The sequence below is a fragment of the Lissotriton helveticus genome, chromosome 5_1 (assembly GCF_964261635.1).
Source record: "Lissotriton helveticus chromosome 5_1, aLisHel1.1, whole genome shotgun sequence".
Taxonomy (NCBI): domain Eukaryota; kingdom Metazoa; phylum Chordata; class Amphibia; order Caudata; family Salamandridae; genus Lissotriton; species Lissotriton helveticus.
In genome coordinates, this window is record NC_136065.1 from 1,200,575,884 (window position 1) to 1,200,720,062 (window position 144,179).

The following is a 144,179-nucleotide window of genomic DNA, read 5'->3' on the forward strand; positions in this document are numbered from 1 at the left end:
ATAACATAACATAACATCATGGGATTCTCTTACCTATTTCTTATTAGTGTATACGAGTCTCCCATATATAACGAATAACGATATCCAGGTGTCCTTATCCGTCACCTGAAAGAACGAGAGTCCGTATTAACGGTAATTCTAAATGTAGTCTAATTACTATACTGTCAAAGAAATTCCAAATTGTCATATAATAGCTAGGAGCATTCTCACCTCCCGTACAATATCTTGTACTTCGGAGTGCGCATCTCTGTTCTGGCATCCTATTTGGGCGCCATCTTACTATTCCTATTTGTACATTTAGAGGTTTACGTGCGCCATCTTAGTAAGACACGTAATAATATTTTGCTGAGATCGCCTTTTCTTAAACGTGTAATACGGAAAATTAACCGCAGAACAAAGTAACGATTTAGTACATAAATTTACCACGTCTGTTACAATAATTTATTTATTAATAGAGTCAAATTCAGAAATCAGTATTGTGCAACTCGCTATCTAATATCTCGAATTACATATTCAAGATTGTTTTCTATCTCCTCAGAACGTTTGTTTATTTAAAATATCTTTTTTATGACGTTATCTATTATTCATCAGTACTAAGACAAATATAAAATTACGTCGCCATCTTAGAATGGTCAGATGTATTAGACCAAAGAGTCTAAGTCAAATACGGTGATGCTACAATCAATCGGCGAATACATTTTAGTGAAAACGTATATATAAATAAGATTATTGTTAATTATAAACTAATTCTTGGTAATATATTTAATCAAAACGTGTTTACTAGATGGGTCATCTTATGATTATATCTGTAATATTATTTCTATATAAGGGTTTTAGGTATTATGGTTGTAATACGTGGAGTATATAGTCATATACTGATCTATATGCAATGTGAAGGGACACTAGCATTTAGCCCTGCCAGCAGGTCACTGTAAGTTTAGTAAACGAGTACATAGCAAGATTGTAGGAGGTTTAGGTGAGAGGTTGTGGTTCAATTGTTCATCAAATTCCAAAATTCTTTCTAATTGTAAGACATAACATGTTATCAGCAATAGACATCAGATTGTTTTGTATACAAATAGTGACATGTATCTGGTTACATTTACTAGAAATTACATACTCATACAATAATCAATTACATGTCGTTTTCATACTTTTCGTTAATCCATAAGTTGCAGCAGGTTCGGTCATCTCATAAATATACAGTTATTGTTATTCATTCAGAATAATTATTCATGCATCTTAACAACCCATGAGCATTACAGTAATTATAGTCATCTTATACATATACATTTATTCATTCCCTAGGAAGAATTCATATTCATGGTCAACATTTAAACCCATTTATACAGCTTTCAGTTTAATCAGCCAGGTTACTTCCTTCCTCCTAAGTGTAAGTATCCTGTTACCTCCTCTAGGGTCTGGTTCTATGTGGTCGATCCCATGATAGGTGAAATTATGTTTAGCTCTATCTAAAGAGTTTCTAATTAGATGAGCCGAAGTTGGGTACCGGGTATCCCCCTGTTTAATTGCTCTGTAGTGCTCAGACATCCTATCCCTGAGCCTTCTTTTGGTACTCCCAACATATATCTTTCCACAACTGCATGCAATTACATACACAACAAAAGTTGTATCACAATTGATGAATTTCTCTATAGTAGTTTCACCCGTACCATTATATTTAAAACTTACTACTTTTTTCTTTGCCCATCTACACGAAGGGCATTTTCCACATTTATAAAAACCTTTAAATTTGGATAGCCAATCCTTATTCACAGGTTTCTTGGGGTAACTAGGGCTAAGTATGTTAGCAAGTGTCAGCCCTTTCTTGTATGTTATAGAGGGATTTCGAGTAATGTATGGTATGATGTCTTGATCTAACATCAGTAGAGGCCAATGTTTCTTAAGGATTGTGTACAGTTTAGTACTCTCTGTACTGTAATGTGTGATCAGTCGTACTTTAACTTCAGTGTCAGAGGTTGTTTTCTCTGATTTATCTTTTAACGTGTCTTCTCGTTTTAGTTTCTTGACTCTTGAGACTGCTGTATCTATCACTTGTTTCTCATATCCTCTTCTCCCAAAGCGTACTGACATATCTTTCAGGTTCTTTTGAAAGTCCCTATCCTGGGAACAGTTACGCCTGGCTCTTACCATTTCGCCATATGGTATACCTTTCAATTGGCTTTTTGGGTGACAACTTTTGGCGTGGAGTATTGCATTACAGCTAGTCGGTTTTCTGTACATTTTACTCTTGAGATGACCTTCCTCTACAAATAGCTCAATATCTAGGAATGTGATTTTGTTATAATCATACTGAGTTGTAAACTGCAGGTTATAGGGATTATCATTAAGATAGTCAAAGAAGCCCTTAAGTTGCTCAACCAATCCTGTCCATACTAGGAGGCAGTCGTCGATGAATCGACCCCAGTAGTGTATATACTGGATCCATTCACTGTTACTAGGGCCCCAAATTCGCTCCGCCTCGTACCACCCCATAAAGAGGTTAGCAAAAGACGGAGCAAATCTGGCTCCCATCGCGGTCCCGAGTTGTTGGTGCTACCATATACCGTCAAAAAGAAAAATATTATTCTTCAATACAAGCTCTGTCATTTTAAGTAACATCTGTGAGTGGTCATAAAGTTCCGCAGATCTTCTGCTCAGAAAAAAATCAAGTGCTTTGATTCCCAGGTCATGGTCAATATTGGAGTATAGGGATACTACGTCTAGCGTAGCTAGTAGCATCCCTTCTTCCCATGACATATCATTAAGTAAATTCAATATAAACTTTGTATCCTCTACAAAGGAGGGTAAGTTATATACAAATTCTCTCAAGAATGTGTCTATGTATTCTGAAAGGTGTTCCGTAGGTCCACAGATGCCAGAGACAATCGGCCTACCTGGCGGTCTGTCTCGGCATTTGTGGACTTTAGGTAGTGTGTAAAGACATGGTGATCTCGGGTAAGTTGTTTGAAGGTATAGGTATTCGTCACGATCTATTAAAGATAGGTCATACCATTCCTTAACCTTATTGTTGATAGTCTCAATAAGATCTTTCATTGGGTTAGTCTCTAATTTAACATAGTATTGTGTATCATTAAGCTGAATAAGGACATCATTCTTGTAATCAGTAATGTTTTGTATTACAAGATTACCTCCTTTATCTGCTCTATGTATTATAATGTCCTTATTGTTCATAAGCTCTTTGAGAGCTTTCCTCTCTCCAAGTGATAAGTTGTCCTCTCTTGGGTTAAGATACCTCGGTTGCTGTCGATCTAATTCTTTATCTATGTCTGTACTTACTGCCTTAAAAAACACATCTATCGTGTTACCATGTGCAAGTCTAGGGGTCCATTTAGAACGTAACTTAAGACCGCTACCCTCCACCAAGTAACGTTCAACTTCTAGGTCTTCCATTAATCTTGATATTGTTACGGGATCATCTTCACTTTCTGTCAAAGACAATAGACGTTGAGTATCTTTCAATTCTTGTATCGTAAGGTTACTTAGCCCTCTTTTTGTAGGTGTTGTCTGTTTCTCTGGAATATTTGAAAATATTTTTTTTAGTTTCAATCTCCTAGTAAACTTAAAAAGGTCAATTTTGGTCATCACCCAGTCTTGCCTCCTTGCTGGACAGAAACCTAAACCTTTTTTAAGTATACAGATCATATCATTCGATAATTGAAAGTCTGATAAATTAATTACTTCAATATCACTTACTTCTACCTCGTCTCCTAAGGCTGTTGCTTCCTCTTTATTCTTGACCCTGGATCTCCCACTTCCTCTCCTGCCTCTCCTGGTCCTCTTGCAATTGTAGTTGCAATTGTAGTTTGCCTAAGGGGCAGGGCTGGCCTACATTGACAAGGTGAAGTGGGTGGCAACAACTGAAGCACTCACTTCATGATTGCGCCACTGTTTAAGCCTCCTGATTGGACAATGGAAGCTGGGGGAGTGGGCTGTTGAAGAGTTTGTCTACGCAGCTCCGATTTCATTTGCGTGATAATGAGCATGCAGCATGTGTTCGTATGTTGGCTGTTTATCGTTCAGGAAGGAAACCAGCATAAAATGGTATGGAGCGAGACTCCAGAATTCAGGTAGGGGATGCATCGTATTTCTCACTCCACATAAATGCCAGTTTTCGTTTGCCAAATTGCTCTACAGTGTATTGATAACATTAACCAATCTGTGCAATGCATGATAGTTTTCTAGTCACCAAACGCCTCTGTCGCCCAATAGGTGTTACAAGGAGTTTACTTGGTCACCATTTACACGTTTGGCGGTCTAAACTGGAAAAGTCACTCAGTGCGAACGTGAGGTGTGCAGTGTGGTTTGCAAATGGAGCTTAGCGGGTAGCGGGCTGCTGAGCCTCTGACAGCGCGCTTGTGAGCCCATGAACACGTGAAAGCAGTGAAGCAGTGAAGAGAAAAGCTCCCTTCAGCAGAAGCCATAGCCAGACGCTGCAAGCTAGCCACAGTCTCGGGTTTCAGGGAATCCACTGGGCGGAAGGATCTCTAGGTACGGTAGCAGCAGGTGCTCAACAACTCCCAGATAGGTTTGCGAGCAGCAGAGCGCCATCTGAAGAGTGTTAGGGAACACCGGGGGCTGCAGAGACCCATCTGTGAGGGGAAACAGAGAGAGAATGAGACTGCAGGCAGAAAGAGAGAGAGAGGCAGAGAATCAGAGAGTGATCAGAGAGTGGGGAGAAAAGTGAGGTGGAAAAGCAGTGCAAACCCCTAAAGACGAGGAAAAACAAAAGAGGGGGCTAGGGTTGCAGGGTGTTCTGGGGATATTCGGGGGTGAGTGGTCTCTATGGCGCAAAGTTGAAACTGCATAGCTGTGTGTGTGCAAAAGGAGGTTAAAGGGGAGGGAGAAGTATGGAGTAAGAGGGGGCGTCAGATCCATGGGATAGTGGAGAAGGGGGTATGAGAAACGGAGGAGAGACCCAAGAGGATAGGGAGAGAGAAAAGGGGAGAGAGAAACAGGAGATAAGGTTACAGAAACAGAGGGAGGGCAAAATGAGAGAAGCAGAAGCGAGAACGTGAAGCAGATTGGAGAGAAACAGGTGACACAATAAGAGGCAAGAAAGACCGGATAGAAACACATGAACAGAACAACGGATCAAGGATGGTGAGGTAGAAAACACGTGTGACGAACGTAGAAAGAGGAGGGTTTACAGTGGGAGAGAAACAGGGGAAGCGGAGAGGAGAGAGGGAAGTGACAGGGGGTGTGACAGATAGGGGCAGACAAGGGACTAATGCCCACAAGGCTAGAGGGGCCCAGACTGCGAGTTGCCACTGAAAGGGTTGCCCCTGTCAAAACCGGACACACTCCTGCAAAGGCGGCCAGGCAGGCAGGCATTTAGAGATAGTAAATACAGAGGCGGCCGGATTTAGGACAGTTCAGCTTGTGTCTGACGGGGTCCCTGCGCCTGCGTGTGTACCCGCCAGTAGCCCGTATTCCACTCTGCGTGTGGGGCGAATAATCAACACAGGCAGCCTGGTGAAGGTATTGCAGAATGTCTCTTTGGCTCATTCCCTTTCATTGGCATTGAAGTGAACATATGCCCGACTGCCCTCCTGCAACGAGGCAGCATCACCCAACGCAAGTGCACAGTTCATGACGAAGAGAGTGGGTGGTGTGCGCGCATCAGAGGTGTCTATACTACTCTAGCAAGCCATATGCATGAACTTTATTGACATTGTTGAGTCCACACACTGAGAACAATGCCTCGACAATGTGCTCTTGTTTGCTCTTGGGCACAGAACTGCCACTGACGTGAACTTCTCCAGGGCCTCTGGGATTTGATTGAATGGTAGAGCAGCTTCAAGTGAGGCTATACACACGACGAAGGACGGACATTTCAACTTTAGTGAAATCTCACATCTTGCTGACTCAGTCTTATGGCACCTTCTTGGGCGCTCTTAGTTTTAGCTCATTTTTGTCTCATTGGTGGTATCCTCCATCACTATCCATGAATATTATAGATGTAAACACATTTAGAATTTTGGAGGAATGGCTGTGCACTGTCAGTGACCTGGTCAAAGAGGGCAGGAAACAGTTGAAACTGTCCCATATATTCAAAGCTATTCCTAACCGGGGCCCCCTAAATATGTTTGGGCCAGGGCCCCCAACATCTTTAAGATGTCCCACTTAGCCCACTCTTTTAAAAAAAATTCTCCTGGGGAGAACCCCCCCCAAATCCCCCTTAGGTTGTTCAGGCTCGCTCGCTACGCTTGCCGCTGTGCACTCCCTCACAAATTTTACACCTTACCACTTTCAAATGTTACCAGCCGCCACTGTCACTAAAAAGCCAGACATGCAAACCTAGCAGAGGCACGCTGGATAGTTAGGCAAGTGTGCCTAAAAGTGGTATTTTGAAACACAGAATGTTAAAATCACCCACACTAAAAGATGCACTTTAACATTCTGAGTTCAGGCATACTAAACTTTATGTTCCTATCTTGTTCTCTGGGTCAGTTACATGTATAAGATGTTATAAACTAACTGCCCATTCTGGCCTATAGGAACAGATAGCCTTGCAATAATGAAAAACGAAATTGGCAGTAACTTACTATCAGGACATGCTACCCACATCTGAGCATGTCCTACCTTTCACATACAATGCACCCAGCCCATAGGGGTACCTTGGGCCTACCTTAGGGGTGACTAACATGTAGAAAAGGGAAGGTTTAGGGACTGGCAAGTGTGTGGACTTGCCAAGTCGACATGGCAGTCCCCGACTGCACACAGGCTCTGCAATGGCAGGCCTGAGCCACATTTTACAAGCTGCTTCTGTGGGTGGCACAATCATCGCTGCAAGCTGACTGACTGACTGACTGACTGACTGTATTTATATAGCGCACTATTGCTGAGGCGTCTTGGAGCTGGGGTAAAGTGACTGATACATAACAACTGAATGTGTTAGGGTTGTGAAAAGAGCCAAGTTTTGATTTCTTTCCTAAAAACCGATCTGTTAGGTAGCCTTCTCATGTGTACAGGTAGAGTATTCCAAAGTTTAGATGCTAAGAAGGAGAAACGTTTTCCTCCACATCTTACTCTCTTTATCTTAGGAAGTTGTACCAGGTCAAGAGTGGCTGACCTTAGAGACCGCGAAGGGAGGTAACGTGGAAACAAGATTGCACATCCTCAGCCCCACCACCAAACAAGGCTTTGTGCACCAGGCAGAGGTGTTAAAATCGATACGTCGTCTTACTGGAAGCCAGTGAAGCTGTTTTATAGTTTTAGATGTTGGATGATGTTTAGGTAACCCAAGCAGAGTTCTAGCTGCCGCATTCTGAATGGATTGTAGTTTAGCAAATTGGGCAGCGCCTGCTCCCAAATAGAGGGCATTATAGTAGTCGATTCTAGATAAGATGGTGGCTACTACCACTGTTTCCCTCAAGGTAAAAGGGATGTAAGGAAGAATCTTTTGCAAGCCCCTTAACATGAAAAAGCATGCAGAGGAAACTTTGTTAATCTGCGAGGCCCATGTGAGATTTTTATCAAACATAAATCCAAGATTCCTGGCCTTGGTAACCGGCAGCGGACAAGTGCCGGCTGTAGTAGGCCACCATTGCTGTTTCCAAATTGAGACTTTCTGACCAAACTCCAGGACCTCCGTTTTCTCAGTGTTCAGCTTCAAAAAGTTGGAGCTCATCCAGGTCATCAGAGCTGAGGTGCAGTTACAAAAATCAGCTGCCATAGCATCCGCTGACTCAGTTACAGAGACTATAGGCTGAGTGTCATCAGCGTATGATACTAGTGTGAAACCATAACTCTTTATTAGTCTAGCCAGAGGGGCTACATACATGTTAAAGAGTGTAGGGGATAAGGCTGAGCCCTGAGGAACTCCACCAGGGAGTGTAAATTCCTCTAACCGATATCATGGAATCACTAATCCATTACATCACAATAGGGAGCACTTGCACGTTGGCACTGAACAGCAGTGGCAAAGTGCCGGAAGCATCTAGACCATGGGTACTCACAAACTTTCTCTCGGGGGCCGAATTTACAGTGTGGTTTGTGGCCGACGGCCGCACCGGTGGGGCCGGGGTCATTTGGGGGGCGGGGTCATTGGGGGGCGGGGCTAGAGGGGGTAAAAAATAAAAATGGTCCAGTTTCAAAACATTACTAGACAATGCTGTATTTCCAAAGCAGATGTAACTACATGCAGCACAAATTTATAATATTTTTTTTATTAGCAGACAAGGGCAATCTTAAGTGGGATTTATATATATAAAAAGTGTGTGAGAGAGAGGTGTGAGGGAGGGATATGGAGAGAGGAGAGAGGTGTGAGAGAGGGAGGGATATGGAGAGAGGAGAGAGGGGGAGAGAGAGGTGTGAGGTGTGAGAGGGGGAGGGAGGGATATGGAGAGAGGAGAGAGGGGGGAGAGAGATGTGTGAGAGGGAGGGATATGGAGAGGAGAGAGAGGGGGAGAGAGAGAGAGAGAGAGAGGTGTGAGGGAGGGAGGAATATGGAGGCGAGGAAAGAGGCATATGGAGAGAGGGGGAGAGACATAGGGTTGGGGAGGGAGAGGGGGAGAGACAGAGGGTTGGGGGGAGAGAGGGAGGGAGGAAAGAGGGAGAGGGGGAGAGGGAGGGATGAGATGTTAAAGAACAAGCTGCAACTGGTCACCAAACACAGCCTGACGATGGAACACATTACAACAAATGTACTGCCAGGCATTAATGCAATCGGAATTTCATGCAAGCACGAATACAACGGGACCGTGTGGAAAACAAAGCAACACATCCCCCTCCTGTGCAGGAGGCATGTGTCCAGGATGCAGTATCTTTTTTCCCAGATGGGTAAAGTAACCAAAAAACCGCCAGCTATAGCCAAAAGAAGCCACCTCCCACAGAGGGAGGAATGAGAGAGGGATGAGAGATAGATAGAAATAATTTGCACACAGTTTCCCTGATGAAATCAGTTGTCAACCCTTAGTAACTGGATAACATTTCATCAGAGGACAAACAGTAAAAGTTGCAGGTTGGGCAATGATTGCAGCCTTCAACCGACTGCATTGTTTAAAGAAGGTGTAACATGCAGTCACACATTGGATTTAATTTAATGGAAAAGCACTAAACATTTGGCATTTACTGAGCTACAAATTGTTCCTTAATTTGTTTTGGCAAGTCTAGTGAGCCCATTGCATACACGCAGTTCCAGCGCAAGAATGTAACAAAAAACAACTATATCTAGGTAAAATGGGAAAAATGAAGGTCTTTTTTTTCCTTCAAGTCTTGTGAGTGGGGTGAAAACAAGGGGACCGAGGAGGGAAACACAGAAGATGCGTGGAGAGCATGGAGGTGTCTGTTTTGAGGCACGAGCCAGGCCCTCGCGACCTCTGTAGAAAGACCTTGCACACAGGCGAGGGCTGGCTCGTGCCTCAATACAGACGCCTCCATGCTCACAATTTGTTTTCTTAACACCGCTAATGGCACAGACCCAAAACAGCCCCAAAGATAGCACTGCAGCTCCGCTCAATATGCCTGCAGAAACAGAAAGCATCATGGTGCGGCGTAGCATCACGAGATTGGCAAGGTAGGAAGCACTTCCATACGAGACACAAACTCCACCCAGAATGAAGAATCCATAAGCTCATTCTCTGTCTTCATAACCGCAAAAAGGCAGGGAAAAATAATGTATACGCAGTCCCCGAGGACCCTCTGCAATGACAATGTTTGAGCGGCGCTGTCATCTGCTTTCCAAATGCACCTGCACGTGCTCCTGCTTGCCAGTTGGGCAGCCGAGACTAAGCGAAAGCTGTCTGGCAATGACGAAGTGAAGTTTTATATCTAAACCTTTTCGATTTAGATAAGACAAGAAGCAGTGTTAATCTTGTTTCTGAGTAAACTGAGGCACTGGACGACAGTGGGATTTCCCTAAAATCATAGTATGGATTTGGAGAACTTTGAGGTGAAATCCGACTGCAGTCACAGACCCTCTCGAGCACCGAGCCGAACCGCAGCCTCTTTTACCGCCATCACTAGCTGCTACCTCCCAACCAAATTATTGCACACCCTCTCCTACAATTAGAAAGAACCGCCAAACAAACTTCGAGAGCTGTGTTTTTCTTCTTACTTTCTGGAAGGTATAGTGTCATGTCTTGACATAAATAATGACAGACTCGCGGTATGCGCTTTCTATTCACTGAGCTTTATTAACACGTCTGTTCCAGTCCCTGTCCCTACTCTATCTGCCCCTTTCCTGTAACTGCTCCTCCTCTTCCTCCAACCCCTAGACTCCTCCCATCCCAACTACTAGAGCGTGTACAACATCACATCTCCCCCTTTGTTAACAAAAGAACTTTAGCTATTTCTAGTCCATTTCTTCAATCAGTCTCTTTGGCTTGAGTATGTCTCTTCGTGGTCGGAGACGCGTTCCAGCATCTGCAGGCGCATCTTCCTTTGGCCTGTCAAGTCTCAGGGTTGGACTCGGTTGACTCAGTCCGCCAACATCTCGTTGTGCTGTATCCCTCTCAAGTGTCTCTTTCATGCCCGGGGTACATTACTGAAAATGAGACACATTTTGGGTAATCCTTCTTTGCTCAGACTCGGCGGTGATCATGGTGCCTTTGTGCTGAGTGACGATCAAAGGTTCTTCCTTGAACCGACAATCCATTTTCTTGGCCTGCTCTTGTTTGACCACTACACAATCTCCTGTCCGAAGGGAGGGAGACTTGGCGCGCCGTCTGGCGTCCGCATATGTTTTCATCCTGCTCTTTTCCGCTTGATCAGCCCTTACTGTTTCTCGATGGGTGCGTGTTGGGGACACCGGTGCTAGAGCCCCTTCCCACGTCAGGATCCTTGTCCTGATGGGTCGCCCTAGCATGAGTGTGGGAGGACATTTTCCGGTGGTGGCGTGAGGGGTAGTCCGATACGCTCTTAGCACTTCGTTCAGAGCTATTTGTAAGTCTTTCTTTTCCAATGTGGCCTGTTGAAAAGTCTTCTTCAGGGTGGCCATGAACCTCTCAATGGTGCCATTGGCTTGTGGCCACAACGGTGTAATTTTTCTATGTCGAAAGTTTAGATGCTTTGCAAACTCACTGAATTCATGGCCATTGAAAGGAGGACCATTGTCTGTTTTGAGTTCCTTGGGAACGCCCCACGCAGCAAATACTTCGTCTAACACGGCAATTGTGCTGGAGGCGTTGGTGGAAGACACAAACTGAGCTATCGGGAATCTTGAGTACTCGTCCATGATAGCCACCACGTACCGTACTGACTGGAGGGGTCCATAAAAATCCATGGCGAGTTCCTGCCATACCTCTTTAGGCAGTGAAGTCATTTGAAGGGGAGCTGGAGGCTCTCCCGACTTCACCAGTTGACATTGGGGGCAGTCCTTCAAGGTGAGCTCAACCATTTGATCGAGTTGCGGGAACCAGACTCTCTCCCTTAGGGCTCTCTTTGTGGCAACAACTCCCCGATGACCTTCATGTGCGAGGTTGATCACTCCTTGACGTAGCTGCCTCGGGATGACAATCCGATGGTCCCTCAACAGGAGCCCCTCTGAGGTAGTTGACAACTCGTCACTGACATGTCGGAAAGCTTGTATTTCCTGACGTATTTGTGAGTCACTCGTTTCGTCCTCACTATCATGTCTCCAGCGATGTGTGCGCAGTCGGCGCACTACCTTCTGAAGGATATTGTCCTGCGCTGTAGCGTCCTTGATCGCTTCTAATGGGACTGCCGGTGGTCGGGCTACACCTACCACAAAGTGTATATATTCCTCAGCCATTGACGGATGTGATTCATGGGATGCTTGAGGGTGTCTGGACATGTAGTCCGCCGGATTCTCACCCTTCCCAGGTTTGTGAATAATGGTGAATGTGTATTCCTGCAGTCGCAGACCCAGGGGCGGCTGGTGACATTTGAAAGTGGTGAGGCGTAAACTAATTTGCATATTGCAGCGAGCGTAGCGAGAGAGCGCAGCGAGCGAGCCCGAACCACCTTGCATCCATCCATACATCATTCATGCATCCACCCATCCATCCATCCACCCACCCACCCATCCATCCACCAATTCTGCATTCATCCTGCATCCATCATTCATTCATGCATCCACCCATCCATCCTGCATCCATCCATCCATCATTCATTCATGTATCCATCCACCCATCCATCCACCCATCCATCATCCATCCTGCATCCATTCCTGCATCCATTCATGTGTCCACCCATCCATCCACCCATCCTGCATCCATCATTCATTCATGCACCCATCCATCCATCCATCCACCCTGCATCCATCATTCATTCATCCACCCATCCATCCACCCATCCACCCATCCATCCATCATTCATTCATGCATCCATCCATCCACCCACCCATCCATCCACCCATCCATCATCCATTCCTGCATCCATTCCTGCATCCATTCATGCATCCATCCATCCATCCATCCATCCATCCTGCATCCATCATTCATTCATGCACCCATCCATCCACCCTGCATCCATCCTGCATCCATCATTCATTCATCCAACCATCCTGCATCCATCATTCATTCATGTATCCACCCATCCATTCATCCACCCATCATTCATCCTGCATCCATTCATGTGTCCACCCATCCACCCATCCATCCACCCATCCTGCATCCATCATTCATTCATGCACCCATCCATCCACCCATCCATCCTGCATCCATCATTCATTCATGCACCCATCCATCCATCCACCCATCCATCCTGCATCCATCATTCATTCATCCACCCATCCATCCACCCATCCAGCATCCATCATTCATTCATTCATGCATCCATCCATCCACCCATCCATCCACCCATCCATCATCCATCCTGCATCCATTCCTGCATCCACCCATCCATCCATCCATCCATCCATCATTCATTCATGCACCCATCCATCCACCCTGCATCCATCCTGCATCCATCATTCATTCATCCACCCATCCTGCATCCATCCTGCATCCATCATTCATTCATGCATCCACCCATCCATTCATCCACCCATCATTCATCCATCATCCATCCATCCATCCACCCATCCTGCATCCATCATTCATTCATGCACCCATCCATCCACCCTGCATCCATCCTGCATCCATCATTCATTCATCTACCCATCCACCCATCCTGCATCCATCCTGCATCCATCCTGCATCCATCATTCATTCATGCATCCACCCATCCATTCATCCACCCATCATTCATCCTGCATCCATCATTCATTTATTTTTATGACCATATAACTTGCACACAGCTTGTCAGTGTTTAATACCAGTCTCGAACCTTGTACTCCAGCACCAATGATACATGATTAATATTAATTGTTTTTAAAAACATGTATTTATTCAACACCAATTTCACACCTTAGTCGGAACATCATTTTTATTTGTTTTTTAAAATATCTATTTATTTAACACCAAAGTAAGTCATGTATAAATTTTTATGGTTCGATAAGAGGCTCGAACCTGGTTTCCCAGCACCAAAGTCGGCCGTGCTATCCGTCAGGGGTTATGTAACCGGGCTATGTAGTGACCAGCCAATCCTGCGCCAGGATTGGCTGGGGGGGCACCATGACTCCTCGCCCAGTCGCCCTGTGTAACCCCGGGGGCTGCGGCCCGCCCCCTGGTCCTCTCTCTAAGGGGGAATTCACAAGAAAACGATCTGCGCATGCGCGGGCATGTTTGTGCCCAAAAATACACTTGCGCAGCTGCAGCAGCCCGATCCTCCCCCCCCCCTTGCGCACTCCGGGAAGGTCGGGTGTCTCCCGGTTTCCCGGCCGGCAGATAGCGCGATTTTTTAAAATAATTGTGTTTGGCTTCTAGTGACGACGTGGTGGGTCCATGGGGCTTAGTGGGGCTTCGCCCCTACGCCCCAATGGACGCACCGCGCCTGCGCAGACCCCATCTTTCAATGCGGGGCGGCATCTTGGCTTTGGGATTACCGAAAATGGTGACAAGGGCCTGGTGATCCGTGATCATGGTGAAATGTTTGCCGAAGATGAACACATGGAAATGTTCACAGGCCCACACGACCGCTAGGCTCTCTTTCTCGGGCTGAGAATAGGCCTTCTCAGTGTCGGAGAGGCTGCGACTGGCGTATGCCACGATGTGACGCAGCTCAGTGTCACTGTCATATTGAGCCAAGATGGCACCCAGACCCACCGGACTGGCATCCACCGTTATCTCCGTCTTTCTTTTGGTGTTGAAATAGGCCAGATTGTTCGCTGATTCCACCGCTTTCTTGATTTCTTGGAAAGCTCGCTCACACTGAGGGCTCCACACAAACGGCTGTCCTTGCTTCGTAAGGGCACGAAGGGGGTAACTGATCGTTGCATAGTCCTTGATGTATCTGGAGCAATAGCTGGCCATGCCCAGGAATGATCTGACATCGCTGACATCTTGAGGACTCTTGGTGGTGTTGAGCGCAGTTACCTTCTCGGGGTCGGGCTTCATTCCAGCCCCGGAGAACACGTGACCAAAGAACTTGAGAGTGGACTGATGGAATTCACACTTGTCCTTGTTTAAAGTTAAGTTCGCTTCCAGGAGAGCATGGCATACTCGATCCAGGGCTGTGTCATGTTCTTGTGTGTCTGATCCATATACCAATATGTCGTCACTGTAGTTTAAGGAATTCGGGATATGCTTGATGGTTTGGCGTATCACCTCTTGGAATATTTCCGCTGCGGAGGAGACACCGAAACTCAGTCTTTTGTAATGAAACAGGCCCAGATGGGTGGCAAATGTTGTAATGTATCTTGATTTCTCGTGCAACTCCAACTGATGGTATCCCTTGTTGAGATCTAGCTTTGAGAATACCCTGGCTCCATTCAGTGCCGCTATCATGTCACTCAGGTGAGGCCGGGATGCCGCTCCCGTTCTATGGCTGTGTTGGGAAGCCTCATGTCCACACACAACCGTACTTTCTCCGGGGTACCCTTTTTGGGGACAATTACAACTGGTGACACCCATGGTGTGGGACCATCCGTTTTTTCGATAATGTCCGCTTGAAGTAGTTCCTGAATTTCGTCCTCTACTGCCTGCTGAAGGTGGAAAGGTACTCGCCTTGGGTGCTGAGCAATAGGGCGCACTTGGTCGTTTATGTGTAGGCGAATCAGACACTTGTTCATTTTGCCAAGCCCGCTGAACAACTTGGGAAATTTTCGGACAATGTCTGGATTGTCATGTACCCGGTATAAGATTTCAACCAGTCTGAGTCTCTTTGCCGTGGGCAAACTGAGGAGGCAATCAGCCTCCGGTCCCTCAATGACGTGGATGTAGGCCGGTACTGCTGTAGACTCGTGTTTGAGCGTCGTTGCAAACTTGCCCAGGCAGGGAAGTGGTTTCTTCGCCATCCAGGTAAACACCCTGACATGTGCGGGACTCAGTACAGGCGGTGGTCTCATCTTGTTGTATTCGGTCACGGGCATGTAATTTAACGATGCCCCACTGTCAAGTACAAATTTGGTGGCATGAGTCCCCACTTTGATATCTAGCGGAGGATACTTTTTCAGTTGGTCCGGGTCAGCCACCATACATATGTATTCATCCGTGAACGTCGTCTCTTGAGAGGTCGATCTCGATTCCCTCGACGGTGACCTTCTGATCCATTGAGATCTGTGAGATCCGTTGCTGGAATGTGACGAGCCAGACGACGACTGTGCTCTGTCTTGCACAGCTTTTGCGTGATGTCGCTTTTCCTCTGGTCGAGATCTGGTTGTCTCACTCCTTCTCTCCATGCTGTACACTCCACACATGATTTCGAAATGATTCTTACGCCCCCATTTCCGGCACTGTTGGCCCATTGCTGGACAGGTGTCTGTGTGTGGGAAGTCATACCCACATCGGTAGCATTTCCGTGGACGTTCTGGCTTCTTGGCGTAGGTTACGTTACGTTACGTTAAAATTATTTATACCGTGCACTTTCACCAACGGTTTCATGGCGCTCTTGACAAGTACAGTGATCAAGGGTGGGGGGTTATTCGTAGGCAGACTGGAAGAGCAAGGTTTTTAATAAACTGCGAAAGCAGGCGTAGCTGGGACATAGACGAAGTGTGGGTGGCAGGGAGTTCCAAGTGGAGGGGGCCAAAACAGAGAAACTCAATCCGCCGTGCTTTTTGCGTTTGAATTTGGGGACCACAAGGAAGTTAAGAGATGCAGAGCGAAGAGCTCTGAAGGGGGTGTGACGTGTCAAAGCAGATGAGATGAAGGCTCGTAGCTCGATTTCTTTTCTCTCCTTCTTGATTCATAGCGTCGATGACTTCGGTGTGTGTGTCTGGACACTGGACGAGACCTTCTCTGATGATCACCTGACCTTCTCTGACTGCTGGAGCTTTGAGTCCAATATGCTTGCTCCTTTTTTTCGCTCCTCCCTGTCTCCATGTTTTTTGCGTGCTCTTCCGCTTGGTCATATACCCTCATCATTTCCTCAATCTCGTCGAGATCATGGCTCTTTCTTAGCAATCGCCTTCGGAGGGTCTCTGAATGACAGCCTTCAATGACTCTCAGTCGGATGGCATCTTCCGTTGAAAATGAATCAAAATTGCAATACTGCGACAGTCGGCGCAGTCGTGATATGAAGGTGCTCATCATTTCATCTTTGTCCTGATGTGCCTGATGAAACACGTACCTCTCGTAGTCCACATTTCTTTTGTGCACAAATTTCTTGTTGAGTGCATCACGCACTTTATCATAAGTCCCTTTGTCATCCGTCTGTAATTCTTTGATCACCTTGCCAATCTCTTTGCCAACGAGATTGCGGAGTGCAATTAGTTTGTCTCTGTCTCCTGTGACTTTCGACCCTTCTAGGTAATCTTTTAAGTCCTCCAGCCACTCCTGCCACCGAGGACCCATACTTCCGCCCGCCACCAAGGTCAATGGTTCCGGGAGGCGTAGGTGTGATACGATGGGCACGACAGGGGCAGCCACCGCTGCACCACCTCCGTTCCGGTTAGGTGAGTTCGACATGGCTGGGCTGAAATGCTAACGACGCACTTATCTACTGACTAGTGCTCGCTTTTGCAATGTTCAATACTTTGTTTGTTTTTGCACTTGCACTCACCAATACTCGTCCTTGCACTCACAGTGCTTGTTTTTGCCTTTTCAATGCTTGTTTCCGCCTTAAACTTGGGATGCCTGACTTCAAGATGGCCGCTCATGCATTTCACAGGGGTGTCCTTCACGACCGCCTGACTCTAAGATGGCCACCACACAGAAGTTCTCATTTCCCACGAGGCTTGGTTGCATTCAGTCTTCAACTCACTCGGTCTCACTGGACACTCACCGAGGATCTCTTCTCCGGACAACAGGAATTGTGCAGCCCACCTCCCACTTCCAGGCCACTTTCACCATCAAGGTAGGCCAGGGGCAAGCTCCGGTTTCTTCCGTCCGCTGCGTGCCGTCTCTCACGCATCGGGGGTGAGACCCGATGGTGGCAAAATCGGCGCTTTTCTTCTGGCGCCTCCGCGGGGTTCACTTGCTTCTCCGGACACTCCCCACTCTTTCAGGGCGCTTCAGGAGGACTGGGTTGGGCTCCCAGTTCCTTCTTTGTTGGCACAGCCTTCGGGGCACACTCACAACTTTTCTTTTGGCGCGAAGGATCGCGTCTGGTGCTGGAGAGGCAGCGCTGCAGTCACGCTGTTCCGGAGGGGCTCTACACGATCGCCTGATCGTGGAGCGGCTCATCCACTGCTGGCCTAGGGCTGTAGGCGGCGGCTTCATGAGGCACAGACGGCGCGACAGTGACCACGTCTTTGTTGGTGCCCGGGACAGGGTAGCTCTCGATTCAGCAGGGATGGCAGGTCACCTGATTCCACCCTCGTCGCCAGTTGTCATGTCTTGATATAAATAATGACAGACTCGTGGTATGCGCTTTCTATTCACTGAGCTTTATTAACACGTCTGTTCCAGTCCCTGTCCCTACTCTATCTGCCCCTTTCCTGTAACTGCTCCTCCTCTTCCTCCAACCCCTAGACTCCTCTCATCCCAACTACTAGAGCGTGTACAACATCACATATAGTAGCAGGAAGAAAGAGTGCAGCGCACAAAATGATTGGCAGGATCGCAGAGTGGCAGCCCCTTTCCCAAGTGACTTTTGGACATTCCTAGGCCCTCATTGCAAACAGCCCGCCTAACATGAGTCACTGCACATATCACAATTAATCGGGCCGCTCACAATAATAACTGCGATATTTACTTTAGCCAAGCACCACAATCTATATGTTGTTCCCCACAAAACTCGTAATTTTAAAGATATTTAATCACACCTGATGAATTGCGCCTCTGCAAAGTCTCATTTTTATTGGGGGCGATAAGTATCACACCAGTTACCAGGCCATTCTTGAGGTACGTTAGGGTTGTAATGCCTGCGCACTGTTTTCGCTTGGAACAGGATGTGGTATTACACCAGAACTGCCGACTTTGGAACTGGGCAACCAGGTTCGAGTCTGCCACAGCTCCATATCCTGTGATTCCGGACAAAGCACTTAATCTCCCCTTGCCTTAAAAAAGTGATCTTTGGTAATGCAACTGGTCCTCTGTAAAGCCCTCCAGTACCCTTGAGTCGAGTTTGCATTATATATGAACTGTAAAAAAATGCATTGGAGAAGAACTGCGTGGGTGCAGTGTTGGCCCACCAGACCATTTTATTTGATTTTTGCCTGCGGCAAGACTCTGAGCACATACCTACAGGTAAAGTAGCACTCCGGCGTAGAAGGCTGCTGCAAAGATTCTCCGGGGCTGCGGGCTGCAAGGACGTCGTCACCATGGATACAGGAAGCTTCCCAAAGGTCCTTTAAAAGTCAGCTGTAAAGCACTAGTTACAGCTGACTTTTATAGGCCCTGTGCTTCGCGCCGGCCGGGTGCCGCATGTGACGTCACAGAGGCAGGCCAATTAGAGGCAAGCAGTAAGCAGAGACGATGGCCACAGTCGCAAACGTAGTGAATAGGTATTGTATACGTATTCACTACGTATGTTCCTGCGGCCATCTTCTCGGTTTACTAACTTCCTGGGAAAACGTTGGTATAATGGAAAAAAGGTCCGCGGGCCGCCAAGGAAGGCCAGACGGGCCGCCACTGGCCCGCGGGCCGTTCTTTGAGTACCCCTGATCTAGACCAACAAAAACAGATGATGCAACAGCAAAAAAAGTGGAAGGGAGACTCATGCCAATGGTGCCAAGTCTAACAGTAACCAACATCTACTAACCTCTCCTGTGGGACCTAGAGAAGCAAGTGGCGCCCAACGGCATGGTGAGTGCAATCAGCGCGAAACGGGAGATGCGACAGCTGCCATTTCCCTCTGGCGCAGCACTGCATGGGGAGATGCGCAGACTACCCAGGAGAGTCCTGTTAAGGCTGCCTCCTGGCTGATGTAGCTGCAGCAATGCCCAAAACCTGGCAGAGAAATATTTTTCAACTCCAACTCCTGACGAGATTGAGGAATCCGGCGGTGCCTCACCTTAAAATGGCGCCTGCGGAGGACACACTTCCTCTTGGTAACTCTGGCCTTCAGCTCAGGTAGCTCTTACACATTAGCGATGAGACACTTCCCCTTTCCCTAGACCATCATTGTACTACTGACCCTAATATGGCAGCTCATAGGCTTTAAGGAGACATCTCCGATTGAGGCAATCCAGGAGACACCTGATGAAGCGAAATGAATACCCTAGGGGCCCCTGAAAATACAAAGAGAAAAGATAAAAATGGAGATTGGCCGATTGGAAGCCCTAGGGCAGAATCTCTTGCCTGACCTCACAGTGCTCATTTTCCTCGATGAGCTACTACTCTTGGACAAAAATTGGACCTCGACCAGACCTCGAGCATATCCCCCATCCGGCTCTTTGGCTTCTATAGTGTAAATCAAAATGGCACCCAACACATATTAATTTACTGATCGTCACCTACTACCATCAACATCGGCTGAGTAGGAGCAGCAGTCTCGCCGGCTACTGAACCAATGACCCAACTCGCATTTCCCCTTCCACAGTGAGGGTCTTTCTCTACCAGCCCGACTGTCCCTAAAATGGCCTCCATAAGTGTGCCCTTGTCCAAATCACTCCTATTCCCCTTGTTGGGGATGGATCCAGCATTTATGCCCTGGAGTCTCAGAGACCCCTCTGCGAGAGTATACAGCGACAAGGAACTCACACATAGCTGAGGACTGGGAAAGATCCCCTTACCGCTGGGAGCAGTCTCCTACCCACCCGGACGTCAGACACTGTTACTTCCTCGTCTCCACGCTGTGTCTCCGACCCCCTCCCCCACCTCTTCCCTCCTTCATTCTTTGTCTACCTCCCCTATTCCTTTCCTCTCTCCGATGAATTTCTCTCCCGCTGCCCGCTTTGTTTATCCTTATACCTATGCTATGCTTTTGGTACTCATGTAACTACGCTCCAGCAACTGATGTAACTGTGTAACTATGTTCTGAAACAATGTTCTTCCTCATGTAAAGCGCTCTGATACCTCTGGGTCTAGCCAGCGCCATATAAAACTTTTCCAATAAAATAAAATAAATAATTAAAAGGCTAGTATTGTCCAAACTCATTTCTTGTCGTAATAACAAAGTCCTTCTATTTCCCTGTTGTTCACTCCAAAAGATTACTTGAAGGGACGCAACATCATCGAAAAAAGAAAGAGAAGAAGGAGAGTTGTTACAGTGTTTTGCCACAGGACAAGTGTAACCCCACCACCTATGGGTAGTGGTAACTCCACCGAAAAAGATGAAGCATTGTTAGCATTGTTGCTAGTCTTAGGGCTTGGCTTGAGCATGGGTCATACAACTATTCCTATTACTCTAACCTTTTCTTGAATCCTTGAAGCAATAGTTGTTCTCTTTTGCAGCAAGTAGTAGGAGAGGCAACAAATAGGCTGATTGAAGTACTAGCCAATCATCAGTCTACCTGGTGCTCTTCAACACCACAAGTTTTGATGATGTCTGAAACGTATAAGACCTATCACCTCCTGCGATGTCTGCTCTGTGGCCCTGGGCATGCCTCAAAGGCAAACACCAGCCAGGGCACCAGACTTAAAACAATGTTCATGTGGGGGAATGAATGGCTCTACACCCTACCCTTCATTGCCAGTAAGGCTGCCACTTTTGAAAGCACCCATTCTCTTAATAATCTACCACAACATTGTGCTATGAGTCGCGCTTGTATACAACACCTTCTCACCCACCTGAGGAGGCTGACACTAGCAATGGAATCTCAATACAGCGCCTTCATACTCTGCAAAAGTTTTGGCATGGGCACTTTATGTACCAAGACAGGAGCTCTTATGTCCATTCGTGCACAGTGCTGAAAGGGGCCGCCGGGAGCTCGTGCCCTCCTACACCGTGTCACTGGTCAGTGTGCATGGATGTGGCCAGGGCTTTAAGTGGGCCGGGTCCTGCCGGCAGTTCTAAAAAAAGATGTGCTGAGAAGGGTGCGTTTTGTCTCTCCATTTTTGCCCTCAGGTTGTAAAAAAATCTAACCTCTGCAGCAGTTCCACCCTTCCTGGCCTTTGATGCATCTTCAAAGAGACTCGTTATAGTTCTTTCAGAGTCTCATCACGTCAGAAAGAAGCATTTTCAATGTTATATACAAGGAAGCCTTATTTGGGTGCTTATTTATCATAGACAACTAACAACCATTGACAATGCCAATAGTCCTGGCTTGTTGCAGGTGTAATGCTACTTGTATTATATATCTGAATGCAATAACAGAAGCAGGAAAATACCAGTCGGGCGCCACACTATGCTAAGGCCGGATTTTTAGCTAATGTGTTTTTAAGCTACGCCCTTAACTACGCCCCTTTAAGAGACCACCAAGTTTTTTCATCCCACTTCAAGCCCTGGATGTGCCTGTGCATTATCGTGTTTGTCTGCCTGTGCGGTTGACAGACGCTGAGAAGGTAGAGGAGGGTGAGTGATAGTGGTTAGTGAGAGCCTGTGGCTGTGGGGTTGTTCCATATGTAGCAGTACGAGTGGTTGCGTGGCAGTGGGTCAGTGTGGTGAGCCTATGGCCGTGTGCATGTGTGTCATTGTGCTTGGCTGTGCTGCTTCCTTTTATCGATGCTCTGACCAGAAGCGCTCCAGTAGCTGCGTCAGAACAACATGTCTCCCAATTCAGGGGGTTCATCTGGAGAGAGCCACCAGGGCCAGAAATTGATTAGAGGCAGCTTTGTATCCCAGCGATAAAGCCCCTGTGCCGCCTGCTGCTCCCCTGCTTCGCAAGGCCTTTTAATCTCCGTGTACTGTGGGGGTCTTACCGAGACCCTCGAGGAGGAGTGCTTCCAATCTCCCAGCGCGCGCAGTGACAAGGAGGCACAAAGACGGCACGCTCCCGCCCCGCGCATTACAGGCGCCAATCGGCAGCATCTAAATGGGCAATATGTACCAAGCGCATGCTCCATTGATCAGAGTTATTGCGCTGGCCGCTATCAGCTCGCCATCTCACGGCATTATTTAGAGATCACTTTGCTTTCCATTACCGGCGCGGCCCCGCAGGATTGGCCGCCAATCGGCAGCTCGGTGATAGAGGGGTGTGCGGGATTAGTCCCCAATCCGCAGCTCTCAGGGCGCAATGTTTCTAAAATGAGTATAATTGGAGATGAAGTCGCCGGAGCCGCAGACAGCCCTGGCATGCGTTAAGGAACAGCAGCGGTGGGTTACATGTGGGGGCGCCCCCACCCCCTCCATTGCTGAGAATTCATCGAGCGAGCTTTAGTTATCCACCCATCGGCTCTGAGGAAGTACCCGTACTTTTAGTCTTTTGGGGCTAGATGTAGGTAATTCCCATTTACAGACTCTTAAATACCGAATTTTACCGATTCGGTATTTAAGAGTCTGTAAATGGGAAGGGGGCAGATGTAGGTAATTTTAAAATCTGAATTACCGAATCTGTAAAATTCGGTATTTACCGATTCTGTAAATACAGAATCGGTATTTCCCATTGATTCCTATGGGCTTTGAAGCCCATAGGAATCAATGGGAAATACCGATTCTGTATTTACAGAATCGGTAAATACCGAATCCTGCAAGGGTGCAAGGGGTGTCACTTTGACACCCTCTAGCACCCCAAGTACAGGCTTGTGTGCCATGTGGCACACATACATGCCCTAAGGGCATGTCTGTGTGTCACATTGCACAGGTGTGCTGGCACAGATGTGCATGCACACCTGAATTCGGTATTTTACCACACAATAGGATTGTGTGGTAAAATACCGGCTCTTAAGGGCCTGTGGCACTGTAAAGTGTGCCACCTACATTTGTAATTACAGAATCGGTATATTTACCGATTCGGTAATTTACCGAATCGGTAATTTTACCGAATCGGTCAATATACCGATTCTGTAATTTTAAGCCCCCTACATCTGAAAACCCTAATACCGGTCGGAAACGTCCGAAATCGGCCGTTTCCGACCGGTATTAGGGCTCCTACATCTGGCCCTTGGTGCGGACTGACACACCAAAAATCAAATTGTGTTCGTTGGTGAAAGGACAATTTAGAGAGAGAGGTCAGCTGGGTAATATGACTGACCTTTGGCCCTTTCTCCACCGTGGCACCTCCAATGGCACTTCACCTCTAAAATGGGGTGCCAATTGATGGTCAAGATTAGCGTGCCTTTCACTATCAAGGTAGTCTGGCCCGACAGCTGCCCTGGCATGCTTTTCACCTCAGGACAACGTGCTGGAACACTTTTCAGACTGGGGTGCTGCCATTAATGTCACATCAGTGAAGGTGATTGCGAAAAATCCAGCCCTCATCCAAAGAAAGAGTACAGCAAATGAGCCACGCCCACTAGCAGGAGCGTGGTAAGGGTGCGGCTTTTGGAGCACTGTTGCAAATCTATCTCATTTGCTGATAGCACATTTCCAGAGCAACGGCCACGAATTTTGCACAAACATGCAGATTTACCAATAGCATACAAATAAAGATGTGAGAAAATTGGACAAGTGTCTTGTGTTCATCCTATTAACATCTTTGCTTTCAGCACACTTATGTATTACGAAAATTACAAAGTTGCTTTTATGCTTTCCTAACTACGACCTATTTTGGAATATTTGTACATACATTTGCAGGTATGTACGTTCTGTTGTGTGCCCTTTCTCTCTCATTACCTCAGCAAGGCTGTGAGATAGTTCACCTCACAAAATGCTCTAACCTTGTAAATAGAGAAATAAAAGTGAAGGCTAATCTCCATGTTATAAGAATAAGCAGCGACTTATCAGAAGACATAACCTGGCATTTGACCTCTCCGAATGCACTACAAATGTGTCAATATAAAAACAAAATTAAAGGCATCTGTATTGCTCATTCCCCTTCTGAAATCAAGCATGGCTATTTTGTGGGTGCCGTAGCTCGCCCATGACCCCTGCTTCCAGCAGCTATGCCTGAGGGTCGCGGTTGTCTCAGTGGCTGGCCCATGGCTCGCATGCCTTTCTTCTTAGGGGTCTAGCTGCCTCAGTGGCTGGCACACAGCTCGGGATTCTCCTTTCACCTTAGACGATGGTAGCCCAATGGCGGCTGGCACGAGGTTACCATGACGTTCATCTCAGGTGCTGCTTGTCTCAATGGCTGGCCCATGGATCACGCCCCTTTCATCTCAGAGTCTGATTGCTTAAATGGCGGCTAGCACGAGGTTACCAGGCCATTCATCTCAGCTGCAACTTGTCTCAATGGCTGGCCAATGGCTCACGCCCCTTTCATCTCAGAGTCTGGTTGCCTCAATGGCGGCTAGCACGAGGTTACCAGGCCATTCATCTCAGCTGCAACTTGTCTCAATGGCTGGCCAATGGCTCACGCCCCTTTCATCTCAGAGTCAGGTTGCCTCAATGGCGGCGAGCACGAGATTACCAGGCCATTCATCTCAGGTGCTGCTTGTCTCAATGGCTGGCCCATGGCTCGCATGCCTTTCACCTCGGAGTCTGGCTGTCTCAATGGCGGCTGGCACAAGGGTAGCTTGCCCTTCATTTCCAGCACTAGACACCAAATGATGCAAAGGCACAGCACATGGCATGACAAGTGCTCGATGGAGCTATGTACAAAGTTACTGTAACCCTATGAAAATACTGCACATCTCCCTGATAACAAACTAAAACCCAACAGCAAAACAGGCATGTACGCTAACCGCAACAACCATAGACCAGCCCGACCTCATATAGTTGAAAACAATCTGAACTCGGCACAGCCATATACAAATCTCCTACCACAAAATCTTGCACCCAAATGAGCATTTTGCTCTGCTTCTTCAGCACTTCAACTACAAACCCAGAGGCTTCACCTTCCTGCTGTTCTCCACTTGCGTACACTTCTTCAACAGCCATCCAGGCACATGCAACACTTGGGGCAAAATCCAGTCAGATGACCCCACTGCTCCCTTGATACAATCAACACTTGCAATGGGATGGAGAAATTAGCCAGTCCCTCCAATAATCTTACTCATCAAGCTGACCCAGAATTCTTGTGTGAATGTTTTTCCCTCTTTCTCTCCATGTGGCACACTGCCTTCATCTCCACTAATTTCCAGCTCTGTTTGGAACTTTGAATAGAACCTCCTTGCCCATGCTATCTTATAAAGGGTTGCTGCTCTTGCCATGCTTTTCATAGTGCTGTAGGCCAAACTAATATCCTTACAATCTGTCCTATCACACAATGCTAATTGAAGACTTTCTTTGAATAGTAGATTTCACCTTACTACTAACCCATTGGCCTATGGGTAGTAAATAGTTGTCCTTATGTATCGAATACCCCAATCAACAACATGCTTTTATCTCCTTGCATGCCAGCAGCTCTCTATTGTCCACGACCACCTCAACCTGAAACTTTTCTTGTTTCAAGAGGTTTGATCACAACACTCACATCCACTCGACCCATAGATTCACTTGTGGCCAGTAGGAATGACAACCCACAACCACCAAGGCGATTCTGGGACTTGCTCTTAACATGCTGCATAGTCCTGAACAAGCAAGGGCAATTTTATCATCATCACCGAAGCCTATTCACTATCTTAACTGAAAATACAACTTTTCTTTTGATTTATCACACCAATTGCACTCCATGCACTAATGCATCTTACCCTCAATTTTCTATCCAGGCCAGGCAACCAAGTATCATCCCTTCACATCTCTTCCTTTTACCCATACCCACCTGACCCTCCTGTTGCTTCCATGGCAAGGACTCTTCCACGCAAACCCCCTGGCACCACCAGCACTTCTTTGCACTGTAGTACTGTTTTGTGCCACGATAACTCCAAAGCGACACTTAAATATGACAGAATTTTCCCTTGCTCTCCCATCCATACTCCAGTATTTTCCCTAGCATTACATCCTTGTTGGTGATAATGTCCCTTGTTAGATTGTCAGAACTTGACACCGCATTGTCATCTTCATGCTCCCCTGACAAATTTGGTAAGCTCGATAAACAGTTGTTTGTCACTTTCTTAATTCCCAGCTCATATTCTGCTCTGAACATATACACTTGCAGCTTCAGTAACCATTTAGCAATTCTCTGTCTTGCACTACCCGACACTTTGCTGGTAACCAATGCACCAGCTGTTGTGGTCCTTGCGCACTATGTCCTCCGATCCCCATAGGCCACCAACTCCGTATAAACCTCTTTTAAGGTGTTGCCTGAGCCCGCGTGCATGCGCTGCTCTGCGAGGCTTCTAGTAAGGACTTCCAACTCGGACCACACGCTCGTATGTGTGTTTTTTTTTTGCTCACACGCTATTGGCATTTGCGTGCGTCTTTCTAAGAAAGACAGCATGCAATTGGCCAAAGGCGGTTGCATGTCCCGCCTTCTCTCTCCCCTGGCCTAGGGTACTCTGGAGTGAGCAACGGCCCGCACTGTGCCTGCTGCATTCATTAAATTCTTTGGCGTGCGCGCGCACCACTCGCTGGCTTTTTTTTTCTTTTCTTCTAGCGTTTTTGCAGTCGTGCCGAACGAACAAAGAGAGCCCGATGCTGTTATTTTAAAGGCAGCCTTGCTTCCTACTCTCATGTACCCTCTTGCCCCTAACAAGAGTGCCTTATGTCTGCACCTGAGATGTTTTTCCGAACCCCGAATCTATACGAATTTACAAGACGAACATACGGAGCCCGATTCTGCTCTTTTAAAGGCGACCATCCTTCCTTCTGCCCTGTATCTTCATGCCCCCTGCAACCCTGCAAGATGTTACTCTCAAAGAGTGCAGCATATCTCCATCTAGGGTGTGTGCTCAAACCCAGAAACCACCAGAATCCGCAAGATGAACACACGGAGCCCAACTTTACTCTTAAAGATAACCGCCTCCACTCCTGCACCGCCCTGCTGCCCTTTAACTCAGCAAGATCAAGTCAATGCCCTGTTCCTGCCCTAACACCACCGGTACTGTACCCACATCACCACCACAGCCTCTATTAGGCAGGTACCCCTCAGCCAAGGACAGTGTAGCACGTCCGCGGCCCGTAAACCTGCTGTTCTACACCACTGTGCCCAATGTGTGAAGACACGCAAGGTGTCTCCCCTCACCCCTCCTGCCATCCACTGGCAGGGTTATGTTCGCACGGTGCCACCTGATTCCCACCCAAACCGGCCACTCAAGGCTTCGAGGTCTTCACCAGTGTGAGCTGGTCACCAGGTAATTCTCTCCAAATCTAAAAATGCACCCCCTATTGGCTGTCTGAAGACGCAAACCTTCCCTCCTGCCCCCAGCCATGTGTAATGAAGGTGAGTTATTCCATGCGAGCCCCTGACACTGCACAAGGCTTCGAATGGCTGCGACACACGGGGCACCACTGACTGCTTCCTGTACAGCGCCTCTCCCTGGTAGGGGGCAGAGCACCACAGATCGCGCCTTAGGTGAGACCCCCTCAGCCAAGGAAGCTCGTGCTTAAAAGACACCGACATCGCAGACAGGCTGAGGTCTGTCAAATTGACGTTTCTCTCAAATTGCCCTTTCCACTGAAGACATCACAACTCCATTTCCCCAACTCTGCGTATTTCAGAATGGCTGCCTCCCAACAACTGGCCCGTGTGCAAAGGGAAAGCAGAAGCCAACCCCGTAAAATCTCCCAATGGGCCCCCCCAAAAAGTAGGAGATGCACTTTTGCATGGAATACATAGTATAGTCTGCAAAATGTGCCCTTACCTTAAGCAACACCCAGCATTAAACACATAGCTTCTCCCATCCTTCTTATGAAAGTACCCCAGCCTGGGAGTACCCAGCACACAACGCGCATGCGTGCAAACAGCAGATGTCCTATTTGTGATTACACCGCAGCGCTGCAAAACCTTTTGCAATGCTATTACGGGATTGCAAAATGCACCTTTTTATTCCCAAGACTACCGCTCCCACCTCAAACACACCAAACCCACACACATGCGAAAAGAGTCGGCTATTTAGCATCAACGAGCAGTCTTACGAAATGTTTTCAGAACAACAGCGTGCTCGAAAATGTCTGGTTTAACCCAGATTGTTCCCTGACGGATGTAGTGTCCCAAGTCTTAAACAGAGACTTAGTGTACTTAATGCCTGGTGCCCCATCTCCAGGAAGGACCAAAGAACACTCTTATTTATTGCTCATTGCGATTGCTTGTAAAAGACCCCTCTCCAAACAAGCATTGGCATAGCCAATAGGTCTCCCCTTTGGAACCTTATAAGTATTTAGTTATACAGTACAATATCCTTGGTGCAACAACATCAACTGTTACATGTCTAAACACTTATAAGGTCCCAAAGGCGAGACCTATTGGCTATGCCAATCCTTGTTTTCATTTTGCTTTTTATGTTATTGAGCTTTCACAGCATGGAATAAATATACTGCAGATTTCGGCTTTGTGTTCCTAATTATCCTAAATACTTCTGATCATGGGTGGGGAAGATGAACAGGCACCTTGACACCACAATGGAGATTTGTGTCACTGGAAGTAACATGATATTGTTGAGTCTTGTGCCCCGAGACACGCCAAGGTGAAACCTGCCCGATTTGCATTCCTTCGAAAGATGGAATTATGAAAACGACGCCAAAGTAATTCAACCTTTCGCACCTGCTGCAAGTTTCCCAGAGTCTATAGTACCTCTCCCTGCAGCACACACACACAACACACCTGCTGACACCAGCAAGCCTATTAGAGCCTTCTTTAAAGATCCACCAAGGAGTAGAAGTGAAAATGGCGATTGAAGTTACTATGATGTACTTTAATATCATTAATTATATATTGAATGTGATGGGGGTTCTCGCCTGTGCATTCATTGCTGCTTTCAATCTTGTGGACTGGGCTCGTGGCAGAAGCCTCAACAACGGTGATCTCATCCTCCTAGCTCTTGGAATCTCAGGCGCTTGTTGTCAGTGCACGCAGATAGTAGACCGGTACATTTCACTTTCTTGGAAGGAGGTTCATGATTCCGGTTATAGTTATCAAATTTTACATCAATATATATTCTGGACGGGTAGCTCCAGTGCCTGGCTCACCAGTTCTCTCTGCATCTTCTACTGTGTGAAGATCGTGGACTTCAACCATCGCCTCTTCATCTGGTTGAAGCTGAGGATCTCAAAGGTGGTGAACTGGTTGGTCCTCGGATCTGTGGTGGGGCCACTGGTCCTCAGTATCCCCAAGTACTGGGATTCATACATCACTTTCAATCCTAACTCAACAACTGTCATGGCGTCTAATTCTACAGACCTAGCCGCACCAGTGCGACTTTTGACATTGCAACAGAAAGCATCCTACAATGTTGTACTTAACACTCTTTGCTATGGCCTACCTCTTCTGTTTGGCATTTTCTCCATCACACTCATCCTCACATCTCTGCACAGGCATGTCCAGCGCATGAAAGAAAATGCACCAGGTTTTGGTGAACCCCGACTGGGGGCTCACATTGGTGCAGCCAGAATCGTGGGCTCCCTCCTGCTGGTGCACATCGTGTCACTTACACCATTGTTTTTGACACTAACTACATCCTCTTCTCTGTTGTACTCAGTGCTTTGTACAATCATTGTCTCACTTCTCCCTGTAGAATCTGTCATCCTGATCCTGGGGAACACCAAACTGAAGCAGGGGTTATGGAGGGTCCTCAGACCTTGGAGATGGCGAAGAGCGCTCTCCTGAAGAGATCTATGAGCACTGGGCCTTCTGTGCCCTGGCAATCCTTCTTCTACCAGCTTTGCAGTTTATTCTGTTTTCCACAATGTGTAACATTGAGGAGCTTTTAATGAAAATGGGTCTGCCTAGAAGCAGCTCTCATAAAAATTCTAAATTGTGCATGATCGTAGTTTTACTTTTTGGTCTATGTTATTGATATCATACTGTAATATCCTTGCTAAAAACCAATGCATAGTAATATAAATATACCCCATGGCTTATTTGTAGTGTGGTGTTATGATAGTGACTTCTTAGAGTTAACAAACGAGGCTTCTTAGCAAGAAAGTATCTGGAAAAAAAAAACTTACTGGGTGTAATCCATGATTGTTTTCCTACCACAATCACATTTAACTGTTGCTGCTACATTTGTTTTAATTTCCAACATTACTTACTGTCTTTTCCCTGTTGAATAACATATTTGTGGATGATAAATAATGATATGGTCGACAGACCAACATTTTAATGTAACTTCAAGTCATTTGTCAATATCACATGAGAACTAGCACACAAACACACTGGATATTCTAGGAGGCCGAATTCTTCATAGTTACCCCGTTCAGCAGAGGTAATATTCCTGTGGGGCTAGGATATTTAAATAAATGAAAGAACGAATATTTCAAGATTTACATCTTTGAATTGAAAAGTAAACAATAGAACAATTAAACATAGAACATGTTCACCACATGTAGCATGAACTGAGGGTATCTTATCGACCTTTACAATTCAGTCACCTGTAAGGCACCCACTGCACAACAAACTCATGTTCCTAAATATCAATTACCAGACTAAGAAACAAGCATTTGCAATGCAATGGGGCTCGCATTTATGCGAGTTTAAGCCATTGGCATTGTAAATGACAATGCCTTTTATTTATGTTTTAAAAGCGAAAACAACAATAAAAGGCATTTTCATTTCCAATGTCAATAGCTCAAACTCACGTAAATGTGAGACATATTGCGTTGCAAATCCTTGTTTCATTAAGTTGCGTAAATGTCATTTTGTTAGCAACATTTGCTATGAGTTAACGTAATAATCTGCCACTCCCAAGAAAGAAAAAATGTACATGGTCTTTATTACCTGGAGTCAGGGGGGGTGTAATTGTGTAATTGCCTTTATACGGCACTCTTTAGATCTTACTCCATCACAGCTAATCACTCTTGTTACACCCAAGTTAAATTTACCTCACTTAATGGTCAACCAAATCTGCAACAGAACTCCCAGAACCTTTTCTAGCATGGCATCAAGCTCCTCTCACTTCCTGCTGCATACAAGTATTTCACCCTGGGAATAGGCCACATTATGGATGATTTTGAATAAGTGATGTCTTGCCCTTTGAATTACCACAGATGCAGACACTAATCTAAAGGGGCACATGCTTAAATGTATCAGATCCTTCTATTGTAATAAACACAATTAATGGTCTAGAGTGCCAATTAATTGCTGTTTGGTAATGTACTGAGGAGAGGTTCAAGGTATGAAAAACAGAAACCATTAACGTTTGGCAAGGAATATGGTCCACCCAGGTGTTGACAATCAGCTGCCATCCTAAATTTCCCATTGGCCTTCATTGCCAAAACACAATAGTCAGCCACTCAGAAGCCCCCCTTTCATGTATATTCTCTTCCCAAATGGCTTCTCAAGTTCAACCTTCAGTTCATCCTAGTGTCATTGGTGCTCCCTCCAGTTTACCTACCTTGGCAATTGCACCATTCTTCAGAGGTACCTCTGGTTTAAATCCCTTCAACATACCTAACTTGTCACTAAACATTTCTGGGATATTTTCTTCCCTAACGCCGTTCTTCTGTATTGTTTACACTTAAATTTGAAATGTCAGCTTGTGAAGGATTGTGCGCCAATGTGCCAGTTCAGCTGCAATCCCCTTGTGCAGGTCTGCCCACCATGTCATAAGATGCCCGCCTCCGTGGCAGGGATCTCGTGGCCTTCTCTGTATTTGTAAGTGTGGCAGTTGCAAATATGGCAGAGAAGTGTGCAGAGCGGGTGCCATGTGGTTTAGAACTCGCCCAGCAGACATTTTTGTTTTTCAAAAACAAACCCTTGGAGCAGGGTTTCTAAAAAACAAAAAGCAAATGGCCCTGCCACTCTTATATGTTTTTCCAGCACTTGGGCAAAAGTTGTATTGCCTCTGTTTTCCTGAACAGGGAAAATGTACATTGGAAAAACAATCTTAACAGAGCTGGTCCTTCTGGCATGCTTTGACTGACGGCCCTGTGGTGGCGGACTGGCTACCAGTCAAAGCTTTACAGAGGTCGGGCTGCTTAGGTTCTGCTGTGGAAATACTGGATCTTACCCATTACTCCTGCACTGTCAAACTCTCAATGAGAACCTTATCTGGATGATTGGGGACACATTTGAATCTTAAAGCTCATTGTTACAGCCAAACCATCAACCACTGTCCTTTGCCAGATGTACCTTGGCCCTGGTTTTCCTACCTTCAGACATAATGGCAATTGCAAAAATTCCTACTGCTGCAATAATTTTCCTTCTGTTAGCCATGGACCCTGTATCAGGTTTGTCAAGCACTTCATACTAATACACATGCCATTTCTTTTCCCAAAACACCGCATTTTGATTCTGAATCAGCCTCATCATCTCGGATACCCTCCTGTCTTCACCTTCTAGTAGGAATTCTGTTTCTTCATCACAGTCCTAATTCTCAGCTATTTTCACCCCTGTACTTTAATAAGATTTGTCCCCTCTTTGTACATTCAAGCAAAATGGGCGTTTTGATTATATCTCTTGTATGTCTGAAAGGTAGCTGGATATCGCTTATCAGTGACCAGGCGTCCCTTTGACCCACAACAATAGCAAAAATATTTCTGGTTCACTGTAGTCTCCAACCCCCCATTTTCTGATTTTCTGACCAGTGCTATCAACGTATTTTTGTTTATGCTATTTCATTCATGAACACCTCCACACTCTTGACTCCCAATTGATAATTCTTTGATGTTAATGAGCAATTTCTTCTATTTGTCGATCAGTCCCCACAGGCCTATTCATGGATGCTAGTTAACACCAATTTATGGTATCTTTTTGCATTTTGCTATCATGCTTTATGTCTTCACTGAACATGTAGTAGTTACATGCGGCCGCCAATGCATGTAGGGTCGCCATAAAACTATGGATGAGTTCATATGGGATTAGTGCTTTATCTAGGAATGCATGTGTCAATTCACCTCAGTTTTATTTTTTCCATGAGTATCATTTAGGGCCATATGTATCAAGCCGTTTTTGAATCGCAAAGGTCGAAATTCGCAGAATTTCGGCCTTTGCGACTCGCAAACGGCCGTTTTGCATGTTTTGGGATGTATGAAACATTCCCAAAATAAGGAATTGCAAAGTTGTGCGATTCCTTATTTAGCCATAGCATTTAGGGAATCGCAATTTTGCGATTCCTTAAATGCTATGTATGTAGCATTTTTGGCTAGCGAATTATGGTTAAGAATTCGCAAATTACCACCAACTTTTAGTTGATGGTAACTTGCGAATTCTTAAAAAAATGCATATTTTGGCATTTTTTAAGGTGGCATGTGATGCACACACATGCCCATAGGGCATGTATGTGCGCCATATGCACACACATGTACATTACAGGGGTGCAGCAGGGTGTCTTTGAGACACCCCTGCACCCTCGAAATAATTCTCAAATTGCGATTAGCAAATTGCGAATTCGCAATTTGAGAATTATTTCGCAATCATTCCTATGGGCCTCCTGGCCCATAGGAATGCATTGGAAATTATTCCTTAATTGCGAATTCGCAAAATGCGAATTCGCAAATAAGGAAGATTAAGGAATCGCTAAAAAATAGCGATTTTGTAATACATACCATTTTGCAATTCCTAAATAGCGATTCCTTAAAAATCGCTATTTAGGAAATGCAAAATAGTTTGTTGATACATATGGCCCTTAGTCTCACGTTAATGTCAAATTCTTCCAGTGCTTCTGCATTGTGATGTTAAAAAGGTGGAGGAAGGTGCTTAGAAAATGTTTTTTGCTTCTGCGCCTAAACAATGTTTAAGTATAGTAGGTTTGCACTTCCCTACAAAATATTATTGGCAACAGCATCAACGTAGTGGGTGTTGAAGCTTTCTTTCCTTTATTCCCGCTACAAAGTAGGCTGTCAAGGCAACTGCGAGAACACAGGTGAAGCTGATACAACTTCAGTTGTCTTTTAGTCCACTTGAACCATTCCATGTTGGTTGGAATCATGTTGGTCGGAGTGAGTGTACCTGTCCTGGTTCCGGCAGTGCCTTCTCAATGTATAAGATCTTTCAACTCACTCCGAAAATTAAAACCAGGAAACACCCATCCACATTGCAGCTTTTACCTTTAAAAACCTCAGGAACACCAGGATAGTGCACAAAATGTGGACATAAAAAAGGTTTTCTAATGTAATCAATGATCTTGGCTGCGTTCACCTAAAATGTACCAACTATATATGTAGTGAGTAAATGTGCCCAAAAGGGAGAAATAATAAGGCGCCATCTTTGGATGTTCAATGGATAGTCCTCATAAAACAACTGATTGAAATCAAGAAGGATACAGTTCCCATATTTGTTGGACGTCCTAGGTCTTAGGAGATGAAAGAGTATGCTGCTCCCAGGGTCGGTCTGGGACACAAAATAGGACCATTTGCCAGTCAGATCACTGCCGGCCCTCAGCGTTTTTAACAGGTGCAGCACCGAGGCTGGGATTGCACAGAGCCTGATGCACATGCATTCAAAACCTTTTCAAAGAGATTGACATTTGCATGCCTCTCTAGATCATAGTTACTTGGGCTGTGTTGAGGCTAATCCAAAACACAATGACCTACCAGGTTACTGCAGTTTCACAATAGGTGGAAAAACAGACTCTATAACAACAGACCTCAGAGTGACAGTAGTAAGACTTTTAGAGGGCTGACGTGGAATATCACCTTGCATATTTACTCACTCATCCACCTATACATTTCTCTTGATGTGTTAAGCAGCTGTTCCGAACATTTGTCTGTAACCTACATCTCACTCATGCCTTAACCCTGCATGTTCTTTCAGTGATGGAAGCTTGAACAACTCTGATACTGGCTCTGGTCTGAAGGAACGAAAGATTGCACTTATTGCCTTCTATGAGGGAGTGAATCCTGCTTTACAATTGCCATGTTGTCCCTCTACTATGAGGAACTAAAGCTTGCACTGCTGTTGCGCGATTGTTTGTTTATGCTGATGCTACCCTAGCTTTACCTGTCTTCTGAAGGAGGGAAGCTTGCACTGTTTCTGCCCAAGATATAGCTATTCAGTGAAGAGGGGTGTCTCCACTACTGTTTCCCCATCGCATAAAAAACACAAAGGATCATTTGGATGCCCTTGCTTAATGTGTGCAATGCTGGCTATGATTGGACCAAGGGCAAAACTAATTGTGGTGGCCTGACCCAGAGACCCTATCCAAACTGTGTGACTCAGGGCAATTCATTTTTTTCACTCTGCTTCCTTTTCAGTGATTATCACATTTGAAGCAACTTTAAATAACTTTCCCCAGAATGCTAATTTACAAAAAGCTATCTTGTATGTGGTTTAGTAGTCCATCATTTTGCCCCATCTATGAGAACAGCAAGGTCACTATATAGGTAGCATAAAACAACTGACTTGCCTCTTAGGCTACCTAACAAAATTTTCATCAGGGCAGAAGTGGGAAAGAATTTAATATCCATCCATGATCTGAATTGCACTATGTGTAATCAGGTAACTGGATTTTAATCCCAGCTCCAAGCTTGACCAAACAATGTGACCCCAGGCAATTACTTTTCTCCACTGTGCATCCTTTTCCATTGTCACCACATTTTAGAGCACCGTGAAATAGTTCAGAATGCACACTGTACAACATCCAACTCTCTTGTTTATGGTTTAATAGAGCACAATGTTGATCCATCTGCTTCTTGAGTTATTAATAAAATTGTCACAGCATAAAGTGTGTGGTTTATTAATTTTATTAAAGGCAATTTAGAGCCATTATATAATCTAAGGTGCTAAAATTAAACAATATAAAATGCTCTTTTTATGTAAAAATTAGTACTTCAGCTATAAATAAGGCCACAGCCAGACAAGAGCTGTTCCCTTATGTCCCCATGGCACTGCTTTTTCAGACAAATGGCAAAAAACAAATGGGCTGCAGAGAATTATGGGCCCTGAAAGGCACTGTCTCACTATCACTGTTCATTCACTCTTTAGTGTGTTAGCTACCTGTGTTGTACCTGTCCTGTATATGTGAGAGAATCCTGTGATGTTATGTTATGTTATGTTAAGTGGGATTTGTAGAGCGCACTGACACCGTGGGTTTCCTGGCGCTGTAAGACAGAGGTGGGGCTGGGGTCAGAGGAGGCGGAGTTTAGCTGGGTGGGGGAAAGAGGAAGGTTTTGAGCAGTTTTCTGAAGTGAAGGAGGGAGCTACTGGATTTGATGGTCAGGGGACGAGGATCCCAAAATTTGGGGGCAAGGAGGGCAAACCGACGGCCGCCAAATTTGTTGGTTTTGGGGACAGCAAGCAGGTTGAGGTGAGCTGAACGAAGATTGCGAGTTGGACGGTGTGGGTTAATGAGTGATGTCAGGAAGGCGGGGCTGGAACAGTGGAGGGATTTGAACGTGAGGCAGCCCAGCTTGAAGACCGCCCTTTGCCAGTGCAGTTTGTAGAGCAGGGGTTTGGCCGACTGCCATTTGGGAGTTTTGTAGATGAGACGGGCTGCTTGGTTCTGCACGACCTGGAGGCGATGCAGTAGTGATTTTGGGAGTCTGTAGTACAGGGAATTGGAAAAGTCCAGGCGGGATAGTACCAGGGAAATGATAACCTGGACTAGAGCGGCTGATGGTAGTAGATGACTGACTTTACAGATTTTACGAAGGTGGAACGTACATGAGGAGATCACGGCGCCCACTTGAGATCTGAGGGAGAGTTCGACATCGATGGTCACACCAAGGCTTTTTTAAAGATTTCACAGGGACCGGGGGGGGGGACCTAGTTTGTTAGGCCAGAACTGCGGACCCCAGTGGGAGGGGCTGGAGCCGGGGAGGAGGAGCTCAGTTTTCCCAGGATTTAATTTTAATTAGTTGTAGTTCATCCACTCCTGGATGTGTATCATGGCGGAATGGAAATTGTCCACAGCGTCCGAGGAGTTGAGTGGGAAGATGATCTGCAGATCGTCAGCGTAGTTGTACACTGTGATGTCCCAGCTCTGAAGCGAGTGAATCAGGGGCCGGAGGTAGAGGTTGAATAATAGGGGTGATAGGGAGGAACCCTGAGGGACTCCACAGGTCGTGGGGGTTTTGGACGCTGTGTAGGGGCCCAAGCGGACGGCTTGTGTTCTGCCGGTCAAAAAGGACTGAGTCCATTTGAGGGCAGGACCCTGGATGCCTGCCCGCTCGACACGGTGAAGGAGGATGTTGTGGTCAACCGTGTCGAACGCGGCCGACAGATCCAGGAGTACGAGGGCCTGGGGGATCCCTGTGTCAGCGTTCCTCCTCAGCGTGTCCAGGACTGCTAGGATGACGGCCTCGGCGGAATGGGCTGGCCTACAGCCGGCCTGGTTAGGCTCCAGGTGGCAGGAGGTCTCGATGAAGTTGGAGAGACACCGGGTGACGTGGGCCTCCATTAGCTTGGAGAAGTATGGCAAGAGCGATATGGGACGGTAGTTAGAGAGTTCCGCCGGGTCCCCACCAGGTTTCTTCAGGAGAGGCACTAAAATGGCCTCCTTGAAGGTGCTGGGGACAATACCGGTGCTGAGGGAGCCATTCAGCAGGGGTAAAATGCAGTCGGGTAGTTTGAGACAGACGTCCCGTAGGACCGAAGGAGGGCAGCAGTCATTCGGAGAGCCTGATTTTACCCGGGTCTCAAGTTCAGCTAGCGAGTTGGGGTTGAGGGTGGGGAAGTGGGTGAAGATCGATGAGTTGTTCGGAGGGATGTCTAGGGGGAGTATCTGAGGGAGGGGGGATGGAGTCCTTGATTTTGTTGATTTTCTCGATAAAAAAAAGATTGAGAGCATCGCAGGTCCCTTGGGTGGGGGTCTGACCCGGGAGAGTTCTGTCGTCTGAGGTGAGTTCGTTCATGATTTTGAAGACCTCCTTTGATTTATTGTCCGCGGATGAGATTCTGTTGGAAAAATGTTCCGATTTGGCTGAGGAGATTGCATTTTTGTATTCTCTGCGACCTGTAGTGTATTGTAGTCTGTCTGGCTCGGAGTAATTGCGTCTCCACGTCCGTTCCAGCTGGCGCACCTCCAGTTTGTGTTTCTTAAGGTCGCCAGAGAACCATCTGTGGGAGTTGTGGTGTCTGGTGCGGGGGAACTTGGTAAGGGGGCACATTGGTCACTGGCCGACTTTAGCCAGGTGCCAATATCACTTTCCATCGTATCGATATTGGCTGGCGTATTAATAGCTGGACGGGTGTCGGCTAAGGTCGCGAGGAAGCCTTGGGAGTCGTGGGAGTTCCATTTGCGTGAGAGGCCGCCAGCCATCAGAGGGGTGGAGGTCCTGCCAGTGACAGTGAGGGTGGTGTCGACTAGGTGGTGGTCTGACCAGACGCAGGGGGAGACAGATGGCTGGGAGAGTGCTAAATTTTGGGTCCAAATCTGGTCCAGGATGTGGCCCTTGATGTGGGTGGGCGAGGAAATTTGTTGGATCAGGTTAAGGCTCTTGAGGGCTTCAAAGAGTTCTGTGGTGTGGGGCCCGGCGTTGACGTCATCGAACCAGTAATTAAGGTCGCCAAAGAGAGCTAGTCTGGGGTGCAGAGTCAGTAGGTCGGACAGCTGTTCGATCAAGGTGATAGCAAAGGATGGCATAGAGTGTGGGGGCCGGTATAAAAGAAGGAGTGTTAAGGCTCCTGCGTCAGTTTTCAGACTGATGATTAGGTTGTCTACTTCCGGGAGGATAAGGGAAGATGTGGAGATGAAGTTAAGATGTTTTGATATGATGGCTGCCACCCCACCCCCTGGGCGATTTCCAGTGCGGTCGGCATGGAGGATGTAGTAGTCTGGGGGGAGGGCCGCCAAAATGTCAGGGAGAGAATCTGTAGTCAGCCAGGTTTCTGTGAGCAGAAGTACGTCTGGTTTCTCATTAGACAGAAGGATATAGATATCAGCTTGGTGTTTTACCAGGGAACGGGTGTTCAGATACAACACCCGGATGGATGTGATGTTCTGTCTCCTGCTACCACCTGCCCTTAACTTACTAGTTGGGCTAGGGAAGGTTGCAATGCGACAGTCTGTGTTGTACCTTTATTGTGTTGTGAAGCAAGGAATAAAACTTTCCACTTCACATAAGAAAAGATGTCCACATTGTCAATGCTTGTGTTAATGCATCATGTGAGTAAAAGAGTGAAACCTCATAAAATATGTGGGCAGAGTTTACTTTTAGTTTTACAATGAAACAAGCATTTTTTTAAGCATCTTTGTACATTTTTAAAAGATAGCTTTACATGTGGCTCCATTTTATATATGACACCTTCAACCAATTTTGAGATTTTAGCCATCACCAATTTGCATGCTGGGATTTTGATCCCATAATGAAATTGTTAAAAGCAAAACTATAAGTCCCTCATGGAACATGCTGCTGGCTGAAAAAAATAGATATTAGCCTACATTGTAGTGCCAAGGTGCAGAGTTGTGAAATACAAAATAAAATTTAGTTCCTGGTTTTCTGCATTTTTTTCTTGTAGACAATCAAGGGTTAAACAGCAGTGGTGGTGTGTCCATTGGGGGTGTTCGTGCGTTGCTCCCACCAATGCCACAGGCCCACGGCCCAAAGGCCCCATTTGGAAATCGTTCTACTTCTGACGCTAATTCAAGCAATCAGGACTCCTCATGGAATGAAATTAGCGTCAGAAGTAGAACAAGGGAAGCTGAAGGGGGTGGGGCTGAGGCAGCACTCAGGGTGAGTGACAGTGCAATAGTGCGCATGTTCATTTTTGGGCTGGTCATTTTTAAGACCAGCCCGAACATGCGCACTAAGCCTTCCCCTTAGGAGAACGAGGGTTGTAACATTCGCAACCCCCGGTCTCCTAATGGGGAGGGAGTGCCCCTGCTCCAGGCCAATCCTGGCGCTGCTGGACTCGGGAGCAGCGTCTGGATTGGCTGAGAGCCTGAGAGGGCTAGCCAGACAGTAGCCACTCACGCAGAAGAAGACGACGTGACGGTGAAGGCACCAAACGCGGACCCCGGCCCAGAATCAGACAGCAGAGGCAGCGGACCCGGTCAGGTAAGTTTAAGCTACATTTTTTGTACTTTATTTTCAAACCCCCATGGCCCCCCACCCCCGCACAAGACCCCCCTCTCGCAACCCCCCTTCCAACCCCCTCGCAAACCCTCCCTTTGAAAAGGCTGAGCTGAGTCACCCGAGTTCCCCAAGTAAGTAAAAGTATGTTTAAGCAGGGACTTTGTCGTCGGTGACCGTGAATTGGACAATAAATACACAGGAATATAGTATATACGTCACAAGCTGGAGTTCGAATTCCCCATCTTGCTGCTTGCTTTACTACTAGAATTTATCTCCGACCTGTGGTGGCATTTTTTTTTTATAAACTTTATTTTTCAGTTTACAGATTGCAAATACAAGAAAAAAGCAATTTGGCATCAAATCAGCCTATATAGGCATATCGTTGACAGTATTAATGGCGTATAGGGCAAAAGGTAGCATCCGGGAGGGAAATGTATAATGGGGAAAAGAGAAAATCATTTGCATTCGTATCACAGTGAGGAAGGAATCCGGGTACTTTACTGAGGTCCAATGTGTACATTGTCAGGGTCGACTTTCCCGCTCCCTGTAGCGATTGGACCCACCAGTTATATCCAACCCACTCTCCTCGCTGTCAGTTACATCTTGCGGAGAGAGTTCCCCTTTCTGCCAACCCAGAGGTACACATGTCACGCCAAGCTAGTAGATCTTCTTGCAGCTTCTCGTCCCTTCTGGTGATTTTCATGTGGACCTCTTCAGCTAGGGACCATTCACGTACGTCTTTGAGCTAGATGAGCACTTCTGGGGCCCATTGCTCCATCCATGTTGTAGCTACCCTACGCCTAGCGAGCACCAGCATTAATTGAAGCAGCTTGGGGGGCGTGGCTTGAACTCCGCCGCGCATGGACGCCTGAGCCCCGAGCTCCGGGCTGATCCCGGCATTTATCCTGATCTAGACTTCCTCCGGCGGCGCCGGCGACCCAGCTTGGTGCCTGGGAGTAGCGGAGCATCTTGGTGGCGATTGTGTGCGGGGAGAGGATCCCGGAGGCGGCGAGCCCGGAGACCGGAGGGGCTCCGCCTACGGCGATCGGCCATCTTGCCTGTGGCCTGCTGCGGCCTATTGATCCCCGGCCTAAATTTGCAAGGGGCCGCTGAGGAGCCTGAACTGCTGCGGACGGACGGAGGTCGGCACTTGCCCGAAACCTGCACCCGGATGAATATGGAAACAGGCGCCCTGCAATGACAACGGTGGTGGTGCCTTGACCCCTGCGTGACATGGTTCTGGGCGCTTGGTGGCCCCTGGAGGATCCTTGGTTGCGGGGCTGGCCCACGGAACCTGAGCTGCCCCCGCGACTGGCTACCTACAGAGAGGAGAGGCTTGGGACCGTGGCGGACCCCTCCAGATGCAGGGATATCCGGCTGGATTACCCCGTATACAGCGAGGCGCCATGGCTGTTGTGCGCCCCTGGTGGTTCTGATCGGAGGGTGCCCCCACTGGATCGGTGGGTGCCTGTGGGCCCGCGGCGCCATCTGGAGTGAGGGCTGGTGCCTGGACCTTCTCGCACGGGCGGCCCCCCAGGCCACGGTCCTGGTAAACTGACTGGATGAAACGACTAGGGGTACGATCCCTATTTCAACCAGGGGCACCTCGAGGAGTTGGCTTTTGGTGACTGGCACGATTTGCGAGGCCCGGGGCTGCACCATGGGGAAGCCGCGAAAAGGAGCAGGAGCGGCGCCGGCCGACCAGGCCGAGGACCTGCCGGAGGTTCAAGGACAGAGCTCGACTGAGGGCCAGAGTGCGGGGCTACAGTAGCAGCAGATGGACCAGATCCTCAAGGCCATAGGGTACACTAGAGACGCGCTGCGGCAGGACATTGCGCAGGTATCGACGGTCCTAGGCCTGCTGAAGGCGGACCATGACAAGCTCGCTGATCGGGTCAAGTCTGCGGAGTTAGTGCTGGAGACACTGGAGCCGGCCCAGAAAGCAGTGGATGCCACGATGGAGGACTTATTGAGCAGAGTGCGCCAACTGGAAAGGAGAGCGGAGGATGCAGAAGGGCGCAATAGGCCCAATAACGTCCGAGTGGTGGGATTGCCGGAAAATATTGAAGGGAGCGACATGGTCTCCTTCCTGGAAAAGTGGCTGCGGGATGTGGTGGTCCCTGAGGGCCTGACGCACTTCTACATGCTAGAGAGGGCTCAAAGGGTTCCGGCCAGGTCCCCGGCGCCGGGCTGCCCCCCCCCCCCGGGCGGTGGTTGCGCGCCTGCTGCATTTCAGGGACCGGGACATCATCCTGCGACAGGCCAGGTCGGCTGGCCCGTATAAGGTGGACAACGCCTCGGTGTCTCTCTTCCCTGATTACTCTCAGGAGGTCCAACGTAGCCGCTTCTCCTTCTTAGTGGTCAAGAGGGCCCTTCCTGACGAGGGGGTGCAGTACTCCTTACTGTTCCCGGCGCGCTTGAAAGTAATGGTGGATGGAGTAGCGACATTTTGTGATACTCTGGATGACACTTGGCAGTGGCTGGAACGGTACCGAGCGGGCAAAGACGGCGCTGGCAACTGGGCAGAGGCAGCGGAGGAGCGACCGAAGCCACGCAGGAGTAGGCGCAACCGGAAATGCGTGCAGCACAGGAGTTCCCCATCTGCATCGCAGACGGAGCTGGAGAGGCAGGCTGCCCTACAGGCGGTGTCGGTTATCTCTGGAGTGGAGACGGAGGCCCCATTGGTAGACTCAGGCTCCTGGCTGGGATCTGATTAAGCGGATTTTGGAGGCTCTGATGGGGGCTCTGAAAAGGAACCTGGGGAGATGCCTCAGGTTACCCCACAGACGGCCGATGGACTGCTGGACGAATGACCCTCCCGGATACTGGACAAAGTACAGTAAGGGGGCAGGCTCGGCCTGTGGTGTTGACCCTGTGGGAGACACTGGGGGACCATTTCCTGGGGCGCTGGGAGGAACGCTTTCTTCAGTAGTGAGGGGAAATTGCCGGGGAGCGAGAGGGCCCTGGAGGATTGGGGATACACATGGGTTGAGGCGCTGCTGGGGTGAGGAAGTTAACATGTACGGGATCGGCCTATTACGGTGTGGTGGGTCTCTTGCTGTCCGGCCTGGCTGGTGTGGGGTCACCCCCTCTACCTCACATAACTTGTGAGTCTCTGGTGGTTACCAGAGTTTCCCTCGTTGACGGGGGTTGGGTTTGGATGGGTAACAATTGTTTGGCGCCTGTTCTGGGGGTGGGTGGGTCAGGGGTTGGTTGGGGCTGTTTCACGTTACAAGGGGTTGTCAGTGTGCCGGTAGGGTTGTGTGGGATTGCATCCAGCTATAGGCCTACTGATGGCGGCTAGACTTGAATTGAAATGTATTACTTGGAATGTGCGGGGGCTCAACTCAATGAGGAAGCGATATAAGGTGCATGCATATTTGGTCCGCAGGGGGGTCCAGGTGGCCTTTTTACAGGAGACACACTTAACTCAGGCGGAAGGGCAGGCGCTGCAGCGGCGATGGCGGGGGCAACTCTTCTATACCACATATTCCGCTTATGCTAGGGGGACGTTGATCTGGGTGCGCGCAGGTGTCCCCTTTCAACCCATGACGACGATGGTAGACTCGGACGGTAGGTTTGTGGCTGTGTTAGGACGTCTTGATGGCCGGGATGTAACGCTTTGCAGTGTTTATGTCCTGATTTCCGATCAGGCCGCGTTCTTCTCGACGCTTTCGGGGAGGCTGGCGTCCCTATTGGTGGGCACTGTGTTTATGGGGGGGGACTTTAATTCGTTGGTGGACGTAGAGATGGATCGTTCCCATCCTCCACTGGCTCAATCGGTAGTGCGCAGGGTGGCCGTAGCGCGGAGGAACTGGCAGGACAAATGGGACATCTTAGATGCCTGGTGGACGCACCACCCTGCGGATAGGGATTATTCGTTTTACTCTGCACCTCATGACCTTCACGTGCGCCTTGACACTGTCCTTTAAACTCCTGGAGCCCAGGAACTCACACGTCACAGCGAATACCTAGCGAGGACTATCTCGGATCATAATCCTTGCTTGCTCCCGGTCCTCTGGTTGAGACAACGGCAATCGGTTCCTACCTGGAGACTGAACCCGCTGGTGCTGGAGGACCCGGTGTTTAGTGCGGAGATACGGGAGGGCATTGAGCATTACTTTCTTGAGAACGCGGGGTCCGCGACTACTAGGGCACATGAGTGGGACGCCTTCAAAGTGGTGATACGAGGGGTGTGCCTCTCATCCACAGCGGGGGCGCGTCGGACATTGTTAGGCGACATTGAACGGGAGGAGGCCTCCCTGCGGCAGGCGGAGAAGGCCAGCCATGTGGCCGGGGGCAGTGGAGAGGAAGTGCTAGCGGCTCGGGAGCGGGTGGCCACTCATGTTGAGAGGCTTCGCTGCCTTGACTACAGAGAGTACATGGTCCGGGCGCACGCTGAGAGAGATCGTGTAGGTACGTTGTTAGCATGGCTGGCCAGCCCGCACACTAGGGGCGCGCCGATATTGTCACTAGCTACGCCCGCGGGGGATCTGGTTCATTCGCAGAAAGAGATTAACGACCAGTTTCTGGATTATTACACGGAGCTCTACCGGAGCAGGTTGATGGTCCTCCGGCTGGCTTGGATGCCTTCTTAGAGGAAGCGCAGTTACCGCAGTTAGACTCAGAACAGGGGGACGCGTTGGGTGCTGCTATATCATTAGGGGAGATTAGAGCAGCGGTTAAGCACATGGCCAGGAAAAAGATGCACGGGGCTGACGGTTTGCCGGTGGAATTTTACACCTCGTACATTGACCTCCTGGCGCCTCAATTACATCAGGTGTATGGTGAGGCCTGGGAACTGGGCAGGCTGCCACCATCGGCCAGCCAGGCGATCATAGTGCCGTTGTTGAAGAAGGGCGGACTACCTACCGCGAGGACGGCTTATCATCCGCTCTCGATGCTCACTGTGGACTATAAGGTGTTGAGTGGGATCCTGGCCACGCGGCTGTCCGTGCTCATGCGTACGCTGGTGCACCCGGACCAGTCGGGCTTCATTCCCACGCGGAACACTTCGACGTGCATACGGCGACTGATACGGGTCATGGAAGTTGAGGGGGAGGGTCCGCCGGGCACGGCTGTGCTGTCGGTGGATATCGAAAAAGCATTCGATGGTGTGGAATGGTCGTATTTGTTTTGCGTGCTTCGTAGGTTCGGGTTAGGGGATGGTTTCGTCCGTTGGATGCAGTTGCTGTATAACTCCGCTACCGCCAGGGTTCGTACGGCCGTTCAGTATCTGCGGCATGTCCAGTGGAAAGAGGCACCCGACAGGGTTGCTCCTTGTCCACGCTCCTCTTCGCGTTGGCGATCGAGCCTCTGGCAGCACGAGCCCGGCAGGGACGACACTATGAGAGGGTGCTGCTGCGCGGCGACCCACATTATATCTCCCTGTATGCCGACGTGGAGACCTCGGTGCGAGGAGCACGGGACCTCCTCCGGGAGTTTGGCGAGCTGTTGGGGCTGCATGTTAACTGGTCCAAGACCTGTTTATTCCCACTGACTTCGCATTGCGCCCAGCCCACAGCGCTGGAGGGACTGCGTTGGTATTCGGAGTGCTTACCATACCTTGGTGTCCATATTTACCACACCCACTCGCTCCTATATGAGGGGAATGTGGGCAGAACATTGAGGGGCATTAGAGGCAGTATGGGGTTCTGACGTACCCTTCCGCTGTCAGTGGCCGGACGAATAGCGTTGTTGAAGATGGTGGCCCTCCCGCGGCTGCTTTATTTTTTTCGCACACTACCGGATTCTGATTTCCTTCTTTAGGATGCTGCGGTCGATGGTGATAGGGTTCATCTGGGGCTCCGGCAGGAGACGAGTGGCATTGAACACCCTGCTCAGATCGCGGGAGGAAGGAGGTTTGGCAGTACCTGATTTTGAGTGGTACTACCTGGCGGCACAGCTGCAGTGGCTCACGTAGGCGGTGGCGCGGTAGTTTAGAGGCCCAGATGGTCCACAGGGCAGGATTATTCAGCGCCATGTCCTGTCCTTTATAGTGCTCCAGCAGAGGCTTCGGCTGGACCAGCTCACTCTCGAGGAGCGTACCCTTCGCCAATGCTGGCTGCGTAGCCAGAAACGGGCGGGATTCACCACCCCGTATGCCCCGGAGATCCCTCTGGGCATGTGCACCGCCCTCCCACATGGCGGGGATTGGTCGGCACTGGCCGGCTGGGAGGACCGGGGGGTCCACATGATAGGAGACCTGTATAGAGATGGTACCCTGCTGCCATTCCACGAACTGCAGAGCGCCTTTGATTTGCCGAGGGGTGACTTTTTGTTACATACGGCTTTGGTGTCGGGAATCCAGAAATACTGGAAGATGGGTCTGGCGGAACTCCCCACGTCATTGGGCTACCAATACGTCACGATGGCCGCTGGCACTTTCAAGGCTATCACCTGATTGTACAGGAGATTGGCATTGGAGGGACCGCCGCCCCTGGATGGGTTGAGGGAGCGCTGGGAGGCTGACCTCGGCCGGCCGATACCGGAGGCGACCTGGCCACAGCTCGTGCGGCGGGCCTGGAAGGGCACACGCAATGTTCGGTTTCAGTTGGTCCAATATTTTATGCTACACAGGGCTTATTTGACACCGGTTAAAATCCAACAGGTCTTTGGAGGAGCTCACTCAGTGTGCCCTCGATACAACGCGGAAGGAGCTGCCTTTGGTCATATGTTTTGGTCCTGCGCAGGGCTAGGTGCATATTGGACCGATGTTATGGCATTTTTGAATGAGGTCACGGGACGTCAAATTGAAGTAAGCATGGGGACTTGCCTTTTACTTTGGTTTCCACACACACCAGCCACTAAAATCACAAGCAAATTCTTTGACCTGGGGTTGATTATGGCCAAGAGGGAGCTGACTATGCACTGGAAGTCCAGGGGGAGCCCCAGCTTTCTGAGGTGGCGTGGGAGTTTCCAACAATGGGCAAATAGTGAAGGGACTCTTAGACTACAACTAGCCAGACGCACTTCTAACGACAAAGCGCTGGATTCGGCCAGGGCGTGGGGCGCACTGGCCACCATTGACTGAAGCCACCGTTGACTGAAGGTCCGCCACGGACCTTCAGTCAATGGTGGAAGCTAGTGGGGGAGATGAGACAGACGCACTGGCGAGTCAGACGCTAGAGACTAGGGTGGGGAGTGCGGGGGTCCACACAGGAGGTGAGACCAGCTAGGCCCTGGCATTTTGGCACGTGTGATGGTTTCCGCACTCTTGCTGAAGGGGAACGAAGGACCGTCAGGGCCTCATGATATGCTTTGCACACTTTCTGGGTTATCGAACGGATGAGGGCTGTAATTGTGAGTGTCCTTGTAGGAGTTGGGTGTTGCAGCACAATGGTTTATGCCACTCTATAGGATGGACAGTAGGAGGCACACTGACTGGGGGGTGGGGATAGAGGGGGAGGGGGAGGGGGACTCGAATAGGAACAGAGGGTGCGGACTAATGTTGATTTTTGTCCTGACAATGGGCCACTGTGATGAGGATCCGCTTATGCTGTATGTTTGTAAGATGTTTGAAGAAAAATTAGTAAAAATCTGTTAAGAAAAATAAAAATTAATTGTAGCAGCTTATACAGGAGTTTCTTTTTCTTATGCTTCCGGACCAGTGCCACCAAGCAATACAAGGGTTCAGGCGTTATCTGAAAGCCAGTGGCTGCCACAATCCTTCCCACCTCCTCCAACCAGAACTGCTGGACCATTGGACAGTCCCATGCCAAGTGTAGGAAGCCCGCATTCTCTGCGGCACATCTAGGGCAGCTATCTCCCCTGTCACCAGAGATGCGTTTCAGGGACACCGGGGTCAAATAAGTGCATAGTAGGAAGTTGAAGTGCGTCAACTTAAACCTGGCGTTGCATGAAACTGAGCGTGTGGGGGAGCCTAGTGTGCCCATCGTGCTTCTTCTAGCTGGGTTGTGAGGTCCCTTTCCCTGGCCTTCCAAGGCGGTGGTACGGGGGGGGGGTTGAGTCCTGCTTCATCGCTTTGTACAAGAGTGAAAACAAATTGCGTCCGGCACCGCAGGAGAGTATGATATCTAAGGTGTGTGTCGGTGTTGGGATGTCCGGGTACTGAGGCCAGGTGACCTTTACCACATCCTGAAATCCCCGGAAGTGTAGGAATTGGCCCTGACCCAGGCCAAAGTTTTCCTCTGCCTGCTCGTAAGTGATGAAGGTCTCGTTGGTAAAGAGGTCGGCGACAACTTCACACCCACCCTCCCTCCAAGGTGTATCCCCGACAACGTCAGCCTGTTTGGGCTGCCACCCTGTAACGATAAAGCGATGATGACTGTATGTGTAAAAAATCTATAAAAATACATTGAAATCAAAAGAAAGGACATGTGTTTTCCCATATCTATGAAGGGGGCCAGTATCCAGATTGGGGGCTCCCTATGAAAGGGTGCCCTTGTTAAGACCTTCACAACAAACCGCTGCCATATACCAGCTGTGTGTCGTACGACATAAGGAAGAGACGTGTCCGACCCCCTGCCCTACATCAGTGCTTCCTGCAGCGTCTGAGTGTCTACTCTGCCAGAGAGGAGGCATTTCTCCCAATTGTCTGAAAACCAACATGCCGAAGGTTGTAGCTGTGCCGCATAATAGTACAAGTTGAAGCGTGGAGCTTCCAGCCCACCCTCTTCATAGCTACGAAGGATAGTGTTGAGCGCTACCCTACTTCGCCGGCCCACCCAAAGCGCAGATGTAAGTAAGGTGTTGAGAGTTTTGAAAACTCGTGTCGACAACCAACATAATGAGTTCTGAAGTATGTATAGTGTCTTAGAGATGGCCAACCTGCCCATCAACAAAAGTGGCCAGGTATTCCTAAATGACACCGACTGCTGTATCAAAGCGATTGTGCGGTCTACATTCTGGGCTATCGCCTGTGCGTCCATCGGGGCCACCTGTATCCCAAGGTAGCGGAACCCTTTCCGTTCCCAGTGCAACCCGAGGTCTGGGAGATTCTCCGGGGGCACTGAGGCCAGCCTGGCCAGCGGGAAGATAAGGGACTTACTACGGTTGAGTCATAGTCCCGAGACCTCTCCAAACTGATCTAGCTGGTGTAACAGTACCGGCAAGGCATCCCGAGGAGAAGCCAAATAGAACAGGGCGCCGTCAGCATATAGGTAAACAATATGACTCATGTTCCCTACTCTAATGCCCCGTTCTTCCATAATAGTCCAGACCTGGACCGCGAAGGGCTCTATGGCCAGGGCCAACAATAAGGGCGAGAGAGGACGCCCCTGGCATGTACCGCATCCCAATTACCACTCCTCTGACCTTGCGCCCCCTAGTTTTACTCTAGCACGGGGAGCTGTATATAGGATGCGAATCCAGCGACAAAAGTTGGGACCCAACCCCACAGTGCGTAGGACCTCAAGAAGGTATCCCCAGTCCACAGTGTCGAACGCCTTGGCTAGGTCAATGGATACTAATACCAATTGTTCCCCCCGGTCCTGCACCTCATGTAGAATGTGGTTCAGCCGTTGCAAATTCATAGCCGTGTTTCATCCTGGTATGAAGCCACACTGGTCCTCATGGACCAAGTGAGTCATGTATGGCGCTAGACGAGAGGCCAAAAGCTTGCAAAGGATTTTAATATCTGTGTTGATCATCATGATCGAACAATATGATGAAGGCTCATGGGGGTCTCCACCCGGCTTTAGAATCATGCATATTTTCCCCTGTGTCATGCTCGGTGGGAGAACTCCGCATTCAAATGCCTCAAGATAAACCTGCAGCAGGATCGGGGAAATGTACCTGTGAATGCTTGATAAAACTCAGGAGGGAACCCATCACTTCCTGGAGATTTGGCTCGTGGTAGGTGTTGCAGTGCGGATTGTACCTCGCCCAGTGTTAGGGGCTCGTCGAGTTCCTTCTGCGCCTGTTTAGGTATAGATCGTAAGGTCAGGTCACGGAGATCAGGGAGATAGGAGGCCTCGCTAATTGCAGGGTCTGCGGTATATACCAACTCGAGATGGGATTTGAGGACCCGCAATAGTCCCACCTCGGAGTGCGCCAAGTTGCCTGTGGGCTCCTGTAGAGCCATGATCGTAGCAGGTGCATATTCCCGGCGGAGAATCCAGTTTAAGAGATTTTTAATTTATTTATTTTTAATTTTTTTAATTTATTTGTCTGTACTGTGTGAGGGTGTATTTGTCAATCGTTACAACGAACAAGTAGTCCCTAGCTGGCCTATAATTTAGGCGGAGAAGGAAAATTTCCTCAGTTAGAGAGATGATGAGGTGGGGGGGGGGAGGGAAAGCCATTGGCCAACAAATACCATAACCACATGCAAAATAAATCACAAATGTTGAGGGAAAATTCCAAAGACACAATTCAAAACACAAAATGTATGTAATTGTACAATTTTTAATTCACAGTATACAAAAATTAATATATAATGCCAGTTTAAAAAATATAAAAATGTACTTTGAAATGTACATGGGTACAAAGAAATAATTTAAAAACATAAGAACACAAGTTGTCGACGCAGCGTTTCGGTATCTAGGATTTGACCTTCATCAGGACAGGGTTTCTAAAAGAAGAAACATCTTATTAAGAAATGGCTCTGTTACATTTTGATCAGCATTTTGTTCACATGTTCACATCATTGAGAAAAACCCACATTATCAAGCGTGATTGACTGACAAGTACAGTGTCGTTATTTTCATTAACAAAGATGGGCACATTTTCGCCTCTTTTATTAAGCATGTGGTATGGACTTGGAAAAAATGGGGGACAGGTTGGCCAGAGTTTGTACTTTTTACGCCAGCCCTGGGGATTTGGGTGAGAGTATTGGCATTAATTCTCATAGAATAGCCCATCTATACAGGGATATTGCAGCCAGTGTATTAAGTACTGGATCACGTGAGGGTTTATTAATCCCCTGGAGCTACAGACCCAATTTGATGGATTTACACAAATACCTTGAAATGGAGAAGACAAGATCCTCTCTGTTTGGTTCTATGTTAATGTTGTGACATCAAACCTTGTGGTGGCACGTTCCTTTTGATGATAGGATGATTCTAAATGATTTAGAAAGTATTTGTATTATTAATATCAAGCTGTTGAGAGGATTGCTGCTTCAACATAAATGCAATATGCGGAATTACCTTAAAAATTGGTATTCTTGGTGTATGCTTGAATATTAACACCGCTGTGATGGTTCAGTTAGATCTCTATGGAGGTTACCTTCATCAATTGGTAATTCTCTATGAGGGTACTCTAGCGTCCTGTGTTGTGGAAAGACAGTATATACAATATATGATGTCTCTATTAAGATCTTATGAGCATCTAATGAATGCAATATGTGGAATTACCTTCAAAATTGGTATTCTTGGTGTATGCTTGAATATTAACACCGCTGAGATGGTTCAGATAGGTCTCTATGTAGGTTACCTTCATCAAATGATAATTCTTTATGAGGGTACTCTGGCGTCCTGTGTTGTGGAAAGACAGTATATACAATGTATGATGTCCCTATTAGGATCATATGAGCATCTCAATAGCCCTAGATTGTTCTTATAGTTACCTTATTCAATTAGGAAACAAAGTGGGAGAGTGCAGGTAGCCACCGTTTATTCATTGCTTACTGGTAGTTTCTAGGAAAAGGTAATGGACATTCATTTAGTGAATTATATTATCTTACATTTTCATAAAAATACGGTCCTGGTGGTTAGATACTTACCAAGACGTATGTATTATGATATATTTCTTGTAGTATTAGTCCAATCTCTGGCTCATCACAGGGGACAAATTGCTGCGAGGGACTCTTTTGTCTCCACACTGGGTAAGTTATATCACCAGGCTAGAGAGAGAGTTGCATAATGTCAATTTACGCTTCTTTATTTACAAGCTGCTCGTAGTCTCTGCAGGTTTAGTCTCTTTTTAAGTATTTATGCACACTATTTATTATCACAGTTTATAGCCTACCGTTATTTACAAGTGAGGTTAGGTAGAGCCAATAGTTATTTATTTACTTCACATCTAACCTCTTGTGGGAGCATACTAATCACAACCTAAATTATTAGTAATGCTCATGAATCAAGTAGCTCATAAGAGCCTAGGTATTTATAGTTTTAGATTTTTCGAGAGCTCTGTTGTGGGGCAGCTGAGTGCCACATAAGGCGTCAGACTGCCGCGGATTTAATAATTTAGCCCTACCGACGGAATCGCTTACCTTGCAAGTGTACTGCGGCCTCCCTGCTACCTCGCGTCTCTCCGATCATGAATACAACAGGGTGGCGGCAGACGCTCCTTATAAGCCGCCGGATCGGTTAACACAGCTGGCGCTTGTTTGAGATAATTGATTGCCGCGCGTTTTCTATCGCGCATTGGACTACTCGTGTAGTTCCGATAGAAAGGACTACACGTGTAGTTTTTGATGTCTTACTTCCCTAACTCATGCCTCACTTCCTGTCATACTGAAGGCCCTCGACCGGGGGCGGCGCAACAGTGCTGTTATTTACTATTACTCATTCTTCGGCCATGCCGCATTCTTTATAATATTGAAAATAGGGCTGATTAAAATAAATCTATATTGCTCTCTCATGTCGGGAAATTCCTGAGATTCCTTCATTTCCGGACACGTGATAGGGCGCGGAGAACTACACATGTAGTCCTGGGAAAGGGGCTGCGTGAGTAGTTTACCTCCTGGGCGCTTCCTTCCTGAACGGTCACTTCCTGTTTTTTATGAAAAAAGATTTATTTTCCGGCATTCTTAATCTATAAGGAACTACTCAGGTAGTTCGTTGGTTGCGTGTTATTATACTATTGCAACCAATATCTAAGGTGATAGTTTTTTAGACGCGTCCATTATTACCACACTAAATTAAAACACTGTACAGCGCGTACCCTACTCTGTCGTCGTGCGCTGTAACCCCACAATTATTAGCACGCTATTAGTTTAAAATAATTGACAATGCCAAGTATTTCACCTAAGTGAAAGTGCTTTTGTAAAGCAAGATGGGCTAGCCATCAAGAAAGATTTTTGTTAACTGAACAGAGCTTTTGTGGTTTTTTATCATCACCAATACACACATACCATAAGGGCATATAGTGTTGGATCCTGTAGATTTGTAGGTTATTACAAGTCTTCCCGTCAAATCGATTGCGTCGGTGTCTACGGGGACCAGTTAAATCAGGATTCGTTCCCAGTCCTCTTTATTATTTAATCCCTTTTTCACTGTTTTAAATTTCGACATAAAGAATTGTTCTCTTTTCCTACGTTTGGTTTCGATATCGCCACCTCTGGCATTCATATGTATTTGTTCCAACACACACCAGGATAGTTCATCCAGTGAGTGGTTGGCCTCCTGCCAGTGTTCGGTCAGGGGTGCTCCTTTCTTTTTAGTTCTTATTGCAGACCTATGTTCGTTTAGTCTCAGTCGAACCTCTCTAGAGGTTTCGCCTATATATGGTAAATTGCATGGGCATTTAATCAGGTATATTAAATTTTTAGACCTGCAGTTCATCATAGACTGAATTTTGTGGGAATTTTGGTTTACGTCTATGCAAGCACCCTTAATTATTGATTTACAATTGCCACAGTTGCCACACGGAAAAGTCCCTGTTGGGAGGGGGGCGTTATTCATGCTCGATTGCAAATCAATTTTGGTTTCCCTATAGGTGTGAACTAGACTATTCCTTATCGTTCTATTGCGTCCCTCGCAGAAATTTGTCCCCTGCGATGAGCCAGAGATTGGACTAATACTACAAGAAATATATCATAATACATACGTCTTGGTAAGTATCTAACCACCAGGACCGTATTTTTATGAAAATGTAAGATAATATAATTCACTAAATGAATGTCCATTACCTTTTCCTAGAAACTACCAGTAAGCAATGAATAAACGGTGGCTACCTGCACTCTCCCACTTTGTTTCCTAATTGAATAAGGTAACTATAAGAACAATCTAGGGCTATTGAGATGCTCATATGATCCTAATAGGGACATCATACATTGTATATACTGTCTTTCCACAACACAGGACGCCAGAGTACCCTCATAGAGAATTATCATTTGATGAAGGTAACCTACATAGAGACCTATCTGAACCATCTCAGCGGTGTTAATATTCAAGCATACACCAAGAATACCAATTTTGAAGGTAATTCCACATATTGCATTCATTAGATGCTCATAAGATCTTAATAGAGACATCATATATTGTATATACTGTCTTTCCACAACACAGGACGCTAGAGTACCCTCATAGAGAATTACCAATTGATGAAGGTAACCTCCATAGAGATCTAACTGAACCATCACAGCGGTGTTAATATTCAAGCATACACCAAGAATACCAATTTTTAAGGTAATTCCGCATATTGCATTTATGTTGAAGCAGCAATCCTCTCAACAGCTTGATATTAATAATACAAATACTTTCTAAATCATTTAGAATCATCCTATCATCAAAAGGAACGTGCCACCACAAGGTTTGATGTCACAACATTAACATAGAACCAAACAGAGAGGATCTTGTCTTCTCCATTTCAAGGTATTTGTGTAAATCCATCAAATTGGGTCTGTAGCTCCAGGGGATTAATAAACCCTCACGTGATCCAGTACTTAATACACTGGCTGCAATATCCCTGTATAGATGGGCTATTCTATGAGAATTAATGCCAATACTCTCACCCAAATCCCCAGGGCTGGCGTAAAAAGTACAAACTCTGGCCAACCTGTCCCCCATTTTTTCCAAGTCCATACCACATGCTTAATAAAAGAGGCGAAAATGTGCCCATCTTTGTTAATGAAAATAACGACACTGTACTTGTCAGTCAATCACGCTTGATAATGTGGGTTTTTCTCAATGATGTGAACATGTGAACAAAATGCTGATCAAAATGTAACAGAGCCATTTCTTAATAAGATGTTTCTTCTTTTAGAAACCCTGTCCTGATGAAGGTCAAATCCTAGATACCGAAACGCTGCGTCGACAACTTGTGTTCTTGTGTTTTTAAATTATTTCTTTGTACCCATGTACATTTCAAAGTACATTTTTATATTTTTTAAACTGGCATTATATATTAATTTTTGTATACTGTGAATTAAAAATTGTACAATTACATACATTTTCTGTTTTGAATTGTGTCTTTGGAATTTTCCCTCAACATTTGTGATTTATTTTGCATGTGGTTATGGTATTTGTTGGCCAATGGCTTTCCCTCCCCCCCCCCCACCTCATCATCTCTCTAACTGAGGAAATTTTCCTTCTCCGCCTAAATTATAGGCCAGCTAGGGACTACTTGTTCGTTGTAACGATTGTTTTCTCCTCGTCCCCTATCGGATTGAGAGGAGACCTCCCTTTTTACTTATTTGTCTATACACAGTGTATTTGTCAAGCCTGTCCCAAATGTCATGGATGCGTTCCCGGATGCCATGTTCCCTATCCCTCTCTATTGTGTCAGAGGCCTCAGATGTCTGTACTTCCAGGAGGTGTTCCTCCTCCTCCTGCAGCTCTCTTTGGAGCTGCTTTCGAACCGCACATGTGAGCCTTATACGTGCCCCTCTCACCACCGCTTTCAGGCTTCCCACTTCGTGGCCTGCGATAAGTCCACCCGCCCCAATTTAGGTCCACATATTCAGTTATGGCAGTTTCTAGATGATGTTTCCCCACCTGGTCCTCGAGGATCTCTGTCGGGACAGTGGTGGCATTTTTTTTTTTTGTGAAAACTTTTTGATGTATTAAGGAAAAAAGAACATTTCGAGATTACATGGTCACCGCATTGTACAATACAAAGCAAAACAAGCATCCGTAGCACCATACACATTTCCAATATACATTGCATTACAGTCATCATTGTAGGCATATTATTACTATCATATCGCTTCACTCCCCCCCCCCCACCCCCTCACTCAGACATGTCATCCATTTCATGCATGGGAGGGTCACAGATAGAGCCCCTGAATGTGTTCCAAGCCCCCCATATCTTCTCCCATTTCCGGGGGCACCCACGGTGTGTGTATACAACCCTCTCAGCTAACATAGCCTCGTCCATATCTCCGCACCAGTCTTCAAGTGTTGGTGCCCCTTCGGATCTCCATTTCTTAGCCGTATTACGTTTGGCAAACATCATCCCCAATACCACCCAGTTCTGAGCCGGGTGTGAAAGATCATTTGGTTCCCTAGGTTTAGGAGACAGCGTTTCGGCTCCAGGACAAGGGGCACCCCCGTAACCTGTGACATTGTGCGCATCACTTAGACCCAGTAAGCTGCAATATACGGGCACTGCTATATGGTGTGGTAAAAAGTCCCCTCTTCCCCGCATTTGCGAAGGCAAAACTGATGTGCGGCCCTCCCTATTGTAAAAAGGAGTTCTCTAGTGTAGTATGTACGGTGAAATATTTTTAACTGCACTAGGCGTAGTCTGGATGGTATGGCTACTTCCCGGGGAGACGATAGTGCTGCCTGCCAGTCTGCGTCTTCAATATCTCCCAGATCAGTGCACCATTTATGTTTGAGTACCAGCATCGGGTCCGGTACGTTGTTAATTAGTTTGCGATAAGTGAAGGAGGTAGCACGTTTAGACATGTGTTCAGTCAGTAGTCTGTCCTCTAAGGGAGTGGCTTCTGGAATGTCAGTACCAGGCGCAAGAACCGCGTGTAGTGCATGCCTAATTTGTATGTATCGGAACGGCTCTGTGGGCGCTTACTCATAATGGATCCTGAGTTGTTCGAACGGAATCATTTCTCCCCTCTTCCACAAGTCTCCCACCGTGGCGATACCTATGTGATCCCAAGCCTGGAATCCCTTACTGTTTTGAAGCCGTCTGAGTTGCCGTGCGGACCACAGTGGTGTCATCTGCATGAAAACACCCTTGCATTTTAATCGCACTTGAGCTGCGTACCATATACAGATTGTGTGAGCGGTCGGCCCGACAAGGGAGGTTGACCTACTTTTGTCGTATAGCGCCGACATGACTCCTGGTTCCCCAGCCCCTGTCTGTCCGCCTGGAATGCTGGTTCTGTCTGAGGTGCGTGTTTCCACTGATTAATTATTTTTAACTGGGCCGCCCAGTAGTATAGTTGTATATCTGGGAGAGTTATCCCGCCACCATACCAGCTCCTCACCAACTTTCTTTGAGCTATGCGTGCTGGTTTATGTCCCCAGAGCAGATTGGAGACAGTCGCCGCTATCTTTTTAAAATATCTTGGTGGCACATCAAATGGGGTGTTTTCCAGAACAAATAAAAATCGGGGAAGTGACATAATTTTAAAAAAGGGCTGCTTTACCCAGCAATGTCAGCGGTAGGCCATGCCAATGTGCCACGTCTCGTCTGAACCGCTCCAGGGGGGGCCACAAATTTCTCCGAAAAAATTCTTCTGTTTGGGGTGTGACATAAATGACCAGATATTTAAAGCTATTGTCCGCAATTTTAAGTGGACAGTCCACTGGAAGCAGTGGGGTCGGGCCCCGCAGGAACAATAGAGTTGATTTCGACCAGTTAATGGTATAGCCAGACACCCGACCAAAGGTTTTGCAAATGTCTAAAAGTACCAGAATAGAGCATCTGGGGGAGGTTAGGTACAGCAGCACATCATCAGCATATAGAGAGATGCGGTCCTCCCAGGTCATCGTCCAGTTAAGTCCCGAATCATTGGGTCTCATTGGATCCAGGCCGCCAGAGGCTCCAGCACCAAGGTAAACAACAACGGAGACAGTGGACAGCCTTGGTGCGTGGCGCGTGCCGCGGGAAAGCGGAAAATCCCGCTAGATATGTCCTTTGACCGCCACGTGCGCCAGAGGACTTGAATATAGTAACTGAACCCATGCGCAGAATTTGGGGCAAAAACACAAATGTCTAAGTACCGCGAATAAATAAGGCCATTCAACCATGTCAAATGCCATGCGCGCATCAAGGGATAGAATAACCGCAGGTTCTTGGATGCATGGTATGCGTGCCATTACTGCGTGGAGTCTTCTGAGGTTCAGGGCCGTGTTCCTGTTAGGCATAAATCCGGACTGATCCAGGTGAATTAAAGTTGAAAGGTGTGGAGTCAAGCGCGTTGCTAGGAGTTTGGCAAGGACCTTAGCCTCCGCATTAATCAAGGATATGGGCCGATATGACAAGCAATCTTCGGGGGGTTTACCAGGCTTTGGGATTGTTACTATGCTGGCCATTCGTTGGTCTCGAGGCAGCTCCCCTACCTTCAGACTTTTAAGAAACATTTTTAAAAGATGCGGGCAGTTATATCTGACGTCCTTTTATAAAGCTCGATGGGTATTCCATTGGGCCCCACCGCCTTGCCAGACTGCAGGGAGTTGATGGCCCCCTGCATCTCATCAACCATAGGATCAGCCTCCAGCAGGAGGGCCGCCTCCTCCGCCAATGTTGGCATCTTTACATCCTTGATGTAGGTCTGAGCCTCTTCTATCGCCATGTGTGAACCCGAGGTGGTGGTGGCATTTTTAAATTAAATACTGATCTCCGTGTTCTGCTTTGCAGTGCATGGTGGTGGTGGGTAATGGTGATCCTCGTGTTCTGTTTTATTGTGCCTGGTGGTGGTTAATGGGTTGCCACTAGGGCGGCTGACCTTTGTTTGAGTGGGTCTTCAGAACCCGTGCTCTTGTCACCCCCAAGAATGTCATTCTGATCAATATACTTAAATGTTGCGGAACTAGTTTCTTTCCGTGGGACCAATTTGCTTTTATTTGAATCTGGTGGTGAACAGATAACCGCAGCGGAGCACATACAGCCGAAATGGGCTCAGTACCAGCTGCACAAAGCTGTTGGCACCTGGATTCAAATCAAACCAAAGTGGTCGCACGGTAGAGAAACTATTTCCGTAACATTCAAGTATAATGTTTCAAGTTTCCATGTAGTTCAGTTCAGTTTACCTCATACTTTTTACTCTTGGTAGAGAGAATGCAGGGTGACCCATTTTATTAATATAGCTACGATTATTCAAAGTTTTGATTGTATTTTATGTATAAACATGGCACTTTAAAAAATCGATTATAATATCTTTTCAGAATGGAACAGGTTACTTGTTGACTAATTAGATTGCACATGTGATGGTTTTGCTTAAGGAATCGATAGATGATGAAGAGGAAAACTAACTGCAATACCAAGTATTAAAACGTTGCTATTAGTACACTTTAAGTTATCTTCAGAAGATAGTTATCAGGCTTCACCTATCTGACATCAAAATGGGTTTTGTGAGCTGGTGTAAAAAATTGGTACCCAATTGTTTCACTTCTAATTACTTGCCATTATTTTGGCCACTTTGCACTCAATTTTATTCCAAGCAAGCACTAAGCATCAGTAGATTTCATTTTTAAAGGTATATCAACAAATAATGAAATATGTAAGGTACTCATTGTTATCTCAAAGTCAGTTATGAAGTTCTGTGGTTATAATGAAGAAGCAGCTACCTACATCATTATCACATGTAATCTCTTTATTGATGCTATAACGGCACTTTCGCAATTGCTTTATTAATCTTCTTGCTTTCTCAAAGATACTTGAAAATGCACCATTTGCACACAATTTTTTTCTTGTGGGTGGGGGGGGAACTCTCTTATAACGGTTGGGCACACTTTGCTAGCTCACCACTGGCCATTCATCACAAACTTTTACGCCCTACGACTTTCAAATGTCACCAGCCGCCACTGACTAGTTGTCTCAATGGTTGGGGCAAGACCATAGCGTCTGTAACCTTAATGACTGGACGTCCAATGATTGGTCACAGAGTTAGAACGTGTTTCACCTCAAGGAATCGAACGACAGCTATTGGGCATAACGTTAGGTAACAAAGAAGAAACCTGAGCTGCTAGCTACTCACACAGGGCACCCTTGGTTTGCTGCTCCTGTCCGCTTATAATCAATTACGCTATTGTCTCAAAGTACACTGAAGAAGCGACAAAGGAGCATGTTGGTGCTGTAGAAACACCTAAACAAGTAAACCTTTCATCTCTGCACACGCACCTCAGTGGTTTTGACTAAACTAGAAAACTCACACCTCTAGGACAGCACAGACAATGGTGCCCAGAGAGCCATAGAGACCCTAATCAATAGGGTTAATTATGTCGACCATTGGGCTCAAGTTGAAAGAGCCCTTCGTGCACAAAAGACACATGCTTTTTCAAGCACCTGCGGCTATCACACAGGGAACAAAGCAGGGTACAAATGGACTTTATATGACTTACCAAGGAGTGGGGGGGGGGCCTTCCATAGTGGCGGCTCGGCCTCATCTGTGACTGTGCTAGCTTTTCACAAGGATGTTTGTGAGTATGTGGGAGCTACCCTCGACTTACTGTTGGTTAATAAGTAAGTCGTTCACACTCTTGGAGGAAAAAACTCATTTAACCAGCATGCATCTGAATAGATCTATTCAGATGCATGATTGTTAAGGAAGCATTTTGACTACTTGGCATACCACAGCCTGCATTTAAAAATCCACATGGTCAGTAAACGTTGGAAACTTGCTTCACCCGTGACCAAGGCTCGTGAGTGAGCTGAAACGCGTAAGGACTTGGCAAGATATGGATCCCTTGTGTATTTGACTATTGCGCAGCGCACAGCTGTGGGTTTTTTCAAAGTGGGTGGACCACCAGTCATCCACCGCACAGTAACAATTAAAAAAAAAATAACACTGAATGATACCAGTCATCAGTGGTCTCTTGCAGAATAGGATACATATACATACCTGTCGCAATACACCCAGTAGTAACACAACTTTAGGATTGCATGGCTGACCTAATGGGGATAGGCTATACAGATGACGATGCATCGGCTATTTTATCCAGACCATCTCTGTTTTCTGACTCAAATATTAATCAGAGTCTTTCCCAGACACAAAATTGGGATGAGCTTAAAGAACTGAAACACTGCCAGATGAGGATATTGTTGCATGGCGCTATTATGACTGAATACCTCAGGGGCAATGCAGCACCTACTGGCTTGTTGGTGACTAATGCACCACGATTGTTCCTGGACGACCCTTTGTTCAAGAAAGAATGGTCACTCATTGCATGGCGTTGCACTCGGGATTGGCTAATCCTGATCATAAATACCGCTAAACGCTTAGCAGATGTAATACAAATAAAGATCAAGACCAGCGAAGACAATCTACTTACTGAGATCAAGGTAACAATATTCAGAAAGAAATTGGAAGAAGTGAACAAGGAGATAACTGAGCATAAGGATTACCTAATGCAGAATAAAATCTCCAAACTACAAAAAGATCTCCAAAAATTCAGTCATGAGAAAGTGTACCCCTATATTAAAGATGACTGTAAGGGGGAACAACAATATGATACGGAAAGCTCACGTGGAAGCAACACGGGATCCTCAGAATCGGACCAAAATGGAAGTTCCAGTGATGGATCAAAGAAGAACTGCGGACCACCACAGATGTTTCCGTGGCCCGGGCCATTTATACCAGGACCTTTCCATGGACCACCACAGTATCCAACAGGTCCATATTTCCAACCTGACTACAATCAGCATTTTTTAGGACAGGGCCGAAGAAGAGGCAGACGCGGCAGACGAGGCAACAGAGGCATGGGAGGAGGAGAAAACCAGGCCCAACACGAGGAGCAACACGAGAGGCCAACCACAACCCGGGACCAGCGGGCTGAAGGAATGATAATTAACCTCTCCAGCACAACTTTGACAGGGGATGAAATGACCATCCTTGAAAAAGGTTTGGGTTTTGTCCCTACGACTCACCTGGATAAGTTCAACCTTAGGTGTGAACTTAGTGAATTCTTCAGGAAGATAAGATTAAAGACCTTTTTCATGGGTACGGAGGAAACCGTGACAGAAGGCAACTATACCACCTTGAAAAATAAGTCTAATTTCTTCCCTCCATCCCATTTAATGCCTCCGGAAGTATTGGCTTTCGAGGATGCTGTCATAAAAGAAATTGAGGAACTCCAACCTAGTAGGAACACTTTTAACAATTTGAGTAAAAAAGACCGGGCAGCACTGGAGGTTCTGAAACAAAGACCAGGGATCATCATAAAACCAGCAGACAAGGGAGGGGCTACGGTCATACAAGACATCGCAGCATATCAACAATCTTGTCTGGTCCTGCTAAGTGATACGAAATTCTATCAAAAAATCAATAAAGATCCAACAGAGAGATTGAGAAAAACAATCAACACAATGACAACGACAGCTCTGGACAGAGGCTGGATATCTAAAAAAGAACATGGATTTCTGAATCAAGAGGTACCAAGGACCCCACTGTTCTATACTATCCCAAAGATACACAAAAATAAAATACCACCACCGGGAAGACCCATTGTGTTGGGCATTGGGTCAAATTTGGAACCGTTGTCTCAGTACACGACTGGTTTTTACGACCATTGGTAAAACAAATTAAATCATTTGTACAGGATACAAAACATCTTCGCAACCTCCTGATGGACATCGAGTATGATCCAAATGACAGTATACTAGTGTGCCTGGATGTGGAGGCGCTTTATACTAGCATACCACAAATGGAAAGTATCAGCGTCATAGATGACATACTTAAGAATGAAGAATGGGAATGGTCAGCACCTGTAGAATGGATTGTATCCCTCATTCGTCTAGCCCTAACTGAAAACTTTTTTAAGTTTGAAGATCAATTATATCTCCAGACCACGGAACATCGATGGGCAGTACTTTTGCTCCAAGTATTGCCTGTCTATATATGAGTCTTTTTGAGGAGCTATACATCTGGGCACAAAATCCATACACCACCAATATCTGTAGATGGTACAGGTACATTGATGATGTCCTTATGGTCTGGAAAGGAGACAAAGCAAGCCTGAGTGATTTTGAGAGATGGATTAACCAGCAGAATCCACACCTACACTTTACAGTGAGCAAAAATAGGGAAACAGTCCCTTTTCTGGATATTAACATCTATTCCAAAAATGGTACATTACACAGTTCTCTCTACACAAAACCTACAGACAAAAACAGCTTACTGAGGTTTGACAGTGCTCACCCCCGTACTCTTAGAGAAAACCTACCAGCAGGACAATTTTTACGAATTCGCAGGAATTGTTCTAATATTCAGGATTACAAAAAAGAGGCAAGGATTCTTACCCATAAGCTAGAGGAGAAAAAGTATCTAACGAAGATCATTGAAAACGCCAAAAAAAGAGCTCGTAATACTCCGAGGGAAGCACTCCTTGAAACCCATGAACACCCAGAAACAAAACAATTGATCTGTGTCACAACTTATATTTCTTCTTCTAATGAGATAAAGAACATTGTAAACAAAAAATGGAATATTCTGAATTCCAATCAGCTACAACTGGGGAGACCTATGTTCTCTTTTAAGAAAAACAGGAGTTTGAGAGACACGTTGGTACATACCAACAGCTTCCAACCTAAGACCAGTACCCAATCGACACTCTGGAATGCACAACCAGTTGTGGGACATTACCCATGCGGTACGTGTGGAGCCTGCAAATTCACGCAACACACCAAGCATTTGGATTTGGGCCTATCAACACCCTGGGAACAGAGGTCTCACACTAACTGCAATTCGGAAGGGGTAATTTATCTCATAAAATGTCCGTGCCACCTACTATATGTAGGGATGACCTCAGGCAAAATAAAGACCCGTATTTGTGAGCATAGAAGCACCATCAGGAGAGCCATTACCGCGACAAAACTGACAGCCCACTATGTGGAGAAGGGTCACAAAGACACAGATATTGAATGGACTGTCATCGAAAAAGTCAAAGCTACAAATAACCTACAAAAAGTACTTTTGGAAAAGGAACAACGGTGGGTATACCGTTTGAGAACTCATGAAGTGGGATTGAATGACTCTATACCATGGGGCCAGCTGCGCAAGTGACCTCATCACATACATGAGGGTTTAAAGTATCCTACATATTTTGAGTAATAAGGGAAGATAGCAGAATATGCGTTGACTCTAAAAACTGTGTAATTGTGAGGTGTTAGGAACTAGGGGTAGTTCTAACCCCAGGGACACTTTACATTACGCCCCTCTTCTCTGTCTCGCCTCTTAGAAGATCCATTTTCCCTTTTTCATTAACTGTCAAAAATATTTGGGAGTCTTTTTGAGTAGACAGCTTAATCATTAATTACTTATTTTTGGTGACCCTCCTGATTGGCTGATATTAACTATGATCACCATTTGGCTGTCACACCTTGAAATTTAATGTTACCCTATGTATTGGTAGAATTGGCATCAAATCTCTCACGAGTCCTGATAACAAAATTCTCATTGGATTCCATATACCATACAGTAAAGATAAAAACCCTGTTCTCTAAAAAAAAACCTATTCTATGACACTGTCTTTTCCCTTCGCCACCCATTAGGCGTGTACCTTTTTCAGAATGATTGTGCCCAATTCTTAAAAACATCTTGACAATAAAGTTCTGGGGTTCTGAAGTAACGCAGAACTACATTTCCCATCACCCCTTACCCTAAATATCCGGTACGAGACAATTACTCATGGACGTTATTACGTCACTTCCGGGTTACGCGTCATTGTTACGCGGACCCCGGAAGCAAGGGAACACACTCGGCATTCCCGTTAAAAACGACTCTTTCAGCCTCACGCTCCTGAGAAGAGCCGAGGACTGGGAGGAACGAAGGTTACCAGAACGGTGAGGTCTTAAACCAAGTAAGTCTTAGACACGTGCCGATACGAGCCGGGCACTTCTTATGAAAAATCCGGCCCGTTTCCTTTCCTTCTCTCATTAGTTTTACTTTGAGATTACGAATTGTTCAATCTCTCGGAGGGGTCCCTCCATACATAATTTTGTTTGTTATTCCCTCACTACATAACTATGACCATTATATTGTTACCCCCGGTCCTTTGAGTGGCAAAATACCCCCCAAAGCTTGGGTAAGTGCTAACGATAATACTAATGGGCACATGGTATGTTTGAATGAATGATCAACCGAAAGCACTATATGAACAAACTAACGTGCATATGGCATGAATGAATGGATGAGATTGTGTTAGTATGACAGTACGCTTATGAGTCCCTCTGCAATCAAGACTATATTTTACTGGTATTTAATTCACTATTTCCACGTATTCTACACACCGATTTCGCACTAGAATATAATGAATGACCTAATGATTGTGTCACCATATTCAGCCGGTCCTTTTCAGGATATGGATGACTGGCACTGAGTGGGATAAAACACTCCACTCGTCGAGCATGCACACAAAAGAGAGCATGCAAGTGTATGGATTACGTACTATTAATCAATTGTATATTTATCATGTATATATGATTTTGTGTTTCTCTGTAATTTTTTCTTGTGCCCTACAGGTGGAGCCTGGCAATACAGAGACACTCTCATACACCAGCAAGGAGAAGCTACTCTTCCCTTGAATGACAAATAGGATAGGGACTTCCCTCCTATAATTCCCCACACATGGTAGGGGATTTTTGGAAACTTGCCCTGAAGAAAGTCCTGCACCTTCACGGCCCTTGTTGGACTGAAACATGTCGGCACTCACACTAGGGTCTTAGGACCATTAAAAACCAAAAAGACCCGTTTTTATAATATTTTAATAACCCGATCTGACCCAAAAATAAAGGGAAACCGGGGGTCGGATTTAGGTTTTTTATATTTAAGTCCCCCTGTCTTCATTTTACTAAGAGCTACCCAACACTGTGGTTGAGCCCACCTCGACTTCTAGGGCTCGGGGTGACCCGATGATGAAGCATGACACCACTAGGGTGTGTGAGGGTAACTAAAAAGAACTAGTTGTTTTTCCCTTACTCAGCAGGGACATGATTAGCATGGTCCCCTTTCCCTAAGTGGCTAGGTGCATATTCCATACCACATTAGCTTTTCACATAATACACTATTTTGAGAACTGATCTTGAAAAAAGAGTGTAATTGGGGTATTTGTTGTGATTTAAGATATCGATACTGCCACTTTTAATTTTGCAAATAAAAAAATTTGGGTTTCCGAGATGGCTTTCTCTCTTCCTTTCGTTTGAAAAACATTTATATATATATATATATATATATATATATATATATATATATATATATATATATATATATATATATATATATATATATATATATATATATATCTAGCAAGTGCGCCCCTGCGCTTTCGGCAGGCAGCCTCAATCTTCCTTAGCCATCCAGCAATTCTTGCCTCAAGTATTGCTCTGCAACCTGCATTTTCCTTAAATGTTCATCATGAGCCCGACGCGTTTCGAGGTAAACGCCTCCTCTTCATGGGGTCTTTGTCAACTGCAGCGAGCAGCACAGCCTCCCTTATTCTGTCAAACTAGGTTGCGTTTGAGAGATGCCGCCTTGAGTAGGCGTGGTTTCATTGATTCACCATCAGGGTTGATGGTAGTTGTAGTTCGTAGGGTGACTGTTATGTATACCTTGAGTAGGTTGCCGGCTTTGTTGAGTGTTTAAAACCAATTATTATAGCCCTTGAGTAGGGGGAGAACGCAGGGAGCAGAGCAGTCGTGATACAGGAAGGTTGAACCAAGCAGCGATGCATGTGCGTCGCCGCGGTCTCTCCGTGTTGTTTGCCGTTTCTTCTTCAACCGGAGATGGTGCTCTGCCGCACGGCCAGGAACAGCCGTGTCCAATATCAAATCTAGCAAGTGCGCTCCTGCGCTTTCGGCAGGCAGCCTCAATCTTCCTCAGCCATCCAGCAATTCTTGCCTCAAGTATTGCTCTGCAACCTGCATTTTCCTTAAATGTTCATCATGAGCCCGACGCGTTTCGAGGCAAACGCCTCCTCTTCATGGGGTCTTTGTCACCTGCAGCGAGCAGCAAAGCCTCCCTTATTCTGTCAAACTAGGTTGCGTTTGAGAGATGCAGCCTTGAGTAGGCGTGGTTTCATTGATTCACCATCAGGGTTGATGGTAGTTGTAGTTCGTAGGGTGACTGTTATGTATACCTTGAGTAGGTTGCCGGCTTTGTTGAGTGTTTAAAACCAATTATTTAAATGCATGCTGCTGCTTGGTTCAACCTTCCTGTATCACGACTGCTCTGCTCCCTGCGTTCTCCCCCTACTCAAGGGCTATAATAATTGGTTTTAAACACTCAACAAAGCCGGCAACCTACTCAAGGTATACATAACAGTCACCCTACGAACTACAACTACCATCAACCCTGATGGTGAATCAATGAAACCACACCTACTCAAGGCAGCATCTCTCAAACGCAACCTAGTTTGACAGAATAAGGGAGGCTGTGCTGCTCGCTGCAGTTGACAAAGACCCCATGAAGAGGAGGCATTTGCCTCGAAACGCGTCGGGCTCATGATGAACATTTAAGGAAAATGCAGGTTGCAGAGCAATACTTGAGGTAAGAATTGCTGGATGGCTGAGGAAGATTGAGGCTGCCTGCCGAAAGCGCAGGAGCGCACTTGCTAGATTTATATATATATATATATATATATATATATATATATATATATATATATAATATATATATATGCGTGTCTACATATTTACATGGATATTATCAAATAACATTATCTAGGACAGGACCTCCACCCTGACCTCCCCATGGCCCCTACCCACCCTGTCTAACCTTTTCTAGGAGTATGCATCAGTCCTCCTCTTCTGCTGCTTGGCAGAAACAGATACGTTACTTCAAACATTTCAGTCTTGAGAGGCGCCTGTGAAAGGAGCATATACCTTTTAATTCTGCTTTGGAGAATGACCTGACTTTGCAGCAAAAACCGGGCCATGTGTTTAAAATTAATAAACGCATCGGGACCCCTGGGCAGTCCTCTGAAAACCAGCACTGTGCAGGGAAATCTGGGACGTCTAGTCACCCTATTCATGGCCACCGAAATCGGTCTATGTTTTGACACATGTGCTACTCTTTTACTGTGTTTAATATGTGCAAGTGTTTGCATGTGATGGCCACTGGGTACTCATGTTTGGGGACCAAGACCTCATCTAACTTTGATCCAGAGAAAGAGAAATAAAGGGAGGAATGAGAAAGAGGTGAAACAACTGAAAAAGGAAGAACGTGTGGATGAATGAGAACCTGCAAGAGTGAGGTAAAGAGACAGAACGTGTAAATTTGAGGCGAAAGAAGCATGAAAGATGCATGAGGTGGAATCAGCACTAGGCAGCTTTGGTATTCAACAGGACCCATGGAGGGTTCCTTAAAAATATTTCACCACCTTGTCCAGTGTTTAGTGGTCGGCTGTCACTTTATAGCTAATGGGATCTTAAGGCTGGACAAGTAGTAGCATTTGTTGGCATCAATTAAGTGATTACAGGAAACATCACAGTAACAGAAAACAAAAACAACATAAACATAACATGGAACAACATAACAAAACAGTCAAAATCAAACACAAGAAGCACAGAATAACACAACACAATACAATAAAACAACACATAAACACAGAACGAAAAAAACACATCACCACCCAACAAAATGCAGCACACCAAACATGCACAAATAATATTAGTGCATAATTACACCTTTACTAATCTGCTTTCGTTACATGGTGCTAAAAGGTGTTTGCACCAAGCACTTTGTGGCTTACAAACAGGTATATATAATAGCTTCAGTCAAAACATAGTGTGATCTGGCGCCAGAACATGCAGCTAGTCGTCTTTCTCCCACTTGCAAGTTAAGTTACTGCTAATGGTTGACATCAATGTGTATTCATGAAGAACCGCAGTCATGGGTCGCAACTGAACATCATCAGTCAGTGGCGAAGAAGGATGGCAGGCCAGGCTTTTGTCAGAAAGATACTCTGTGCGAAAGTAAACACAAATTCTCTAATATAATGATATCCATGTTGCAAAGACTCTTGGAGGCAAACGTGTCTTTGAAGAGTATTTTAATGAAGAGTAATTAGGTCAAATCTAGGAGCCCACAAAGCAGGAACAACTGCCCAAAAGCTCTCTTCAACTGATAGTGGTGCCAGTTAAAGAGAACCTCCAGGTGGACAGTTCTGAGCTCCAGAACATGGAACAGCATTCAGCAATAAATAAGGTAAGTAAACACATACATACCAGTAGTCCTCAAATTTTAACGTTGAGATATTTTTAATTTTTTTAAAAGGTGGTGTTCCTGTTGTGTCTGCTGAGCACTCGTATAGTGTCTATGAAACAGCCGATTGGCTCTCATTTCGTTATTTCCTCATGTGTATTTAATTTATTTTCAGAAGTACTACCCCCTGATGAAGGGCTTCCCTTGCCCGAATTGCATTGGAACGGGATGATCTAAGAAGGGATTGTTATTGTTGAGAAATAAGAGAGAATTGATTACATTTCCAAACAAGGTGGCATGAGAAACAGGAATACCACCTTTTTTAAAAATTTAAAATATTTCAAAGTTAAAATAGGATGACTATTGGATTTATTGTGATTAAGGTTCCCTGGTAAAAGAGGGGCATTTGGCTGTGCTGAGGGGGATGAACCCCAGATTTCTTCAAACATAAAAAGATGGCAAGATGAGAGAAGGTGGGTGAGGGAGAAGGTCTGCAGGATTCAGCTGGGCGAGGTTCTGCCTGGAAGGCCGCCTGGATCCCATCTATGTTTCAGTTAATTTGAGAAGGCTGTCCTCTTGATAATGCACCCCCACCTGCTGGATGAGCTGCCTCTTCCTGACAACACTAATGGGGTGACAGGTAAGAATCTTACCCCCCCTCTCTCCCTCACACTATAAGCAAGCCATAAATCACTCTACCATACCTGTCCTTTACTCACAACTCCATTTTATGCACGCATCACATAAGCACACTCTAAAACACTCTAAAACACCCTGTAACACAACCCCTAACCATTTTTACATCATTTATATTTTGCTTGTTTTATAATCCTTTCCTTGTTTTATGACCCTTTGAGTCAATTGATAGCTTCAGCTGGGGCAGAAGTCATTGCAACAGCAGCAGGGCAAGACACAGGGGAGGTCTTGCAATACCACCCATCTACACACACATATATGTCCCTATGCCAAATGTTTCACTAACACACTGTAGCCTATTTCTAACAGTTGTTTAGTTAAATCCTTGCACTATATTTGACAATACATTTTTTAATGGCTTTTAATTGTAATCAGATGTTAAGTTAAATGAAGGATTTTTTTGCATTTGGATTGATTAAACTTATTTTTCTGTGAGTGACAAAGTACCTGTATGCCTTTTGTCACACATCCCTATTGACTCTATGTTACATATATTAGGATTTTGTGTTTGACATTATATTGTCTAATTTCTAACTATAATCTCTTTTTAACCATAGAATTTTTCATTGACTTGCTATTTTTTTGTTTTATGTTAAGTTTTATTCTATCACCATACGTAAAGTCAACACCCCATCACACATGGTGACCGATGGGGGTTTGGCCACAGGGTCTGGCAGACAACCCCTTACAGGAAAGCAAGACCACGCCACGCATGGCCTTCAGCCATGCGCTGCATTCGAATGACCTCAGGGCCATGCATGGCCTTCGTCTGTGCACTGCGTGGGATTGGCTTGCAGGGCCTGGACCGCGGTCAGGCCCTGCAAACAACCCTTCATGGGCAGCTAACCCTAGCCATGCATGACCTTCAGGTCCCTGAGCCTTAAGAAGCCCTGAAAACCAGGGGCCCAAAACATTAATTTTTCGGGAGGGGTGTGTGTGGCCCCCCTTCCCAAATCTAAATGGGCCACAAGGACCTCATCCCCTGAAGTCAACCACTAATAATAGAGAGGGGGCAAATGGCCCCCTCTCCAAACCTTAAGTGGCCCATGGCACCGGGGACTCCATCCCCTGGGGTCAACCCACTAATGGTAGGGGAGTGGGGCACGTGGCACCCCTCCCCGACTCCATCGCCCAGGGCCATATTTTTTAATTGAATTTTATTGTAACTCAACAACAATCCCAGTATCACATTTATGGCCATCTTCCCCTCTCATGAGCAGATTTAAGGCAACTGTTTGTATACATTTTCAAAGGTACCATACATAACCCACTTCATCTTACTGTGGGAACGGTATTGACTCTTTGTAGATGGAGAGGAGAAGGGTGAGGAGCAAGATGGGAAGGAGCGGTACGGATAGGAAAAAGCAAGGTTGTTCGCTGTATTCTACTATTGTTCAACATCATGTTTTTCCCCCTTCAACCACCCCTCATATCTTGTCAAATCTGTTAGGGCAGTCTGGGTCTCTGTATATTGCTTTTTCCAATATCATGCATGCGTCCATACCCCTATCCCAACCACGTGTCATGGGTGGCGTCGAGCCATCCCATTATTGGGATATGTCCTATTTAGCCACCAAATAAGCAAGGTTTATAAGTATTTTTTCGTAACTGATGGCCCCCATATCCCCACTAGTACCAATGGGGAAGTTACTTCAATGGTACTGTCTGTGGCCTCCTCCAACCTTTTTTTGTAACCAATTGCAAGAAACTTTGGAGTTTGGGACATTCCCATAATACGTGGAAGAACGTTCTCTCTACCCACTGTTCCAAAGGCATCACTCTGTTTCAGCGCTCCCTATTTTGTGAAGCATCGTTCTACTGTGGTGTACCATATGTAGGATTTTTAACTGCATGAGCCTGTATCTGGCTTTTATGGCCACTTCCTGTGGGAATTGCTCCGCCTCCCCCCAGTTGTCGATGATGATAGACCAAATGTAATTCTGCTATTTCCATCTTAACTTCGCAATTATGTTTGTGTATTGATCATAATCATCTTATACATAAGGGATTTGGCGTTAGCAGTGATTTGCCCATCTAACAACCTCTTCTGAAGCAGGGAGTCTCTTGTATCTCTTCATGTGTTGGAATCCTGGAGCGTAAGGCGGGTTTTAATTGTAAGCATTTCAATGTTTGGGTTGGGGCATCTCATACTCTTTCTGAAGTATTTTCAAATGGGACAATTCAATTCATATCCCATACCTGTTCCAGTGATGATTTGCCTATTAGGTTCTCACTTCCTGAAACCTTGTAATTTAACTACCTCACTCAGGCTTGTTCCCACCCATAAGGGTGTTTTGAAGGTAAGTCTTTTTTCCCATCCCATTTCCCTGGTTAATTTGTGCCATGTCCTGACCACCGTATCTGTAGCGAAGGGTAGCGAACCCTCTAACTTTCCCCCATAAAGGGTGTGCAGGTATCCCGTTGTTTTCCAATGGAAGCCTATTTAGTCTGAAAGCAGATTCCTTGATTGGGGCATAGGCCCATTCATTAACTGTGCAGACTTGTGCTGCTTCCTAGTATTTATAGACATTTGGCAATGTGATTCCACCCTTGTGTAAGGAACGCTGGAGGATGCTGAGAGCGATCCAGGGTATGCCACATCCCATGGTAAAGTCCATAGCAGGTGGTCTACTTCAGTGAAGAATCAGCTAGGTATCACATAGGGAGTTTACTGTAATATGTAGGTGAAGCTGGGCAGCGCTATTATTTTGAAGATCCTCACCATTGGAGAGACCTGGAGTTTTTACCAATTCGATTTGTGCATTTCTAATTTACTCAGTAGAGTGCCAGGATTGTCCTCACAATGTGCACTATCGTCCTTAGTGATCCACAAACCAGTTATTTAAAGTTGCGCGTTTCCACCCTAAGGAGTAGAGGCAGCACAGTCCGGGGTTGCCATCCAACCATAGAGAACAACATTGACTTTTACCAATTAATACTGACTTCTGAGAATTTCTGATATGTATCAAGCCTGGTAAAAGACTCCTCTGAGTCCTGAGAATTTCTGATATGTATCAAGCCTGGTAAAAGACTCCTCAGGTAATACTGAGTCCTGAGAATTTCTGATATGTATCAAGCCTGGTCAAAGACTCTTCGGGGGTAGCTATGTAGAGAAGTATGTAATCATCATATAAGGAAATGTATTCCTCCCAGGCCCTCTCCCAGGCCCAGCCCCTAAGCTGTGCATTGACCCTATCCATTTCACCAGTGGTTCGATAGCAAGGGATAACAACATAGAAGACAAGGGGCAGCCCCAATGCGTGTCTCTCCTGATGGGAAATGTCTGTGATTGAGTACCATTTACTCTCACTGTTGCTAGGGGTGCCCTCTATAGGAGCCATACCCATGCAAGATATCTTGGTCCTAACCCCATTTTACTCAGAGTGGCAAAGAGGAATGGCTACTCTATTGAGTCAAACGCCTTATTCGCATCTAGAGACGCCACCGCTGTCAGTTTCTGTAGTCCGACCGCCAAATTATTATATTAGCGGCTCAGATTCAGCTTGGTGGACCGTTGTGGAATGAATCTGGATTGATCTGGATGGATCATATCAGCAATCACAGTCTGCAGTTTATTGGTCAATAACTTGGTAAGGATTTTAACTTCCACCTTAAGCAAAGATATCAGACTGTAGGACCTGCCTGCAATGCTAGGCTTCCCGTCTTTATGGATTAGGGCTATTGTTACCGTCCGTAAGTCTGGTGACAATGTTGGGGAATTAAGTGCCTGTCTGTACATGTCGTGAAGTGGTTTAACCACCTTATTTGTCATTTAAAAAAAATTAAATTCTACCAGTAGATTGTTTGGTCCAGTCTTCCCAGTCTGCAGTTGCGTGAGTGCCTTTATTATTTCCTTCTCAGTGAGCTCTCCTTCTAGGAAATCTCTCTGTATTCCCATTAGGCTCTGTGTGGGGCAGTCTTTGACAAAGTTGTTGATATCCATCTGCCACACTGTGAGTTTTGACTGGTAAAGAGCATGAAAATAGTCAGCAAATGCTTCTGCTATGTTTTGAACCAGTGTGACTACGCCTGCCTTGGGAATGTAAATCTGTCAAATATGTCTCTGGCCCGGTTCTTGATTGTTTAACCAAGCCAACAGTTTTCCATCTTGACCCTTATTTCATACAGATGTTTTTGTTGGATGAGGTAGTTTGTCTTTACATTGAATAAGAGGGTAGTTCTGTATTCTTCTCTTTCTGCAGTGAGGGTGCATGTAGCTTCCGTTGTGGGTCAATGTGCATGCTCTGATTCTAACTTATTAACACCTTAGGAGCTTCGTAAATAAACCTCCCCAGTGCTGCGCTGTCCATTATCCAGTGCTGAACTGGACGTCCAGCGGTCGCACGCAGCACTGGGGAGGTAGTGCCCGTGACGACCGTTGGCCGACGGCAGCACTTAAGGTGTTAATGTCTTGTTCTAGCTCCTTCACCTGTGTCTCCCTCTCTCGCTTCTGTCCCACCTCAAAAGAGATGATAATCCCTCTAATAGTGTCCCCAGAGGCCTCAAAGAGCGTGTCCACTCCTGGTGACCACCCTGACCTCCTCAGAAGTGGACGCTCCCCACGCTCCCTGACCTCCCAGACTTACTGGTTACTGCTATCTGCTGCTTGGTATCGAAGCGCTTTACTGCTGCCTGCTGCCTGATACATCGTAGCGCCACACTGCTGTCTGCTGCTTAATTTCATAGCGCTATACTGCTCACTGCGCTTGGCTTAATTTTGATTGTGCTTAGATCGCTTTGCCTGCTGCTTGATCTGTGCCACATTGCTGCCTGATATCATAGCGCTATATTGTGATTGTGCCTGCTTGATATCATAGCGCTATACTGCGATTGTGTCCCAATCTCGTCGTGTTTCGATTTTGGTTGTGCTGCTGCCATCTTGTTGTTGAGCCAGTCCCTCCCCCCCGCTACCGCCTCCCAGCTGAGCAACCCTCGCTCGGCCCCCTCCATCATCCATTTATGACAGATGGACCTACGCGCAGCGGTCGCGCCCCATGCGCGCCGAAGGTGCGCCAAAGGTAAGCCCGTCTACGCCCGTCCGCGCCTGGAACGCGCCCAGCGCCAGACCCCCTGGCCCCCGCAACCCCATCCCCTCTCGCATCACATACGACGCCGCAGCCCTCTATGCCCTTAATCCCGGCCGCCTACCAAACTGCCACCAAGCCACCCCCGGACACACCCATGGCCCATTCACCTGCCACTCCTGCAAGTTCGACTCCATCAAGAAACCTATCTTACGCCCAGAACACAAACAGAGCCCCAACGCCAACCATCTAACGTGCATACTGCTCAACACCCGCTCGGTCCACTGTCACGCCATCGAACTATGGAACCTACTCGACACCACAGCACCGGACATCGCCTTTCTCACAGAAACCTGGATGAATAACTCCTCTGCTCCCGACATCACCATTGCCATCCCGGACGGATACAAGATCACCCGTAAAGATCGCGCCAAGCAAACAGGAGGAGGCATCGCCATCGTCCATAAGAACACCATCCGCATTTCTACCAGCACCGACGATAACTTCGCGGCAGCCGAACACCTTCACTTCCAGATCCACACCGACCCCAAGACCACACTCAGAGGCACCCTCATCTACCGACCACCAGGACCCCGAGCACAATTCTGCGAAGACATCACTGATTTCATCACCCCTCACGCCCTCCCCTCCGAGGACTACATTCTTCTGGGAGACATCAACTTCCACCTAGAAAAGACTAATGACAGTAACACCACCACCCTGCTGGACAACCTCGCCAACCTCGGACTCAAACAACTTGTCAACACCCCCACCCACTATGCAGGGCACACGCTCGATCCAATCTTCACCTCCAGCAAGCATATCTCCTTCGACCACACCACAGCTCTCCAGTGGACAGACCACTGCTGCGTTCACTTCAGCTACAAAAAGACTACGACCCACAACGTCCCACAACCGATTCCACGCAGAAACTGGAACAAAATCACAATCGACCAACTCTTTACATCACTACAACAAAACCCCCCTGCTAAATCATCTGACCCAAACCTTGCAGCAACCAGCCTCACCCAATGGATCACCCACAGCGCTGACGAATTAGCACCCTTGAAAAAACAACAATCCAAACAAATTAACAAAAAAGCCCCTTGGTTTAATGAAGACCTCAAAAAATCCAAGAAGTTCTGCCTCTCCCTCGAGAAAGCCTGGAGAAAAGACCGAACCACCGACAACCAGGCAGCCTTCAAGAACGCTATCCGCAAACACCACCAACTGATTCGATCCACCAAGAAATCTGCACTCAAAGACCGACTCGACATCAACACCCAAAACAGCAAGGAACTATTCAACATCGTCAAAGAATTCACCAACCCTACCGCCGGCACGAACGACATCACCCCTTCACAAGACCTCTGCGACTCCTTAGCCTCATTCTTCCACAACAAAATAGCAGACATACACAACAGCTTCGCAAACGAAGCCGGAACCCAGCCCACCCCACCCACCTCCGAACTTAAACACCCCTCTAACAACCTCTGCGCCTGGGATCCAATCTCCACTGAAGAGACCATCCGCCTGATGAACTCCATCCACTCAGGATCACCAACTGATCCATGTCCCCACCACATTTTCAACAAAGCAGACTCCATTATCGCACCCCATCTCCGAGATGTCATCAACTGCTCCCTCAACTCCGCTACCTTCCCGGAAAGCTGGAAACACGCCGAACTCAGCGCCCTCCTGAAGAACCCCACAGCGGACCCCACTGAACTCAAGAACTACCGCCTCATCTCGCTCCTCCCTTTCCCTGCCAAAGTCATCGAGAAAGCCATCAACAGTCAGCTCGAATCCAACAAATCCCTCGACCCCTCACAATCTGGCTTCCGAGCCAAACACAGCACCGAGACCGCCCTCATCGCAACAACAGACGACATTCGAACACTTCTGGACAACGGAGAAACTGTCGCCCTCATCCTACTCGACCTCTCCGCAGCCTTCGACACTGTCTGCCATAACACTCTTACTCAACGTCTAAGCAACATCGGAATACAAGGAAAAGCACTGGACTGGATCATCTCATTCCTCGCCGGAAGAACCCAAAGAGTCCGCCTCCCCCCTTTTAGATCAGAGGCCACCGAAGTCATCTGCGGCGTTCCACAAGGATCTTCGCTCAGCCCCACCCTCTTCAACGTATACATGAGTCCCCTCGCCTCCATCGCACGCCAACACAACCTCAACATCATCTCCTACGCAGATGACACCCAGCTGATCCTCTCCCTCACCAATGACCCAAAGACTGCCAAAACCAACCTCCACGAAGGGATGAAAGAAGTAGCCGAATGGATGAAGGACAGCCGGCTAAAAATGAACTCGGACAAAACAGAAGTCCTCATCTTAGGCTCATCCCCCTCCGCCTGGGACGACACGTGGTGGCCACCGGCCCTGGGAAATGCACCCAAACCAACGGACCACGCACGCAACCTGGGCTTCATCCTGGACTCCTCCCTCTCAATGACCAGACAAGTAAACGCCGTCTCCTCATCATGCTTCAACATACTACGCATGCTCAAAAAAATCTTCCATTGGATCCCCACCGAAACAAGAAAAACAGTCACCCACGCACTGGTTACCAGCCGACTGGACTACGGAAACACCCTCTACGCCGGAACAACGACCAAACTACAAAATAAACTCCAACGCATTCAAAACGCCTCAGCCAGACTCATACTAGACCTCCCCCGCCGAGCTCACATCTCCGGACACCTGAAAGACCTCCACTGGCTCCCCGTCAACAAGAGAATAACATTTCGCCTCCTTACCCACGCACACAAAGCCCTCTACGACCTAGGGCCCGAATGCCTCAACACGCGTCTGTCCTTTTACAACCCCTCCCGCCAACTGCGATCATTGACTCAAGCCCTCGCCACAATCCCACACATCCACAAATCAACAATGGGAGGAAGATCCTTCTACCTAGCGGCCAAAACCTGGAACTCTCTCCCCACCCATCTCCGCCTCACTCAGAACCACCTCTCATTCAGAAAACAACTGAAAACTTGGATATTCGACATATAATAGATTATATTTTACCCCCTCCTCCTCAAGCGCCTTGAGACCCCCTGGGTATATGAGGCGCTATACAAATGCCGAACTTGAACTTGAACTTGTTATTGACCCAGTGTTTTCTATGAAGTAGCACTCTGTGGCCTCCCCCAGTTGTTCAACCACTGTGGTATTGCGCAAACTCCATGTCGCCATATTCTAGTCTCCTATCCCATGTCGTTGGTATGTACCCAGTGTCACTCGCAGCGGTAAGTGATCTGACACTTCTTGCGCTAAGTATACTTTCTTTGTAAATCAACTTATGGATGTGCAAGGGGTAAAGGAGTGGTTGATTCTCAAGTGGGAATCATGTGCCCTTGGCTGCTGCAGATGTAGCATTCTCCATATGTCTCCCATACCAGTGCTTGTAGGAACCCTTCTAGCTTTCCATGTGTATGCCTGGGGAGTTGCCTATGGTCAGTTCTGTAGGCCCCCATGTTAAAATACCCTTCCAACACTGTCAGGTCCTGCGGCAGGGTAACCAGTAATTGTCTCAGTATTTGCCAAGTGTCTGTTTGTAGGCCTGGTGGGACATAAACATTTACCAGCAAGAGCAGGCTCCCCTCCCATTCCCCAAGGACCACTGTATACCTTCCACAGTCATCCATCCATGTTTGTGAGGAGTAAAAAGTAACAGATTTCTTAAGTAATATTGCCACCCCCATGGAGCCTGTTGTGGAACTTGAGTGACAGAGAACCTTGTTGTCCCCCTCCCAATAATTTGACAGTTTGTTCCGATAAGGTTTCTTTCTTGTAGAAAGACGTTTGCTTTGGTTTGCATCAAAACTCTAGCGAGTAGCCCTCTCTTATTTTTGCTCTCCAACCCACTGACATTTCATGTCATGAGTTTCAGTGCATGAGTCATCCTAGTCTGCACCTGGACATTAATCTGTTGCTTCTTGTCTGCCATATGGGATGTTCATGCATGTGCCTATTCCACATCACGTGCACTGGGCAATATTCAAACAATAACATGACCCCAACTCCCTCCTCCCCACCTTACCATGCAGCAGTTTCTAAACTAACCACCTCCCCAATGCACATAACAATCGTCATCCCAACATAATGAACAACTCTAGCTTAAGGTATAATGTTCAGAATGAGGCAGAGTAGCCAAAGGTTATACACTCCTCCCAGATCTACTGGTATTGTAGCTATTGTGTCAGGGCTATGTGGTAAGCGGAGTTATTCTTACTCTGTCAAATCGTGCACAGAAGTGGTTTCTATGAGCTCAAATGTTCTCTATGGCACCTCGTCTGGGTCAGGCAGAGCCCCTCTTATGCATTGTAAGGGGGAGGTGCAGCGCCTATCCCCTCTGATGAGTGCCTCCCCTGATGGGGGTATCTGGTTTGACCCTTTCAGATCTGTGTTAACAGTGGCTTCTCTGATGCCCCTGTGCTAGTTGTTGCCAGCTGCTCATAGCACTCCTTGCCTCAGGGGATCCAGGAAAGGCAGAGTGGGTCAGTCTGTGTGTCAAGCACTCTTCCAGCCACTTCCATGGACTTTCTGGGGTGTCAAGAATAAGGATGCGCTGTTATAGATGACGTTTAGGCATGCTGGGAAGAGTACAATATAATTGAGGTCCATAGTTCAACTTCCAGAAAGGATTACTCTTGTTGTTGTTTTAGTATATAGTCCTGGGATATCATTACGTTTGAGGATTCGAATGTGAGCTTTCCTATCTTATGGGTAGCTTGCAGGATCGCACCTCTGTCAGCAAAGTTAAAGATCCTTATGATCATCGGTTGTGGCGGTACCCGGGAGGTGGGCGGAGGTTCAGTGAACGCTTCGCCCTTTCCACAAGAAAGTACGGAAAAATGTCCCCTTCTGGGCCCACAACTTTAACCATGTTAGGATATATTTTGTAGGAAACAGACCCTTTCTGCCCTGTGGGATGCCCACAATCCTAATATTATTTAATCTTGAGCGACCCTCAGCATCCTCCACACACGCTTCTAGTGCCTTTACTGTCCATTGTAGCTCGGTAAGTTTGACAGGTGCAGCTGAAAAGAATCCTCCGTCCCCAATATTCATCTGCCCGCTTCATCACCCTCTCAGCTGTATCCCTCAAATCCTATACCTGCAGGGAGAGTTTGTAATTCATTCAAAAATGTTACCCTACACAGATTATCGGTAGTCATAGATAGCTTTAAGGATAAAGGCTGTGGACTGTGAAGGATCCAGTTCCAAAAGGACAGTGTCCAGCATTGACTCCTGTGGAGGCGGGCACTCGGTTGCCTTGGTAAAGTGATCAACTTTACCCTGGGCTGAATGAAAGGCCAATTTGTCATATCCCAAGACAGCTTATCCTGCCCATTTGCTTACGACCGTAGAAGTGCCCCTTCACAGGGATCCTCTAAGTCTAAGTAACCAAGGTGCATCTAGCTCTCAGGGGGTCGCTCCACAGTGGTCAATGTCCACGTCAAGAGGAGGAGGAAAGGGGAGGGGGGAACTATGGTTGTCGCTCTCCTCAACAGCTGACAACCCCAGAATGAAACTCAAAGGCGTTTCTCCACACTTCCCAGCATGTCTGCCAATATCATCTCCTCATTCGGGGCTCCGTCTGGCCTCCGCCCGCAACACATGCTGGTTGGCTGGGGTCGTGCACAGATGCTCGGTCCCCCACCTGTTGATGTTTACTAGTCCCCCACCGAGAGTAAATAGAAAGTTAAGTTGCAGTGGGGGGGTTGGGGGACAGGAAAGAGGAAAGAAGAGACCCTAGAAGTTAAATTCCCCCGTATGGGTCCATGCCCAATACGGCAGTAGGCCATCCTGCTCAGGTCCCAGGGTCAATTATTCCCTGCAATTTAGCCTGCACGCTGCTGCTCGCCAAGCTGGTCTGTGTACTGCATTGGTGTATGTCTATGTCACCTCAGCAAGGCTCCGCAATGCCCGCCGGGACCCCCTGGAGCAAATGCAGAATCATGTTGTGGCGATGAGGAGAAGGGGGTGAGTGATTTGGTGATGGGCCCAGTATAAGTCCAGATGCCCGGTACAGTGGGCGAACTCCCTACTCAGGCCCCAGTCGGTGCCTACCTGCCACAATGTGTGCCGTCTTCACGGCATGGCTTGCTCGCAGTTGCTTGCTGTCCTGCAACCTGTGTGATCGAGATGATCCTCGCCTCAATTAACCAATCAGTCAGTATTTGTAAAGTGCTGCTAATCACCCTTGGGGGTATCTAGGCACCTGACTGCTGGGCTCAGTCAAACAGGGAGGTCTTGAGTCTCTTCCTGAATTTCGGCATTGAGGGTGATGTCTGAAGGTGGAGGGGGAGGCAGTTCAAGGACTTGGCGATGAGGTAGGAGAAGGAACGACCTCCTCTGTGACTTTGGCGGATATGCGATATCTGTGTGAGGGCGAGGAAGGCGAAGCAAAGGTCTCTGGATGGTTGGTAGAAGTTCAGGCGGTGGTTGATGTATGCTGGTCCTAGGTAGTGCAGGGCTTTATAGGCATGTGTCAATATCTTGATTTGGTACCTTTTCTGGATGGGGAGTCAATGGAGGTTCCTAAGGTGTGGGGTGATGAGGGTCCGTTTGGTCAGGTTGAGGATTAGTGCAGCACTGAGTTTGGAATTGTCTGAAGTCTCCTCATGAGTCCGGTGATGGTTCCTGCATATAGTGCATTTCCGTAGTCCAGTTAGCTGGTGACTATGGATTGGGTGACGGTTTTACTTGTGTCGATGTGGAGCCATTTGAAGATTCTTCAGAGCATGGGGAGATTGTGGAAGCAGGTGGAAGAGACTGTGTTGATTTGGTGTTTTATGGGAGTTTGCTGTCCAGGATAATACAGAGGTTGCGGGCGTGGTAGGTCAGTGTGAGAGTCTGACCGAATTTGGGGGTCACCAGGAGTAGTTCCAAAGGAGGCGTTGTTGCCAAAGATCAGCACTTCAGTTGTGTCCGTGTTGAACTTTAGACAGTTGGCCTTTATCCAGTCGGTGACATTCTTCATGCAGTTGTGGAAGTTGGTCTTTGTGGTGGTAGGGTCTGCTGCGAGTGAGAATATGAGCTAGGTGTATTTGCAGTAAGAAAGGATGTTGAGATCGTGGGCTCTGACAATGTCGGCTAGAGTTGTCATGTAGGTTTTGAAGAGGGTGGGGCTGAGTGATTAGTCTTGCGGGATCAGCAGCTGGTGCTCTTCGGCTTCTAGGGCAAAGGGAGGTAGGCAGATTCTCTGAGTTCGTCCTGTGAGGAATGATGCAATCCATCTTGGGCCATCTCCCTGGAACCTGATGGGGTGCAGCCTCTTGATGAGTTTGTGGTGGGATATTGTGATAAACACTGTGGAGAGGTTGAGGAGGATCAGGGCCACTGATTCTCCTCTGTAGAGGAGGGTGTGGATGTCAGCAGTGGTGGCAATCAGGGCAGTCTCGGTGCTGGGGTTGGTGCGAAAACTGGATTTGGAGGCGTGAGCAGGTTGTTTTTGTCCAGGTGTTCCGTAATATGTTGGTTGATGGCCTTGTTCAGAACTTTGGCAGGAAATAGAGCAGCAAGATGGGGTGGAAGTTCTAGAGTTTGCTGGGGTCGGGGGAGAGTTTTATGAGGAGAAGTCTGACTTCTGCATGTTTCCATGCATTTGGAACGGTGGATGTAGCAATAGATGCACTGCGTCCAGCTAAATGACTGCTGGAAGAAGAAGCTCCCTCTTCCAATCAAGCTTGGATTTTTTTTTAGACCTGCCAGATGGTACACTCACCTGAGTTCGATGACCATTGTGGATTAAAGGCACAGATATTGCCATGAATTAACCACTTCATGCCCAGGCTGGACTACTATTTAAATGCTAATTCCTCAAAAACTATTGACTGGATGTACACTGAACCAAGCAAAGGCACTTCCTTGTATACAAACCCATTTACATGCCACTTTTGGCTTAATACTGTTCATCCATTTTTTATGTATCGAGGAGGAAAGACTCCTATGAGAGTAAAAATGGGAAATGTCAATGTTGGAATGTTTTGTCCAGATTTGTCGAAGAGCGCCAAAAATGTGACCACTGTGCACTGATGTTTCTGCTTCACTTTTCATTCAAAAGCCATTTTTGATTTGCTTATACAATTGGCCCCCACTAATGGATCTGCAACTACTTTGGCACTTGCTTAGCGTAGTCATCTAAGGACCAGCATGCCTAAATATGTGCAGTTTCATGCAGAAAAAAGTAACAGGGGTAAAAAAAGGTATGCTTTACCATCTTAGCTCCTTTAGGAAATTTTGGTCACACCTGATGCTAAAACTACTGAACAGATTTACAACAAAGTTAGCATGAAAGTAGAATCTTACTCAGAGGGTGTGCTTTTGTTAGTTAGCATTTGAACAAAAAGCAAGGTGAGCTTCAAACTGTTAACACTTTAGTACATGTTGTCAGTTGAAAAGCTTAAAAATGTGACACTGACAAATAACCATTAAATTTGCAAGCTACTTGGGAACAGATTAACTATGTTGTAGCACAGCATCCAAAGTTCCTGCATTGGGCTAGAGGGGGAGCGTAGTGCAGAACTATAGTTACTAAATATGGCCTGCTGCTGCTCTCTTCCCCTGCGCTGGTGCTCAAACAAAGTGCCCAGCACCGTGCACACACGTTTGCACCATGGTGCACAGTACAAAATCCTATGCTTTTATAAACTTTGAAACATTTCACACATTGGATTTATGCTATAAAGTGCAGTACACAGGTATTATGTAAAATATTAGGAGACATAAAAAGATTTCTCCAACCTTGCACCTGCCTCAAGGTGGTGGTATTCTTTGATGCAAAGTATTTTAGAAAACAAGGGACCCCTATACACAGTCTAGCTATAACATAGGGAATGCAAACTAATGTAAAGAAATTATAGCTAGAAACTTATTCTCAACAATTATTGTCTAGAAAAATACCCTGCAAAATCTGGAATATGTGAATATGCGAGACAAGCATTCAACAACAAGAATATAACTTTTTTTTGGTAAACAGTTCAAAATATTTATTTATTCTTATTATGTATATTATATCTTTTTTGTTTTTGTGATTTTTAGAATTATATAAACTTATACAAAATCAAATTGAAATTGAAAAAAATTAATTACAAATACATCAGTTAATACAAAGTCAACCAAATATAGTAGTCCAGGTGATAGACAGAGACGTTGACTCAGGCAGTGCGGCAGATGTCTACAGCGCGCGTTTCGGCATACATGCCTTCATCAGGTAGCCGTCCACTACTCCAAGAGGGGATGATAGTCTTTGATATGCTGTGGTTTAAGATCTTTCAGTATATTGATGTAGGCATGATTATGCGCCCATATATACAAAATTATAATGTTAAAACAGAGCAGTATCACGGTATAGTCTTTACCACTTCATTTCAGGAGAGAGCGACAGACCCACGTGCTTATGATCTAGATGGCAGTGAAGGACACTCCTCAATGTGAGCGCCCGAAGAGATAACGGCATCTAAATGATGAATTCACTAAGAGAAGAAGCACATTGTTGCGGTCGGGTAATCAGATTTGAAATTATGGATGCTTCAGTATAGAATGTTCGGTAGTTATCGTTGCACGTTAAACATTGAATTTATCAAGTAGCTGCTTAGCCCTCCTGTGCCGGTGTGTTCCTTGAATCTTCACCGGGCGTTACAGATGGCTTTTCGTCTTATAGATACTGTCTCCGGGTCTACTTGAAAGACTGATGCAAAGCCCAGTCTATCAACTTTAGTTGAGAGGGCTTTGCATCAAAAACCATGTGTAGCTGCGCTGGTACGTCCAAGTGCCACCCCTAAAACACCCACTTGACGTAAAGCAGCACAAACCAGGTCAAAGTACTATTTTTGCTAAAGAAAAGAGCACATTTTGCATCAGAAAAAAAGGTTTTGGGCCATATGTATGAAAGTACCGATTTGCGATTCTTTATTTGCGATTTTTACCGAATCGCACATTCAGAATCGCAAATCGGTATGTATGAAATAAATCGCAAATAAATAGCGATTCCTTATAAATCGCTATTTATTTGCGATTTACCCTAGTGCGATTCCTTAACCTTAAGGGATCGCAAAATGTGCGAAATCGCACAGGAAAATTGCAATTTTTGCGATTCCGTACCGGAAAAAAACCGCAATTTTGCAGATTTCACAATTAAGACAATCAGGGACTCTGGTGCAGCATGATGACATCACAACCAGGAAGTGATTGACTACCCATGCTGCACCTGAGTTCCTGATTCAGAGGCAGAGTGAAGGTGTGTTTGGGAGAGTGAACTGTGTTCCTGGAGAAACATGGCAGAAAGTGGAGACACGCCCAGGCAGGAATCCCAGCAGCAGGAGAGTGAACGCTCCAGGAAAAGAAAGCAAAAAATTTCTGAGGCAGAACTGGAGGCTTTGATTCAAGAAATGGTGTCAAACCATGAATTATTATTTGGTAAAAAATCCCTGAAGGTGCCAGAGAGCCGTAAAAGGAGATTTGGGAAGACATCCAGCATAAGGTGAATGCTGTGGGGGTGACACCCCGGAGTGTGGAGGACCTCAGAAAGCGCTGGTATGACCCGCGCCTGAGCTCAAAAGAGAAGCTAGCTGCCAGGCTGGAGCAGTCCAGGATAACAGGTGGTGGGACCTCATCTGTTTCGGACTCCACACCCCTTGAGGAACTGGTGGAGGGGACCCTGCAACCGGAGAGTGTGGGAGGAGTGGCTGATCTTGACAGCTCTGACCAACCAGCATCTGGAAAAGGTAAGAAGCATGCCCTCACACCCCTACACCCCCCAACAGTGACCAAGGGTCAGGAAAAAAGATAGGTAGTCCAGAGCAGGCACACAGGCAGACATAGCAATGCATCATGGGAGATGTAGTCACATGTAAATCAAAGTGCAAAATTTGCTGCTAAAATAGTCAAACATAGAATCTGCAGGTCATGACAGGGAAACAATACACCAATGTAAACCAAATAGGTGTGAACAATTTATTTATACAGTGCAAGTTAGTACAGTCAATTAATGTGTGCTGCTCTGTCCACAGCACCATCTTCAACACAGCCCACAGGCAGTGGGACAGTCGGTGAAGGTTTGGACTCAGGAGATGCCGGCCATGATGTAAACACTGATGGGGAGGACAGCCCAGTGACCACTCACAGGCAAAAAAGGAGACACATTGTGAGACCACATGCGCCAATACAAGATGATGCAGATGCTAGTGGTGAAAATATTACCAATGATGACACACAGCCACAGCAAGAGGGCCCTGCACCAGGCCATCATGTCCTACAAAGTGCAGCCAGGCGCAGACAGCGCACAACCAACAATGTTGAAGGGCGAGGCGAGGATTCTGTGTTTGCCGGCCTGGAACTCAATATGTTGCAGGTGCAGTGCCTGCAAGCCAAAAACATTAAACTGTTACAAAGGGAGGTGAGGGAAGGCTTCAGGGGACTGAGGAATGAACTGAGGGATGGTATGTGATGAATTGCGCACAGAGGGTGCTGCTAGGCGCAGAGCTTTGCAGCGCCAAGATCGGTATACCCGGGCCATCAACCGCTTGGCGGCTACAACAAGCATCCAGGCCAGGTGCAGCATTGAGATGCAGCGTCAGTTCACACATGCTGCACAGGATATTGCAAATGCACTTTTGCAAGTAAAAACTGCTGTGGATGAGCTGCGGCAAGTACGCACAACAGGGCCTGGAGTACTAACTCCAAGTGAAGAGGACGTGCAGTTAGGTCGGAGCAGCACCACCCACCTTGGAGAGGCGCCGTAGTGGCAGGACCAATAGGCCTACACCTTCAAATTAGCAGCAGGCTGTGCAACATCTCACTTTAAAGTCACTCCTTTTTTCTTTTTAGCACTGTGACTGAAACATGTGCCACTCATATGTAGTATGACTACTGTGCCTGAACGTTTTGTGTTATTATTTTTCCTGCAAGAAAGGATTAAAATACCACATTCACACTTACAAGATTTGGCATTGTGTCATTTTTTCTTACCTAAAAATAGTTGCGCATAATCTCATCACGCCTCTGGCGCCCAGCTGCTGCAACAGCTCTACCAGCTACCATACGTCCTGGTCCAGGCTCCTCAACGTCAGAGGATCCTGAGTAACTCAGCTCCAATGGTGTGCCTATTCATTGTGGCAATATTATGCAGCATGGAACATGCTCCTACTATTTGGCAACACTTATTGGGGCTGTATTGTAGTGCACCTCCACTTTTATGGAGGAACTAAAATCTACTTTTCAGGATCCCAAAGGTCCGTTCGATGGTGCCTCTGGTTGCAATGTGTGCCCTGTTGTACCTGCGTTCACTAGCATTGCTGGGATTGAGGTAGGGAGTCAAGATGAAATCCCGTACTGCATATGAACTGTCACTTGTGGGTTTGAAATTAAATGGTTAGTCTGTGAAATGCACATGGTAGTTAGTACAAATGATCCCTATGTCTGAAGGTATTTACCGAGTAGGTATCCCTCGCCAAACTCCCCTCTTGAGAGTCTACGGTATATCCCACTGTGACGGAAGATGAATGCGTCATGTGTGCTGCCAGGATACTTTGCTACAATGTCAGTTATGATGTGTTTGGCATCACACACCACCTGAATGTTCAGTGAGTGGTAGCATTTCCGGTTCCTGAAGATGTATTCATTGCTTGAGGGGGGGATATAGCAACATGTGTGCCATCTATGCATCCTATCACGTGTGGGAATTGCGAGATTTGATAAAAGTCCTGCTTTGTCTGGGCTAGTGCCTGTGGGGTACTGGGGAAGTAAATGTGATGTTGCATTCTCTGAACCATGGCATTGTGGAAAAGTAAATTTTGCCATGTTCTGTGTCCCTACGTGTTCCCCATCCTATGTTATGTGTGCATGATTAATATGCATATGTATTCCCCATGTTTGATTAAGGACGCAATTACAGTTGTGTCCATCTCTAGTATGCCAGTTCCCAGTTTTCGTGAATACAACGAATATCAGGCCTATGTAAAGTTACGTTGCCACGTTTCTCAGTGTGCACGTTATTTCATTGAAAAGTCCCCGTTTCTAGGCCTCAAAAGGGCCCGGACACCAGATTCAGCTCCTGTCTCCTGAACCCTCGCTGAGGAGCGATACAGCCCCCACCTGTGTTCCTGACCCTTCACTTACTTCCTGCCTCACAGTGCCCGGCTCGGCCTGGCTCTGCCTACTAGTCTGCCAAGAGTATGTTATGATTCTAGTTATCAGTCCAGCCCTCCTTCTCTGCATTCCTAAGCTACTGAATCGCATCAATAGTTTCCGTCGTCGTCTAGCCTTTACGTCTCCATGTAAGAGAAATACTGTATTAATGGTCATTTAATATTCTTCAACACGCACTACATGTAGAATAATGTATGCACCAGTCCTAGAGTCTGTTAGCCTTTACCCCGATAACTTTTGGATTCTATCAACATGTTCTCTAAACATCAGATACTAGATATTGTTTAGGTACATGTCGCCCTGACTCTCCAGACTTCAGTCTCTGCTCCCAGTACAGAAGTCATAGCCCCCAGCTTCTCCTAGTAACACGTCATTGTCAGTTTGCGCGCACCATTAGGTTAGAGGTCCCGGCTCCTTGGGTAGCCCCCTCCATGTTTCCGCCCCATTTATGACATATTCTGTTACGTTTACATCACATGTCTATGTATACGCCTCCTGTTACACCCACTTTCACCCTTATCTTTCGCGACTGCTATTGACCACACCCACTGCTCCGCCTATTGTATGTATTGCAATTGCAACTGTTTTAGTATATATGCTTGTGCACTGTTATTAAATGTTACGCCGATCCTTTTTCCCTTGCGCGCTCATTCCAGATCCTACCCCCAGGCAGCTGCCATCCCATTCCTGTGCAGGTTGTCCTGTTCCTGTCCTTTATGCTGTATTAAACCTGCAAACTCCTACTACCTCGAATCTTGACTCTTATTTATTGAGCTATCTGTTATTGCTATGTCCAGTCAAACCTAGATCCGGTATTATTTATTTATATACCACATAATGGCGCCCGAACAGGAACTTGCCCTTTCCCCACGCGCCGGTGAAGCCACGTATGCCCCCTGACCCTCTGCAGCCGTGACGGAACTCTTCTGCGCACCGGCAGATATTTCTGCTTCAAGTATCCCTCAGGCCCACGGAGGAGACGGAGGTTGCGGTCCAGCATCCAGACGAGGCGGTGGAGGAACGCGGCAAGTCCCGACCAGAGCCCAAGCCGAGAGTCCAAGGTCCGAGGTATCCGGAGGCCCACCCGTAACAGAAGTCCAAAGTTCGTCCGTCCGGCGTCGAAGCAGTCCAGTCCAGTCCAAGGCCTTCCGTTCTTGCTGCCCGGTGAGTACCGTTGCTGGGGAGTATCTAGACAGGGTCAATCTAATTGTCTCTGGTCCGTGGGGTTTGGTGGTACACAGATCCCAAAACGAAGTGCCCACTTCGGTGGATGCGGGTCCTGACGTGTCTCATTATGAGACCGGTAAGTTTCGTACTGTTTCAGCAGTGCATCTAGTCTCTGTTCTAGTCAGTTCTGTTCTCGAGAGATTCATGTATTCTGTTTTCCGTATTCCAGGTAGTATTCTGTTCGAACTGTTATTTTTAATGTTCTTCATGTATTTTAATGTCGTGGTATGAAAGTGGTGTAATTATCGTTATTGTATTATCGTGTTCATTGTGTATTGTAATTGTGTCCAGATTACAGTTCAGTCATGCCGTTATTTTCCAGACTACGTCAGTTAAGAACTAGAAAAGGTCTGTTAGAAGAAGCAGTTCCTGTCCCGCCTAGGGACAGTCCAGGTCATTTTATGTATCAGAAGCATGGCATAAGTGCCATATTATATCTAGATTTATGGGTGGAGTACACCAAACAGTTAGAAGAAAAGTATAGATGGCCCGTATCGGGTACATGGGATGCCGAGTGCATTATGCGAGTAGAAGAAGCATTATGGAAAAAGAAAGCCAGACAGTCACAGAAAGATGCCATCGAGTTATGGCGCAAAGAATCTCATAAAAGAACCGAAAAAGAAATCAGAAAGTCAGAATTAAGTAGAGAATCCATAGAACGAGCCCAAGAAAGGGAATTAATCAAGATAGGTGAACGAGTCAAAACCGAACAGTCAGACAGACAGAGGCATGCCCTTATTAAGGGTATGTATCCTCTTCTTGCCGAGGGCTTGCCAAAAGCGACCCCGGAGGCATCCAGTAATTTTCCGCCACCATTAGTTCCGATCAAGCTACGTCACAAACCGACCGCAGCTGATATTTTTATTTCGTCCTATTTGGACGACACAGTCCCAGAATATGCAAATCCTGTTCCGCCAGTCCCTGTAAATCATGCCATTCCTGCTCCTCCAGACACCGGAGTACCTGCTACGGTACCCCCGGTCCAGCCTACATTACAACTTCCCGCCGCGCCAGTACGAAGAGTATCAGTCGACGATTCCAGTATAGGGGCCGCAGGAGGAGGTCCTCCTGGTACCCCGCCACCACACCAACGTTTAACGTTAGTCGAGTTACATGAATGTGCGTTACAGCGCACGCCCAAATATAAGTCCGTTGCAGATATCCGACGAGCTCTTACTGAATGCCGCTATGATCCAGTCGCAGGTGATGATAGTACGGTTATATATTCCATACGTGTAAGACGGGTGACCGGATATTTGGACACCCTACCAGATATGAAAGAAGATCTAGACAGAATATATCGTTTCATCCATACAGGGGATGATCCAGAAAGCATTGGTGAAGCCATGTCTCAAAGGAAAGCTGAGATCCAGCTCATGATATTAAAGTTTCTGATTAATTGTTTAATAAGAGAACAAGATTATCCGACTAAAGATCCGGCCGAAATGAGAATCCTGACAAGGTGGAGTGATAATATAGCCGAGGGTAAGCACAGAACCATCAGTAGTATAGAGAGTATGTACAAGAAAATTCGTAAAGAAATAATAAGGTTACACGAGAAACGCAAAGAAGCACTAGTAAACGAGAAAGAAAATGACTCTTCTACTGAAGAGGTAGACGACGAGAATACCACTAGAATAGCGTATGTAGGTAGAACTAGACTTTCCGACCGACATTTACGCCTAGAACACAAGAAAATCTTTCATCATCCAGCACCAGAACAAGGTTCTCTAGAACAAGTATTTCAAGCTACCGATCACATTTTGAAATCACGAATCGGTTATAGTGAATTAAGTACTATGCATGAACAAGAACTAGCCCGATCAGCAGTCCGATGGACTACTGATTCTACCACTTTTCCAGACAAAATAGTGGCACAAATGTTTCTGAAACTGCCCCCAGCCGAGCAACGACTGGTGGGTATGTATATGATCCAGCACCTCATTACTCTGTATGAGGGTCAACATTCTGATCCAGGTCCGTTACACGATGTCCTGAACGAGTTACTCCAGTATAGATGGAAAGGTTTAGGTACCGATTTAATTAGTGTTATTCTAGAACAGCGCCACAAATATAGTATGTTTTTGAACCCGCATTTTGTTCATGTCTCACCTCCAGAAAGTAAACCGTTTTACATAGATAGACAGAACCCGCTACGAGAAGTACACCCAGTCAGGACAGCAGGTGGTGAAATGCAAAGAGTATTTGTTTACACCCCGATTACAAAGATGGAACTCTTAGAGATGAAGAAATTAATTCCTTGTCACGACAAAGATCCAGCAGGGTTCCACCGAGAATTAAAAGACATGCTCCGTATGGGAGAATACACTTATCCAGATATTATTAAAATGTTAAAGGTCCTGTTGCCCGCAGGGGTATACGAGAAACTCAAGGAAAAAGATTGGGAGGTGGGAGAGAAAAAGATCGATTGGGCAGTCCTAGAAGCTGAAGATAAGATACGAGTACCAGGTACCGGTCTTGGAGAGAAATGTAAAGAATTACCAGAACTGTTAATACAAGTTTTGCCCAGATTATTAACCACTAAAAAGGAAGACTGGGATGCAATCTCAGCATGTAAACAGAAACAAGACGAAGACACTAGTGATTTCTATTCTAGATTCGAGAAATGTTTCATTATAAACAGTGGATTGAAGACGAGTAGCGAGTCATACCCTCATCTTTTTGTTACTAAACTAGTCGAGAATTCAAGTCCACAAGTTAAGAATCGAGTTTTGAAAGTCGAAAGTACATGGCAAGCTAGTACCCCGTCCCAGATGTTACAGATGCTCCAGTACCACCAGAATAGAATCAGAGAAGAGCAAGAACACGAGAGAAAACGTATGAAAGACACGAAAATGAAAGTACTAGTTGCACAATCTGTTCCACAAGACAGTCAGAAGAGGGGTCCGAATCAAGCGAGTCATTCTGCAGCTCCCGTTAAAGGGACATGCAATTATTGTAAACAGCCAGGTCATTTTATAAACGAGTGTGCAGTTCTGAAACACAATATAGCTACCGGTAAGACTAAAGAAAGACCACGTCCGCCTAGACAAGAACAAGTTTCACAGACTTCTCAGCCACAGAATGCACAACAGACAGTTCCAGCACCGCAGCCTATTGCTGCAACACAGCATGTTACACAGCAGATGTACCAGTATGCACAGTCCGAGTATCCAGAGTATCAACAGTACTCATGAAACAGCCTAGAGAGGGAGGTAGGCTTGCCTCTCATTGAGATTCCTGTAGATCAAGAAGGTCCCTATGTTCATAGTCAAGTACTAGGGAAAGACAGAAAGTTTCTGATTGATACAGGGGCAAGTAGGACGACCATCAGTCACGCCGAAGTTCCAGGGGCTCCGCTCTCAGGCTCTAGAAATGTTTCCCTTGGATTTTCAGGAAAGCCTATTGTAAATGAGATTTCAAAGCCAGTTACTCTAGAAGTAGGTCCATTGTCCCGCACTACTGATCTATTACTTACGAAGTCATGTCCAGAAAATTTGTTAGGCATTAAGACACTGAAAGAATTAGGTGCAGTTATTTGCTGTTCCCCAGAGGGAATACGATTGTTTTTACGTGACTTCAAGGGTCACTATGTATTACGAGATTTTGATCCAAGATTGTCTAATGTTCCGCAGCATCTATGGGCGCAAGGTCCAACTGATGTTGGCTTCATGCAAATCACACCCCATCGTGTGACTCTCCAACCAGGTGTAGTCCTGCCACGAATCAGACAGTACAGATTGCCACCTGAGGCTGTAGCAGCCTTATCCAAAATTATTGACGAGCTCATGGCTCAAGGAGTAGTTGTAGAAACTGACTCCAATGTATGTAATTCTCCGATCATTCCAGTCATGAAACGTACTGATCCAAATGCACCCCCAGTATATCAATTAGTGATTGACCTTCGAGAACTCAATAAATGTATTATTCCCCAGTACCCAGTTGTTCCAGATATTTCTTCCCTATTGACAGCCATTGATTCCGAAGCCTCATTTTTCACAGTCATAGACCTCAAGAACGCGTTTTTTAGTGTCCCCATTCATCCAGACAGCCAGTTTCTTTTCGGATTTTGTTTAAATGGAAGAAGCTATATGTTCACACGAGCTCCTCAAGGTTTCACAGAAAGTCCTAGTATTTACAGTCAAGCACTTAAGAGACAACTAGACAATATTCACATGCCAACTGACACTGCCCTGCTCCAGTATGTCGATGATCTACTGATCACAGCCCGTTCTGAACGTGCTTGCGAGCGAGCATCACTTACAGTCTTGTATTTCCTTGCCGAGATGGGGCACAAGGTGTCCCCTTCGAAGCTTCAATTCTGAGTCCAGCAAGTGATCTACTTAGGCCACTTACTGTCCAAGTGGGGTAGGCAGTTGACACCAGACCGTATACAGCTAATAGCGAGTCTTCCTCAGCCCAAGACCCAGAAGGAGGTACGTGCTTTTATCGGCCTTACTTCTTACTGCAGACAATGGATTCCTCAGTATGCATTTCTAGCCAAACCACTGATACAGTTAACGACACAGGAGGCAGCCGTATCGACTGTCCTCCCTTGGACATCTGAACATACACTTAGTCTTAATGAATTAAAGAAAGCTTTATGCCAAGCTCCTGTTCTAGCTACACCGAACTACAGTAAGCCTTTTACACTTTTTGTCACAGAACGTGATGGTACAGCATTATCTGTTCTCACACAAGATCATATTTACAACAAGGGGTGGTGATGGACAGAGTCTCTGAATTAAGCAGAGTACTCTCACCCAGTCAAGAGATCAGGGCTAGATCCAACACCGTTTTTTAGCTCATTGCACCATCCCAGTTTCAGAACCTGGCTGTATGCAAATTAGTCTGTCCCTGGCCCAGTGCATCATGGGAACAGGGCAGACCAGACTACAAAAGCCAATTCTTACACTGGGAAGGAAACAAGCTTCCGGGGACCGGTTTCTGGCATTACAGCCGTCTTCGGCCCGGCTTGCTTGAATCCTGATGGTGTAATGAGCAAGGGACTCACATCTGAGTATACCCTTCCACGCTTAGGGTGGACAAAAATATTTACAACAAGGGGTGGTGATGGACAGAGTCTCTGAATTAAGCAGAGTACTCTCACCCAGTCAAGAGATCAGGGCTAGATCCAACACCGTTTTTTAGCTCATTGCACCATCCCAGTTTCAGAACCTGGCTGTATGCAAATTAGTCTGTCCCTGGCCCAGTGCATCATGGGAACAGGGCAGACCAGACTACAAAAGCCAATTCTTACACTGGGAAGGAAACAAGCTTCCGGGGACCGGTTTCTGGCATTACAGCCGTCTTCGGCCCGGCTTGCTTGAATCCTGATGGTGCAATGAGCAAGGGACTCACATCTGAGTATACCCTTCCACGCTTAGGGTGGACAAAAATATTTACAACAAGGGGTGGTGATGGACAGAGTCTCTGAATTAAGCAGAGTACTCTCACCCAGTCAAGAGATCAGGGCTAGATCCAACACCGTTTTTTAGCTCATTGCACCATCCCAGTTTCAGAACCTGGCTGTATGCAAATTAGTCTGTCCCTGGCCCAGTGCATCATGGGAACAGGGCAGACCAGACTACAAAAGCCAATTCTTACACTGGGAAGGAAACAAGCTTCCGGGGACCGGTTTCTGGCATTACAGCCGTCTTCGGCCCGGCTTGCTTGAATCCTGATGGTGCAATGAGCAAGGGACTCACATCTGAGTATACCCTTCCACGCTTAGGGTGGACAAAAATATTTACAACAAGGGGTGGTGATGGACAGAGTCTCTGAATTAAGCAGAGTACTCTCACCCAGTCAAGAGATCAGGGCTAGATCCAACACCGTTTTTTAGCTCATTGCACCATCCCAGTTTCAGAACCTGGCTGTATGCAAATTAGTCTGTCCCTGGCCCAGTGCATCATGGGAACAGGGCAGACCAGACTACTGGTCTTTCTGGTGAAGAATTGGCTTGGTAGTTTGGTCTGCCCTGTTCCCATGATGCACCGGGCCAGGGACAGACTAATTTGCATATAGCCAGGTTCTGAGCTGGGATGGGGCAGTGAGATAAATAACGGTGATGGATCAAGCCCTGATCTTTGGACTGGGTAAGAGTGGTCTGCTTAATTCAGACACTCTGTTCATCACCACCCCCTTTTCTGAATCGTTTTTGGCCACTATAGGTGTGGCAGGGTATACTCAGACATGAGTCCCTTTCTCACTGCTCCATCAGGATTCAAGCAAGCCGGGCCGAAGAGGCTGAACTGCCAGAAACCGGTCCCCGGTAGCTTGTCTCCTTTCTGGTGAAGAATTGACTTGGTAGTTTGGTCTGCCCTGTTCCCATGATGCACCGGGCCAGGGACAGACTAATTTGCATATAGCCAGGTTCTGAGCTGGGATGGGGCAGTGAGATAAATAACGGTGATGGATCAAGCCCTGATCTTTGGACTGGGTAAGAGTGGTCTGCTTAATTCAGACACTCTGTTCATCACCACCCCCTTTTCTGAATCGTTTTTGGCCACTATAGGTGTGGCAGGGTATACTCAGACATGAGTCCCTTTCTCACTGCTCCATCAGGATTCAAGCAAGCCGGGCCGAAGAGGCTGAAATGCCAGAAACCGGTCCCCGGTAGCTTGTCTCCTTTCTGGTGAAGAATTGGCTTGGTAGTTTGGTCTGCCCTGTTCCCATGATGCACCGGGCCAGGGACAGACTAATTTGCATATAGCCAGGTTCTGAGCTGGGATGGGGCAGTGAGATAAATAACGGTGATGGATCAAGCCCTGATCTTTGGACTGGGTAAGAGTGGTCTGCTTAATTCAGACACTCTGTTCATCACCACCCCCTTTTCTGACTCACACAAGATCAAGCAGGACAATACAAGCCTTGTGCTTATTTTTCGAGCACATTAGATCCTGTAGCCCAGGCTCTGCCTGCGTGCCTCAAGTCAGTTGCAGCCACAGCACTAGCTATCAGACAAAGTGATTCCATAGTATTAGGACACTCCTTGACAGTACAAGTTCCACACTCCGTGGAAGTTCTTTTAAACCGAACACAAACTCAGCACTTGACAATTGCACGTTTAACAGGTTATGAATTGACATTGTTCCAGCCACACATAGAAATCAGACGCTGCAACATTCTAAATCCTGCTACACTGTTACCGTCAGTTACTTCGAATCCTGTCACACACGACTGTGTGGAAGTAGTTAATATTATGACTAAGCCAAGACAAGATCTGACAGATATTCCATTACCAGATCCCGACCTGACACTTTATGTGGATGGTTCATGTATGAGAACAAGTACAGGAGAACTAGTAGCCGCGTATGCAGTGACTACTGACACTGAAGTTATAGAAACACACCGTATTGACACCCTGTCTGCTCAAGCAGCAGAGCTAGTTGCTCTGACACAAGCCTGCATACACGCCAAGAACCTGAAAGTTAATGTTTACACAGATTCACGCTACGCATTTGGAGTTGTACACGACTTCGGAGTGCTCTGGCAGGAGAGAGGTTTCATGACTTCTCATGGAACCAAGATTCAGCATGGTCTCCTTATTCAAGCTCTGTTAGATGCCATACATTTACCGACATCTATTGCTATTATGAAGTGCAAAGCACATACGAAAGTTACTGACATTATTTCCCAAGGTAACGATCTAGCAGATCGCACAGCCAAGCTTACAGCACAGACTCCAGACATTCCTGTTAATCCGACACAGACACCTACTCCAGATCCGACTACCTGTATGACAGTTAAGGACCCTACTCAAGATGTCATAGATATCCAGTTACATGCTACTCCCGATGAAATTAAGAAATGGTCCGAACAAGGAGGGGTCCAGACAGATCAGGGATGGGTGACGAAGGGAAAAGCCACATGGTTTCTCCCCGACTCAATGGTTCAAGTCATTATCAATACTGCACATAGTCCAGCACATTTAGGAGAAAAAGCCATGTTAGACAGTATCCAGAACATTTGGTTTAACAAGCATTTACGAGCTGCAGCCAAGCAGAAAGTCCGTGCCTGTATGATATGTTGCCAGTTTAATCCAGGTAAAAGTGTCCCGGTGGAACAAGGGGGATTCCAGCCTCCTGACCACCCTTTTGAGGTCCTCCAAATGGATTATATTCAGATGGAGCGATGTCGAGGTTTCAAGTATGTCCTTGTAGTTGTATGCGCTTTGTCCAGGTGGACAGAAGCATATCCAGTCCCAGATTACACAGCCGCGACCACTGCCAAGCAGTTGGTTCGTGAATTCTTCCCCCGTTATGGACTCCCTAGGGTCGTATATTCTGATAACGGCCAGCCATTCTCATCTGAACTGATGAAACACGTTTCCCTTTTGTTAGGGTACCAGTGGAAGTTCCATTGTGTACGCCATCCTGAAGCAGCTGGTCTCGTAGAGAGACATAACCAGACCCTGAAAATACGTATTGCTAAAGTCTGTCAAGAGAAAGGTGTAGACTGGCTAGTAGCTCTGCCAGTCGCTCTGTTTTATATGCGCATGGTCGCACATTCCAGATCAGGTCTGTCCCCGTACGAGGTCGTATTCGGCCGCCCCCCTAATATGTGGGGTACACCTAGACCCCGAAGTATTACAGATGTTTCAAGTAATATGCTGACAGATTACCTAGCTTCCTTGATGTCTGCCCTACACTCTTGTCGTTCACAGGTTGCCGCCGCATTTCCAGACAATACCGAGGTGGCACCGCATGAGATCGTTCCCGGAAATCTGGTTCTTGTGAGGAACTTTGATCGTTCAAGCCCGCTGGAGCCTCGCTGGAAGGAGCCAAAACAGGTCCTCCTGGCCACCCGTACTGCCGTCAAGCTGGAAGGCAGGAAGGGCTGGGTCCACCTGTCTCACGTGAAAAAGTTTTATGGACTAAAGACTGTTTCCAAGAACATTTCCCAGGATTTGAAAGACTGCCAAAGTACTGTTCTTAAGGACTGTCCCGCAAAAGACAATGATACTAAACCCTCCCTGTTAGAGAAAACTCCGCAACAGGAGTATAAGCTAAAATTAAGGTCTAGTAAAATAAGTCAGCCAGTTTGATTGTCTAAGTCCTCCCCTAGGTGAAACGGTTAGACCGGTTTCTGACATGTATAAAATAGACCCCCATAGTGAGAGAGTTAGTCAAAACTCAATCCGATGTATCGTTTTTCTAAGTTTCATATTGTTTTTCAGCCTTATGACTACCTGCACAAGTTATGCTTTTTATTTGTATTTTCCAGTTTCTCACGTAAATAAGTCTTCCAATACTACAGTAGAGCATACGTTTAGTGATCTGCCTCCTCATGAACTATCTTATCGTCTTGCTATGCGAAATAATTCCTTTATCCGCATGTTACATTATTCACACCAGACCAGCAATGCCACTAATTGTTGGGTGTGTGGTCGACTCCCCCCTTTCCAGACACCGAAGGGAGTTCTGCCACTGTTTCCTTATCCGTTTTCACATAACGGTTCATGTGGAGCATGGTCCACGTTAACGTCATCCTCAACAGATATGTCCTTCCTGAACAGTACATGTTTTCCAGACAAGCAAGGTCTTCCCCACAGAACAGGGTTAGATCTAGAAAATGAAGTTTATAATTTGGGTAATTATTCTTCGAATTTTATGGTCCTGAATGTTCAGTCTGATACTACTCCAGACTTACCTGCTATGTCAGTATTACCAGTTAAAGGCGAATTATGTGTCCGAAAGAATGGTTCCGTACATGTAGGCCATAGTGATTGTACTACTATTATCAAGCATAGTGACAGTGGGAAATCTATTTTCAAAGCTTCACGTCATTCTTATTTTGTTTGTGGTCAGACCGCATATGTTCGTCTGCCCCTCGATTGGAAGGGAACCTGTTACATTGCCTTCCTACTGCCACCAGTTTTTCTAGCCCCACCTGACTATCATAGGAACTCCCACCTAGTACATACTAGACACAAGAGAGACCTCCCGATTGTCGATTATACTGAAACTGCTCTAGAACAATACATAGATATCAATAAAGGTGTCTTTCCCTATTTAGGTACTGTTGTGAATAGTAAACTGATACGTAGATTAACCAGAACCCTTGAAGCAGTAGTGATTGAGACTACTTCTGCTCTAAGTAACTTAACCGAAGAGCAATCCTTTATGAGAATTGTCGTGCTCCAGAATCGTCTCGTCCTTGACGTCATACTGGCCGATAGGGGCGGGGCATGTAGAGTCATCGGATCTAGTTGCTGCATTTTCATTCCTAATAACGCGCCGTCTGTTTATTCAGCTATAACCAGACTCCATAAAATTGCCCATCTGTTACACCAAAATCCAGGCACCTGGACATGGTCCGGTTGGTTCTGGAATATAATTTCCGCCTGGGGATGGAAAGTATTGTCATTTCTAGGTATTGCAGTAGCTATCATATTCAGTTGCTGCCTCTGTATACAATGTGGCCCTGCGATTTGCGGCATTTGTGCTACCTCTTGTATTCCTAGTCCCGAGTCCCGTCCTAAATCCAGTTCCAAGAAAATTCGAGACGAGCAAATGATACTGTATGAAATAATAGATGGTATCATGAATATTGATGTTTCCTGATGGAAACGTAGTGACAAGGAGGGAATGTGGAAAAGTAAATTTTGCCATGTTCTGTGTCCCTACGTGTTCCCCATCCTATGTTATGTGTGCATGATTAATATGCATATGTATTCCCCATGTTTGATTAAGGACGCAATTACAGTTGTGTCCATCTCTAGTATGCCAGTTCCCAGTTTTCGTGAATACAACGAATATCAGGCCTATGTAAAGTTACGTTGCCACGTTTCTCAGTGTGCACGTTATTTCATTGAAAAGTCCCCGTTTCTAGGCCTCAAAAGGGCCCGGACACCAGATTCAGCTCCTGTCTCCTGAACCCTCGCTGAGGAGCGATACAGCCCCCACCTGTGTTCCTGACCCTTCACTTACTTCCTGCCTCACAGTGCCCGGCTCGGCCTGGCTCTGCCTACTAGTCTGCCAAGAGTATGTTATGATTCTAGTTATCAGTCCAGCCCTCCTTCTCTGCATTCCTAAGCTACTGAATCGTATCAATAGTTTCCGTCATCGTCTAGCCTTTACGTCTCCATGTAAGAGAAATACTGTATTAATGGTCATTTAATATTCTTCAACACGCACTACATGTAGAATAATGTATGCACCAGTCCTAGAGTCTGTTAGCCTTTACCCCGATAACTTTTGGATTCTATCAACATGTTCTCTAAACATCAGATACTAGATATTGTTTAGGTACATGTCGCCCTGACTCTCCAGACTTCAGTCTCTGCTCCTAGTACAGAAGTCATAGCCCCCAGCTTCTCCTAGTAACACGTCATTGTCAGTTTGCGCGCACCATTAGGTTAGAGGTCCCGGCTCCTTGGGTAGCCCCCTCCATGTTTCCGCCCCATTTATGACATATTCTGTTACGTTTACATCACATGTCTATGTATACGCCTCCTGTTACACCCACTTTCACCCTTATCTTTCGCGACTGCTATTGACCACACCCACTGCTCCGCCTATTGTATGTATTGCAATTGCAACTGTTTTAGTATATATGCTTGTGCACTGTTATTAAATGTTACGCCGATCCTTTTTCCCTTGCGCGCTCATTCCAGATCCTACCCCCAGGCAGCTGCCATCCCATTCCTGTGCAGGTTGTCCTGTTCCTGTCCTTTATGCTGTATTAAACCTGCAAACTCCTACTACCTCGAATCTCTACTCTTATTTATTGAGCTATCTGTTATTGCTATGTCCAGTCAAACCTAGATCCGGTATTATTTATTTATATACCACAGCATCTAGAAAGGCATGGAAGAATCATGAAAGGGCACTTTGTGACACCCCTCCTGCTAAAGCAATCACCCCCTGAAAACTTCCAGAGGCCAACAGGTGTAATGAACACAGTACCTTTATTTCAGTGGAGATGGCATTTGTCCTGCGTGTGGGGTGTTCAAGGTAGGGTCTGAGTTCTGCAATTAAATCATTAATGCTGTCTTCCTCCAGCCTGTAATGGGTGTAGAGCTCCTCCTCAAGGCGCTGGGAGAGGCTGACGCGCAAACGGAATATCCTCTCCTGGCGTATCCTCCTCTGTGCAGCAGCTCTCAGACACATCCTCCTAGCTATCAGGTAAAGCCCCGCCATTGTGGTAAACAGTTTGTGGAATTCTGTTGCTGCTTAAATAGTTTGCACCTGGTTAACACCTGCTCCTACTTGGTGGTAATTGCGATTCTGTAATTAGCGAATTTTCGAAAATCGCTAATTGCGATTTTTTCATACATACCATTGCGATTCCTTATTTTGCGATTATGGCCATTCTGCGATATTTCTGCGATTTCATACATTTGCGATTTTCCGTTTGCGAATTTCGCAAACTGAGAACTCGCAAATGTAGGGAATCGCAGAATAATCGCAAGTTGGCCAATTTCGCAAAATAGGGATTCGCATTTTTACCGATTCCTTGAATCCCAATCATTTTGCATTCATACATACCATTTAGCAAATCCGCATTCGCAAAGGCCGAAATTCTGAGAATTTCGGCCTTTGCGAATGCGAATTTGCTTGATACATATGGCCCTTTGCCTGCAAATTAGATGCCATATCAAGAATATGCACCTCATTGTGTGACTTTGAGACTGTGCGAAATCTTGCTAAATCTGCCCCTTTGTATGTTGAGACTACAGTTGGAATTTCAAATGCATGCACAACCATTGAGCGGAGGGGTTCCGTTACCAGGGTAAGGAGGCAAAACGTTTTCATTTTGTGTGATGAATCTGCAAAAAATTTGACAGAATTTTTGAAGTGTCAGTTTTCTATTGGTATGTTTCGTTTTGCAGCAATTCATCAAACGGGGCTCAAAGTGGGGCGGGAAATATAATTTTCAAACGTTAGCACTGTTTGATGAATCCGCATCAAATGTGTCAGGTAATTAGCAAGTTACACTCAACGCAGGTATTTCAGGCTGTATGCAGATCCAATGGAGAGGTGAGTTGAGGGAGGGGGTCAAAACATTTTTGATTTACTAATAATTCTTTCACCATTTATTAGGTGTGAGTGAAATGTGGCAGAGGCTTAGCATAAATAGCCTACTGTTAGTTTTCTTAATTTAATGCAGATCCATCAAAAGGGGAGGGCAGACTTCAAGGAGGTGGGGCAAAGTAACGTTCATCTACTAACAAATTGGGCACCTTTTGATGAATCCACACAACATTTGGTAGACGTTCAGCAGGTTGAGCAATTTGTTGATTATGCTTATGAGATCCATAAGGCAAGGATAAATGGGGCAATAAAAGTCTCATTCACTAATAACTTCGGTACTATCCAATTAATAAGCATGAACATTGACAGCAAGCAAATGAAGCTCAGTTTAAGTCCAGGCAGGACCTTCGACCAACCCTTGCTGTACACACCCAAAGTGAGTTGGAGGCTGGTCTTGGTGAATCTGTACACAGCTACAGATGGATATATAACAGGTGAATATGGTACATTGACAACACTTAGTTAAAAGTCAATTAGGGTTCAGTGAGCACAAAACTGAAAACCCCTGAAATTGACCAGTTATGGTGTGCAACACGTAATGCACACCATAACTCACTCTCTCGTTGCACTGAGTATACCCCATAATCGATGGCATGTAAACAAACTGCCTATAAGAGCAAAACATGGCTGGCTCGTGAAATATGGTGTGCATTTTGTTTTGCACAGCATAACTGGTGAACTTCAGGGCATTTGAATGAATGATGTAGGTCTTATCATGCGCAAACTTAGCCCAATGGGCGTCAAGGCGCCTAAAACAAATGACACAGCTAGCAGATCAACCCAACAGTCCATCACTGATAAGCTTTGGTAAAGTACCAGGTCTTCAGGGCTTTTTTAAAAAGCTCAATTGAGGGAAGTACTTTAACCTCAGTTGGAAGAGAGGTCCAACGCTTAGGGGCCACTACAGAAAAGGCTCTTGCTCCCCATGTGGCCAACCGTATACGCGGTACTACCAGTTGGGACAGACCAGCAGATCGTAGGGATCTAGTTGGGGTATAATGTGAAAGCAGAGACCCAAGAGAATCATCCGGACCTGCTCTGAGCGCTCTGTATGTGAGACATAGAATCTTAAAAAAGACTCTATACTGGACAGGAAGCCAGTGAAGGTCTCTCCTCTCATTTCAGAGTTTGTGTACGCTGAATCATATCTGACCGTTAACTTTGGTTTTTCAGAGATAAAAAAGCAATGTATGTATTCACTAAAACACAGTTAAATGGATGTTATGCTTAAATTGCATAACCTTTAATGCCCTGAAATCCACTAGTTCTGGTACATATTGAGAACCATAAGTAGTGCCACACCCCTCGTTAATGTCATATGTGTTGTCATCAGAGATATCATTAATGATGTGGTTAAGATGTCATGTGTGAGGTCATGAGTAGTAAACAGTAAGTTATAGTTTTCGTTGCATTGTAAAACAGGCAATTTTCAGGTGTTTTAATGTTTTGCAGTTGAACCAAAACATCATTTTAACTGTGATGTTTTTCTCTTTGGAAAGAGAAACGTGAATGCATCATATAAACCCTAATTTACTATTTTTCCAGTCAATTTCGGAAATGCTTTTCAAAGGATAATATTAATGAGTTACATTATGTTGGCGAATGTTTTGTCTTAGGATGTGAATGAGTGGACATATGAGAGTGTATGTGTAACAGTGATTGGGTGGAGAATTAAAGTGGTTGTGTTGACACAGAATAGTTGATGTGTAGATGTATCAAGGTAGGTCTGTAGTTGTGTTTGACCATAGGAGTGACCCATTGTCAGAACTGGATAAAACCTGACATCCCTGCACTAGGTTTAATGTTCAACCCACGTGGCTAATTTCATGAAAATTCAGCAGTGTCAAAGTTACGAACAAATTACTTTTTTTGTCCCCGCTTTAACTTTGCCCCCGCCCCCCACCACCCCCAATGGATTTTCCAACATTTGTTGAGATTCATCCAAAGGCACCAAATATATTATGAAATTAGCATTTAAAAAACCCAACATTTTAACTTTTCCATAAACAGAGCTCCATAATACTCAACATACCAATACATATGCAAGCTAATATGGTTGCCAAATCTTATGCAGATCCCTAAAACACTGCCAACATTATTAAAAATAAAAAAAATACTTTTTGTACCTCTACTTTAACCTTATACTGGGCTTAATTTGCTATCTGCCACATTCCACTCAGATCAATCAAACAGTGCCATACTTATTATTGATTGAAATCTGTATTGCCCCCGTTTATCTTTGTCTCCTCCCTTGAAGGATCTCTTCAAAACTAAACATACCAACAGAGCGTTCTTCCTGCAAAACATCTGCCAAAGTACGTCTGGATTCATAAATGATGACATATTTATTATCAAATGAACACTTTGACAGACAGTACAATGGATTCAAGGAAAGAAGATCCACAAGGAATTGCAGCTGGTTGAGAAAAAGATGGTGACAGGGGTGTGTTGAAACGCCAAGCAGAAAAAGTCAGAAAAAAGAAAGATAATTGACAAGGGAAAAATTCAAAATGTTGAATAACAAATGGGAAGTGAGTGCATTGAAAAATCAGGGAATGAGATGTGTTGCGGTGGGTACTAATCAGAAAACGTAGAAGATGTCTCACGTAAGCAACCATTTGTGCCAATCAATTATCAAAGAAGGGTTTCTCATGCTTGGTGTACTCCTATTTATGCAGGGATGCTTGGAATGTCACACAGCCATGTGGCAAGTAAGACCTAGTATGTGTCTCTAGTGTTATCACTACCACATTTATGTACCGGGCCATCTGCTTCGGAGTATATATTTTTTCCCAAAGAACTAGGTCTTATGACCACTGTTGGACTTGGCCCGCTCTGCAGAGTCACCCCCAAAAACCTTCACCCCTTCTGTTTTTCTGAATTCGTTTTTGTTGGCCATAGCACTTTATCCAAGCTTTCAAATGCTAAAGTGCTTGTGCTCTTTCCTTTAAATATGGTAAAATGAGCTTACATTCTATTGCCACATTTAATTTACTTATCAGGCCATAGTTAGTTGGTACTACCTGTACGCAGGGTCTGTAAATTAAATACTGCTAGTGGGCCAACAGCACTTATTGTGCCAGTCGCTAAAGTGGCCTTTTTAAACAAACCTTAGTTCTATGTGTTTATTAAGTTTTCACCAAACAATATATTGACATTTCAAACTGCAGTGAGTCGCAAATGTTGACACAAATGCTTTTCCTACAGACATGATTAAGAAAATATTAATAAAGAGCTGGTACACAAAATACACAGCAAGCCAGTGGCGTGAGAGCTCATCTACGAAATATGCAAGAGGATACCATGGTGTGTGTAGCTAAAAGGAGCTATGGTAGACCCCACGTTTTTTATTCCTGTCTTATAATTAGGGGATTATAGTACATTGCATTCCGCCCAATGTCACAGTCGTAAGAAGGGTGCCTCCAGATAACAGAGGATTTGTAGGAAATGCTGTAGGACTCCGTTCGGCTGTGCCTCGACATAGGAACACAAAAGGCCAACTGGCCCAACATTAAATTAAAAAATATATAATGAAACATGATAGACTTGTCTCCAGCTGAGGTGAAAAGGGAACCGTGCTGGCACATGGGGGGAGAGGGGTGACATCATTAGGGCCGAGGGCTCCTCACCTCTGGCGTGGGCCATCAATGACCATGGAACTACGGTACTATCACTTCATCAATTAGTCAAATAAATGGAGGGCACAAAGTCTGGGCGGGAGGAAGCAGAGGTATTCTATCAGGTACATGTTGTCAATTAGGTGCTGCAAAAGGCAGGAGAATATCCTCACCGAAAGTGAGATTGTATGGGTCAGTTGCTCCACAGCTAGGGTGTGCCAACGCTGGCTAAACCAGGACAGTATGGGAGGAGCAGTGGTGGATTTCCAAGTTGGGCCAATGAGCTGCTTTGTTGCTCCTGCCATGTGTCATATGAGGTGCCAGTTGGTGTGGGATATTGCCTCAAGTGTTGTAGGGCGTATTCCTAGAATTACTGTGCAATAGTCTGCTGGGATTGGGTATCCCAGGGTGCTCCTGTTGTGGCTCAGGATTCCTTCCAGAATATAGCAATAGGAGGACAGGTCCACTTTACAGTTTGAAAGTCTCACATCTGTGTTCCGCATCTCCAACAAGAGGCTGCGGTTGCAGGGGAGATAGAGTGAAAGCCTACAGGTTTATAGTACCATTGTAGAATGATCTTGTATGCAGTTTCTTGTTAGGAGATGCTTCTCTGAGTTTTTCGGATCTTGCGCCACAGTAGTTCCTACTGTTTCCACAAGATGTCTCGGGCACTATCCAGCTCCCTCTTGGTTTGATATGCGTGACTAGGGAGTAGGTGAGATTGTTGTACGATGACTTACGTCTTGGAAATAAGGACTCTGGAGCCCTCAAAGCTGTGAACTAGGGTTTTTTTTTTTTAAATCTTTATTAACATGAAGGCATATGTTATACATACATTATCTTGCATAAGTCGTGTTTTTGCAGGTTGTACAGGCATGTATTTGTAGAGCAGTAGTATTATTTTGCATAGTTAAATATGTTCAGCGTAGGCTCAGAAAGCACATGGATGATCGACATCAATTGACCTGTGTACATTGTCTTGAGGCCAGTGTCAGTGCCTCACTCTCCATAAGTTGTAACTACATAGCCCTCAATCCACAAGCGGTACTCATCTTAATAGATATTGAAATAAAAGAAAACAGAAAACCCAACTCTTGTCATCACATTCCCATCGTTATGCACACATCCAGAACCAATAATCAGTCACTTTGCTTGTTGTCTATGTTGTTTGCAATCGTACCATAGGAATACAGCATGTTTTGGTACAGGCAATTCAGCAACTAAGCCACCAGCGCTTCAATCGTCCTCCCCCTCTGAGTCTATGCCATCGTCTTCCGGCAGTGGTTCACAGATGTCCCCTCTATAGATGTTCCATGGCATCCAGACCTTGTTCCATTTACGGGGGCAGGCCCTGAGTACATACACCGCCCTCTCTGTCACCATAAGCATGTCCATGTTTTTGGTCCATCTAGCCGATGTAGGCATTTCCATAGCACCCCACTTCTGCGCAATGTCCCGTTTGGCCACTGTCATGGCCAGTGTAGCCCAGAGCAGGCCATACCTGTCCAGGTCATTAGGGTTCCAGATGTTCAACAAGCATTTACGGGGTTCGGGCACAACAGAGATCTTAAGGGCCTGGGAGACAGTGCGCATAATCTGCCGCCAGAACTCCTGTATCTTTGGGCAGTCCCACAGCGTATGAAACAACGTCCCCTCCTCCCCGCAGCCTCGAAGACAGAAGGGGTGTGGTGCTCTATGTATCCTGTGGAGAAGTGTCCTAGTGTAATAAATGCGGTGCAGGATTTTGAGTTGCACCAATCTGAATTTTGCCGAAATGCCTATTTCTTTCGGTGACGCAAGCGCTTCATTCCATTCTGACTCATCTATCTGCCCTATCTCTTCTACCCATTTCTCCTTAAGTTTCAGTGTGGGGTCTTCAAGATTATTAACCAGCTTTTTGTATGTGAGAGAAGTGGCACTCTGTGACATGAAGTCTGTCAGTAGTCTATCCTCTAATGGCGAGGACTCTGGTACTTCAGTGTCGGCAGGTATTGCTCGCAGCAGGGCGTGACGTATCTGCATGTATCTGAATGTCTCATTGGGGTTGAGATTGTATTGTTGTCGGAGTTGTGAGAATGCAATCACTGTGCCCCTGTCCCACAAGTCCCCCACCGTGGAGATCCCTATGCGGTCCCATTGAGTGAATCCCTTGCATGTTCTGAGGTTTCCTAATGATTTTGTGTGAGAAGTTGGCCTGGTAGGGGATGTTTCCAATTCTGGAACCACCTACTACCTGACCAAACAATCCCCTTATGGTGTCTGGTTGTAAGTCAACCTTATTAGACAAGCTATCCTAGTGGTAGCATGGACTAAGCAGCCTAAAGGCTTAACTTAAGAGGTCGTGTTAAGCGAGCTGTTTTACCACATACAATCCTGTAATACCAAATGAAAGGACACCACACAAGTATATATTATAAAAATATATGTGTTTATTACTAAAAACAATCCCCAGTATTCTTTATGAATAAAGGGGCACAAGCGTTAAATCAAAAGCACTGTTTAAACATACAAAGTTGCACAATTATGGATGAGGGCAGGGGGCCACTCAAACCATATACTAAACAAGTGGTATAAGAGAGGCCACTCGAACAGTGGTTAGGCCTAGGGAATCGCTGGGAGCAGTCAGGACAAGCAATGCTGAAGTCGGGAATGGCCCTCGGGATTCGGGAGATGTGCGGAAAGCGCACGCATGCACCAATGTTAACCAATGGTGCGTAAAAGTCAAATAGTTAAAGTTTAAGGACACTTCCGCTGAACCTAGAGGAACAAAACTTAACACACAGACCCTAGAGGTGTGCACCAGTGTGGGAACACCGGCGGAGCAAAGTTACCTCACCCACAGGAAGTGGGTGCACAGGGTCGAAGTGGCGTCGGGTTTTGACACGCAGGCTCTTGGTGCTTGAAGCTGAAAGGGCTGCAGGCAGGGTGAAGACGAAGTGTCCGGTGGAGTCCAAGGGTGGACTCAAGTTGTAGAGTACCTGAAAGCAGAGGGGACAGAGTCTGGGTCACTCAGCAGTGACCAGGGTGGAACCAGGACGGAACCAGGCAATGTCGGGCGCAATCAGGTGGTCGTCGAGGCGCTTCTCTTCGCTGTCACGTGGGCTCTGGGGCATCTGCGACGTCCAGGAGCAGGTCACGATCTGTCCCACGCAGGCTCTCACCGTCGGTGCAGTCGGCTTCCGGTTTGGAGCAAACAAGCCTTGGTAAGAGCAATCCACGCGGGATTGGAAGATGGCGTCTCACTCGGACCAGGAAGGTCAGAGTCGGGGCTCCCTTTCAGGGGAGCTGGTGTGGATCTGGAGCAACCAGAATCACGAGTCTTCTTTTGTAGTTCGTCGGCACAGGGACCACAAGCCAGCTGGCAAGTGACCGGGCCAACGCGTTGAGCCAAATCGTGCCAAAGGGCCCCACGCAGCACTCGTCGAGTGTGGAGGGCTGAACTTCGGCACAGGAGTAGCTCAGGGTGGGGGCTTCTCAAACCCCGGTGTACAGCTTCGAGGGTCACTCGTGGGCTGCACGGTCAGCGTCTCGTGGTCACTTCAAGATGGCGTGCCCCACGCTTCCGGTCGCCTCCACGGGTCTCAGCTTTGCAGGGACTGTGGATCGGGCTGTTAGAAGCTGGGCAGGCTTGATCTCGTCGATCTCAGTCGCTCGAGTTCCGGCGGGAACTGCAACTAAGTAGACGTCGAGGGCTGGATGGTGCCTGCTGCTGCAGGGTGGTCACTCCTTGACCACAAGGGAGATTCTTCGGGCTTCCACGTTGAGATGGAGGGCGAAGGGTCCAGAATATCGTTTCAAATGTTTCTTCCAGGAAATCTGATGTGCATTGGCACTGCTCCCACTCTTATTCGAATCTGGTGGGCGTGATTACCTGCTAGGTCCCCTCCTATGGGTGGGACCCAGGAAGTGGGTGGATACACCCCCTTCCTTTGATCCAGGCCGCCCTGGCACGAGGGCTGGAGTGCCCCAGAACCGGTTTGGCCGGATTATGCAAGGGGCAGCCTTGTGCGCCCCAGGCAGTGTCTGGTTTCTTTCAAACCTCCCTGCTACAATACACTATCTCCTGTCTGGAGGGCGGTGACACCCTCCTGTGACAGGAAACCCTTTGTCCAGGACCCCCTTGACTGGGTTTCGGTCAGCTCCAGGGGTCCAGACATTTGTCTGTGGCAGAGGCATCCATTTTGTGGATCTTAAGGCCTTTGGAGAAATCAACCGCATTAAAGTGAGGTAACATGTCTTACCCCTCTAGAGGGGTGGAATGCCATCCCCGTCGCCAGAACTGGCGAGGGGATGGTATTCCAAAGCGTATGACACCTTACACGACATGTTTTGATAAAGCCAAACCAGAGTTGCTAAATAACCGCGAGGATTATAAGGCACTTAATAGTATATGGTATGGCATTATCCTGAAACAGCTTAGGGATTTGCTCCCGACGGCTGCAGACAGGCTCAGCTCATGCTAGAGCTCCATCTCACATAAAAACCATGCACCCAGCCTCCAGGATTGGTGAGGCCTGTCTATAGGAGTGGCTCACAGGTTTACATGTGTCCAGATATAGGTTTAGACATAGGTATACTATATCTAAGCAAGGGGTGTGTACACCACCTTACCCCAGCTGAGTGATCAGCCAGTTGTGTCAATTTAAGAACCAGCCAGGGGTGGCAAAAGATATGCTGCAGCCCCTGGTAGGCCTTAGTGGCTCCTGTGCCCTGTGCACCTATAGTGCATTCTACAGGGGCTGACAAGGAGTCCATTTCCAATTGGTATGTGCCTATAGCACATGTGTCATTAATTTAGTGAGAGAACAGCAGGCTGGGGGTCTGATCAGCAGGCCCACAGCCTCAGTAGTCGAAAACCAGTGAAGCAAAAAGCAAAAATTTGGGGTGACCATAGGATAGCAGACCCTACTCTCCTACACAACCCCCCCCCAAACGCAGGGACATTAAACTAACCTTGACCAGATAAGTCTTCATGTTCTAAGTGGAAGTACCTGGAGAGACCATCTGCATTACCATGGTCAGTCCCTGGGCGGTGCTCCACTGTAAAGTCCATCCCCTGTAGGGAAATGGACCACCTGAGCAGTTTGGGATTTTCACCCTTCATCTGATTAAGCCATAAGAGGGGCTTATGGTCTGTTTGCACTAGGAAGTGAGTTCCAAACAAGTAGGACCTCAACTTCTTTAATGCCCAAACCACAGCAAAGGCCTCCCTCTCAATGGCTGACCAACGTTTTTCTCTTGGGGTTAGCCTCCTGCTAATGAAAGCAATTGGCTGGTCTTGACCATCTTGATTAAGTTGTGAGAGTACAGCTCCCACCCCCAACTCAGAAGCATCTGTCTGAACAATGAACTGTTTGGAGTAGTCAGGACTCTTTAGGATAGGTGCAGAGCACATGGCCTTCTTCAGGTCTTCAAATGCCTTCTGACAGCTAACTGTCCACTGAACCTTTTTTGGCATCTTCTTGGATGTCAAGTCATTTAATGGTGTCACTATAGACCCATAGTTTTTCACAAACTTTCTGTAATACCCAGTCAGGCCCAAGAAGGCTCTGACTTGTGTCTGGGTAACTGGAGGAGCCCAGTCCTGTATGGCCTGGATTTTGCTTTCCAGTGGCTGAACCTGGCCTCCACCTACTAGGTGGCCCAGGTATACAACCTTACTCTGCCCTATCTGGCACTTTGTGGCCTTGATAGTTAGGCCTGCCTTTTGCAGGGCCTCCAAAACTTTCTTCAGGTGGATCAGGTGATCCTCCCAGGTGGAGCTAAAGACAGCAATATCATCCAGATAAGCTGCACAAAAGTCATCCAACCCAGTAAGGACTTGGTTCACCAACCTTTGAAAAGTGGCAGGTGCATTCTTCAAACCAAAGGGCATTACCACAAACTGATAATGTCCACTAGGGGTAGAGAATGCTGTTTTGGCTTTTGACTCCTCAGCTAGTCTGATTTGCCAGTAGCCAGCTGTCAGATCAAATGTGCTCAGAAACTTGGCAGAAGCCAATCTGTCAATGAGCTCATCTGCTCTTGGAATGGGGTGAGCATCTGTCCTAGTGACAGCATTGAGACCCCTGTAATCCACGCAAAACCTCATTTCTCTCTTACCATCTTGGGTATGAGGTTTTGGCACCAGGACTACTGGGCTGGCCCATGGGCTCTCTGATGGCTCAATCACTCCAAGCTCCAACATCTTTTGCACCTCAGCCTTGATGCAATCCCTGACATGATCAGGTTGCCTGTAGATCTTATTCTTGACAGGCAGACTGTCACCAGTGTCCACAACATGGGTACACCAGTCAGTTTGGCTGGGTGTGAGTGAAAACATTTGCCTGTGAGCCTGCAAAACTTGTCTGCAGTCCCTCTGTTGCTGGTCAGTGAGGCTGCCTGCCAAGGCTACTCCATCAACTGAACCATCATCAGGGTTCTGGGAAAGCAGGTCTGGGAGAGGGTCACTCTCTTCCTCCTGTTCCCCATCTGTGGCCATGAGCAAGCTCATGTCCTCCCTGTCTACAAATGCTTTCAAGCGATTCACATGGATTACCCTGTGAGGGCTCCTGGGTGTTCCAAAGTCTACCAAGTAGGTGACTTCCCCTTTCTTCTCAATAATAGGATAGGGTCCACTCCATTTGTCTTGGAGTGCTGCTGGAGCCACTGGCTCCAGTACCCATACCTTCTGTCCTGGTTGGAACTCTACCAGTACAGCCTTTTGGTCATGCCAAGCTTTCTGCAATTCTTGGCTGGCCTCCAGGTTTTTGGATGCTCTTTCCATGTACTCAGCCATCCTGGAGCGGAGACCAAGTACATAGTCCACTATGTCTAGTTTGGGCTTTTTGAGAGGTAACTCCCATCCTTCCTTCACCAAACACAATGGACCTCTCACAGGGTGGCCAAACAAAAGTTCAAAAGGGCTGTAGCCAACCCCCTTCTGTGGGACCTCTCTGTAAGCAAAGAGCAGGCAGGGTAAAAGAATGTCCCATTTCCGCCTGAGCTTCTCTGGTAGTCCTTTTATCATGCCTTTAAGGGTCTTGTTAAATCTCTCCACAAGCCCATTGCATTGGGGATGATATGGGGTGGTAAACTTATAGTTTACTCCACATTCCTTCCACATTGCTTTTAGATAGCTGGACATAAAATTTGTCCCTCTATCTGATAGTACCTCCTTAGGAAAGCCCACTCTTGAGAAAACTGCAATGAGGGCTTTTGCCACCACAGGTGCTGTGGTGGTCCTTAGGGGAATAGCCTCTGGGTACCTGGTGGCATGATCCACTACCACCAGTATGAATCTGTTCCCAGATGCTGTTTGGGGGTCCATTGGACCCACAATATCAATTCCAACTCTCTCAAAGGGGACCCCCACCACAGGTAGTGGTATTAGGGGGGCCTTTGTTGTGCCACCTGACTTACCACTGGCTTGGCAAGTGACACAGGAGCGACAAAACTCCTTGACATCCTCTGACATGTGAGGCCAGTGAAAGTGTGGAACAAGCCTGTCCCACGTCTTGTTCTGGCCTAAGTGTCCTGCAAGGGGAATATCATGGGCCAAGGTAAGGAGGAATCCCCTAAACTGCAGAGGTATCACCAACCTCCTGGTCATGCCAGGCTTGGGGGTTCTAGCCTCTGAGTAAAGGAGTCCCTCATCCCAATACACAGTATGGGTACCTTGGGCATCCCCAGCAGCCTCAGCAGCAGCCTGCTGTCTGAGGGGTTCAAGGGAAGGGCAATCTAATTGAGCCTGCCTCAGGTCTGCCCTTGAGGGTCCCCCTGTCCCCAGAAACTCAACCTGGTCAGGTTCAAGCTCCTCAGAGACAGTCTCCTCTTGGACTGCAGAATCAGTTTCCTCTGAAACCTGATCCTCAACCTGGGGCAAGGTGGAAGGCGAGGCCTTTCCTCTCTTGCTCCTTCTCTTGGGTTGTGGCTGGTCTATTGTCTCAAGATCCACCACTGGTTCAGGAAGGCACTTCTTAGCCTGAGCCCTTGTCATGGCAAGGACATGCTCTGAAATCCCTAGCATTTCTGCATGAGTCCTGTACTCCACTTCTGACCATGCTGAGCTTTCAAGGTCATTGCCTAACAGACAGTCTACTGGTAGGTCTGCACTCACCACAACCTTCTTTAGGCCATCAACCCCTCCCCAGGAGAAGTTCACAACTGCCACACTATGGGAGGTAGTGGAGTTGCTTGCATTGGTTACTAGGTAGCTCTCTCCTAGTACAATCTGTCCAGGGTCCACAAAGCCAGGGGTCACCATGGTGACACTAGCACATGTGTCCCTGTAAGCTTGAGCCAGTTTCTCATTTATTAAGGGAGTCTGCCTGTATTTGCCCAGGTTAGTGGGGCTTACTGCAGTGGGCAACTCAATGTCCACATCATACAGGAGAACTGCCTGTGTAGGGACTCTGACTAGGCCAGATCCTACTTCAATACCCAGGGTCAACCCAGCTACACCCTTGGACTGTGTTCCACCACTGCTTACTGTACTTGGGGTTGCAGTTGCTTTAGGAGCTGTAGTGGTGGGAACTGGATTTGCCTTGGTGCACTCACTGCCCCAGTGTGAAACTGATTTGCAGGTATTACACCAAGGTGTCTTTGGACCTTTGTTCTTCTTCTTCTTGTTACCATTTTGGGAACCACCCTCCTTACTATTAGTTTGGGGGCCTGAAGACTTCTGGTCTTTTTCTTTATCTTTCTGATTCTGATTACCACCCTTCTGGTCTGTTTTCTTCTGGTCACCACCTTGGTTCTGGGGTTTCTGCTTAATCCTTGTTCTGACCCATTTGTCTGCCTTCTTTCCCAATTCTTGGGGAGAGGTCAGATCAGAGTCAATAAGGTATTGATGCAACAGCTGGTTTGTACAGTTATTAAGGATCTGTTCTCTCATCATAAGATTGTACAATCCTGTATAGTCTGAAACTTTACTTCCCTGTAACCAACCCTCCAAAGCCTTAGTGGCACACTCCACAAAATCAGTCCAGTCTTGAGTCTGTGCTTTCTGGGTGTCTCTGAACAACAACCTGTATTGCTCAGTGGTTAGGCCATACCCTTCAATGAGAGCACTCTTCAAAACAGAGTAGTTTTTGGCATCCTCAGGTCTAACTGTGAGGAGCCTGTCTCTCCCTTTCTCAGAAAAGGAGTACCACAAAATTGCAGCCCACTGGTTCTCAGGAACCTGCTGTACCATGCAGGCTCTCTCAAGAGCAGTCATCCATTTGTGGATGTCATCCCCTTCTTTGAAGGGGGGCACAATTTTGGTCAGGTTTCTATTATCATAGGCCCTGTCTTTTTCTCTTGGAAAATTGCTGCCACCAGTGACATCTAAGCCACTTAATTTCTGCTCTCTTGCCAAGGCAAGTCTAGCTTGAGCCAAGGCTACCTCCTCCCTCTCTATCTGGAGTTTGACAGCCCTCATTCTGGCCCTATGCTCTAACTTTTGAGAAGCATTCATGCCCCTCTGTGATTCTCTGGAGGCACTAGAAAGATGAGAGTCTCCTGAGGGAGATCTCACTCTTCTGTTGCCTGGGGGAATCATATGTTGGGTTCTGGGGAGGTGCTGGCCCTCTCCAGTCCCCAGTAGGTCCAAGTTGGCCTGGCTAAGCCTACCAACTGGAACCTGGCTACCCTGATCCTGTACTTCTAAGTCCTCAACTTCTGAGTCCTCATCCAAGTCATCATCATCCTCCTCTTCAGGGGGATCAACTGCAGGGGGGTTCCCTTCAGTTCCTGTATCTAGGGAAGCTGCTTTTGCCCTCTCTAAGTCATCCTGTTCTAGGAGTCCTATCAGGATTAGGCAGGTGGGGCTTCTGCCCCTTTTTAACCCTCTTGCTTTGCACAAGACAATCAAGTCTCTGCGGGTTAGTTTGTCATATCCAGAAGTTGCCTGGGTAGGGTCAACTGTCACAGGACTAGACCCTGAGGCCTTTCCTGTGTCGGACATGGTTACTAGTGAGGTGTAAGTGGTGCACTTACCTACACTAAGTGTTTTCCTACTGGACCTTGCTAGTGAGTTGTAGTCAGGGGTGTGCTACTCCCTTCAACCTACAACTACTAAGTTCAGTAGAACTTAATATGCTAAGCTTTTGATTTTATATGTACCTAGAGGTACTTGATGTGATCTTTCAATTTGATATAAAGATTGCAATGGTAAAACAACAGCAAGCTCAAATCCGCACCGCTGCTCACCAATGTGAGAAGTTGGCCTGGTAGGGGATGTTTCCAATTCTGGAACCACCTACTACCTGACCAAACAATCCCCTTATGGTGTCTGGTTGTAAGTCAACCTTATTAGACAAGCTATCCTAGTGGTAGCATGGACTAAGCAGCCTAAAGGCTTAACTTAAGAGGTCGTGTTAAGCGAGCTGTTTTACCACATACAATCCTGTAATACCAAATGAAAGGACACCACACAAGTATATATTATAAAAATATATGTGTTTATTACTAAAAACAATCCCCAGTATTCTTTATGAATAAAGGGGCACAAGCGTTAAATCAAAAGCACTGTTTAAACATACAAAGTTGCACAATTATGGATGAGGGCAGGGGGCCACTCAAACCATATACTAAACAAGTGGTATAAGAGAGGCCACTCGAACAGTGGTTAGGCCTAGGGCCTAGGGAATCGCTGGGAGCAGTCAGGACAAGCAATGCTGAAGTCGGGAATGGCCCTCGGGATTCGGGAGATGTGCGGAAAGCGCACGCATGCACCAATGTTAACCAATGGTGCGTAAAAGTCAAATAGTTAAAGTTTAAGGACACTTCCGCTGAACCTAGAGGAACAAAACTTAACACACAGACCCTAGAGGTGTGCACCAGTGTGGGAACACCGGCGGAGCAAAGTTACCTCACCCACAGGAAGTGGGTGCACAGGGTCGAAGTGGCGTCGGGTTTTGACACGCAGGCTCTTGGTGCTTGAAGCTGAAAGGGCTGCAGGCAGGGTGAAGACGAAGTGTCCGGTGGAGTCCAAGGGTGGACTCAAGTTGTAGAGTACCTGAAAGCAGAGGGGACAGAGTCTGGGTCACTCAGCAGTGACCAGGGTGGAACCAGGACGGAACCAGGCAATGTCGGGCGCAATCAGGTGGTCGTCGAGGCGCTTCTCTTCGCTGTCACGTGGGCTCTGGGGCATCTGCGATGTCCAGGAGCAGGTCACGATCTGTCCCACGCAGGCTCTCACCGTCGGTGCAGTCGGCTTCCGGTTTGGAGCAAACAAGCCTTGGTAAGAGCAATCCACGCGGGATTGGAAGATGGCGTCTCACTCGGACCAGGAAGGTCAGAGTCGGGGCTCCCTTTCAGGGGAGCTGGTGTGGATCTGGAGCAACCAGAATCACGAGTCTTCTTTTGTAGTTCGTCGGCACAGGGACCACAAGCCAGCTGGCAAGTGACCGGGCCAACGCGTTGAGCCAAATCGTGCCAAAGGGCCCCACGCAGCACTCGTCGAGTGTGGAGGGCTGAACTTCGGCTCAGGAGTAGCTCAGGGTGGGGGCTTCTCAAACCCCGGTGTACAGCTTCGAGGGTCACTCGTGGGCTGCACGGTCAGCATCTCGTGGTCACTTCAAGATGGCGTGCCCCACGCTTCCGGTCGCCTCCACGGGTCTCAGCTTTGCAGGGACTGTGGATCGGGCTGTTAGAAGCTGGGCAGGCTTGATCTCGTCGATCTCAGTCGCTCGAGTTCCGGCGGGAACTGCAACTAAGTAGACGTCGAGGGCTGGATGGTGCCTGCTGCTGCAGGGTGGTCACTCCTTGACCACAAGGGAGATTCTTCGGGCTTCCACGTTGAGATGGAGGGCGAAGGGTCCAGAATATCGTTTCAAATGTTTCTTCCAGGAAATCTGATGTGCATTGGCACTGCTCCCACTCTTATTCGAATCTGGTGGGCGTGATTACCTGCTAGGTCCCCTCCTATGGGTGGGACCCAGGAAGTGGGTGGATACACCCCCTTCCTTTGATCCAGGCCGCCCTGGCACGAGGGCTGGAGTGCCCCAGAACCGGTTTGGCCGGATTATGCAAGGGGCAGCCTTGTGCGCCCCAGGCAGTGTCTGGTTTCTTTCAAACCTCCCTGCTACAATACACTATCTCCTGTCTGGAGGGCGGTGACACCCTCCTGTGACAGGAAACCCTTTGTCCAGGACCCCCTTGACTGGGTTTCGGTCAGCTCCAGGGGTCCAGACATTTGTCTGTGGCAGAGGCATCCATTTTGTGGATCTTAAGGCCTTTGGAGAAATCAACCGCATTAAAGTGAGGTAACATGTCTTACCCCTCTAGAGGGGTGGAATGCCATCCCCGTCGCCAGAACTGGCGAGGGGATGGTATTCCAAAGCGTATGACACCTTACACGACATGTTTTGATAAAGCCAAACCAGAGTTGCTAAATAACCGCGAGGATTATAAGGCACTTAATAGTATATGGTATGGCATTATCCTGAAACAGCTTAGGGATTTGCTCCCGACGGCTGCAGACAGGCTCAGCTCATGCTAGAGCTCCATCTCACATAAAAACCATGCACCCAGCCTCCAGGATTGGTGAGGCCTGTCTATAGGAGTGGCTCACAGGTTTACATGTGTCCAGATATAGGTTTAGACATAGGTATACTATATCTAAGCAAGGGGTGTGTACACCACCTTACCCCAGCTGAGTGATCAGCCAGTTGTGTCAATTTAAGAACCAGCCAGGGGTGGCAAAAGATATGCTGCAGCCCCTGGTAGGCCTTAGTGGCTCCTGTGCCCTGTGCACCTATAGTGCATTCTACAGGGGCTGACAAGGAGTCCATTTCCAATTGGTATGTGCCTATAGCACATGTGTCATTAATTTAGTGAGAGAACAGCAGGCTGGGGGTCTGATCAGCAGGCCCACAGCCTCAGTAGTCGAAAACCAGTGAAGCAAAAAGCAAAAATTTGGGGTGACCATAGGATAGCAGACCCTACTCTCCTACATTTTGTGTCCCATAGCGGTGTCATTTTGGTGAGTTTTCCTTTCCAGCCCAGTTTCGCGTGTGCCATGTGCCACAGGGTAGCCGTGTGTTGTGTCGGACCTATCAGGTTTTTAACCTGTGACGTGTTGTACAGAATGGAAAGCATGCCGTCTGTACCCAGCTGAGACCAGTCCGCCTTGTAGGCTGGATCCTCACGCGGGGCGTGGATCCATTGATTAATAATTTTTAGTTGGGCCGCCCAGTAATAGAGTTGAACGTTCGGCAGGGCAATTCCTCCCTCGTACCAACTTTTGACCAATTTATCATGCGCTATTCGCGCCGGGCCGTTGTTCCAAAGTAGGCTGGTAACTAATGCTGCAATACGTTGGAAATATCGCGGTGTCACTATATACGGGGTATTTTCCAACACATAGAGGAATCTGAGGAGGGCCATCATTTTATATAAGGCAGCCCGTCCAAGAAGGGTCAGGGGCAGGGTCGCCCAGTGTCTGATATCTGCCCGCAGGCGATCCATTGGTGGCTGTAAGTTTTTGTCAAAGAAGTCAGTGGCATGATTTGTGATAACAATACCTAAGTACTTAAAGGAGGTAGTAGTCAATGTCAGGGGGCAGTCCTCACGTAACTGCGGTCCCGGGCCCCTGAGGACGTAAACCACCGATTTGGACCAGTTTATGGTATAACCTGACAGTTCCCCATGTGTATTGCAGAGATGTAACAGGGCAGGGATCCCATTGCTCGGGTCAACCATGTATATGAGCATATCATCCGCATATAGGGAGACTCTATCCTCCCAGCCAGTCTCCCATGTGATGCCACAAATCAGTAGCGTTGTCCTAATCAGGATTGCCAAGGGTTCTAGTACCAGGGCAAAGAGCAGAGGCGACAATGGACACCCCTGTCTCGTTCCACGTCCCAACAGGAATGTCGGTGAAATGTGGCCATTTGCTGCTACTTGTGCCACCGGTGACGTGTACAGTAGCCGTACCCATGCTATATATTTCGGGCCGAAGCCCATACGTGTAAGTACTGCAAACAGATATTCCCATTCTACTAAATCGAACGCCATTCTGGCATCAAGGGAGAGGATCACAGCCTGTTCGGAGAGATGGTGTGTACGCGCCAACACTCCATGGACCCTCCTGAGATTCAGTGCCGTGCTCCTATGGGGCATAAAGCCCGACTGGTCAGGGTGTATTAGTGTATGCAGATGTTGCGTCAGACGGCTGGCCAGTAATTTCGCCAGAATTTTGGCTTCCACATTAAGCAAGGATATTGGGCGGTATTGATAGAGCAAGATTTCGCATCGCGACTTGCTCAATTCATGAACCTCGATTTTGTCATAACATCATAACAAACGTACGTTATTATTAATATCTTTATTTTGGATATGCGTGAAAGGTAGCGAAGCTTGCCTATGTGTTTTACTAATATAAATAATCGTTGTACCTAAAAATGGCCGCTGCTTGCCTTTTCGTTTCTGCGCATGCGTAAGGCACAGTCACGTGTAGAGACGCAGTCACATTTTGAGAGGGAAAAGGGTGCGCATGCGTAATACACAGCTTTTGTGATAACGTGGTGATGCTCGTGCAGATGCTCTCGTGTCAGTGTATATATTACTAATGTCTAATTGCATAGTATATTTTTATGATGATATGTCTGAAGTATAAAGTCACGACGTATAATACATTCATTTATTTCTATGTTCTAATTTGTTTTCGCTTACTTTTCATGTATCCTCGGCACTGAGGGGTGATGGGGCTGGGGAATCCATCTTGGAGGGTACTTCTGCGCATAATCAATCGATGGTGCGGTGGCATTGAAACCAAGCCAAAGAAGGTTGCTGGCAGAGCCTGCATGGGAAGATGAATCTTTACCCAGCGAGAAAGCCTAACTTGTACCTTATTTGTATACATTGTATTCTTCCCATTGTATTCCCTGCGACTTCTCGTGGGAACCCCAATCTTGCTAGGCGGCACCTTAACATGCAAAATAGGCCTTAGAATAGTCTGTTCTGATTGGTGTGTTAACCAAATCCTACCTTAGGACCAACCAAAATTGGGGATTCTGACACATTGCAACATTTGGGGGGTGGTACCCTGTCCCAAAACAGTATATCTACCCTGGGTTCACCTAGGGAATTTGTCCGACTTGTCTGAATAGCTGACCTGTCACTGACCCAACGCACTCAATAGGTGACTGAAGATACAGAGCGCTGCGGAGCACTCTGTCCGAAATTGACCATAGACTAAGGTTTTACTAAACCTTAAAAGTGCTGGCGGAGCACTTTGCTGGGGAGTTCGCTGACCCAACCGGGGTCCTGACTGATAGCTGCAGAGAGGGTGGAGCGCAGGCGTTGCTTCCAAACTGCGGGTGCTGGTCGTGTCCTGGTGGTCCTGTCCTGATCCTAATCTGAGGGTTTCCTGTCCTGTCCTGGGTGTCCATTCTGCACCTGCTGTCCATTGAGGGGTATCCTTCCTTGAGGGTTTCCTGTCCTTAACTGACCCGTGGCCAGGGTTGGTTTTCACACCAGTCTAGGTAAATATCGCTCTGAATCTCTTGAAACTGCACCTTTCTATTTTTCTGTCTTTGCTTCAATAAAGACATATCTTTGCATATGATAAGTTTTCCATGCTTTCCGCAAACCATTGCATTTCATAAAAGTCACTTGCATTTATTTTCATAGCATGTTCCTATGTTACCCTATCTTTTAGAAATCATTTTCGCCATTGCAGTTTGTAACTTCCTGATATGGTCTCTAATTTTCTCTCATAAATATCACTAAAGAAACTCTGAATTTAGCCCAGTAGCTCTTTTAGTTTGTTTCCTGTCACATTAGCATTTTAGTCATAAATGATTGCCCTTATAGTTCTTCTATACAGCTATGTACTCTTTGCAAAATTGATTTTAGACTGTCTCCTCGTAGTGGAGTGTATGTTCTAAAGAAATTTTATTATGAGATAAAGCTACTTAAAACTTCCCATTTGTCCGTGGTCATTTCATGAAGTAAATCCTAAGTTCACATGTTGGGTTTGTATTTCGCTGCCTTTTCCTTTTACAGCTAGCTCCCTGATCCATTGTGGTCATAGGTACCCGTAACAGTGAATGGTAAGTCGGGTACACTAGAAAATAGAAAAGGAATTCACAATTATTGGTAGAAGATTGTGACGTCATCCGATCAATGTATATGGTGATTTGAAATATATGGGCCCGAAGCCGGAAGTGGCGAAATTATTGGTCGGGTGACCCGCGATCTCTAGCAGTAATTTTCTGGTAGCAGAGTTATGGTTAGGGAATAGTTAAAGGTGAAGCAGGACTAGTTAGTCTAGCTAAGTCGGAAGCTGCTAGTATATTGATGCTGCTACGAAAGTAGACACTTCGGGAGATCTGATCAATCACTTGAAATGTTTGCTTTGAAAAATTATGAAATGTTTTAAAGTGTTTTTCTTATTATTGTATTGATATATGTATTAACCCATTCGTTCGTAATTGTTAAATGTTTTGTTGGGAATCCCCGGGCAATTGAATAGCGAATGGTGAATAGAATCCATTCGTGTTGAGGTCACCTGCTCTAAGGAAGGTTGGTGCAGGTTAGGCAGAACTGGAAGCACTAACTAGGGTTTTTTCCGAATGCATGTTTGAATAAATGTTAGTAACGAGGTTCATTGGCAAAATTCCCATTGTGGCATAAACCTATTTAGGGTCACATCGGAAGAGTAGCAGGTTCATCGGAGCTTGGGTGAAAGCAAAGGGGCTCGCTGGGGAAACCTTAGTCTCGGATATATCCCGGTAAAGTGGATGAGTCTAGGGGAGTAACAGGTTCTCCGATGCTAGAGTGAAGGGTAGGCAGAGAAGATCTATCCGTAGTGAGTGAAAAGTAAATGGAAGTAGTTTACTTGCAGTGAAAAAAAAGTTCTTTCTATCTAGACACTTGAGCACGGTGGCGAATGTGTAATTGTTGTGAAATAACCAAGCACTAAGCACTTTAGAAAGTAATAAAGTTTCCGTTACCTTGTGAAGGAGGGTGTCAGTCGCGAAGCCGCTCTGACGTCACTCCGTGCCGCGCTGGGATTGGTAGACGCAGCGGGCTGGTAGCGGAGCTGGAATTATAAAGGAGGGGTGAGCGCCGAAGCGTGAGAACTGTCTCGCGAAAGGGCCGCGCACCCATTGGTCGAAATTATTGAACTCGTGTACCTCATTGGTCGCACGGAATTACAAGACGCATTCTGATTGGGAGTAATTTTGTAAACAAAGTTAAGCGTAGGAATCGTATGTGGCACTCGTACAGACTGCATACTAGACCCGATCCGAGAGATTTGGGATTTGAAAGAGATCAGTTTAAAGGCATAAAGCACGACATTATGTACGGAAATAAGAGAAAGTTGTCCCTTGTAAAAAAAGTAAAGAATTATTTCAAGAAAGATAAGCAGATTAAAACTAGAGAAGGTGTTGTCATTCCGCCACCGAATACTCCCGCATCTTTTATGATGTTCGATAAAGGGTACAACACATGTGTATGGTTGGAAAATTGGGCGGAATACACAAAAGATGACGGAGTATTGGCTTTTCCGTTAGACGGAACATTTAACAGCAGGGTTCTATTTAATTTGAGAACCCGAATGAATGATTTACATCCCAGACCTAGATTAACGCAGTACGAAGCACTAAAGGAATGGGAAATTGAGGCTTTTGAAAGGGACAAGCCCCGATTGGATAAAGGATTGACAAAATTTTATCCAAAACTGAAGCAAGAAGCCCGAGCCCAAAAGATGAAACAGTGGAGGCAGAGTATGATTGTTGAGGGACTGTTTCCCATGATGCCAGCAGAAGATCCTCCTGGGGGGGGAAAAAGGACAGAGAAATCCAAACACTGGGGGCCCCTCGGAGAATCGGATGACGAATTGTTAGATGACATGTGCATGAGAAGTCCGCCTCCTTATAATGAAGGACACCGACCTTCGAGTGCAGGGGATATTCCCCGGAGACCTCTACAAAGGGAAGAGGTCAGGTCTGCAAGTGTAGGAGGGGGTTATCTAATTCCTCCTTATACTGAGAATCTAGGACCCGTAGAAACCAGAAGTATTTATCCCAGGAGACCCGTTGGTGGGGAGACGGGATATTCACGTGAGGGAGATTTTTGTTCTCGTCCCCCCTACGGAGGTGAGGTGAGGTCCTTGGGTTCAGGAATACCGTTATTACAGCCACAGGATGAGGAAGAGCCAAGGATTCTAGGCACAGGAAGTTTGTTCCCAAGACCTAATTATGGTGAAGGACCAAGTGAGACACATCCCACTGCCCCGAGTTATGCTCCCACTCTAACCCCACAGGTGTTACATGACAAATCTTTGGAGAGGTTATTAGAAGAGAAAGAGCGAGAAGCGCTAGCAAAGCAGAGAGCTGAGATAATACAGAAAATGTCACAGCTAAATACAAGTCCTGAAGCCTTGACGATCCCAGTAACTATCGGACCAGTGGTTCCGTTGTACGGGGACCGTCAAGGGACTCCGAAAACTCCAGTAATTACTCCTGTCATTGCACCAGCCAGACCAGAACCCTTAATTGTAGATGACCAGACAAGTGAGTGCGAGTCGGAGGTCTCGCTGCTAGATCTGCCCGTTAGAAATACCGGAAAAAGGATACAGAAAAGACATAATCCTTTTAATGCGAGGGAAATTCAAATGGAATCGACCTCGGGTACTAAGAGTGTCACATTGGTGGCTCCTGAAGAAATCGAAAGATGGAGTCAAGAATTTGAAAAACAAGCGTCCCCAACGAAACCTTTAGATCTCTACAAGCTGAGAATAGAAATAGAGGAATTGATGGTAGGATTAGACAGATTAAATACCTACTCCGAAGACGAAATGCTGTTTATCTGCAAGAGTCTCACCCGAAATACTCGAGTACTTCATGAAAAACTGACAGACACTGCTGCTAGCATGGGAATAGATATTTCAAAATCGAAACCTCTGCAGAAACCATATAGGGCAGATTTCTCAGACAAGGATTTGGAAAACTTGAATGTTTCAGGGAAGAAAGCACAGGTCAAAGAACTATTGACAGTATTACAAAAATGGGGAGATGTGGAAAGATGGAAAGCCAGATGGGTCAAGAAAAAGGATGAGGCCAGGTCTAGGCAGGCAACTTCCGAATTTGTTCTAAAGGAAGCTGACAAACCAGAACAGTTATGCCCTATGCGCGAAGTACCAGGTGGAAAATATGTACACGTCCCATGGTCCAGACAGGATATTGTATCCTTTACTAATGATTTTCCGAAATTACGAGAAAAACCCGTGGATTGGTATAGGCAGGTAGAAAGATTCGTAAAGGTGCAGAAATGCCTATGGAAGGACCTGGATGGGTTCTTCGACATAGTGGTCCCTGTAGATCTGTGGACCGAGTGTAAAATAGCCATAGCTTGGCCCAGTGAGGAATACGCGAGAGATGAAAAAACAGGAGAACCATTGAAGGAAGTAATGAAAAAATATGATCAGGTAATTCAGCATCTGAAACTAAACGTGCCCGCAAAGGAAACTGATTGGACTAAGATAGATAGAACCACGCAAGAAAGAGACGAGACAGTGCATTCCTTTTATGAAAGGCTGTTGCAGGTGTTCAAAACTTACAGTGGTATAGATAACATCGAGATGAAGGATATGACACACTTCATTTACAGGTTTGTAAACGGTTTAAGGCCCGCAATCTGTCAGTGGATAAAGGATAATAAAATCTGTTGGCATACTAAAAAGATAGATGAGGTCCTACGGTACGCAAAGTACTGCGAGGACGAGATGGCAGAAAAGAAAAAGGCTCTCAAAGAGAAAGTGATGTGGGCTCAAGTAAAGCTCGCAGAACAGCAGGAAAAACAGTTAAGCAAGATGAACAAAACTACCCCGAACCAAAGCCCTGGGGGTGGGGGTGGAGGAAAGCCCAGAGCGAAAATGAGTAGAGAGGAAGCCAAGAAGAAATTCCCTTGCCATCAGTGCGGGGAAATTGGACACTGGAGAGACGAGTGTCCCTATTTACAAGATGATAATGCCCAAACACCTGATTTAATTCCACAGACGCAGAATGAAAAACAAAGAAAGACCCAGCAGCAGGTAAAAACGATCCAAGTGCCCAGAGCGCCAAAACCTATTTTTAAAGGAAAATCACCACAGGGTGATGACGTAGAAATCTGGGGAGGCAATGAAAATAGAAATACAGCAACTTCGCAGTATCTACTGAATGACACTTTCTTCTGTGACGACCAGTACTGACGGGGCCTGAGAGGGGAGGACGAGGAGTGCGTACTTGGCGCTTCCTTGCCGGTAGACCAGTCGGGACCATACATTGAAGGAAAGGTTGATGGAAATGATGTCACCTTTCTGTTGGACACTGGTGCTACCCGTTCTACTGTAAGAACAGTGGACGTTCCAAACCTACCCCTCTCGGGAGAAGCAATCCAAGTAGTGGGTGTATCTAATCAACTGATTAGTACACCTGTTACCGAGCCCATGGAGATCTCAATTGGAAATTTCAAACAAATGCACAGATTTGTTGTCTGTGATACCAGTCCGGTAAACTTACTGGGACGTGATTTGCTGTGCAAAATGAATTGTACCATCTTTTGCACACCAAAGGGCGTCGAAATTCAAACACCAGACGAAGACGGTATCTACAAGCTAATGTTAATTAGACCTGACTCAGAAATAAAACGAATGACTATACAAGACCTACCTGAAGAACTTCAACAGACAGTGAAGCCAGAAGTGTGGGACTTTACAGGAAAGGATGTAGTGTTAATGAAAAACGTAGACCCCATACAAATAGCCATGAGAGAAAATGCAGTGTACCCCAATACCAAGCCTTACAGAATGAGTGCAGAAGTGAGAGCAGGTGTTGCCATTGAAATACAGAAATTACTAGAAGCAAACATAATACAGGAAGTGATGAGTAGCCCGTGTAACTCACCCATTATGGGCATCAAAAAGCCTAATGGCAAGTACAGAGTAGTTCAGGACCTGAGAAAGGTAAACAAGATAGTGGTTCCTTGCTGCCCTATTGTCCCGAACCCAGCAGTGATCCTGTATCAGATTCCCTGGGCTGCTGAATGGTTCACTGTGATAGACCTATGTCATGCATTCTTTTCGATTCCATTGCATCCAGACAGCAAATTTCTTTTCTCATTTGCTTTCAACAGTAACGTGTATGTCTGGAATAGGGTCCCCCAGGGGTACACAGAGAGCCCCTCTATCTTTAATCAGATCTTGAAAAAATGTCTTGAAACTTTAGTCTTACCTGGAAAGTCCGTTTTGGTCCACTACATTGACGACCTATTGGTGGCGTCCAAAAGTCATAGGGACTGCGTGGTTGACACTATTGCCCTACTAAATCACCTGAGTGAAAAGGGACATAAAGTGGCCCCTGATAAATTACAGTTCTGTTCGAAATCAGTGAAATATCTGGGACACCAGATAGAAAAAGGTATCAGAAAAGTTACCTCAGAGAGAGTCAGAATAATTCAAAATATGCAGTTACCCCGTACTCAGAAAGAAATCAGAATGTTCCTCGGAGTTGTAGGTTACTGCAGGCAATGGATTGTGGGATTCGCAGTCCTTGCAAAACCTTTGATTCAGATGACAAAGAAAGGAGCGAAAGACCCAGTGGAATGGAATGACGAGAGCTTAACAGCTTTCACAAAATTACGAAATTGTCTATGTACAGCTCCTGCTCTAGGGATGCCTGATTACTCCAAGGAGTTTGGCCTATTCTGTGACACTCGTGACAATTGTGCATTGTCCGTCCTGACCCAGGAGCATGGTTTGACCAGAAGGCCTGTGGCATATTTCTCTGCCACATTGGATCCAGTGGCTGCTGGATTACCTGGATGTCTGAAAGCAGTAGCTGCAACATGCACCAGTTTAGAACAAAGTGAGTCCATTATCATGGGACATCCTGTAACTGTGTATGTTCCACATGCAGTTGTGATTCTATTGACCCGAACCAAAACTCAGTATCTCACCCCTAGTCGGCTGACTAAATATGAGAGGATTCTCATGGTTGCTGCAAACATTGTCATCACCAGATGCAATATTTTAAACCCCGCCACTTTACTCCCTGAATCAATGGTAATGGAAGGTAAGGGAGATGATGAGCATGACTGTATTGATCTGACAGAGTTCAGTACTAAACCTCGCCCAGACATTAAAGAAACTCCTTTGCCTGTGCATGATGAGGAATGGTTTGTGGATGGTTCGTGCCTAAGGCTTGAACTGGGGGGCCTAAGTGCTGCCTATGCTGTGGTCACTTTAAACAAAATTGAAGAAGCAGCTTATTTATTTGGAGTAAAGTCTGCACAAGTAGCCGAATTGATCGCTCTGATTAGAGCTTGCAAATTGGGAAAAGACAAGAGAATAACAGTGTATACTGACAGCCAGTACTGTTATGGGGTGGTGCATGACTTTGGCCAGTTATGGCTACAAAGAGAATTCCTGACTTCATCAGGTACCCCCATACGAAATGGAAAAGTGGTTCAAGACCTTTTAGAGGCAATCCAGTTACCAAAAGAATTGGCAGTGGTCAAGTGTATTGCTCATAAGAGGGGCCTTGACCCTGTATCTTTGGGAAACGATTTTGCTGATCGAGTGGCAAAGCAATGCGCCATGGATCAGATGCGAATAAATCCGAAACGGGGTGGGGCTGGAAACAGCTGCCAACTTAGGATGTTTGAAGAAGTGCCTACATGGGATGAAGTGAGAGAATGGCAGCATGTGACGCCCTGGGAGGAGAAAGAGAAGTGGAAGGAAGAAGGTTGTAAACCAAGACGTGAGGATGGTGTCATTGTGGGCCCGAATGGTATGCCTGTGTTACCCAGACAACTACTTGCCCCAATGGCCAGACTGATACATGAAGGATCACACATTGGTAGGGATGCCATGGTTCTGGTATTTCAACAGACTTGGTACAACAAGAAGTTCAGGAAGGTAGCAGAGTCCTTTTGCCAGAGGTGCTTGACATGTCTGCAGTTCAACGCTGGCAAGAGAACAGTAGTTGAACTAATGAAAATTGGGAGATCAGGGGGTCCCTTTGTGAGAATACAAATTGATTTCATTACCATGCCACGATGTGAGGGAAAAGATATGTCCTTGTCATTATCTGCCTATTTTCAAAGTGGGTGGAAGCTTACCCTGCCACACAGTGTGACGCCATAACAGTAGCCAAGCTTCTACTAAAAGAGTTGATACCTAGATTCGGGGTTCCAGTCTTTATTGACTCAGATAGAGGCGGACATTTTCAGAATGAAATTTTGGCCCAGCTTTGCAAAGCATTCGGGATCACACAAAAGCTGCACTGTGCATATCATCCAGAGGCTTCTGGAGTGGTAGAACAAATAAATGGCACCATAAAGAATAGATTGGCAAAAATATGTGATTCTACTGGCTTGAACTGGATAAATGCCTTGCCTCTGGTTCTGATGGGACTCAGAAGCATTCCAGATCGGAAAACAGGCCTGAGCCCCCATGAGATCTTGATGGGAAGAGTGATGAGACAAGCATGGGTACCAGGATACAAACTGTTAAGCATTTCTGATGATTTGGTACTTGAATACTGCAAGCAACTGGGTGACCAAGTGCGTTCTATCTCTCGCCAGATTGGGGCAGACGCCGTCGCCAACCCGACAACACCAGTTCACAAATTGGTTCCTGGTGACTGGGTTAAGATAAAGAAGCATACTCGTTCAAGTTGCCTTGCACCAAGGTGGGGGAAAAAGCGGCAAGTAATCCTGGTAACGACGACCGCTGTGAAGTGCGCCGGCGTTCCCAAGTGGATCCATGCCAGCCATACCCAGAAGGTGATACCTGACGAGGAGCCTGGAGCAGAAGGTTGTCCAGCTGAGGGGTCTGCAGACGTTGGTCCTGAAGTAGCTGACGATAGACGACGAGCACCAGTCCAGCTGAGGGTCCCACAGACGTTGGCCCGGAGGTAGCTGATGACGCATGGCCAAGTACCAGTACTGCTGAACATCCAACGGAGGCTGGTCCAGAAGTAGCTGATGACGAGCTGCCGGGAATCTGGCCAGAAGATTGGATACCCATAGTCGATCTCTCCGGAGACCCACTCAGAACAAGAGAGCGAATAAGAGAAGACAGAGAGTGGAATAGAGAGGTCGAGCAAGGCACAGGCGAAGACCCTCAGATCATTGAGATTCACATCAAGTCTGAGGACGAAGAAGAAGGTCAGACAGGGACAGATCAGGTGATTGACACACCTCCACTAACTCCTGAAATTGAAAAGGGACAGACTAGAAATAGTGTAATAGTTCGAGCAGAAGAAAATCAAGGGATCGAAGTGCTTGAACAGGATCAGTTAGAATTAGAAGAACGTGTTCAGGACAAAGAAATAGAGACATTCAAAAGCAAAAACAAAATTTCACCTGAACCAGGCCAGCTTAGTAACCAGGCAGAAGAAATAGATACAAGACCTGGGACTAGTCAGACAGGAAGGGAAGAAACAGAAACCGAAGCGCCACCGACAAGTGAAAATAAAAGAGCATTAGGAGAAAGCTCGATCGCAGTGCCAGCAAAAAGACTAAAGAAAAAGAAGCACATTGAGCCAAGGTATGTTAAGAGACTGAAATTATGAATAAAAACAGTCCAAGAGAAACTTGCAGATATAAGAAAAAGTCCCCGAATTGCCGAAATACCTGAAGATAGCTCCAAGAGAAGAAGTGAGCGAATAAAAAGACAAAACGAAAAATATCAGGACCCGGAGTGGACCTACTTAATCTTGGAAAATTTTGAGGAACTTGATATCACTGACGAAAGTGACGGAGAACCGGTTGCTGAGTACTCTGAAGAAGAGGAAGACGAGCTCACCTGAGGTTGCACAGAGTAAGCTACCTGTGTAAACTTGCAAAGAGGGGTTGAGAAACTTCTTCTGAGCCAAAATGTCTGAGTCAAGAACGAATGGAAGGCCTAGTGGGAGTTGTTGTAAAACATGCTGTAAAATATGTATATGTAGTATAGTTATAGTAATAATAGTTTGGATAGGACTAACAGTTTTCATTCCCGTTATGGTTAGTAAAAATACTAATATTGACCCTACACAGATCACTGACACTGAAGAACTGACAACACGAAGTGTAGAAAGACGTGAGAAAGCACTCAGACAAACAAAACGAGACTTAGAAGCATCAGATGAGGAAGGACTACATTACCACGGAGTTAGGAATCAGACACACTCAAATGTTTTCGCAAACTTGTTAGTACATTATGTAGAGACAATGGAGATGGAGGATTGCTATGTCTGCATGAAGCTACCTACCTCTGTAGCTGAAGGCGTGACACACCATCACTTGTCTCTGACATATGGAATTTCCTGTAGTGTTTTAGCAAGCTTATTTTACAAAAGAGGACCGTTACAGTACTATTACTCTAACAATGACGTGATCTTTTCTGAACTTCCCATTCGTGGAAATCTGAATCCTGTACATATAAAAAGTGACGTAATACGTTATATGGGAGACTACTTTTTGACTATAGGCAATATAGACATAGCTGAAGCACATAGAGACAACCTGACCTGTTCATTGCATGAACAAGAGAAAATATTTTTAAACATGGCAGAGAAGAGAAGGGAGAGTTTCCAAAGAAAGGCAAATGACAAAGGGCAGAAAACCCCTATATGGGCTGAGAACATGGAAAGCACCTCAACTGGCGGGGCGGGACCTGCTCTGTTGCTGGATTTCGAGAAGAAAGGGAAACTCTGTCTTCACCGCGAGAAGACTGATTATTATAATAACATTTTCATTGGTTCCAGTCAATGTGAGCACAATTACAAGGTAATTGGAGGTTGGGGATTCAAAAATGGGTCAGAGCCTGTGTTTCCTGGAATTTATTATATATGTGGAGACAAGGCTTATTTCAAATTGCCGGATCACTGGTATGGAAGCTGCTACTTTGGCATTGTCTTCCCGAAAATATACCATGTGAATGAAATTGCTGGAAGCAATGAAAACACTAATGGCTTAGTGCGTAGTAAAAGAGAAAGCGTAGGTGAAATAATGGGTAGTATTTTTAGTGCACTGATACCTGGAGTGGGAGTGGTTCTGAACACTCACAGAATTTGCAAATTGTCCACAATAGTAGATGTGTTGTCTACTGACACAGCTCATGGATTTCTGCTGGTCAATACCGAAATGGTTGCGGTCAGATCAATGGTTTTGCAGAACAGACTTGCTCTTGACACCTTATTAGCAAAGGAGGGCGGAATCTGCCGGATGTTGAAGGCGCAACATTGTTGCACTTACATTCCGGACAAAAGCGTACAGCTCAAAAGATATGTGAAAAACATTTCTAATTTGGAAAGGGAACTCAAACCACTCGAGGTTGACAGTGCCTGGAAGAGACTAGTTGATGGTCTCTCAAATGTAGGTCACTGGTTTGCTAACTTAGGTAGAAGCTTATTGTTCAAAGTACTGATGCCAATTGGAATTATAGGTCTTATCCTATTTTTCATATTCGTCTGTTGCAAATGCCGAAGACATACTAAGAAGTATCAGGTGAATGCAAGAGGAGTGAAACGGAATGCGGATGAGCTTGAATTGGAGGAAATAAATAATCAGATTTACAAAAGGGTGAAAAATTCTCACCCTACCAAAAATGAGAAGGAAAAATTGAATCGTATGTTGGAAGAGATAGAGTTGTACAAAGTGTGAAAGAAAGTTGGCATCTGATTCCATTTATGTGTGATGATAGTAAATATCATCAAAGAGGGGATTGATAGAGCAAGATTTCGCATCGCGACTTGCTCAATTCATGAACCTCGATTTTGTCATAACCTCATAACAAACGTACGTTATTATTAATATCTTTATTTTCGATATGCGTGAAAGGTAGCGAAGCTTGCCTATGTGTTTTACTAATATAAATAATCGTTGTACCTAAAAATGGCCGCTGCTTGCCTTTTCGTTTCTGCGCATGCGTAAGGCACAGTCACGTGTAGAGACGCAGTCACATTTGGAGCGCATGTGTAATACACAGCTTTTGTGATAACGTGGTGATGCTCGTGCAGATGCTCTCGTGTCAGTGTATATAATACTAATGTCTAATTGCATAGTATATTTTTATGATGATATGTCTGAAGTATAAAGTCACGACGTATAATACATTCATTTATTTCTATGTTCTAATTTGTTTTCGCTTACTTTTCATGTATCCTCGGCACTGAGGGGTGATGGGGCTGGGGAATCCATCTTGGAGGGTACTTCTGCGCAGAATCAATCGATGGTGCGGTGGCATTGAAACCAAGCCAAAGAAGGTTGCTGGCAGAGCCTGCATGGGAAGATGAACCTTCACCCAGTGAGAAAGCCTAACTTGTACCTTATTTGTATACATTGTATTCTTCCCATTGTATTCCCTGCGACTTCTCGTGGGAACCCCAATCTTGCTAGGCGGCACCTTAACATGCAAAATAGGCCTTAGAATAGTCTGTTCTGATTGGTGTGTTAACCAAATCCTACCTTAGGACCAACCGAAATTGGGGATTCTGACACTTTGCAACATTTGGGGGGTGGTACCCTGTCCAAAAACAGTATATCTACCCTGGGTTCACCTAGGGAATTTGTCCGACTTGTCTGAATAGCTGACCTGTCACTGACCCAACGCACTCAATAGGTGACTGAAGATACAGAGCGCTGCGGAGCACTCTGTCCGAAATTGACCATAGACTAAGGTTTTACTAAACCTTAAAAGTGCTGGCGGAGCACTTTGCTGGGGAGTTCGCTGACCCAACCGGGGTCCTGACTGATAGCTGCAGAGAGGGTGGAGCGCAGGCGTTGCTTCCAAACTGCGGGTGCTGGTCGTGTCCTGGTGGTCCTGTCCTGATCCTAATCTGAGGGTTTCCTGTCCTGTCCTGGGTGTCCATTCTGCACCTGCTGTCCATTGAGGGGTATCCTTCCTTGAGGGTTTCCTGTCCTTAACTGACCCGTGGCCAGGGTTGGTTTTCACACCAGTCTAGGTAAATATCGCTCTGAATCTCTTGAAACTGCACCTTTCTATTTTTCTGTCTTTGCTTCAATAAAGACATATCTTTGCATATGATAAGTTTTCCATGCTTTCCGCAAACCATTGCATTTCATAAAAGTCACTTGCATTTATTTTCATAGCATGTTCCTATGTTACCCTATCTTTTAGAAATCATTTTCGCCATTGCAGTTTGTAACTTCCTGATATGGTCTCTCATTTTCTCTCATACATATCACTAAAGAAACTCTGAATTTAGCCCAGTAGCTCTTTTAGTTTGTTTCCTGTCACATTAGCATTTTAGTCATAAATGATTGCCCTTATAGTTCTTCTATACAGCTATGTACTCTTTGCAAAATTGATTTTAGACTGTCTCCTCGTAGTGGAGTGTATGTTCTAAAGAAATTTTATTATGAGATAAAGCTACTTAAAACTTCCCATTTGTCCGTGGTCATTTCATGAAGTAAATCCTAAGTTCACATGTTGGGTTTGTATTTCGCTGCCTTTTCCTTTTACAGCTAGCTCCCTGATCCATTGTGGTCATAGGTACCCGTAACAGTGAATGGTAAGTCGGGTACACTAGAAAATAGAAAAGGAATTCACAATTATTGGTAGAAGATTGTGACGTCATCCGATCAATGTATATGGTGATTTGAAATATATGGGCCCGAAGCCGGAAGTGGCGAAATTATTGGTCGGGTGACCCGCGATCTCTAGCAGTATGAGGTGCAGTCGGCTGGTGGCTTGTTTGGTTTCGGTATGGCCACTATCGTGGCCGTGCGCTGGTCAAGCGGCAATTCTCCCCTGTGCAGGCTGTCCGTGTACATGTTAAGCAGCGGTTTACTTAGTTCCGTGGCCATCGCTTTGTACCACTGTACAGGTAATCCGTTGGGACCTAGCGCCTTGCCGGACTGCAATGCCTGTATGGCCAAGTGAATTTCATCCTCCGACAGGTCAAGGTCGAGCTCTAGCTGTGCCTCTTGCGGAAGTCTGGGGATGGTAATATTGTCTAGTGAGGTCGCCGCTGCTCGCGCCGTGACGATATGCTCCGGGGTGTATATCTTTTGGAAGTGGTGCGCCAGGGTGCGTACAATGTGTTCAGGGTGTGTCTGTAACTGTCCGTCCTGCGTGTATAGTCTCTGTATGCCTCTAGCGCCCCCTCCTCTCCTACCCAGCCATGCCAGCATTTTCCCTGCCTTGTCACCCACATCATATACCCTATGTGCTGTACCCGCTATGTAGCCTTGTACTGTCGTCTTAAGGTGTGCCTGGTACTGTTGCTGACGCAATTGTAGCAAATGTAAGGTGCTCGGAGTGGGGTCAGACATGTGTTCAGTGTTAGCATTATGGAGTGCCAGTTCCAGTTCAGTAAGCGCCCGTCGGGATTCCTTCTTGTTGCCCGTTATAGTTGCTATCGCGGCACCTCGGAGGACCGTTTTGTACGCTTCCCACAGGACTGAGGGTGAAGCGACCGACCCAGTGTTTTCCTGAAAATATTGCGTGGTCACTAATTTGAGTTGTTTCCTAATCTTGGGGAGTTTCAAATAGTTAGGGTAGACAGGGTATATTCTAGCGCACTTCTTCTCTCTGGTAGTGAGTGACAGGGAGACTGGCGAATGGTCAGATATGCCTCTAGGCAGGATTTCCATCTTATCTATTGAGCCCAGGTCTCTCCCCAAAAACAAGAAATAGTCTATTCGCGAAAGGCTATTATGTGTAGCGGAGTAGTATGTGTACTGGGCCGCCTCCGGATGTAGTTGCCGCCATATGTCTAGAATGCCCATTGCTTCTAGAAAGGCCGGAAGCGTGGAACTCCCCCTGGGGCGCTCTCTTACGGGAAAAGTGTCTAGTGCGGGATCAACTATCGCGTTAAAGTCCCCCCCTATGAACGTGTCACCCTCCGGGAGGTCTAGGAGGAAATTACCAAGTGCCGGCAGTGCCGTAGAGTGGAGTGCTGGGGGAACGTACACGGAGACAACATTAAGAGGTCTCCCCTCCCATTGGCCATGTATCGCGGCGAAGCGACCCTGATCATCTGTCTTGCAGCTCCCCAACAGAAAAGGCGACGTTTTTTTCATAAGGATGCCAGTGCCCCTGGAGACCGTTGTGAACGCTGCATGTGCCGCCATTACATATCCTCGTCTAGCTAGCGCTTTACATGTTGTCCCCGCCAGATGCGTCTCTTGGAGCAGCACAAGATCCGGCCCCTGTCGTTTAATAGCCTGTAGTACTAGTCCCCTCTTAATTTTATCCCCTAGGCCTCTAACGTTCCAAGTAAGCATGCGCAGGGGGGGTATCATGGTTGTGTTAGGGGGGACCTCGTCTGGTGAGGTGCTTAGTCGTCGGGACATCGGTTCGTATGATCAGTGTATAGGTGATCTGCTGCCCAATCCCCTTCAGGCACGGTGCTGTGAGGGTGTGTATCTGAATTGGTCGGTAGACTGTGCGTGTGCGCTTCTCAGAACATGAGTGATGACTATTAACAGTAACATTAACATTACAACTCCCTCTCCATCCCCCCTCCCTGCTCCCCTGCCCCACGGTCCATATCCCTACCCGTTTCCCCAACTTGGCAGAGTGATTTTCCCCATTCCTAACCACCTTACTTGCTCGTGGGGTTGGTGAGTCCCCTACAGGCACCGGCTACTGCCCACCCTACTCAGCTTCACCAGCTCCAGGGTCCCTCATGTCGGTCCCGCTCAGACTCTTAGACAATCCGCCTCTCCAACTGGGCCGGCTGTCCCGAGTTAAGCGGATCCCTTTCCAAATCAGAGTCCAACTCCGTAGCGCCGTCTTGGTTCGCAGGAGGGCTGGTCGGCACGTCCGCATGTCCGTTGTTACGATGGTCTGCCCGATCTATGTGTGTGCGCCGATGTTTTTCCACCTGTCTCCAGCCATCAATCCAGTCTTGTGCCACTTCTGGCTTGGCAAAAAACCAGGTCTTTCCGTCCGCCACAATCCTCAGTTTGGCGGGGAATAACTTTGAGTATGGCAGGCCCTTGTCTCGGAGCACTTTCTTGACGTCAGTAAATGATTTCCGGCGTCTGGCCACGTCTGCTGTGTAGTCCGGAAAAAAGGCCAATGTTGCGTTTTGTAGCTTGACAGGGGGCGAAACCCTCGCTGCTTGTAGGATCGCATCTCTGTCTCTGAAATTAGAAAGTCTTGCCAGCACCGGCCGTGGCGCAGCCCCCGGTTTGGGTGTTCCACCAGGAACCTTGTGAGCCCTTTCGACAGAGAAGAAGTGAGATAGTCCCTTAGGTTGCAGTTTATTCTTTATGAGGTCCTCGACGTATAGGTCCATCGCTCTCTTCCCCTCCGTCTCCGGCAGGCCAAGAATGCGTATGTTGTTTCTTCGGGAACGCCCTTCTTGGTCGTCCAACTTGTCCTGCAGTACCTTGGTGACTTTTTCCATCCGTTCCATTGCCACCTGCAGTTCCGAAGTGTCTTCTATCAATGATTTTGTTACCACTTCAACTTGAGAAACTCTTTCGGTCATTTTCTGGAAGTCTGCACGTAGCAGCGTAACCCCGGACGAGATGGAACCCACTGTCATCTTTACCTCTGAGAGGGTCTTCATAATGTCCTCTAGTGTCACCTTCTTGGTTCCTTCCGAGTCAGGAGGAGAGCCTGCGGAGCTCCTTCCAGTGTTTTGGGAGTTCCCATGTTGGCTATAGGCAAACTTATCCAGTTTGGCTTGCGTCGAAGTACTCCTGGTTCCTTTGCCCGCCATGAGTGGAGGCGTAACCCACTTCAGGTCGTACCGCTGGGCACCTGACGTGTGGGTCTAGGGGTTATTCCCAAATCAGCCAAGGGGTCGTCGATGCCCTGTCTTTGAGTGGGTCACACGTGTATGAGGCTGTTGTTCTGCAGCAGTAGTCTTGTATCAGTTATCAGTGCTAGTGAACGTTATGGCGTCGGTTGGGTCCACAGGTTGGTTGAATGCGGGGGGGAAGCCGTCGGATCGTTGCGCAGTTAACCAGATGGTGGGTCTCGCGTTGACAGGCTCCTTACCAAACCCTCTGCTCCGGAGTATATACCCCGCGTTAGCACTGCGCCACTACTGTGTCCTGGGAGGGTGATGAGAGTCAGCCCGGGGCCCGACCAGAGCGTCATTCAATGGGGTCCCACCCGTTATAACGCTCCCGGGCGAGGCATGCGTCTCTGACGGTATCACATGCGTTGCTGTTGATGCGTGCAGTCAGCTCGTTATTGACAGGATCACTTACTGTCCTCAGTGTGCGCCGTCCCAGCGAGGGGGGCTCTAGTCCTCTCAGGATCTCCGGCTCTTTCTCCGGGTGCTCGCAGTAATGTTAGTGTATATTCAATATGGCGTCTCACTCTGGCGTAGTTTGTTCTCGGTGAATCGCACCAGTTCAGTCCTTTCAAGAGGTCGCAGCTCTGTCACATAGCCCCCGGTGGTTGCTCCAGTTTATTCCCGTCACGTCAAGTTCCCCGGGAAGGCAATCCTTACTTGTCAAGGCGGACCCCCAGGGGAGCGGCTGCTGGGTCCGAGGTCAGGCCGGCCAGAGCGCACCTCCGCCGGGGGCAGCAAGCACGCCAGGCCGGTGCTCTCACGCCGATACAGGCCCAGTGACGCCGGCGTCTGACACTGCGGTATCCGGCCTCTGATGCACTCCGGAGTTGGACCTAGCGCTACCGCTTGGGTCCCGGTGCTGGTTCCGCCGCTTCAGGCGGGCGGTGCGTCGGATAAATGTGCCGGATTATGGTGAAGGCCGATATGCCTCAGGGAGCTCCCTCTTCAAGCGGCCGCCATGCTCGGCTGCTAGCCACGCCCCGTGAACTAGGGTTTTGAAAGGTGTGAGGGACTGAGTGCCCTCCAAGGCGTTGGAGGGGAACAGTGCCCAATGTCGCAGTATGAAATATTGGTGTTGTAGCGTGTAAGGGTGATTGAAGCAAGTTTTGCAGTGTTCTGTCCCTGGAAAAGGTTCTCTTTAGGCCTGGCCGAAGTTCTACTCCATGGAACTCCCCGAATTGCTGGATAAACTCTGCCACCCTCCGCGGGGTTCAGCCAGCAGCAGAGTCTGTTAAGTCGCACTGCTCGCACTGATTTTTAGCACTGGGAGTTTGTTCCAGGCTGTAAAATCAGCATGACTGGCACTACGCATCGTACCAGAGGGCGCTGCTGCTTTCTGCCCCTCAACTAGACAGTCTACTCGAGGAGCAGCTTACTCAATGCAAGCAGCAGATTTCTCATGCGAGCTGCCGTGATCAGCTGTTACCTCCTGTGCTGAGAAATCTCGCCGGGATGAGGTCCAGCGTGCAATTTTTCCTTGCGAGCGCTCTCCAACTTAACGTTGTTGTGCCGCTCAAGAGAAAAAATTCCACTCTGCAGCACTTCATGAAGTTTTACAGAACTTCGTTTAGAGCAAGGAATAGAAAAAACTTCAGGAACTTCACCGGCAGAGTAGAATTTTTCACCCACCCCTAGTCCTGTATGGGTCTGCATTTGCCCCTTTTTTAGCTCAGGAAAGAGCACGGGTGGAGCGCAGGTGTGAAGGTGGGGTTGCGGGCTATTGGGGTGTTCGGAGAGGGGAACGTGATCAGGACCCTTCCAAACGTCAATCTGTCCCATATTTCTAGAGCTGTCCAAATCAGGGTAGCTATGTGAATGCTGCGGCCAATGTTGCTTTGGGAGCCGAGCTAAATTTCCCAGTGGTCTACAGGCCACTGCAAAGCTCACGTGTACCCAATGCTTCTCGCTCTTGAACCACACACTCTGTAATGTAGTGCAAATGGGCCACCCAGTATCAATCCTGTGGATTTGGTCAGTCAAGGCCTCTGCCGTTCCTAGGGAGCATAAACCGGGCGTTAGTGGTGCAGAGTTGTTTTCCTTTCTGGATAAAAGAGCAGATATCTCTCTGCATTAGTTTGATGTCCTCTGTGGTTACTGAACGTGGGGAGTGACTGGAATAGATAAAGCAGTCTGGGGAGAATATTCATTTTCACAGCGTTTATCCGACCTAGCCAAGAAACATGGAGGGGCCTCCAGTGCCTATGGTATTTCAGGATTGTCCTACGGTGGCGTGTCCAGTTTGTCTGAGTCCATGCCTGGAAAAGAACTGGTGATGGTAAGGCCAAGATATTGAATGGAGTGAGGTGCCCAGTGGAAGGGAGCTATTGCTTACAAGAGCGGGAGTTGTTGCGGTATGGTCAGATTAAGGACCTGTGATTTGGCCATGTTCAGCTTGCTTCCGGATACTGCCTCAAATGCTCTTAGGCTTTGGACCACCACGTGGAGAGAGGATTCCGGCTCGGTAACGGCAAATAGTAAGACTTTATGATCTTGCCCCCCAAAGGGAATGCCCGTGTTGATCTGGGCCTGTCTTAGGTGAATAGCCAGGGGTTCCACCACAAGAGCAAAGAGCAAGGGGCTAAAAAAAAGAGGAACCAGGATCTTTTCTAGTAGGTCCAGCACACGTACTCCCTAACAACACTTGTTTAAATATATAGGTGTGCAGTTCCTAAGGATAGATAGTGACAGGCAGGTCTGTGGAATAACCTCCCAATGGAGGAAGTGCCCTCACACACTCCAAGAGGTGTCATACTTCATCATTTGGACGTGCTCCTCGTCGGGCCGGCGCTACAATTCCCGAAATGCACCCGCGAAGGGGCTCTTTGGCGGAGTTCTTTTGGATAAAGCTGTAAGGTGAGTGAGGGTGTGTGGGCTGGGGTTAGTAGTGTAGTAGAGTGATAGAAGTCTTTTAAAATAGGTTTAAGGAAGCCCTGTTTACTAAACTTGTATTCATGAGGCTCGCTAACCTAAGGAAAAACAGTGTACCCCTAATCGGAGATAATGGTCCTATAGAGCATGTTTGCTATAAATCTTGGTCTACATGTTTCTTGCCTTATTCAGCCCCTATGGGGCCTATAGGCAATTTGTCAGGACTGAATAGAGAAAAACGTTTTCAATTTTACAGCATATTTCTTTGATGGGTGATAGCTTGAAAATGCTCTACATTTCAAACAATCGTAAACCTTTGGTGGATCAGAAATAACTTCTCCAGCTTCCAAACCCCATTCTTCCTGGACCTCATTGAAAATTGGACATTTAGCCCATTTCCCCCATCTCAAACTCAAATGTTATCCTGCATGACATCAGTAGAAGTCAAACAAAACATAAAACGTAATGGGTGGGATGTTTTGATTACCGTCAGACATTGGTCCTTATTATAGGCGACAGTCTAGTCTATTGCCTTTTTTTTGCTCACGTTCCACCTCGGGCCAACATTATGCAAATCACTGGAATAACTCCTGGCCGTGCTTTTTGTATTGTTGCTATTGGAGCAGGTCCAAGGCTGTCAGGGCCAGCTTTAGGGAAGTGCAATTGGTGCCGCCGCACTGGGCGCTGACCTATGGAGGGGGCGCTGACCTGGGGAGGGTAGTGATGTGTTTAGCCATAAATTTTGATTGGAGATATGAGGGGCTCTTTTGCCATGGTAGTGAAAGAATCCGAGGAGGCGGTCATTGAGTGTGGGTGCACAAAAAATGATCGTGTTACCCGGTGCCACCATCACTAAAGCGCCCCGAAAGTTGTTTTGCCTAAGTTGGCTCCCTGTCTGTAGTGGCACAGTGAGCAAAAACTGGTGGACTTGAATGCAGCCCACAATAATTACCAGTGATCTGAGATTAAGTTTTCCACCCATCACTTTTAGGGCATTATTATCAAGAAAGGGCGATACATTATCGCCTGCTTTTATCGGAAGGAAACTGCCGCTAAACTGGCGATAATGGGCTGTTAATATGCCCTTGTGAATTCCCATAGAAACCCAGGTTAACTCCAGAACCTGGGCTTCTATGGAAATTCACAAGGGCATCTTATCAAGCCCATTGTCGCCGCTTTAGCAGCAGTTCCTGCCGATAAAAGCGGCGATAATGTATCGCCCTTTCGTGATAATATGGCCCTTAGTTTTTTTCTCAGTGAGATGGCTCAAGAGCGTAGCGACATTTCAATAACGGCCTGCCACCCCATTGGCTGATCCCCTATAGAATCATGGTCTGTTACTGGAGGCCTTTTCCGTCAGGTGCAGGGATCTGCGGTCTGTGCATTGTTGCTCTGCTGCTGCGAGTATGTTTCCACATCATTACCCTGCAGCCTGGAGAGTGCTCGGGCCTCTCTCCAATCACACCTCACTTGCAGCATCTCTTGTCCAAATATTTGCATTGCCGGTACAACAACCTCCACCACTCAGACCGTGCGCGGCTGCTGCTTCTCTGAAGGGCATTTCTAACCTATATCGAGATAAGATGGCCCTTCACACACCGAATATTCAGCAGACACGCACTTGAAGATAATGCGAACAGGCTGCCACTGTTGACGCACAGTTGTGCAAGGAGTATGCATAAATAAATCTATTTAGCAGCACTGCATTAATGTATCGCTCCCTGCGTGCAGAGGGGTGCACACTGCATTTTAATCGGCTATGTTAAATGGTTGAGTTAAAATATAATTGTAAACTATTCTATATGATTTGGGTCAATCGAATAACCGCTAACAAGATCACATTTAACTGCGCACATATTTTCCTTTCCCAGGCTGCTTACCACGGAAAAGGTAGACTTTGTGTCTAGCGTTCAATAAGCACAGTTCTATATGCCCTGTGTCTTCACTGTGTCCCAACACTGAAACGAAATATTTTCTGGAAGTTCTGAGATTTTTAAAATTTAATTTTGGACATTTAACTATGGCATTATTACTTTACAAATCAGTTTTGAACTTTCTACAAAATATTTTATGAGCAGGGTAATACTGTTTCATACATGTCAACGTTTTGAAACACCAAAGAAGAATTTGAAAAAAAAATATCGGGGTACTTTATTTCCCCCTTTGAAGTACATTGAAGCTAATGCCATTGTAGGTGTGCGACTGCTAAAATGAAGACACTTTTTGCTCAAGAATCGGGAGTCTACGCCGGAGTCCAATCGGCTGGCATTTATGCAGTGTGTCCATCATATTGCTTTGCTTCCTACAACAGCATGGGGCTTATCTAACCACCAGCTGGAGATTAACTCTTGAGGGAGGTGCATGGACACACATCCTGCCACCTCGAGGTTTGAGTGGGTTTTGATGATTGACTCAAGGCTACAGGGTGAAAGTGTTTCACTATTAGTGAAGAATGGCTGAGGAGATTCCCACAAGGATACAGAGCCTACCCCCTATAATGCTGGATGGCTAAGGAAATAACCACAGGTGCAAAGCCATCCCCATCTATTAATAGATGTCCTTGGGGAGAACAGCAGGGAAACAAACATATCACCTCCAGTGGTATATGGCAAGGGGTACAGAATCTGTCACATATAGGACTAGATGAAACAAAGGACCAACACAATGTAACTCTGTTGTCTGTCACATATAGGACTAGGTGGAGCAAAGGATAGAAACAGGGGATTGATACATACAGAGCCTGTCACCTCTGGGGCGAGTGGCTCATGGGATTGGCATGTGTACCAAACCTGCTAGGACTAGGGAACCAAAAGCAGCCCTGGCTAAAGTACCCAAACTAGCCCTCCTATCTAGGTCTCCACAAGCAATGTCTTCCTTTCCACCAATGCTCTATGTCACCTTTTCTCTCCGCTTTCTTCTCCTTTTCTAATTACTTCCTCCCTTCCATTTCCTCTGTGTGTGTTTCTCTCTCTCTTGAAGTCTCCCTGTGTCTGCTGCAATTAATTTTGGGGTGATGGGGAATGTGGCAGAGGCACCAGAGTGATCATCACATTTGAGAGCACCTTGAAATAATTTCGTTCAGGAAGTTCATTGTACAAAAACCTATCTTGTACATGGTTTAATAGACCATAATATTGCTTCATTTATAACAACAATAAATGCTTTGTATTGGAAGCACAAGACAACCAACGTACCTCTTGGGTCACTAAAAAATTGTCATGAAAGCAGAATTGGGAAAGAATGTGAATCTGAATTGCACAATTGCTAATCAGGAAACCTGGTTTCAATCCAGCTTCCAAGCTTGACCAAACAGTGTGACTCTAGGCAATTACTGTTCTTCACCATGCCTCCTTTTCCATGATCATCACATTTGAGAGCACCTTGATATAGTTTAGGATACTCACTATACAATAGCCTCTGTTGTGAATTGTTTAATAGGCCATGATATTCCTCATCTATAAAAATAAATATTTATATAGAGAAGCACCTGACTTGCCTCTTGAGTCTCTAATGAAATTGTCACC